This window comes from Lissotriton helveticus, chromosome 5_1 (assembly GCF_964261635.1).
Source record: "Lissotriton helveticus chromosome 5_1, aLisHel1.1, whole genome shotgun sequence".
Taxonomy (NCBI): Eukaryota; Metazoa; Chordata; class Amphibia; order Caudata; family Salamandridae; genus Lissotriton; species Lissotriton helveticus.
Window position 1 is genome coordinate 1,645,637,213 of NC_136065.1, and position 144,179 is coordinate 1,645,781,391.

A 144,179-nucleotide genomic window follows, 5' to 3' on the forward strand; every position below is an offset into this window, starting at 1 on the left:
AAAGAGGTGGGTGGAGAAGAACAGCAGATAGGCACATGAGAAGAGAACAGGGTGTTAGAGAAAGATGCGGGTGGAAGAGAACAGCAGATTAGCACAGGAGAAGATAACAGGGAGTTAAAGAAGCATGCGGGGGAAGAGAGCAGCAGATCAGCACAGGAGAAGAGAACAGGGAGTTAAAGAAGGAGGTGGGGTGGAAGAGAGCTGCAGATCAGCATAGGAGTAGAGAACAGGGAGGTAGAGAAGGTGGTGGGGTGGAAGAGAACAGCAGATCAGCACGAGAGAAGAGAACAGGGAGTTAAAGAAGGAGGTGGGTGGATGAGAGCAGCAGATCAGCCCCGGAGAAGAGAACAGGGATGTCACAAAAAAGGATGCGGTTTTAAAGATAACAGCAGATTGGCATAGGGGAAGAGCACTGGTAGTTTCCGAAGGAGGCGGTGTGAAAAGAACAGCAGACCAGTACAGGAGAAGAGAACAGGGAGTTATAGAAGGAGGCGGGTGAAAGCGTCCAGCAGATCATCACCTGAGAAGAGAAAAGGGATTTAGAGAAGGAGGCAGATGGAAGAGATCAAAAAGATCATCACAGGATAAGTCAACAATGAGTTAGAGAATGAGGTGGGTGTACAAGAAGTGCAGATAAGCACAGGAGAAGAGAACTGGGAGTTAGAGCAGGTGGTGGGTTGAAGAGAGCATCAGATTTTCATGGGTGAACAGAACAGGGAGTTAAAGAAGGAGGTGGGTGGAAGAGATTAGCAGGTCAGCACAGGATAAGAAAAGATAACAGGGAGTTAAAGATAGAAGTGAGCAGCAGATCAGCAGAAGTTAACAGTAATTTAAAGAAGGAGTCGTTGTTGAAGAGAGCAACAGATCAGCAGAGGAGAAGAAAAGAGTACTTTGATTTAGAGAAGGAGGTGGTTTAAAGAGAGCCGCACAGCAGCACAGGAGAAGTGAAGAGAACAGGGAGTTTGAGAAGTATTTGAGTTGGACGAGAGCAGCACATCAGCACAGGAGAAGATGATATTTTTTTTATAATGGTGCGGGTGTAAGAGAGCAGCAGATCAGCACAGGATAAGATAAGAGAACCAGGAATTAAAGAAGGAGGTTGGGTGTAATAGAGCAGCAGATCAGCACCGGATAAGAGAACTGGGAATTAAAGAAGGAGGTGGGTGGAATTGAGCAGCCGATTAGCACAGGAGATGAGCACTGGGATTTAAAGAAGGATGCAACTTTGAAGAGAGCATCAGATTAGCACTGCAAAAGAGAACATATAGCTAAAGAAGGAGGTGTTTTGTTTAGAGCAGCAGATTTGCACATGATAAGGGAAGAGAACAGGGAGTTAGAGAAGAAGGTGGGTTGAAGAGAGCAGCAGTTCAGCTTTGTAGAAGAGAAGAGAACATGGATTTGGAGAAGGATGTTGTTGTAAGAGCAGCATAACAGCACAGCACAAGATGTCATGGCGTTAAAGAAGGATGCGGATGGAAGAGAGCATCAGATCATCCTAGGAGAAGCGAACAGGGAGTTAAAGAAGGAGGTGTTGTTGGAAGCGAGCAGCAGATCAGGCCATGAGAAGAGAACAGGGAGTTAAAAAGGATGCGTGGTGTAAGAGAACAGCAGATTGCCACAGGAGAAAAGAAGATTGAACTAGAGAAAGATGCGTGTGTAAGAGAACATCCAATTTGCCCTGGAGAAGAAAACAGAGTTAAAGAAGGATGTGTGTTTGCAGAGAGCATCATATCAGCACAGGAGAAGAGAAGAGAACAGGGAGTTAGAGAAGGAGGTGGGTGGCAGAGAGGAGTAGATCTGCACAGCAGAAGCCAACCGGGAGTTAAAGAAGGATGAAGGGTGGAAGAGAGTATAAGTTCAGCTCAGGAGAAGAGAATGGAACAGGGAGTTAGAGTAGGAGGTGAGGTGGAAGAGAGCATCAGATCAGCAGAATTTAAAATGGAGTTAGCTAATGTGTGGGGAGGAAGAGAGGACCAGATCAGCATGGAAGAACAGAACAGGGAGTTAAAGGAGGCGGTGGTTTGGAGAGAGCTGAAGATTAGAGCAGGAGAAGCGGAGAGAAGAGAGAGTTAAAGAAGGAGGTAGTTTGGAAGAGAGCAGCAGATTAGCACTATTGAAGAGAATAGGGAGTTAAAGAAGGAGGAGGGGTGGAAGAGAGAAGTTGATCCGCACAGGAGAAGAGAATAGTGATTAAAAGAATGAAGCGTGTGGAAGAGAACAGCAGATCATCATGTGACCAAAGAACATGTTTTTAATGAAGCAGGCGGGGTGGAAGAGAGTAGCATATCAGCACAGTAGAAGAGAAGAGGGAGTTAAAGAAGGAGGTGTGGTGGAAGATAGCATCAGATCTGCACAGGATAAGACAACATTGAGTTAAAGAATGTGGCGGTGTAAGATAACAGCATATTGCTGGAGGAGAGGTGAACAGGGAGATAGAGTGAGGGCGATAGAGTGTGGGGCAATAGATATAGTGAGTGCGATAGAGTGAGGGCGTTAGATAGATAGATATAGTGAGTGCAATAGATGTGTAGATTGATGTAGTGATGGTGATAGATCGAATGATGGTGATTGATAGAGTGAGTGCGATAAATAGATAGAGTGAGGGTGATAGATAAATTGATAGACTGACGGTGATAGAGTGTGTGCTATGGATAGATAGTGTGAGGGCGATAGATATAGTTAGTGCAATAGATAGATAGAGTGAGGGCGATAGATAGATAGATAGAGGGTGATAGATAGAGTGAGTGCGATCGATAGATAGAGTGAGGGCGATAGATATATATATAGTGAGTGTGATAGATAGATAGAGTGAGGGCGATAGATATATCGAGTGAGGCCCATAGATCAATAGAGTGAGGGCGATAAATAGATAGAGTGCGTGCCTTTGATAGATCAATAGAGAGTTAGATAGATTGTTGTGTGAGTTGTGGTGTTGTGTGTGTGTTGTGTTTTGTGTGTGGGGGTTTGTGTGTGTGTGTTTTATTTGGGGCGTGTGTTTGTGTGGGGGGGTGGGTATGTGTGTGGTGTGTGTGCGTGTGTGTGTGTGTTGTTTGTGTGTGTGTGTGTGTGTGTGTCAGTGTGCGTATGTGGTTTGTGTGTGTGTGGGGGTTGTGTGTGTGGGTGGGTGTGTTTAAGGGTGGTTGTGTGTGTGGTGTTGTATGTGTGTGGGATTGTATGTGTGTGTTGTTGTATGTGTGTGGCGTTGTGTGTTTGGGATAGTGTGTGTGTGGGAGTTTTTGTGTGGTGTGTGGTGTTGTGTGTGTGTAGTGTTGTGTTTTTGTGTTGTGGTTGTGAGTATGTGTTTTGTTTTGTGTGATGTTGTGTGTTTTTTGTTTGTTGTGTGTGTGTTGTGGGTGTGTGTTTGTTGTATGTGTGTGTTGTTTTTGTGTGTGTTTGCGGTGTGTTGTGTGTTTTTGCGTTGTAGTGTTTTTTTAGGGGGCTCTGTGTGTGTGGTGTTGTCTGTGTGTGTGTGTGTGTGTGTGTTTGTTGTGTGTGTTTGTGTGTGTTGCAGATGTTTGTGGAGGTGTTGTGTGTGTGTGTGTGTGGTGTGTGTGTATGTTTTTGTGTGTGGAGTTGTAGTGTTCAGTGTCTATGTGTGTGTGTGTTGTGTGTGTGTGTGTTTATTTCATTGTGTGTGCTGTTTGTAGTATGTGTGTGTTGGTGTGCATGTGTGGTTTGTGTGTGCGTGTGCATGGGTGTTGTGTGTGGGTGTGTTTAAGGGTGGTTGTCGGTGTGGTGCTGTATGTGTGTGGGATTGTATGTGTGTGTTGTATGTGTGTGGCATTGTGTGTTTGGGTTTGTGTGTGTAGGAGTTTGTGTGTGGTGTGTGTGTGTGTAGTGTTGGGTGTGTGGGTTGTGTGTGGGGATTTGTGTGTGTGGTGTTTTGTGTAGTTGTGAGTATGTGTTTTGTTTTCTGTGTTTTGTGTGTTGTGTGTGTGTTGTTGTGGGTGTGTGTTTGTTGTATGTGTGTGTTGTTTTTGTGTGTGTCTGCGGTGTGTTGTGTGTTTTTGCGTTGTAGTTTTTTTGGTGCTGGGTGTGTGTGTGTGGTGTTGTCTGTGTGTGTGTGTTAGTGTGTGTTGCAGATGTGTGTGGGGGTCTTGTGTGTGTGTGGTGGTGTGAGTGTGTATGTTTGTGTGTGTGGAGTTGTAGTGTTCAGTGTTTGTGTGTGTGTGTTGTGTGTGTGTGTTTTTATCTCATTGTGTGTGCTGTTTGTAGTGTGTGTGTATTGTTGTATGTGTGTATATCCTTGTAATGTAAATGAAAATGGCGGATGTGCCAATGTCCCCTAACGATAGTTACGTTAGTTAGTGTTGCGGTCTAGATTTTTTTTTTGCTTTTGTGTTACTTTTTTGATTGACGTGTGTCACAAGGCCTCATAAATAAGGCCCTATATGTCAATATTCCATGGCTGGGAGAAACACAGACTCAGGATGTAAAATGTAATGTAATGCTTGGGGTTGTCTGTACTGATAAAAGGATCTCGCTGGCAAAAGCCAATTACCTGTTCACATAAAATAAAAATCTGGATCTGCCTGTTACACCATGTGTCAAATCTATGACTAGACAAACTACAGATCTCTCCAGCATATGCAGTAACCACCAGTTATGTTACAATTATTACCCCGCCCTTCATGAGTCCACCCCCTTTTTGTTGCCACACCTTGACCCCCAATGTATGTATTTCCAAAGCGAAGTTTCTTCCAGCTCTGGTTGAGATGTAAGATTGGCTGCCTTTCCAATAGTTAGAAACTAAAGAGTTCGTCCTAAGGTGTCCCTTTTTACGTCTGCATTGTCAAAAGTTGAAGAGAAATTGTTACTGGCTCACTGACATTATTGCGAACTTCCTGTTCATGCCAGCTTCAATCCCATCCCATCCTGTTCTCGTGGCCTCGAGGGCGTAGGGGAGGGGGGACTGTACCACAGAAAATATGGTCGGAAAAGACTGTGTCAGCAAAGCAAGGGAGAGCCGGGTATGGGCGGCTGAGAACACAGAACGCGGCGCTACAAAAGGCTTTGAAGGCGAAGTTAAAAGGCACTGTCTCGTCTGCCAAATTAAATAATAAAACAAAAAAACGCGAGTGGTGACGCGAGTTGTGCGTGTGCGCGCGCCAACAAGATATAAGTTAGAGCTAACATCGCTAAGGCATGCCTGTAAATAAACATAAGGATGGTATAGGTGTACTGAACACTGAACAGTCGAACTGTAGTAGTAATGTAGCGTCTCATGTGGCCTACTATGTTGGTGTGCTAGTGACATGAGTCTAGGGATGCGGCATTAAGGGCAAAACAGGGTGTGATCATGGGGTGGTGAAGGGAGAGAAAAAGAGGGGAGAAAACAGAGATGGTGACTAAAAGCAATGTGTAAGAGGATGAAACCTGTGCATACCGTTCGTGGTTTCGTTGGACGGCGGGAGAGAAAGGACCGGGCATGTGAGAAGCAACGGTGCTTAACAGAACAGGAGGAATCGCTGTGTCACATGCTTGTCCAGCCCAGGCTGCATGGAGGAGTATATAAAATAAGAAGCGGGGTGTGCCTTAAGAGGGAAGGCACAAGCGGAAAATATAGGTTCAATAGGCCAGGGCAAGGAAGAGTGAGAACCGCGGGCCAGATCGGTCAAGCGTGAGAGGACGAGGAAGTAATGGTTGCCGGCTTGAAAGTAGATAAACCGACAGTTTGAAACCAAGCGGAGCGGGGTATATATACATATATAAATTATATAATTCAGGCGGGTTGTACCTGAAGGTATAAGTCACAAAATATGCATAATGGGCAGGTTGCGCCCGACAACATATGCCACAAATGGGAACCCTGTAACCGTTGGGCAGTAGTCTCGAGTGGAGAGAGACCCCATGTGTGCAGCATAGCTCAGCCTGTGTGGTAACAAGAGACAGGGGGAGATAAGGGTGAACCAACGATGCGGAGGGGGCTGGGGAGGGGCGGCGTGGGAGGGCCTAGACGGGCCTAGACACGGTGTGGGAGGAGGGGGCTGGAGAAGCGAGACACGGCCAGACCAACGCGAGAGCAAGGAAAGACACTGTATAGGGAGAGAGGGGCATTCCTTTGAAGTCTGATGCGGCAGGCGGGGAGTGGCAGCTTTGAAGTATGATGGGGGAGCGGATGAGCGGCCTGTTTAGGACCTGCGGAGCGCGTGAAGTGGCTGCTGGCAATTGGCTTTGATGTTCTTGTCTTGCTTTGTGGGAGGGGTCAGGGGAGCGAATTGCTGTGCATGCGCCTGGCTCTCACATGAACTGTATGTGATCCGCAGTGGGTAGAGTTTTGAAATCAGCTTACTATAATCTCGCCGAAAACAATGCTTATGCATTGCTTCAGCGAGACCTAAAAATGAGGCTTGGTTGTTGAAAAACAACCAGCCTGCATCCTTCCTTGCATTTTGCACCCATTCGTGTACCCCTGTTGGGCACTGGAAACACCATGTCAGTCCCTGAATTGCCCTCTCTTACTTCCATTCCAGCTTCACACAAGGATATGGAGTGCGGCTGCGGGTGTGAAGTCAATAAACCGCTTTGCTGAGTGCTGGGGTAAGTGGAAAACATAAATGACACATAAAAAAATATCCACATGCAATCTTACCAGTCGGGGACAGGGAAATACAGAGTGTGGCAAAGGAAGGATGAGAATTTAGTCATTGTAAAACATGGACTTAGAAAGGGACTTGTGTAGTCAGGGCCTGTGGTGGACAGGGCTACCCTCATACTGTTATGCTGAGCAAGCTTTAGGGCGGTGCGAACGGTGCAGCTGCACCTGGCGCTAAGCTCCAGGGCGCCATAGTAGGAAAGTGGAGTATTATGTGGTGATGCTGGTTAGGCCTCACCTTGGAAAACTAACAGGATACACAAAAGATGGTCCTTGGATTCACAATAATAAATCAGCTCAGTACAGGTAGCGTGGCAAAAAAGCCTTGGTTGAGTTCGCGGAGTTTCGCTCCCAGGAATTCAGCGGAGTTAACAAAAAACTCTGCTAAATTCTGCAGAGTTCCGTGAGCGGTGTAGTTTTGTTCAGCTACAGCTAATTGCATAGTTGCAATGCCCGAGTGGTTAGTATAGTATTATGGCCACTTTAAAGCAGAGTAAGGGGCTGAGAGGGAATCAACCTTTACAACGCAACTTTTACAATGCACTACCATTACAACTAAACTTTTACAACGCAACATCCATTACATCGCATGCCATTACAACGCATGACACTAAAACGCCTACCACTACAACGCATTTCATTACAACACAGTCATTACAACGCATACCATTACCATCCAACACTTACCCTACTGTTGCACCCCCTCGAGTTAGAATAGTAATTTTTACCCCTACACTATCTAACACTTACCCTACTGTTGCACCCCCTGGAGTTAGAGTAGTAATTTTTACCGCTACAGTATCCAATACTTACCATGCATGCAATGTAATGTTATGCGTTGTAATTGTATGCATTGTAAAGGTAGTTTGCGTTGTAATGGAATGCGTTGTAAAGGTAGTTTTAAAAAATTCGCTGTAATGGCATGCGTTGTAATTGAATGCGTTGTAATGGATGTTGCATTGTAAAAAATGCGTTGTAAAGGTATGCGTTGTAAAAGTATGCGTAGTAACGTCATACATCCGGCTGAGATAGTGTCTCCGAAGTTTCACACTGTTGGTGTTTTCACTTTCTTCTTCTGAGTTTAGTGACACTTAGAACAGTACAGTAGTAGCTGGTATTGACAAGTCCTACACTATCCAACACTTACCCTACTCTTGCACCCCTTGGAGTTAGAATAGTAATTTTTACCCCTACACTATCTAACACTTACCCTACTGTTGCACCCCCTGGAGTTAGAATAGTAATTTTGACCGCTACACTATCCAATACTTACCATACATGCAATGTAATGTTATGCGTTGTAATTGTATGCATTGTAAAGGTAGTTTGCGTTGCAATGGGATGCGTTGTAAAGGTAGTTTTTAAAAATTCGTTGTAATGGCATGCGTTGTAATTGAATGCGTTGTAATGGATGTTGCGTTGTAAAAAATGCGTTGTAAAGGTATGCGTTGTAAAAGTATGCGTAGTAACGTCATACATGCTGCTGAGATAGTGTCTCCGAAGTTTCACACTGTTGGTGTTTTCACTTTCTTCTTCTGAGTTTAGTGACACTTAGAACAGTACAGTAGTAGCTGGTATTGACAAGTCAGAGTATGTGAACCGGCGTTTTCAAGTTAAATCAGAGTTTGATTCAGTGCATACGCATTGTTAATGAGCCAAGAAGCCACGCTCAGCACTAATGATATGCAAAATGTATCTTTAAATCAGAAAAGGAAGTGAGCGTTTTTTGAAAAGGAGTGGGAAATTGGTGATTGTACACTTCAAAACAAAACTCGGTGTTGGAGAGTGTGTTTGAACCGATGCGTCATTATTATGTATTACATGTCACTAATAATGACATTATTTCCCAGTTGCAAGCACATGGAAAATATAAAATCATCACCTGGCACACAGTAAACGTGTAGCTGTCCCAAATCAATTTGTACCAAATGCCTATGTTTACAATACAGCAATACTGTCCCTGGTCTAAATCAATTTTTGTAGGAAAGCGTCGGGCACCTGCGTAAAAGCAGGGTACAATGTTCATTTATTAGTCAGTGTTTGGCACTGTACCTATATCAAATTCTCTGACATTTTATCCTCCACTGTGCCCTTTTGAATGCAGCACACACCAGCCAGGTGGCACTATCGCTCAAACCACTACATTCACATTATAACCTTGTAAAACTAGATAGAGGTGCTCTATACCCTTGCGACAGTAGCACTGGTTTTAAAGATGTGACAGCACCAGGTGCTGCACACGTGGTACAGTAAAAGAGGTCTTACTTCCCCCTAACAGAAGCGGAACCTGTACTCGTGTAACATCATTCAGGCCCCTACTCTTGTGATGCTATATGGTCTGGTAGTTACCTAGGTCCCATACTCCAACTGCTGGACACTACAGATTCTGGGGTATGGATGGCCCCTCCAACCACAAGGCTACAGTATTTGAGACCACACCAAAGTATTATATTTTTGGATTGGGGGTGTAATCCCCCCAACCGTATTTATTCAAAATTAACAAACATTTAAAAAAAACATTATGTACAGAAATCTACGCAAAAAGTACAGATACATTGATAGACAAATGTTGTTACAGGGCTAACCTTAAAACAGTCTAATACACAAGACACTCCTACCGTAAATCTAGCAATGCATATATTTATTTTCTGCGTGTCCGATCTAGAGCCTATGGCAAGGTCAATGACTGGCATCTCCCCTTATCCCAGTGCACTACCAATACTACTCCCGGAGTAAGGTTACGCAGGGGGTACAGCTTATCGGACGGACACTTTCCCCCAGGCCCTCCTTTACGCCCTGTGCCTTAAACTCCATTACGGGTCCGCAGACTTCTGCATATTTGCACCTTCATGTGCATGCACGTGTGGGGGTGGGCCCAGGCCCACTGGGAAGGATGACTCCCCCGGCCCCCGCACCCCGACAGCCTACTTACCAGGTGTCACTACCCGTGAAGTTAAATGTTGCTGACCTCTAAAGACCGAAGACTATGCTTACCAATCATGACTTTACTCCCGCAGGCCAGCGTAGTTGGCCGACTATCTGGCCTCCCCCTCATTCACTAGAAAAGTCATGTACTACGTCTCATACTCTCCACCCAAGCTAGGATGTCCTCCATGAAAGCCAGATCCCCTCTATGTGAGAGGTGCAACCCATCCTGTAGAAATAACTGTTCCCCCTGATATATCTGTGTCCTATTGACCTCAATCTAGGGGTCCTGAATAACTTATCAAATTTGTTGTTGATCCGCTTTACCGCGTGATTAAAAGCTCTAACTGACTCGCTCCCCCTCCACTGGAATTTGGGGATCATGTGAGACCATGCCATTATCGACTGAGGGCACTGCTTCACTAGCCACCCCAGTTCTGTGAGTAGATCTTCCACTAGCACTCTCCTGCCTATTTGGGCCAAGTCATTACCACCTAGGTGCAGGATCCAGATCGTGGGTGGTCCCGTACTTGCTTTTCAAAGCGCGGTTCACCAGCTCCCTGAATTGACCTACGCACAAGCCACCCTGTCCAATAAATGATAACCTTACCCCCACCTGATGGGCTCTAGTCCTTACAGACCCTGAAGAGAAATTCTTCAAACGGCAGACATATGAATGCCCTACCACTCAAATATATTGATATTCCTGGTGCGAAAAGTAAACTTTCGCCACAACCTCTGTTGCTTGCTCGAAGTTCGTCGTCTGACGCTGTCCTGTGACTTGTGTGTGCGAATGAGTGCAGGCTTCTCCCCTGAGTCAAAGGATGAAGAAACTGCAAATAACATGGAGAAAACAGAGCCAAGGTAAATGCATTGCCACGCCGGCATGCTGCACACATTACAAACTGCACAGTAGCACTATCTGATAGTGAACTACACCCTCCTATCTGAGTCACAGGATGAAGGGAAGACACAATTTGTACGTAAAACGGACAGTCCCTGCTAGAGCATGTGCAGCCGCACATACCTCTTGTAACAGTTAGAGGACCACCTATCAATCCTCTTGAGATCTCGTGCCCCAGCCTTCTTGCTGCTGCTTCGGTGGCTGCCCCTATCCTAAAAGAATGAGCCCCAAAGTCGGCAGTGTCTAGCCCGGCATTCTCCAATGCCAGAAGCATTACTCTCTTGACCTGGAATACCGTGAGTGGTGACCCGTCCCATGTATCAAGAGAGGCCCTCTCGTGCCTTGTGCAGGTTGGGCCATAAAGGCCTCCAGCCTGTAGACAGGTCAGCATGTCGTGTTCCCTGCCCTGTGTAATACTATGCTCTCCCCCCTACCTTCCTGATCAGTTTTTCACTTTAGGATGGAAATCAGCACTGACTTCTTCCCTATGTTCACGTGTCTTATCTGTAGGCCACCCAGCCAATATTTCTTGTTTTTTGCGACTAGCACGCCTACTCTAAATGCGCCATAAAATGCAAGGCAGAATGCTGCTTGAAACAAGACCACCTCGCCTGGGGAAACACACCAGCGGCAGTGCCCCCACCAGCTTCCCTATCGTTTCTAGTCCTATAGGTCTCCTGACATCTGGCTGTCCTCCCTGCAAGCATTGCCATCCTTTCAGCACCTGGCGCACTACAAAGTTCCTCGTGGGATCCCCTCTTCCACCTATCTTCGCAAAAATGATATTGCTGTGATATGTCTCCTTGCCCCTGATACTGTGCGCCCTTGTTCCCTCATGAAAGCAGTATATGCTACCACTGACTCTGGGTCGTGCCACCTGTGCTCCCACTGTTCCCCCAAGAAAAGAAAAAAACACCCAAACGCCCCTTCGTAAGCATTCCTGGTTCTGGGCGCTAGGCTCGCTGCCACGAGGTTCGATACTCAGGGGCACCAAACTGCCAAAGCTGTTCTGGGAAAGGTGTTGGGTGCACCGCTGCCTCTGGGATGTGTGACCTGAATGCCTGCATGCATGCATTTTAAAACGAGACAATCCATCAGGCGCATTATTCAGAATTCCTGGAACGTGTTTAGCTTTAAAAGGGACATTCAATTTCATGCACTGTGTCAGAGTTCGGACTCCTCTGACAGATTTCTTCCAGGCCAAATGTCTTCCCCCATGAACCCCCCTTTTTTGTCTCCCCAGCCCCCTGATGCCGACATCACTGTGAGTGAACTCGAGTGGCCTCCAAGCTACTGGCCCTTTAATTGGGAGCAAGATCCAAGCTTCAACCCAGCCCCTGAGGCGGGGCCTCGATTGACGACGGAGCTCAAGGAGCCGTCAACCAATGAATCTGAGGTCTTCGGGAGGCAGGAGAAGCTAGCTGATGCAGAACCAGAAAGCCGAGTTGCCGGGACTGAGCCGTGCTGTGTGACGTCGGAGCCCCACCATGCCATAGGAAGACCCCCGGATCAAGAGCGAAGAGGCCAACCCTGCCCACCGCCCGCCACCTTCACAGAGGAACGTGGCTTCAGCAGGTGGGTGCGAAACTCCTGGGGCCCAGGAAGCGAGAGGATTTGTTGTGTGTGGATGGAGGTGGCGGGGACGCTTTGGGTTGAGACTGCTCTTGCCTGTTCCCGGTGTCGGCTCCCTCCCCCTCATTGCACTTCCTGGAAACGATTGGTGGTCCCTCACATCCCATCCTGCACTCCTTTATAAACGTCTCAAGTCTAAAGGCTGCTATTTTGTTTTCTTTCTTTTCTCCACATCCAAACAACTAAAACACCTGGCAGTATTGCAGCACTTCGGATTTCCCTGACGTCGCCGGAACACAGCCTGGAGCAAAGTCCTCGTGGAGAACATTCCCTGCGAAAGGATCCACGGAGCAAATTCGCCCCCTTCTTCTATTGTTTTAAAAACATGACATCCTGCATCGTCCTTGCCCCGCGACACAGTGTAACACAATTTCCTTCAACAAACGCAGCAACATGCTGCATTTAGTAGTTTGACTATTTATGCATTCTACTACCGCCATGTTGTGAGCCAACCACTCGCACCCCAGAATGGCCCCGAAACCTTTGCTACCTGCTGCGTCGGTCATCAGGCCCAGTTCTGGGATGGACCTGGGTGGGCTGGACAACACCACTCTCCCATTAAAGTCACGCAGGAATGCTTTCCAAAAGAAAACAGATTACGGGCCCGCAGCCGGCCAGGTGGATGTTCCTGTGGGGAGCAGAAACAAGAGACTGCTCTGCCCCCCACTTCCCCCTTATAAGGAGGGCGCCCAGGCTGACCGGACCAGACCGGTCTGCCTGGGCGCAGGCTGGACGTTTTTGGACCGGAAGCACCGAAGTGCTTCCGGTTCAAAATGCTGCCTCTTGCCCATTGGCTGGCATGTGGGAGGGATCGCCGCGTCATTGCTGACGCGGAATCCCCCCCTCTCCTATGACGGGGTCTAGTGCGACTGCCATAATGGCCTCACAGGCTATGCTAGTCCTCGCCTTCCCCAGCACCTGTGTAACAGTAGCACTGAGTGCCCCCCACCCTTGCAACAGTCGCTGGGATTGCATTGTACCCAACAGTTGTGGGGACTCTTAGTATGTGGCCTGTACTAACAGCTTCACCTGTCTATCTTTACTCCCACGTTTGCCCCCATGTGGTGCTATGTTTCTTTCTTGCACTTATTGTCCCAAAGTCGCATTGTAGTAATATAAAGCTACTTGCATGTCTGCCAGGGAGATTGACGATGGCCTCTGTCCTGGGTGCTGCTGAGGAGGGTCGGAGGAGCGCGAGCCTCGATGCTGCCTGTGGTGATGGGAGATGAAAGATAGAAGATGGCTGCTGGTATGTACAGTTTCCAGCTTTCAGGCACTGCACAGGTGACTGGATACCTTAAAGAGACAAATAACATGTTCCCTTTTTTTTGTCGTCGTAGCAAGGAGGCAATTTACAGTGCCACCTGCTGTCGTGCACAGGTGTTGAAAAGTCTTGCACTGCAAGGAAGACTGAACATGTCACTCTGTCAATAAAAATTACGGGTGAGAGCTGATGGCAAGCACACTGGTGTTTTTTCTGCTGAACTCCGCCCTCAAAGCGGAGCGCAGAGTAGCCAAAGCTCCGCCGCTGGAGCGGATTTTGCCGCTCATGCTTACATAAAAGCAGTTAGCCTTTATTAGAGGAACATGTGTTAAGCTTTTCAGAGTACCAACATGGATGATAAGTGATTGACATGACTCGAAGGAAATCCAACACCAATTTATAACCAGTATTTGCAATGTAATAGGTCTCACCTTCGCGAGATTTAGAACTATTGGTATTGAATCTAACAATGTCTTTTATCTATGTGTTTTGGTTTGGAGTGGATTGGAAGTATGTGGTTTGGAGTGGAATTATGTGGGTTGAATTGGAATTGTTAGTTGTGGAATTGTGTGGGGTGTAATTCTGTGGTGGCCAGTGTATTTGTGTGGAAATTATGTGGCATGGTGTGCAGTGGAATTATGCGGATAGTAATTATGGGTTAGTGAGTGTACTAGAAATACATGGCGTGGGATTTTGTGTCATGAAGTGTAATTATGTGGAATGGTGTTTTGTGTTCTGAAGTGGTATTTAGTGTAGTTTAATTATGTGGTGTGCTATTCAATTTATTGCATCATGTGGAATTCTGAGGTGTGTTTTGGATGTATGTGGTGTGTTACTTAATTGTAATGATGGCCCTGTCTGCCTATTTTCAGTAGAGCACATGCTGTATTACACCTCTGCCTCATGCTGGTGTGGAAAAACTCACCTTAGTGAACAATTATTTGCTGTATGTGCTATAGCAAGACAATTTAAAAATAAAGAAGTCGAAAATGCATTTCTTAGAGCGCAAGGTTTTTGGGAAAAAGAAACAGGATCAGAAACCGTGATTGGCACACTTATCTTTCACACACCATGAAGATGTGTGGAGCAGGCAAAACCTATAAATAAATACCTAGATGCTTCACGAGCTTTTTTTAATGCAGGTTAAATCTTACTGGTGCACTTTATAGCAGACAGAAAGCAGGCCAGAACAGCGCTTAGCATGTCTGAAATCTCACTAAACTTAATTGGGATTGGATCTTCGGCATGTTGTGGCAAAAATGTCTGCTCTGTATGTAACGTAAAAACATAGGGGCATATTTATGAGCCTTTGCGTCACTTTTGCCTTGCCGGTGCATCACTTTTTGTGACACACCGCAGGGTAAAAAATGTGCCTTGTTGCGTCTAATTTACAAAGTGACGCATCTATGTAGATGTGTCACTTTGTAAACCCCTGCGCCACATTATAACTGCGTTAGGTATAATGTATGCAGGGTGGGCGTTCTGACACAAGTAAGACTCGTAGAAGTGACGCTGTGAAATCTATGAGATTTCACTGCGTCACTTCTAGGACGCAAAAAAGGCAATATCTTACGCCAGCCTCATAGCAGGCGCAAGACTGACACAGGCACATTTGAAATGGACTGCCTCGTCTTCAAATCTCTGGCCGGCTCAGGTCCTACGTTCATTTCCTCACTCATTCATCCTTATGTCCCCCCCGTAACCTGCGCTCTGCTCATCTGGCTCTGCTCAAAGTCCCCAGAGTCAAGCGCAAGAAATGGGGAGGCTTAAGATTCTCGTTCCTAGCTCCTTCTTTTTGGAACGCCCTCCCCTTGGACACAAGGTTGGCCTCGCCCTACACTCACTTCAGATCCCTCCTTAAGACTCACCTATTTCGTTTAACCTATAATTAGAATTGAAAATTCTTCCCCTCCCTCCGTTCCCCCCCATTCCTTACTGTTCTCACCCCTGTTCTTGCCTTTTTCTCCCCTACACTGCCTAGGTAGCGACCTACTGTCCTCTTGCTATCAGCGCCAAGAAACTGTACAGTGTATGCTGCGCTTTATAAATGCTTTTTCACTTCACTTCACTTCACTTCACTTGCCCATGTAAAATAACCCATTGATGGAGTTGCGTCACTTTCGTGACACACTCCATAAATGCGTCATTTTTGCGCCTACAGATACGTCAGAAATACTGACATGTCTGTAACTCCTTCAACATAATGTGTCATACTGTAAATATGACGCATCCAGCATGTCGCAAAGAGGGCGCAATGAAAAGTGATGCATCGCTGTTTTCACGCAGCGCTGCGTCACTTTTCATAAATGAGGCCCTCAGCATTGATTTTTGATATACAAACTCACATGTGAAGATTGCTACTGTGAATAGGTGATGAAACTTACACGTGATGGGTGCTGCCTGAGTGTCTTACTAGCAGCTTTACGACAGTTCTGTATAATGACCCTGTCAAGTCACAAAACAGGACAGGTTAAAGATTTAGCTGTCCCAGAGGGTAAGCCGTGCGGAAAGCTAGGAAAGTCAACCATAAGAAGGACATCCTGAAGTTGTGTTAGCAAAGGTACTTCTCAATGTACCAAAACACTGAAAAGGAAAAAACAGCCCAAAGGAGGACAAATATATAAATAATTGACAGACTGTGTAAAAAATGCCCTGAAAACAATATGCATTAACTTACCTTTTGAAGTTAGCTAAGTGGGGCTGGTAAAGGTGGACTTGGGTCACAGCCATGATCCACAAGTCAGCATGAGGGGATTCTTAATCACCCCCTTAGTAAGCCAAACCAGAATGCGCTCAAAAAGCGATCAATAAAAAACGCTTCCAACCTAAAGCAGGTGGTTCGCGTTTCATAATATAAACATGTATCGTAGCTCGGAAAGAGTGACAGAGCGACTAACTGCATGTGCTGTCTTGGAAATGACAAAACCTTTTGAAATCAGTGTGCTTGAGAGAACACATTTTGGCATGTCAACCCGTAATCAACTATGACAGCTCTATATGTGAAATAATTTTTAAAAATATCCTATTTTGTTCCTTCAGCTGCACAAGGAAGCTGGGGTGTTTCTTGATTACATATAAGAAAGTAGCAGAATCTGCATATCTAAAAATATTTCAAACTTTAAAAATCTTTGCGCAGAAATTTGGCACATATTTAAAGATGACAGGTGAACAAGGAATGAAATAGATGAACTAGGTACTGTTAGAAAAGTAAAATCTCAAAAATGGATGTGAGGGCAAAGCGTTAAACTGCTTATTTAAAAAAAGAAGAAGTCGGATAGTGGCAGTGGTGAGCCAGAAGCGTGAAATGAAATCCTCAAGTGCACAATGCTTAACTTCAGATGGGACACATTCACAGGTTATACAAGACTGCAGGTTATTTCGTGTTGAGGCTCTGCAGCAGTTCACAGTGTTTGCTATGTGCACACACTACGCAAACAAATGATGGACGGAATGCAGAATAAATCATACATTCAGCCCAGTCAAGAGATCTGGGTTAAAACTATTCTTCTTTTGCTCACCATGCCACCCCAGTTTAGACCCAGCCATATGCAAATCAGTTTTGAACCTGTGTCTCATGGGAACAGTCCAGACCGAACTGCCAAGCCAGGTCCTCCCTGGACCGGAAAGAAGCATCCTGGGACCCGTTTCTGGGTATTACCCTTCGACAGCCAGGCTAGCTCGCAACCAGTAGCACAGTAAGCAAGGGACCCACGTCTGGGAATACCCATCCCACTTAGGGTGAAAAGTGTTACGCAAACAAATGATGGATGTAATTTTGGATAAATCATACATTCAACCTCAGTCAAGAGATCTGGGTTAAATCCATTGTTATTTTGCTCACCATGCCACCCCAGTTTAGACCCAGCCATATGCAGATCAGTCTTGACCCTGTGTCTCATTGGAACTCCCCAGACGGAACTGCCAAGCCAGGTCCTCCCTGAACCAAAAACAAGCATCCTGGGACTGGTTTCGGGGTATGTCACCCTTCATCAGTAAGGCTAGATTCAATCCAGTGGCACAGTGAGCAAGGGACCCACGTCTGGGCACACCCATCCCACTTAGAGTGAAAAGTGCTACGCAAACAAATGATGGACAGAATGCTGAATAAATCATACATTCACCCCCAGTCAAGAGATATGGATTAAATTCATTGTTCTTTTGCTCACCATGCCACCCCAGGTTAGAACTAACCATATGCAAATCAGTCTTGACCCTGTGCCTCATAGGAACAGTCCAGACCGAACTGCCAAGCCAGGTCCTCCCTGGACCGGAAACAAGCATCCTGGGACCGGTTTCTGAGTATTACCGTTCAGCAGCCAGGCTAGCTTGCAACCAGTGGCACAGTAAGCAAGGGACCAACGTCTGGGCATACCCATCCCACTTAGGGTGGAAAGTGTTACGCAAACAAACGATGGATGTAATTCAGAATAAATCATACTTTTAACCCCAGTCAAGAGATCTGGGTAAAATCCATTGTTATTTTGCTCACCAAGCCACCCCAGTTTAGACTCAGCCATATGCAAATCAGTCTTGACCCTGCACCCAATGGGGACAGTCCAGCCCAAACTGCCAAGCCAGGTCCTCCCTGGACTGGAAACAAGCATCCTAGAACCGGTTTTGGGCTTTTAGCCCTCATAAGCCAGAGTAGTTTGACTCCAGTGGCATGGAGAGCACAGGACCCAAGTCTGGGCATACCCGTCCCACTCGGGGTGAGAATTGCAAAAAGAACAATTGATGTACAGAATGCAGAACAATGTCATACATTCTACCCATTACAAAGATCTGGGCCTAAATCCATAGTTTTTTTGCTCACTGTGCCATTCCAGTTTGGACCCAGCCATATGTGAATCAGTCTTGACCCTGCACCCAATGGAACCAGTCCAACCCGAGCTGCCAGGCCAGGTACCAGTAAGGTCAGCAAGCTGATACTTCGACGTCTGGGGGAAAATGGTAGCCAGCTTATGCTTGCTGGAGGTAAGGACTATGTTTCCCACAATGCAATGGACCATCTACCTTTGGGTGATTCCTTGGAGGTTCTGATGGTCAGCGATTCCTTGCTTCCAGGATGTTGTTTTTACCTGCAGTTGCAGGGGACTAGTGCTGGTCCAAGGGTGTTTGGAGTTGCCTTTGGCTCTCAAAGTGGGTTCCTTTGTCTGGGGGAGCTGGTCTTTGGTCCAGGATGAGTCACAGTCTTGCAGTTTCAGGAGCATTGTCACTGGTGCGGAGTATCCTGCCTTTGGTTTGTGCAGCTCCTGTTGTTGCAGACTTGTGTATCTTCTTTGGTGTTCGCTGCAGTCTTCATAGTTCTGAGGTTTTGGTGTCAAGGATGTCCCTTAACACCAAGATTTAGGGGCATTAGGGTTATGAGTGCAAGTGGCCAATGGGCTAATTACCCCCAGCAGCTGATCTGCCACATTGCCGATGACATCTGGGGTGTGTGTCACCTTTAGTACCCAGAATCCTCTATTATGCCACTTCTAAAAAATGGCAGAATCCTTCCTTGCTGTGCAGACCAGGTAGCCCACCCTAGTGATATGGCTAGCCTTTTGGTGGTGTACACCTTCCGACTAACTTTCCCACCTGCCCAGGTGCAAATGTGTCATTCGGCAGGGGTGGGGCATCCTACTTTGGTAGTTAGCCTGCGTGCATATCAGAGGTGGTGCATGCTTTGAAACTCACCGCCTTGATGTGCCACTTCCATAGCCATCCTGTCAGAGATGGAGGAGTCACCTCCTTCTCGGGCCAGGCCTTTGTTTCTGACTCCTGGCAGTGTTCACACTGCCTGGCAGTAGGTCAGATTCCTGTCTGGGGGTACAAAAGGGGGTGGTGATGGACGGAGCATCTGAATCAATCAAACACTCACACCCAGTCAAAAGATCAGGGTTTAATCCATCACCGTTCTTTAGCCTACTCTGCCACCCCAGTTCAGACATGGCTATATGCAAATCAGTCTGATCCTGTGCCTCATGGGAACAGTCCAGCCCGAACTGCCAAGCCATGTCTTCTCTGGACCGGAAAAAAGCTTCCGAAGACCGGTTTCTGGCATTCCAGCCGTCTTCAGCCCGGCTTGCTTGAATCCAGTGGCAAAGTGAGCAAGGAACTCACGTCTGAGCATACCCTGCCACACTTATGGCGGCCAAAAGCGGTACAAAAGGGGGTGGTGATGGACGGAGCATCTGAATCAATCAAACACTCACACCCAGTCAAAAGATCAGGGTTTAATCCATCACCGTTCTTTAGCCCACTCTGCCACCCCAGTTCAGACATGGCCATATGCAAATCAGTCTGACCCTGTGCCTCATGGGAACAGTCCAGCCCGAACTGCCAAGCCATGTCTTCCCTGGACCGGAAACAAGCTTCCGAGGACCGGTTTCTGGCATTCCAGCCGTCTTCAGCCCGGCTTGCTTGAATCCAGTGGCAAAGTGAGCAAGGGACTCACGTCTGAGCATTCCCTGCCACACTTATGGCGGCCAAAAGCGGTACAAAAGGGGGTGGTGATGGACGGAGCATCTGAATCAATCAAACACTCACACCCAGTAAAAAGATCAGGGTTTAATCCATCACCTTCTTTAGCCCATTCTGCCACCCCAGTTCAGACATGGCTATGTGCAAATCAGTCTGACCCTGTGCCTCATGGGAACAGTCCAGCCCGAACTGCCAAGCCATGTCTTCCCTGGACCGGAAACAAGCTTCCGAGGACTGGTTTCTGGCATTCCAGCCGTCTTCAGCCCGGCTTGCTTGAATCCAGTGGCAAAGTGAGCAAGGGACTCACGTCTGAGCATACCCTGCCACACTTATGGCGGCCAAAAGCGGTACAAAAGGGGGTGGTGATGGACGGAGCATCTGAATCAATCAAACACTCACACCCAGTCAAAAGATCAGGGTTTAATCCATCACCGTTCTTTAGCCCACTCTGCCACCCCAGTTCAGACATGGCTATATGCAAATCAGTCTGACCCTGTGCCTCATGGGAACAGTCCAGCCCGAACTGCCAAGCCATGTCTTCCCTGGACCAGAAACAAGCTTCCGAGGACCGGTTTCTGGCATTCCAGCCGTCTTCAGCCGGCTTGCTTGAATCCAGTGGCAAAGTGAGCAAGGGACTCACGTCTGAGCATAACCTGCCACACTTATGGCGGCCAAAAGCGGTACAAAAGGGGGTGGTGATGGACGGAGCATCTGAATCAATCAAACACTCACACCCAGTCAAAAGATCAGGGTTTAATCCATCACCGTTCTTTAGCCCACTCTGCCACCCCAGTTCAGACATGGCTATATGCAAATCAGTCTGACCCTGTGCCTCATGGGAACAGTCTAGCCCGAACTGCCAAGCCATGTCTTCCCTGGACCGGAAACAAGCTTCCGAGACCCGTTTCTGGCATTCCAGCCGTCTTCAGCCCGGCTTGCTTGAATCCAATGGCAAAGTGAGCAAGGGACTCACGTCTGAGCATACCCTGCCACACTTATGGCGGCCAAAAGCGGTACAAAAGGGGGTGGTGATGGACGGAGCATCTGAATCAATCAAACACTCACACCCAGTCAAAAGATCAGGGTTTAATCCATCACCGTTCTTTAGCCCACTCTGCCACCCCAGTTCAGACATGGCCATATGCAAATCAGTCTGACCCTGTGCCTCATGGGAACAGTCCAGCCCGAACTGCCAAGCCATGTCTTCCCTGGACCGGAAACAAGCTTCCGAGGACCGGTTTCTGGCATTCCAGCCATCTTCAGCCCGGCTTGCTTGAATCCAGTGGCAAAGTGAGCAAGGGACTCACGTCTGAGCATTCCCTGCCACACTTATGGCGGCCAAAAGCGGTACAAAAGGGGGTGGTGATGGACGGAGCATCTGAATCAATCAAACACTCACACCCAGTAAAAAGATCAGGGTTTAATCCATCACCTTCTTTAGCCCATTCTGCCACCCCAGTTCAGACATGGCTATGTGCAAATCAGTCTGACCCTGTGCCTCATGGGAACAGTCCAGCCCGAACTGCCAAGCCATGTCTTCCCTGGACCGGAAACAAGCTTCCGAGGACTGGTTTCTGGCATTCCAGCCGTCTTCAGCCCGGCTTGCTTGAATCCAGTGGCAAAGTGAGCAAGGGACTCACGTCTGAGCATACCCTGCCACACTTATGGCGGCCAAAAGCGGTACAAAAGGGGGTGGTGATGGACGGAGCATCTGAATCAATCAAACACTCACACCCAGTCAAAAGATCAGGGTTTAATCCATCACCGTTCTTTAGCCCACTCTGCCACCCCAGTTCAGACATGGCTATATGCAAATCAGTCTGACCCTGTGCCTCATGGGAACAGTCCAGCCCGAACTGCCAAGCCATGTCTTCCCTGGACCAGAAACAAGCTTCCGAGGACCGGTTTCTGGCATTCCAGCCGTCTTCAGCCGGCTTGCTTGAATCCAGTGGCAAAGTGAGCAAGGGACTCACGTCTGAGCATAACCTGCCACACTTATGGCGGCCAAAAGCGGTACAAAAGGGGGTGGTGATGGACGGAGCATCTGAATCAATCAAACACTCACACCCAGTCAAAAGATCAGGGTTTAATCCATCACCGTTCTTTAGCCCACTCTGCCACCCCAGTTCAGACATGGCTATATGCAAATCAGTCTGACCCTGTGCCTCATGGGAACAGTCTAGCCCGAACTGCCAAGCCATGTCTTCCCTGGACCGGAAACAAGCTTCCGAGACCCGTTTCTGGCATTCCAGCCGTCTTCAGCCCGGCTTGCTTGAATCCAATGGCAAAGTGAGCAAGGGACTCACGTCTGAGCATACCCTGCCACACTTATGGCGGCCAAAAGCGGTACAAAAGGGGGTGGTGATGGACGGAGCATCTGAATCAATCAAACACTCACACCCAGTCAAAAGATCAGGGTTTAATCCATCACCGTTCTTTAGCCCACTCTGCCACCCCAGTTCAGACATGGCCATATGCAAATCAGTCTGACCCTGTGCCTCATGGGAACAGTCCAGCCCGAACTGCCAAGCCATGTCTTCCCTGGACCGGAAACAAGCTTCCGAGGACCGGTTTCTGGCATTCCAGCCATCTTCAGCCCGGCTTGCTTGAATCCAGTGGCAAAGTGAGCAAGGGACTCACGTCTGAGCATTCCCTGCCACACTTATGGCGGCCAAAAGCGGTACAAAAGGGGGTGGTGATGGACGGAGCATCTGAATCAATCAAACACTCACACCCAGTAAAAAGATCAGGGTTTAATCCATCACCTTCTTTAGCCCATTCTGCCACCCCAGTTCAGACATGGCTATGTGCAAATCAGTCTGACCCTGTGCCTCATGGGAACAGTCCAGCCCGAACTGCCAAGCCATGTCTTCCCTGGACCGGAAACAAGCTTCCGAGGACTGGTTTCTGGCATTCCAGCCGTCTTCAGCCCGGCTTGCTTGAATCCAGTGGCAAAGTGAGCAAGGGACTCACGTCTGAGCATACCCTGCCACACTTATGGCGGCCAAAAGCGGTACAAAAGGGGGTGGTGATGGACGGAGCATCTGAATCAATCAAACACTCACACCCAGTCAAAAGATCAGGGTTTAATCCATCACCGTTCTTTAGCCCACTCTGCCACCCCAGTTCAGACATGGCTATATGCAAATCAGTCTGACCCTGTGCCTCATGGGAACAGTCCAGCCCGAACTGCCAAGCCATGTCTTCCCTGGACCAGAAACAAGCTTCCGAGGACCGGTTTCTGGCATTCCAGCCGTCTTCAGCCGGCTTGCTTGAATCCAGTGGCAAAGTGAGCAAGGGACTCACGTCTGAGCATAACCTGCCACACTTATGGCGGCCAAAAGCGGTACAAAAGGGGGTGGTGATGGACGGAGCATCTGAATCAATCAAACACTCACACCCAGTCAAAAGATCAGGGTTTAATCCATCACCGTTCTTTAGCCCACTCTGCCACCCCAGTTCAGACATGGCTATATGCAAATCAGTCTGACCCTGTGCCTCATGGGAACAGTCTAGCCCGAACTGCCAAGCCATGTCTTCCCTGGACCGGAAACAAGCTTCCGAGACCCGTTTCTGGCATTCCAGCCGTCTTCAGCCCGGCTTGCTTGAATCCAATGGCAAAGTGAGCAAGGGACTCACGTCTGAGCATACCCTGCCACACTTATGGCGGCCAAAAGCGGTACAAAAGGGGGTGGTGATGGACGGAGCATCTGAATCAATCAAACACTCACACCCAGTCAAAAGATCAGGGTTTAATCCATCACCGTTCTTTAGCCCACTCTGCCACCCCAATTCAGACATGGCTATATGAAAATCAGTCTGACCCTGTGCCTCATGGGAACAGTCCAGCCCGAACTGCCAAGCCATGTCTTCCCTGGACCGGAAACAAGCATCCTGGGACCGGTTTCGGATTCATAATCCTCATCAGCCAGGCTATCTTGAATCCAGTGAGCAAGGGACTCACGTCTGAGCATACCCTGCCACACTTAGGGCGAACAAAGCGATACAAAAGGGGATGATGGATGGAGCGTTTGAGCAAATCAAACACTCACCCCCAGTCAACTGATCTGGGTTTAATCCATCACCATTCTTTAGCTCACTCGGCTACCCCAGTTCAGACATGGCTATATGCAAATCAGTCTGACCCTGTGCCTCATGGGAACAGTCCAGCCCGAACTGCCAAGCCATGTCATCCCTGGACCGGAAACGAGCATCCTGGGACCGGTTTCGGATTCATAATCCTCATCAGCCAGGCTATCTTGAATCCAGTGGCCAAGTGAGCAAGGGACTCACATCTGAGCATACCCTGCCACACTTAGGGCGAACAAAGCGATACAAAAGGGGATGATGGATGGAGCGTGTGAGCAAATCAAACACTCACCCCCAGTCAACTGCTCTGGGTTTAATCCATCACCATTCTTTAGCTCACTCGGCCACCCCAGTTCAGACATGGCTATATGCAAATCAGTCTGACCCTGTGCCTCATGGGAACAGTCCAGCCCGAACTGCCAAGCCATGTCTTCCCTGGACCGGAAACAAGCATCCTGGGACCGGTTTCGGATTCATAATCCTCATCAGCCAGGCTATCTTGAATCCAGTGGCCAAGTGAGCAAGGGACTCACGTCTGAGCATACCCTGCCACACTTAGGGCGAACAAAGCGATACAAAAGGGGATGATGGACGGAGCGTTTGAGCAAATCAAACACTCACCCCCACGCCGCCATAAGTGTGGCAGGGTATGCTCAGATGTGAGTCCCTTGCTCACTTTGCCACTGGATTCAAGCAAGCCGGGCTGAAGACGGCTGGAATGCCAGAAACCGGTCCTCGGAAGCTTGTTTCCGGTCCAGGGAAGACATGGCTTCGCAGTTCGGGCTGGACTGTTCCCATGAGGCACAGGGTCAGACTGATTTGCATATAGCCATGTCTGAACTGGGGTGGCCGAGTGAGCTAAAGAATGGTGATGGATTAAACCCAGATCAGTTGACTGGGGGTGAGTGTTTGATTTGCTCAAACGCTCCGTCCTTCATCCCCTTTTGTATCGCAGATTCCTGTCTGGGCCATGTTGGCTGAAATCTTCTAGCCAGAGCATAGAAAAGGCTGGAGCAACCAGGTGGGTAACCTCTAAGGTAGCCACCTGGGTGCATGCCACATAAAACCTGACTTTGGAATCATGTCAGGGGTGAGAAAGCACATTGTTTGCTACCAAAAATGACCATATTCAGTGGTGCTATAATGAAGCTGGCGACCTCAAGTGTCCCCTGGTAACAACCTGTGTTATCCCATAGACCACTGATCAATTATAGTAGTCCTTGATGGAAAGTGCTAATACAGGGACATAGAAACTTGCTTTTGGATGACCATGCCTTTAATATACTCGGCCCTGCCTCCTGGGCTTAGGAGGCTTACCTTAGAGGTGACTGACATATATTCAAGATAGTGCTTTGACTATACCAATCATGGTGAGGGCACGATTGATTTGGAGCAGTTTGCACTGTTCCTACATTGTGCAATGTCAGGCCTGCTGTCAACTATTTACTTGGGTTACTCAGGGTTGCACAAATAGTGCTTCAGGCCCTGGAGACCACTTTAACACCCATTCCTGGGTATCCTTGGTACCACTTTACTAGGGACTTATAAGGGGATTAAAGTCCTTGCCAGTTGGGAGTACCAATTTGCTACATAGTGTTGAGGGAGAGAGCACTGGCAATGAGGCAAGGTTAGCAGGCTTCACTTTACTCTCAGAGTCATAAACCAGCAGCCAGTAGTCCAAATGGGTATAAAACGTGAGTTGAAACCTGCAAAAAGCCTATTTTCCTATGTGTTTAGCATTAACTTATTGTTGTTTTTAGAAGTAGATACTTTAACACCATCGCTGCTGATGATATTCCTCTTCTGTGCTGGACCATAATAAAAACGGGTGTGGTCATGACGAGCTCAGCTCGTCATGAGCACCTGAGAGGTATATGCCAGCACAGAAGGGGTTAAATCAATTTCTTTAAAATTATAAAAGGGTGGGATGAGCAACCTGAATACATAAGATGTCAAGTAATTGTTCTAGTTTAAAATTACAGTAAAAATGTTTATATAAAGGGTAAAATAATGTTAGGACAGTTTCCAATCCAATCATTTGGGCGTGTAGTGTCCAGCCCTACTAGGAAAAGCCATCATCTAATGGATTTGGTTTAGACTGTTCACAAGCGTGCATAACTTCATGGGGTATAATAAAGTGCTTGTGCTGTGGGCAAATGAACTATAGAATTTAGAGTAAATGGACGAGTTGATTCTGCAAAGTCAAGTTCAGTTAATCTATCCCTCTTTTCTAGTTCATTTGCCGCTAGGTTTAGAAATGGTATCACCTTGCATGCCATTTGGACAGTCAAGCCTCCTAGGTATTTTATGACGGCTGCTCTGCAAGTCCTTATTTGTCCTCTCCTCAGTGTTGGCTGTAAAAGAGTTTTCAGAATATTTAGTAGTGCCGGACAGATACATAAAAGATGGAGTAGTGACTCATCTCTATGTTCGCACAGGCGGCATTCCTTAGTGGGCCTGGTCTGTTTCCATTTTGGAGTAAGGTCTTTAGATGGATAGGATCCCAGTTTCAATAGAATCAGATTCCACTTTTTCTGTTTTGAGAAGTGTTCTAACAGGTATGGTTGAGGTTTCAGAAATTTGTAAGATGGCATCACCACCCACGTGTCTATTTTGAGGGCCACAGAGGCTTTATCTATTGACTGGGATTGTCGCTTGATGGCTAAATGTATTGGTTTAAAATCACTTGCTGCAGAGTTCCTTATGTGTCCAGCAGTTTCAGACTACAATAAAACTGTCAAGATAACTCTGGTGATTAATGTTCCTGTTGGAGAGAGTTCAGAGTTATGTCTAGTGTCAGTTCTGACTCATAATAAAGTGGTGCAGAAGGTTAATATGCCTGCTGCAAAGAACATATACCATGCAGATCACATAACTGCATGTTATGTGGATAGTTCCATGGATTACTGCTTTTTGTTTCAGAAATCCTTTTGTTACTGGCATTTCATAAGTTACAATCCTTATATAGCACAGTGACGTATGAACTGTCATCAAAGAGCTGCATGCAAGCTGGATGGCATAGGTTACAACTTTATGTTTTTTCTCCAAGTTATTAATTATTGCAATGTTGCTAAGAAGAGTTTGTTTCAGTAGAAATACGCTTTAATTAGTAAAGACCTTACACAAGGCAGACTGGGCCAAGTTATTATCCAATGCAAAGCAAATAGACTCAAGGGCGTACTGGGACCAAATAAACATTTTGCATAGGCCAACTAATACTTTGCACAATTCCAACGTGCAAGAGGTGATTTGAGCAGATATCATAGTAAAAAGATTCAACGGGAAAATCCTTTCAGATACACTTCAAACAAAAATACAAGATCACCAGTCAAACAATACAAATTCAATAGTCAAGACCGCCACAGTAACAACAAAACAACCAAAAAGAACAGTCTGACCAAAAATTCTCCATTGATGAGACCATGGAAATAATTAGGAGAGGAAGAAGCAAGCGGGCTCTGGGTCAAAATGGTATTCCACAGGCTATATTCAAGGGTGAAATAAAATTCTGGGGTACACAACTTTTAATGCTGTTTAACGAAATAGAAATACTGGGTGGTCTCCTCCCAAGCTGGCATGGCTCCATATTAAATCCAATTCGCAAGGGGAGTGATCATACAAATCCAGTGAACTATTGACTCATCACCCTACTTGATGTTGAAGCAAAATATTATGTTCCATGATTCTGGCCGAGCTAACTGAGTGGTCGAAGAAGCAGAACCTGATCCCAGTCAATCACACCGGATTCAAGGAATGAACTGGAACCATTATGAACATACTAGCGGTATCTCAGATTGCTGACAAATGCAAACGGCATTGACCTGAAGGCAGCCTTTGATTGTGTGGACAGCAACAGGCTCTGGACAAAGCTAGAAGACTGGAAAATCCCAGGAAAGATACTGCGTGGAATAACCCAACTATATACCAATACCTGGGTGAGAGTCAAAGTAGGTGACAGCACAAGTGTCTCTAGGAAAATCCTGACGAATAGGGGTGTGAAACAAGGATGTGTGCTGCCCCCCCTATTTAACATGTTCATATGCGACCTAGCCCAAAGGTTGGATCAAATTAAGACTCACCCCCCACAACTAGGGCTGCTACAACTGCCACACCTCTCTTACGCTGACAAGGTCGTACTAACGAGCCTTACGAAAGTAGGTCTCCAGAACGCGTTGACAGAAATACAGAATTATGTAACAATAAATTAACATAAATAAGACGAAAAACATGCTGATTTAAAACAGATCCAGCCGCAAACTCAATATCTGGCTGAGCGGCAAAAAGCTGGAGGAAATCAAAAAGTAAAAATATTTAGGAGTCTACTTAGACAATAGATTCAATCAACAAGCATAACGGAATTACATGGAATAAGGAGCTGGTTCGTTAACATTTTGCCTTCAGCACTTGAGCAAAAAAAACTGGCATGTCCATCATTCAAGCCATTACTAGCAGTTTTGGCAATAAGGTTCCAGCCAACACTACCTTACAGCAGTATCATTCAACATGGGAAGTATTCCGTATTACAATACTAACTGTAGGTAACTACTTATAAACTGACCTTCCAGCTGTCAAAAAGTGCAACACCAGCTCAGGTGAGGCTGGAATTTGGTTTAATAAACGAAACACTGGGAAGCATGTTTTCAACAGTAAAAATGTGTCCCAAATAAATTTTTATCAAGATTAGCGTAAACGGGGGCGTGGCTTGCGTGCCGGCAGCAGAGGACGTCTTCCCCGTCAGCTCCGCTTCGGACCAAACCCGCGGATGCCGTGAGGACCCGTCTTGCCATCTTTTGGAAGGATTTCCTGCTGTATAGCGGTGTCGGAAGGTGGGCAGCATATGATGAAGCGCTTTTGCCGCACATACGAGCGCTATTCCACCGGCAATTTACAACGGTAACTTTCTCTTCACTGCGCAACACGAACGGCCGCCATTTTGTTTGCCGCCGAAGAGAATGTTTCTTTGCGCACCTTCTGCATTCAACCTTCCGTTTTGGCATTAGCTTGGTCTCGATACAAAAGTATGATGCTGAGCCCTTCACTGACTGTTGTGAGTTCCTCTCCAATTTATGCACTTTGTCTATTTTTAATCTAAATGCGCAGCTTATTCTCTGTGGTGAAACGACCGCCATTTTGACTTCCTGATTACCATGCTTTCTACTGCTACATAAAGGCACTGTGGTGACTGCCTCACCGTCTTTTCAAGACTCTTGCTCTCCTGGCTTCCCGTGACCATCTGCCTCCTGCATTTTCTCATTACCCTGTTTATATCAGCCTTATTGTGTTTCGGCTTTTCTTCCTCTAGCCTTGCACTTTATATTAGTACGATGTTCTACCACCATATTCATATGCTCCTCTTGGTAGATGCTTCTTCTACGGTGCTGTGTGGCTTTTAGTGTGTCTTCGCACTGAAAAATAGTGCGCTAATAGGCGATTCCTTTTCTTATCGTCCTTTATTTGACACATTGTGTGCCCCTATCATCTTTGTGCATCCACACTCCGGTTCATATTCTACAACTTTGGACATATCTCCCTTTTGCTATCCTACACCATGGCAAATGTCTCTACTTCGCCGAAGTTGTTGCAAACCGGAACAAAACCTAAAAGGCCTAAAAATGATCCACCTTCCCCCATTAACTCTTCGACTAATCCTGTTCTGGACTCCATCCTTGAGGAGGTGCGTGGTCTTCAGCCTTTTATGTCTGCTACCAATGCTAAACTTCAGCAGATTGAGGAGCGCTGGGTGGTTATGGAAAATAAAGTTTTGAACTTAGAACAACGTGTAAGCGATGTCCAAGACCTCTCAACTCGGATTCCACTATTGGAACAAGAAATCCACAAACTCAAACTTCACACCGAGGATTTGGAAAATCGCAATAGACGCAATAACCTACGCGTTTATGGTGTTCCGGAAAATTTGGAGGGGACTGACATGGTCTCTTTTATTCGGAAATTTCTCCAGGAACTTTTGGAACTTCAACCGTCGACTCATCCTCTCAACATCCAACGAGCACACCGTCTTGGCCGCCTCAACTCCAATGCCTCCAAACCACGTGGAATTATCATGTTATTCTTGGAGTTCACAGAGTTAATGGCTGTATTGAAGGCCGCCAGGGCCAAACGTCGTCTCCAGTGGTCTGGTCATAACATTTTCATTTCCCAGGATCTCTCTTCTGCTACAAATGCTCGACGTAAGGAATTCCTGAACCTTCGTCCTACGATGAGACAACTCAACATTCAGTATGGAATTCTCCATCCCTGCTTCTGCAAGATCACACATAATGGTCGTACCAGGTCCTATGATGATCCACAGAAACTCCGCGATTATCTGCTGAGTGTCTCACCTTCCACCATGGACACTGCTAGCTAATGCTTTTATGTCTTTCTTTGTTTTCTCTTTTTACAACCATTATTCTACCCTATCTAACTTTTCTTAACTTATCTTCCTTCTCTATCTTCGTTTATTCTTTTCCTCACATCCTTGTGTTTTTCCTTTTTCATAATGTCCGTATCTTGTGTGCTCGTGGGACATGTCCTCTCTCTGGTGTACCCTCGTCTCACATGTTTTGGTTACTATCTTCTTCTCAGATCAAGCCTTTGCGCCTTGATCTGTTTCCTTTTTCTCTTTCTCTATTTATGTACCTTTCCTTTCTCTCTCTTTTCTCTCTTTTTCTTTGTTTTCTTCCTCTTAAGTGGCCTCTACTGTTTTCTCTATTTGTCCGATTATTGTTTCCCCATTTTTGATTCTTCGTCGATTTCTTAAAATGAGCGTTCTACGAATCCACTGTTTAACTGTTATTTTTTGTTTCCCCTTTTGTAGTGATCTCCTCGCCATGTGTCGCCTCCATTTGTCGCCCATCCTTCCCTCCTCCCAACATGTGTAATTTTGTCTCTTGGAATGTTCGAGGTCTTGGTCACCCTGTCAAGCGTCAGAAGGTATTGTCTCACTTAACCAAATTTCATTCACAGGTTGTTTTCCTTCAGGAAACGCATTGCTCTGACATTGAATCCCTTAAGCTTAAGAGACATTGGGTGGGTCAGGTTGTGTTTTCTCCTGCTGTTAACAAAAAAGGAGGGGTTGCTATATTATTTCATAAGACTTTAAATGCACAAATTATTTCCTCTCAAAATGATGATGAAGGTCGTTGGGCAATGGCAAAGGTTGTTATACACAACAAGACGATGGTTTTATTAAATATATATGGCCCTGTTCGCCCAGATCCAAAATTTTGGAAAGACATTAAATTACTCCTTGCATCTATAGATTGCCCTGATTTTATAGTAGCTGGTGATTTTAACCAATGGTTAGACCCTTTTTCAGATCGGTTGTCTTCAAGTAAATTTCAACCTGACAAATCTCATAAGAGTTTTCAGTCTGCCATTGCCTCACGTCCTCTATATGATTCGTGGAAGGTGTGTAACCCTGATTTATTGGAATATACTTTTTTTTCTAATGTCCATCATACGCGCTCGAGAATTGATTATATTATGATTAGTAAGTCTCTTCTTCCCTCCATTCAAAAATCTGTTATTGGTTCTATTTTTATCTCCGACCATGCCCCTGTATATACTACCCTTGATCTTTCCCTTAGCCCCTCTAAATTTAGTCGTTGGAAATTCAATTCTTTTCTTTTATCTGATGCCACTTTTATGAAAAAAAGCACTGCGTTTTTTAATGAATACTTTTCCTTAAATGACCCCGCTGATACCTCCATTCCTAACACATGGGATGCTTTTAAAGCTTCTTTTCGAGCTTTTACGATTTCCTATGTTTCTGCTAAAAAGAAGCTTAATAAGCAAAAGTATGAGGATCAACTTAAACAGATTAAAACTCTCGAACACATGTATTTCACCTCCAAATCCCCTTCTGCCCTTCAGGACTTGATTCTTGCCAAAACAACACTTAATAAAATTATCACTAATGAAGCCTGTCACACCCTCCTTAAAATAAAATCCAAATTTCATGGGGGCCAGAATAAAGCAGGGAAAATGTTGGCCAATTATTTGAAAATCAAGTCTGAACGCAAAGCTGTCGGCCCAATTTTTAATGATTCATTCAATAAACTAGTTACTTCCGATGAAGACATTGCTGAAGTATTTCACAACTATTACCAAGCCCTATATACAGATGACACTCACCCCTCTGATGCAAACTTAACAAAATTTTTTGAAGGCCTTCCCTCCCCTCCATCCCTCCCTGTTGATTTTTCGCACTTGGAACGTGAAATTACTCTCCAAGAAATCACCATGGCCATTCATTCCCTCAAAAAATCAAAAGCCCCTGGCCCTGATGGTCTGCCAGTTGAATTTTATTCCTCCTTCCATTCCTTTTTTGCCCCTAAACTCCTTCAGTTATTTAACTCTTTTATTTTGGAAGCTAATGCCTCTGGGTCCTTTTTGGATGCTCTCATTGTAATTATCCCAAAACCTGATAAGGATCATTCCCAATGTAAAAATTACCGTCCCATATCCTTAATTAATTATGATTGTAAAATTTTCGCTAAAATCCTTGCCTCTCGCCTTGATTCCATTATCCCTCGTTTAATCAACACAGACCAAGTGGGTTTTGTCAAGGGTAGACTCGCTGCTGATAATGCTCGTCTTTTTTCCAATGTCCTTGCTCACAGTAAAAATGTCAAAACCCCGTTGGCAGCCCTTTCCCTGGATGCTGAAAAAGCTTTTGATCGTATTAATTGGCAATATATGTTCCGCACCCTTCAATGGTTTGGTTTTGGCCCAAATTTTATATCTTTAGTTAACAACCAATTTTCCAGATTCTTTTCTTTGACCAGAGGTACGAGACAAGGTTGTCCCCTTTCCCCTTTATTATTTATTTTATGTCTTGAGCCCTTTCTACAGCGCATTCGCTCCAACCCCCATATCACTGGTATAAAATTTTCCTCTGTCGAAACTAAACTGTCAGCGTATGCTGATGATGTCCTCATTTACATGTCCAATCCCGAATCCTCCCTCCCACCCTTTTTAAATGAAGTTCAGTTGTATTCCTCAATATCAGGATATAAGCTCAACTTATCCAAAACGGAAGTGCTTCCACTTAACGCACTGTGTTTTCAATACATGTTTAATAATACTGATTTTGCATGGTGTCCATCTAAAATTAAGTACCTTGGTATATGGTTCGCTTCCTCTCTAAAAGATACCCTTAAAATAACCTTTGATACGTTGACCAATAAAATTCAATCCCTCTTGCAGATTTGGTCCCCCTTATTTCTCTCTTGGTGGGGTAGACTGGACACCATCAAAATGATGATTACCCCTCATGTTTTGTATACAGTTTCTATGCTCCCTTTCAAAATTCCTAAATCCTATTTCTCTCGTATTAATTCTGTATGCACAAAATTTTTGTGGAATAATAGACATCCCCGCATTGGGTTACATAAGTTGATTCGACCTAAAAATGAAGGTGGTGTTCGTTTCCCTGATTTTGGCTCATATCATTCTGCCTTTTTGATCAAACAATCCTTCTCCTTGGCTTATAACTTCCTTGATACTCCTGTCCCTAAGTGGGTTCTTCTGGAACGCTCTCTTTTAAAAGATTTCTCCTTTCAACATGTTACTTTTATGTCAAATTGTACCTTTATATCCAAATATCCCATTTTGAAATATTCCCAATCTACATTGCAAAATGTTTTTTCCTCTACTCTTTCCCCTCTACAATGTTTCTTATCTTCTGTAGTTTGGTACAACACATTCCTTAGATATAAAGGTAAATCATTCTATTTTAAACACTGGAAAGAAAAGGATATAATGTTTGTACATCAGTTTTTCCTTGATTCCTCTCTTATTTCTTTTCCTGTATTACAAAACATGTTTAGTTTACCTCCCTCATTTCTCGCTGAATATTCTATTATAACCTCTGCTATTCAATCTCACTTATCCTCTTTATCTTCTTCCTCTGACTCTTTTTCTTCTTTCACTCCTGTCACTCCACTTTATCCTCTCTTTTCTACTCAACTACCTAAAGCTGCTCTTATATATTCACTTTTACTGTCCAATTCTTCTGTTCGCTCTAAATCTAAAGTAGAGACTGCTTGGGAAACCGATCTTGATGTCTCTCTTGACATTGCATTGTGGGATCGTTTATGGTCCAGAATTTTCAAAGTCTCCGTTGCTGCACGCATTACCCAATCCTTGCTTTTTATTTATCATAGAGTTGTTATTACCCCGGTTACTATTCATAAATTTTCTCCAACCTCTTCTCCTTTATGCTGGTCTTGTTCCAAAGTTACAGGTACTCTACAACACCAACTATACCACTGTTCCCCTGTTTTATCTTTTTGGACTGATGTTTGGAATATATGTATGAAAATGTTATCTCTTTCCTCACAATTATCTTTTTTACGCATATTTTTAGGTTCTTTATCTGAAGATATTAATATTGTTACACCCTCTTCTGCTAAATTGTTCGACCTATTTATTGCACTTGCATTTAAAGTTATTTTATCGTGTTGGAAAGATAATTCAAAACTCTCGGTCCACACATGGTGGAATTATATTTGTGATGAACACAGAATTTCTATTGCCTCCTCTACTTCTGTTCCTTTGAAAATTAAATCTGATTTATTATGGCTTCCCTTCACTTCCTATCTTTCTTCTAATCCCTCTCCCTTACCGCGTGCTCCTTATCCCCTATGATCCCTTCGCTTACTTCCCTCTTCTCCTCTTTCTCCCCTCTACTCTTTTCTTTCCTTCTGCTTTCCTCTCTCTCTCTTTCTCCTTCTTTCCTTTCTCTATTTCTTTCTACCCTTCTCTTTCATATATAAATTCCTCTGGATTGATGTCTTTTATTATTATACTCATATGTACTTTTTCCTAATTGTTCATGACATACTTTTTGTATCACTTTTCAATGCTTAATAAAAATTTCTTAAACAAAAAAAAGATTAGCGTAAACTCAGAGAAGCACTTTGGAGAGAAATTAAGAAAGACAAAGAATCCTCATACAATAATTTTCTCCACAAAGCCCGTCAAAACACCAAGACAGAAAATCTGTGGGAAAAAAGTCTGTCCTTCTCAGAATTCAGACGCAAAAATAAATGTTTTTGTGTAACATTTTTACGGTTTCAATTAACTAAACAATAAAGATTCCTTAATTCATTAGTAAAGCCAACCCGGCCATTGTGGATGTTTTAAATACTGATTTGTGCTTTTCTAGGCTAAGCATCATAAAATATATTGCCTACTAGTCTTGCGGAATGTGACTCCAACACCTTGTAATCCTCGTTGTTTTACAAAACATTTCCTATAGACTGATTTACACAAGCATGCTTCATTGTCTCTTTATAATGTGTGTGTGATGTAAAGTGCTCTGACACCCTACACTGTTATGAGTAGCGCTATAAAACAAATTAAATGCATGTGAGAGAGGTGCTATGGAAATATGAGAGGCACTTTTGGAGGATAGTAGTAAGTGCATTTGTTGAGAAGGTCTTTGGTGGTGAGGGTATGCCAAAAAAGACTGGTTGACTGTGCGCCTCCAGCGCTAAATCCGACCCTGCTTAAATGCAGACCAAGGAAGGGGCTAGCGACATTGTAGCACACGTGGTGGGAGATTCAGTCTGTCTGTAAATCACATGAGTGAATCAGTGCAGTGTCTCTAAATAATTATATTATAGGCAAATGCTGTTTACTGAAAGGGTGGATTCTCTTGGCCTTTACCAACGCATATTGGCAAAGAGGGGAGAGTAAAAGAGCTGCACTTACTTGGTCCTAGGGTTGTGGAATGGATGGTGTGGATGAAAGTAGCTGTCCTGATAGCCCTTGTCACTGAGTGAATGTACATTTTAATAAATAAGCCATCGTTTTGGCCTAGCTCACCACCCTTCTATGATGCGTCCTCCTTTGCCACGTGAGGAGTGAAGTCTCGTGACGCATGAGCAAGTGTTCTGATACTGCTCAGAGTAGGGTCCCAGCCTCCCTGGTGGTGAACTGATATTGCACGTAACTGCGTGCTGGTAAAATATGTTTTAAATTGGATGCAGCTGTCTCAGACCGCCTTTTTACAAGCCACACATCACCACCAGAAAATGAAACTGCCTGGGTCCCTGCCTCGGCGTAGGTCACCATCACACCGCATTTTACAATCGTTCATGAGCAACCAGTGAACGATTGTAAAATATATTAATAGCCCGCCCCGTCCCTCCCTGGCGAATCTTCGAGTCTGTGCCCAGATTCAGGCCAATAAGGATTGTTTCTGGCCCGCCAAGCATACTGCGCAGCTGCAGGGAGCTAATCATCAGCCGAAGACAGAATGGGGATTTGGGGGGGTGGCCGACCAGCGGGAGGCTCTCCCCCCCCCGGGAAAGTTTGGGGCACCAGGGGAGGGAGGGGGGGGGGAGGAAGAAGCTTGTCCCTCGGGGCTTTCCCTAGGCGGCGTTTTGGGCTGGTTTTGGGCTGGTTGGGCTGGTTGGGTTAGATTTGGGCTGGCTGCTGTACTTAACCGGCCATTTTGTGTCACTGCGCACAGTTCGTGGTGCAGTGACACAGCAGCCAGGGGCATAGGATTTCGTGGCGGTGTTTCAGCTTTGTTTGGTGCTCTGTGCTGCATTCGCGCGTTGGTAGAGCTCTTGAGCTTTCATAGCTCAGTTGGGGGTGAGCGTTCGTCAGCGGCGGTGGAAAACACGGTTTTGGCCCGGTTTGCGGCGAGGTTGCTGCTGGTGAGGTGCTCGGTGCAGGCAGCGTAATTGACAAGATGGCGGAGGGTGATGACCCGCGGGTGGCGGAGGCGTTGAGGCTCCTGAGCGAGGCGGGCCGCATGGACATTGTGGCGGCCCGACCTCAAGGTAAGGCCGCAGCGACGCACTGCCAGTGGCGTCGCTGCGGCTGTGGCGGCATGTGAGCCGCCTCGGTCGCGGCCGGCACAGCGAGAGGAGGGGGGGCGGAGGAGCGAAGAGCGGAGGTCGGCGCTCGGAGGCGGGGACGCGGGGGAAGGTAAAGGGTGGTGCTAGGAAGGCGGGGCAGAAGGGGAAGAAGCGGCCTTTGGAGTTCGTGGGGGTGGTGGGGGGGAGCGGGGGAGGCACGTGAGGCAGGAGTTGTGGTGGGAGGGCAGGGGGGTGGGGGGGAGGGCGAGGGGTCGCAGGCAGTGCTGCAGTTGAAGGGGGGGGTAGTGGGGAGGGGGGCAGAGGGTGGGGAGGGGACTGTGGTGGTGGGGGGAAGTGCTGCAGGTGGAGGAGGGAGGCCGGGGGGCGCAGGACAAGGGGAGCAGGGGGGGAGGGGAGGTCGGGAGGGGCGGTTTCCCCGCTTTTGATTGAAGAAACGGAGGTGGAGGAGGACGTGGGGGGGAGGACACGGAGCTAGACTGGAGTTCGATGACATCAGAGGAAGGGGGGTGTGGGGGGCAATGGGGGGTTGGCGCCGCCGGGGCTGCGGGGGGGGGTGGACGGAGGGGCCGGGCGGAGGGGCGTGCTAGGCCTGAGGCCATGGGAGGAGTGTGCGGAGGCGTCGGAACGGCGGGCGGGCGGGGTGGGTCGGGGACGGGGGGATGGGTCGGAGGGGGGGAGGCAGGGGAAGGGGGCGGGCGGAGGGCAGCGGTGGGCACTGGGGGGGTTGCGGTGACGGGGAGGGGAGCGGCATATGGGGGCCTGGGGTGCTGGGCGTGGGGGGGGGGGGCGGGGCCGTGTTGGATTTCTGGGGCGTGGGCTGGGCCGGGGAAGGGGGGTGGGATCTAGGGGGAGGGGGTGTCCCGGAACGGCGCGGAGGTCATTCGGCAGGATGGGGGAGGGGAGCGGCACTGGGATGGGGGAGTTGGGGGGGGAGCGGCGCGTGGGGGGGTGACGGGGGTTTTACCACCCTGGCATGCTGGACTCCACCTTTTTTCCTTGGCTGGAGCTGTTGGCGAGGCGCTCGGGGGAGCAGCATGCGGCTCCCACCCACCGAGGGGATGGGCCGGCTCTGTCTGGTGCGGGCGGCCGAGCTCCAACGAGGGACCTAACTCGTGATTGAGGTTCCGTGACGATTTTACTCGTGTTTGTAAACATTGTCGTAAATACATAATTTCGGTATCAGTGAACCGCAAATGATCCATTTAGTATATCCTGGAGTTTTCGCTATGCTACGAGCAAGAGCACTCCTGTTACCAACACATTTGTGATTTACCCATGACATCCATCTTAGAACACGGAAGCCATTTTGTATTCCTTGCCCTCACATAGTCAATGGACACGCAATGACCTCTTTTTATTTAAGGACACGTAGGCCTTAACCGGCGATTCACCTTGCGAGTGACACGTGCACCTTAGGCCAGCAACGCTGTAGCAGCATGACTCGGCAAGAACTGCCTCCCCAGCCTGAGGCCAGTCCTGCTATACTGGTTCTTGTGTTCGTTGGCCTGATCATGATTAGGCGGCCGAAGCTGGTAACCGTGCCCATTTACGACCCACAAACATTTCTTATCCTGTCTTTCTATCTTCTGCACCTGGCTCTGCTCCTTTCCTTCTGGGCCTTTATTAGGGGGAGGTAACGAAATTTACGATGAGGCGGTCCGGGTCTTGAATGAAGAATTGACATGGGATTATGATGGACTAGTGGGAACCCCTCATTCGTAATGTTTTGACATCAGATACCGTTGACGATTCCTGTGCAAACGCCAAATATTTATTGTTTAAGACACGAATGTTTAGAACTGTGGTAACATGTAAAGAATTTGCCTGAAGCCCAATATTTAGTATATAAGGAGCAACCCTCTTTGTACAAATTGAACAGGCTCCTAGATACTGCCCATGTGTAGTTTCTGTGACTTCTGTGTCCCTGCAGTAATAAACCTTTGGTCTTTGACGCCACCATCGAGAAGCCCGTGTTTCTGTTTGTTTGTGCACCGAGACAGGTGGAACTCCGGGGTCTTCGGGTGTTATCCCTGACACCTCTGGACGGAACCAAAAAGTCCAGAACTCCAATTGGCGCCCAACGTGGGGCGACGTCATTCGGTACCGGTCCAAAAGCCTGAAGAGTTCGAGGAGCTTCGTGTGAAGATTTCAGAGGGAGGCGCCCCACTTCATCGATCCCGGCATATCGCAAAAGTGGCCCCGACGTCCTCTTCCACGAGGGTTCCCGTTCAGACGGCTGCAGTGGTCCGTTGCCTTGACCGTCGCCCTGTCTTGGACCCGAGGTGCAGTCCTCAGTACGGCGAAACGTGACGGGTTTCTCCTTGGTGACGTCTTCAGTGTCTCAGTTAAGTATTCAGTGGTTGCTAGTTGGTTATTTTGTAAGGGTTGCTCCTGTTTGGATAATCCTTTTTAGTTCTCAGTTCAGTTCAGTTCTGTAAGATTATCACTGGGTATTCTGGTTACGATAATCATTCTGTTCAGTTCAGGTATCGATACATTTGTCAGTTCTGGTAGGCCTAAGTTCTTGGTTCGAGTGCGCATCTTTTCTGTTTGTGTCTTGTTTGTGTTTTGTTCCGGATTATAAAATGGTAAGTCGGAAAAATTGTATGTTGTCTTGTTTCAGTTGCAACAGTGATTCCCAGTTGGAGGACTCGTGTTTGGTTCCTCCGATTGGAACTCCCCTTTATGATCTATATTGCAAATTTGGTGTGGGCCCTATCTCTTATAACGAGGTATGGATCCGCTTCACAGAGAAAGATGGTGTCCTTAGTTGGCCACTACATGGTAGTTTTGAACCTGAAGTTCTCGATAATCTAGAAAGAAGGTTGTTTAAGAAGAAAGCCCGGCCGGCAATGTTTGATTCTTTTCGTTATTGGCGAAAAGAATCTAAACAGAGAGAAATTAAAAAGTTGAAGAAAGAACAGAAAGAGCAAGAGTTGACTTTAGAACAGTCTGCTAGGCAGCTGCAACTCAACGAGTCTGAAAAAGCGATGGAGGTGGCCAATAGAGAGCGTAATTTAGCGATAGACAAGTGCTATCCTGCTTTGCCATCGAGTACGGCTAAGATAGTAGAGGACCCTGAAAAGGATCCCCTGTTGTCTTACTTGTTACGATCACCCCCACCGTATGCACAGGGTGCTACGGCTCCACCTATGCCGAATGTTCAATTACCGGTTGCTGGACAACCTGGTATCCCTGTTCCCGCTCCCCCGAATCCAGTTCCTGTACCTCCTGTGGTCAATATTAATGTTCCTTCGACAACCCCTCTTCCAGGGTTGCCGGCTTCTTTACCTATGCCTGTGTCGCTCACACCTGCTAATTCACAAGCTATTTTGCCTGCTACTCCTACTGTTCCTAATCTATCTGTTCCAACTGCTACTCTATTTACTGCCTCTGCTAATATTATGACTCCGCTTTCTGTTCGTCGAAGAATCACTGATTCTGTCTCTAATATTCTATCTCCCTTCTATAAAACTCTGATTAAGACTCCTACCTCTGACTCTGTGCAGAGGCGTAGTCAGCTTCCCAGTACTGAAGAAAGAGGAATACTAGATTCCACTGCTCTTAGGTGGGTTTCGAAAGTTGGAAGATATAATGTACAAGATGTATTAGATACATTTATGCAATGGAACGAACCGACACAACGATATGTGTTCGATGAAATGTGTTTCCTTCTACGTGAGGAATTGGAAGAGGATGACCCTGAATCAAATCTAGGAGAATTAATTAATGTTCAGAAAGAGTTTGCTACAGGTATGATAGTTGGTCAAAATATAAAAGAAACGATGGAACTGATTTTAAGTTATAGGAATGACCCATCCCTTCGTTCACCAAGAGAGTTAGGGAAACGTAGTACGAAACAAAATCGTCAATATCCAATGAGAGAGGTTCCACCAATTTGGCGTGAAGCTGTGCAAGCTAATGTAAACCTTGGTATTGCAGCCGCTCCGGCCCAATTCCAGAGAGTATGGATACATATTCCATGGAAGCGAGCTGAAGTATTAGCAGTAAAACAGGCCTTGCCAGATCCGCGTAAAAATCCTGCAGGGTACTACAAAGAGTTGGCTCAAACGGTTGACGCTTGTGTATTGAATCTTGCTGACATAGATCTGCTATTTGGTAATGTAGTACCGCAACCAATTTGGGCTAAAATTCGTAAAGAGAATCATCCAGTTGCCCTAGGTGGTGACTGGGCAGCTATAATTGCAGCGGATGGTCAACAAATAGGTGGTTCCAAACCTGAACCTTTAATTGCTAATTTGCCTGGTAGAATAATCGATTTAATGAAAACCTTGATGCCAGCATTGCGCGTTAACTGGGACAAATTGTCCGCGTGCAAACAAAAGAAAGACGAAAGCGTCTCCGACTTTTTCACAAGATTCGAAGAGACTTTTGTGGATCATAGTGGTCAGGATATGAGCACAGAAGGAGGCCAGAGATTATTTGTTGATAAATTCGTGCACAATCTGTTGCCAGAACTTAGTAGTAAATTAAAGAATTCTGAAAGTGCGTGGGCTGTCTCTACGACTGCGCAAATACTTGCGACTGCCCAGTACTATGAAAATAGGGATAAAGAAGAGAAGGAAAAATCAGATAAAAAGACGAAAGATTTAAAAACTAAAGTACTTTTACAGCAAGCTTATCCGCCTCGCACGAATCAGACTAATATGCAGCAAGGGTCATATCAAAGAACGGAATATAATTTTCAAAGACCACAATACCAATGGAATCAATGTGCTTATTGCAAAGTGGAAGGTCATTACAAAAATGAGTGTCCAGTTCGGGCACAAAATAATGCTGCGGCAGCTCAGAGAGGTCGTGGTAGTTCTATGCAAAACTCTAGGGGTCGAGGACGAGGTGCTATGCCTCCACAGACAAGTGATCGCCCCTCTAATTATTTCGACCAGCGAAATGGACAATCTGCCCAACAGAATAGGTCTCCACAATATCATGTTGAAGACTATTATGAAGCTAGTGAGGAAGGTCAGCAAAGCGAGTACTAGGACAGCCATGGACAAAGAGAGGGAGTAGTATCAGTACCAGTAGATCAGAGTGGGCCTTATGTCGCAGTAGCAACATCAGGTATAGTCGAACCGTTTCTGTTGGATACTGGTGCAGCAAAAAGTTCTATCATACATGCGAAACTCCCTGGCGCACCTTTGTCTGGCTCAACAAACGTTTCAGTAGGTTTTTCGGGCGCCCCTGTTCATAACCCTGTTTCTGGTCCTTTGTCTATTTCAGTTGGACCCCGTCAATTGAAAGCACCCTTGATTTTGACGACAGGTTGTAACGAGAATCTGCTTGGTTTAGACTTGTTAAAACGCCTGTATGCGACATTGTACTGTTCTCCAGCAGGAGTACAGCTTACGTTGGGTAAAAGAATAACCTCCCCGATGTACTTGTCGATGGATGCGCTCCCACCAGAGCTGCGTTCACTCCCTGATACTCTTTGGGCGACTGGTCCTAATGATGTAGGTCTCTTGGAAATTCCACCCTATGTAGTAACTTTGAAAGCAAATGTCAAACTTCCACGAATTCCACAATATAGAATCTCTAGTGAAGGTGAGCGTGCGCTCCTACTGATAGTACAAGACCTGATCAAGAAAGATGTTGTAGAAGAGACTAGAGGAAATGTCTGTAATAGTCCTGTACTGCCTATTTTGAAATGAACTGACCCAACAAAGCCTCCAGTATATAGGTTCGTAATTGATCTTAGAGAGGTTAATAAAATTGTGATCCCACAGTTTCCTGTGGTTCCAGACATTACTGCATTGTTAACGTTGATTCCTGCTACAGCAGCATGGTTTTCAGTTGTCGACTTGAAAAATGCCTTTTTCAGCATTCCGATAGCCGAGGAAAGCAGAGATATCTTCGGTTTCTCTCTAGGAGGACGAAGCTTTAGGTTTAAACGCGCTCCACAAGGCTATTGTGAAAGCCCATCCATTTACAGTCAAGCATTAAAAAGCCAGTTAGATTCCTTCGTACTTCCTCGTGGTTCTGCTTTAGTACAGTATGTCGATGATCTTCTAGTGGCTGCCGATGACAAGGAAACTTGCAAAACAGCTACGATTTCTTTATTGCATCACTTGTCAGATTTGAATCACAAGGTGTCACCTTCAAAAATGCAATACTGCTGCCAAGAAGTGACCTACCTAGGTCATCTCTTGTCAAAGGAGGGAAGGAAGTTGACCCCAGAGAGAATAAAAGCAATTACACAAATGAATGTTCCTAGCACGCAGAGAGAAGTACGTGCCTTTTTAGGTATTACCTCATATTGTAGGCAATGGATCCCGAATTTTTCTCTTCTAGCAAAACCATTGGTAGCCTTGACTGGGAAAGGTGTTCCGAGTCCGGTGCCATGGTCTGCTGAATGTCAGCAGAGTTTTTCTGAATTGCGAAATGCACTATGTTCAGCACCTGTATTGGGTACACCCGACTACAGTAAGCCATTCACGCTCTATGTCCACGAGAGAGAAGGTTGTGCATTGAGTGTTTTGACGCAGAAATTTGGTGATAAACAACGCCCTTGTGCGTATTTCTCATCAACGTTAGATCCGGTAGCCAGAGCGTTGCCTAGTTGCTTGAGAGCTACAGCCGCAGCTGCAGCTTCCATTCGACAATCTGCTGGTTTAGTAATGAACAACATGCTAGTGGTTATGGTTCCTCATGCTGTGGATACACTCATGAACCGAACCAAGACGCAGCACCTTACCAGTGCTAGATTATCAGGTTATGAACTGACACTATTAGCTAGTCATATTCAGATCAAGAGATGCAATGTATTGAATCCAGCAACATTGTTGCCGACTAGCCAAGAGTCGAGTGATTCCGAACCACACGACTGTTATTTTAAAACTGAGGAAGAAACAAAAGGACGAATCGATCTAAAAGACACTCCGTTATCAGATCCAGATGGCACGTTGTATGTTGACGGGTCTTGCTTCAAATTGGAGAATGGTGATGTGACTGCTGCTTATGCAGTAACGACTTTGAGTACGATTGTGGAAACTGCAAGAGTGAGTCAGAATTCTGCCCAGGCTGCAGAATTGATCGCGCTAACAAGAGCGTGCGTTTTAGCTAAGGGAAAGAGAGTGAATGTGTTCACAGATAGTCAGTACGCGTTCGGCGTGGCCCATAGTTTTGGCCGCTTGTGGAAAGAGAGAGGTTTCATTACGTCCCATGGGACTAAGATTCAACATGGTCAGCTAGTTAATGACTTGTTGGAATCTCTAACCTTACCGACTGAAGTTGCGATTGTGAAATGCAGTGCTCATAAAGCAATCACAGATGATGTTGGTCGTGGGAATGCTTTTGCCGATGAGACTGCAAAACAGACAGCTAGAAATATGATGAGTAGAATGTATGTTGCAACGTCTGCAAGATGGATTTCTGAGTCTGGAATGTGTGAAGACACAGTGGAAAGCGTGAAAGAAATTCAGAAAGAGGCGACTGAGGAGGAAAAGCTTGCATGGAAAGAGAGCACGGGTAAATTGGACTCGAGTGGGTGTTGGAGTGATTTGTCGGAACAACAGCGTTGGATGTTGCCTGATGCGTATGTGCTTGCAGTAGTAACGATGGCACATGGAGCAGCGCACATCAGTTCAAAAGGGATTTGTAAGATGTTGGCTCCAGTCTGGAAGAATGATGGGATTAGTAAGTGTGCAGAGAGAGTGGTGAGAAATTGTATGGTATGCTTGATGCATAATCCTGGCAAGGGAATCCCCACACCTGCAGGTCACTTCGCTCCTCCTTCCTGCCCCTTTGAAGTGATCCAGCTAGACTTCATTCACATGGATCGTTGCAATAATCTGAAATACGTCCTAGTGGTAGTTTGTGCTTTCTCCAGATGGATCGAAGCATACCCACTGAAGGACAATACTGCCTTATCCACTGCCAAAATTCTTCTTAAAGAATACTTCCCCAGATACGGAATGCCACGGATTGTATGGTCAGACAACGGAAGTGAGTTCGTAGGGAAAGTTATGCAGAGTGTGTGTGCCGGCCTAGGGATTAGACAGAAGTTTCATAGTGCGAATCATCCCCAGTCCGCGGGTTTAGTCGAGGGTTACAATGGCACCCTTAAGCTGAAACTTGCTAAGATACAAGCGTCCACGGGTTTGTCCTGGCCAGACGCATTGCCTTTGGCTTTGCTATCAACAAGAGCAACTGTACATTCTAGAGTAGGGCTTAGTCCTTATGAAATAGTTTTTGGCCATCCTGCAAATGTTTGGGGGGTACCTAGACCGAAAGAATTTAAGCAGCTGGAATACCCAATGTTAATTGATTACCTTTTCGACTTGACTGCTAAAGTGAGTCTTATTCACCAACAGGTTTTCGATGCATTGCCAAAGCCACCGGAGAGTCCAGGCCATCAGCTGAAACCGGGTGATCAGGTGGTCATCAAAAATTTTGCAAGAACAAAAAATCTTCAGCCCAGATTCATTGGCCCTTTCCAAGTCCTACTAGCAACGAGAACTGCTATTCGTGTGGCCGGAAGGAAAAACTGGATCCATACGACACATGCCAAACGTGTGCCTCTGCCACTTCCTTACGACAACTGGGTAAAGAAAGGAATCGGTGCCTCTGAAACGGAACAAGTCCCCAGGTTCATACCTTTCAGCGACGCAAAACTAATCACTGATTCACCAAATTCTGACTCTCCTCCTGAAACTGCTCTTTTGAACCCTGAACATTTGCCATCTGCACCAAAAGAACATTTGCCATCTGCGAACGTGAACATTGCAACGTCAGTTGAAAATACATTGTTCCCAGATCAGACAGCTCCTGCAAAACTGAGATACAACTTACGTTCTCGCAATATGGACAAATAAAGCAGGAAACTGCCTATTTTCAGATTTGAATTGTCTATACATTGCCTCCAGCCAGGAAGTTTGCTAAATACTTTGTATTGTTTCTTTTTGTTTTAAAATTGCCTTGCCGTCTGGGTAGCCGTAGGGTCGTGGCTGTGTGCCTAGTTGAATCTGCGGGGGTCAGACACAAGGTTGATCTTTCTGTTAGTTCTGGGAACTCCCAGGGCTGATAGAGGCATTTTCATCTACGTACACATCATCAGTGGTCGCGAACGGTCGTAGAAGATGGAGCTTCCTGAGCTGCTACGAGAAAATGTAATTTATGTTCGTAGAAATAGACTGTACAGAATACTTCACAGCAAATGCTTTCTAATGCAATGTGCAGTTACATTTTTAATTGTTTTGATAACGTTGGTGGGTGGAATCGTCTTTGGTGTACATTTGATTTTTATGCCAGTAACTACAGTACCTCCCCTTGATCCTACTACTTCTACGGTTTCTTCTATGCATTCTTTTCACTCATTTCCTGAACACGAACAAGCTCGACGCTCAGAATTTATTAACAATACATTTGTACAGCTCTTGCATCAACACCAACTGGTAGTTAATACTACAGACTGCTGGGTGTGTGGCTTGATACCTCACACTATGGATAAAGGCATTCCCTATTTAGTCTTGCCTTTTAGCTACAATGGATCATTTCAGGCCTTTCAGACCATTTTTTCATATGCCCTTGAGACCTATCCTCCGCGTCCACCACGGTCCACTAAATACAACTCAGCCAACAAAGCTTTAGTCCAGGGAATTATTGACATGATTAAAGACGTCAATAATACTCCATCTTACCCTAGAGATGAATTACGGGTGTATTTGAGTTGGAACTCTACAGAGTATCGCCTTAGTTTGGGAGAAAGCAAGCGTAAAAGCTCCACTTCAGTTTGGGTCGTGCCTCACCGAGGTCAGGTCTGTTTGCAAGGAAATGGGAGAAATCTGAGAGCTCAGCTAGGGAGGAGTGAGTGCGTTGAGACTTACGTATTTCCGTCTAACTCCTCCCCTGCCTTTCTGACTGCTAGGGGTACCTACTTCATCTGTCAGGACAGAACATATACATGGCTGCCTGCTGACTTTTCAGGTTCATGTTATATTGCTCGATTGTTACCCCCGACATACACTGCTTCTTCAGATTATCACAAGACCAGAGTAGCAAGAGGTGTCTTCAGCAAGGAAGATACCGCTGGTCAAGAAGCTGGAGACTTTTTCAAAGGTTTCCTTCCGTTTTGGGGGCCTATGGCCAATAGTAGAAATCTACGTCAACTAACACGGGTAGTTGAATCTACTATTACAGAAACTGCTGGTGCCCTTAGTAACTTAACAGCTGAGCTTCAGGCGGATCGTCTCATGACGTTGCAGAACCGTATGGTTCTAGACGTAATACTTGCAGATCGAGGTGGGGTATGCAGAATGATCCAATCGAGCTGCTGTGTCTTTATTCCAAATAATGCTCCAACAGTCTATGAAGCAATCTCTAAGCTACACAAGATTTCCGACTCTATACACGTAGATAAGGGAAACTGGTCCTTCATGGAGTGGTTTTGGACTCTGGTATCAGCGTGGGGATGGAAGGTTCTGATGGTCATTGGTGTCATCCTAGTATTTCTGTTCTCGTGCTGTCTTATTATCCAATGTGGTCCCGCTCTGTGTAGTCTCTGTGCTGCAACCTGTTTCAGAAAACCACCTGCATTAGGAGAAAAGGCACGAGACAGGATGATGATACAACAACATGTCACTGACCTAATGAGCATAGAATTAGACTCTGACTCTGATATAGACTGAGTAATTGCCTATGTAAGGGCAAAAGGAGGGTCTGAGGTTCCGTGACGATTTTACTCGTGTTTGTAAACATTGTCGTAAATACATAATTTCGGTATCAGTGAACCGCAAATGATCCATTTAGTATATCCTGGTGTTTTCGCTATGCTACGAGCAAGAGCACTCCTGTTACCAACACATTTGTGATTTACCCATGACATCCATCTTAGAACACGGAAGCCATTTTGTATTCCTTGCCCTCACATAGTCAATGGACACGCAATGACCTCTTTTTATTTAAGGACACGTAGGCCTTAACCGGCGATTCACCTTGCGAGTGACACGTGCACCTTAGGCCAGCAACGCTGTAGCAGCATGACTCGGCAAGAACTGCCTCCCCAGCCTGAGGCCAGTCCTGCTATACTGGTTCTTGTGTTCGTTGGCCTGATCATGATTAGGCGGCCGAAGCTGGTAACCGTGCCCATTTACGACCCACAAACATTTCTTATCCTGTCTTTCTATCTTCTGCACCTGGCTCTGCTCCTTTCCTTCTGGGCCTTTATTAGGGGGAGGTAACGAAATTTACGATGAGGCGGTCCGGGTCTTGAATGAAGAATTGACATGGGATTATGATGGACTAGTGGGAACCCCTCATTCGTAATGTTTTGACATCAGATACCGTTGACGATTCCTGTGCAAACGCCAAATATTTATTGTTTAAGACACGAATGTTTAGAACTGTGGTAACATGTAAAGAATTTGCCTGAAGCCCAATATTTAGTATATAAGGAGCAACCCTCTTTGTACAAATTGAACAGGCTCCTAGATACTGCCCATGTGTAGTTTCTGTGACTTCTGTGTCCCTGCAGTAATAAACCTTTGGTCTTTGACGCCACCATCGAGAAGCCCGTGTTTCTGTTTGTTTGTGCACCGAGACAGGTGGAACTCCGGGGTCTTCGGGTGTTATCCCTGACACCTCTGGACGGAACCAAAAAGTCCAGAACTCCATGATCGCGGCGCATGGAGGCGGGTTGTGTCTCCGACAGCCCCTCCCCGAAGGGTCTTTACGGCCGCCGGGGGTGGGGGAGTGAGGATGGATGCGAATAATTCTGCGTTGACTGCGAGTGTGGAGGAGGGGGGGCGAGTGTGGATTTGAGAGAGTTGATGCGGGTGTGTCGTGAGAGAGCGGGTTTGAGCCGGCTGGAACCCCAAGTGGGGGGCCGGGGCGGTGTGGAGCTGGCTGATGGGGAGTCGGAGGAAGAGAGGGAGATTAGGGAGGACGGGGGGCTTGTAACGTTGTTGACAGTGTATTACAGGTGCCAGCAAGGCAGGTTGAGCCCAGAGTGACGGCCCCCTCAGTTCCACTGGTTAGGCGGCGGGATCCAGCAAGGACGCCGACCTTGACGCCAGGTAAACCGGATGACGGTGCGGGGAGTGGCAAGCGGCGTTGTGTGGAGGTTTCGGTGGGGACGGGGGGCGAAGGGGGGGATGGGTGGCTGTTGGCACGGACGGTGCGGCGCCGGGCAGTGACGGGTCGAGCGCGGGCGGCGGGGCAGCGGCGGCTGGTGAGGCAGTGATGGCGGGGGGAGGGAAGGAGAGTTGCGTGGTGCCGGTGCGTAAGCTTCCGTATATGGGGCCGACCAAGCCGCTGGGGGCCCATCTTTCTGCTGCAACGAGGGAGAAGATCTGGAAAGGGGAGTATATTGACATCTTGAAGCTTCTCCACAGGGAGTTGACGTCCAAGGAAGGGTCGAAGGAGGAAGAACAGGAGTTAGCTAGGTGCCCAAAGGTGCCCCTGACGTTAGACAATTGGTCAGCGGCATTCCTCATATACGCGAGTGTGTACTGCGAGAAGTTCCCGGACCGGTGCGTCACGCTGTTTAAATACATGGATGTGGTGCGGAGGGCGCAGGTGACTTACGGCGGTTATGCGTGGTTACATTATGATGAGGAGTTCCGGGCACGCATGGCGGCGGACCCGGATGCGCAATGGGGGGAGCTGGATTCGGATCTGTACCAGCAAACGATGGGAGGGGCCAAGTTTGGCCGCACCATTTACACGGCGAGCGGTTTGCCGCTGGTGCCGCCCCCCTTTGCTGCCCGCCCCACCCGAGGGGGGGTGGGGCAGGGAGACTCTGGCAGTCAGGCCTCGGTCGGGGCCTGTTGGGACTTTAATAGAGGAGCCTGCGGGCGGGCGGCATGCCGTTTACGGCACGAGTGCTCGTCATGCGGTCGAAGGCACCCGGTGCTGCGCTGTTGGGGGCTCGGAGGCCCGCCGGGGCAGCAACCTGGGCTGGGAGGGGCCCCAGCCAGAGGGGGACCGAGTGGGGGGAGGGGAGGAGGCAGAGGGGGAGGAGCGGGGGCTATGGGAAAAGGCTCATACGCCGGTTAGGATTGAGCGGATGGAGCCCTGGTTGGCGGCATATTCGCGGGCGGAGGACGCTGCTGTGTTGCGTCGGGGTTTTCGTGAGGGGTTCAGGCTGGGGTACGAGGGCCCCCGGATTGCTCGCTGGGCGGACAATCTGAAGTCTGTTCAAAGAGGTCAGAGAAGGCCGGATGACGGGCCCCTTCATGGCGCCTCCGTTGCCGTGCTTGATCATTTCCCCCATATGGGTGGTGCCCAAGAAGGAAGAGGGGCAATTCCGACTGATTCAACACTTGTCTTGGCCGGAGGGGGAGTCGATCAATGCCTACATTTCGGCGGATTTGGCGTCGGTGACTTACTCGTCGGTGGACGTCGCGCGGAGGCTCGTCGCGGTGGCGGGACGGGGGCGTTGATGGCGAAATGCGATGTCAAGTCGGCGTTCCGACTGCTTCCGGTGCACCCGGGGGATCACCAGTTGCTGGGGATCCAGTTTGACGGCCTCATCTTTGTGGGCAAGGCGCTGCCGATGGGGTGCTCCATTTCTTGCGCGCTATTTGAGCGTTTCAGCTCCTTCCTACAGTGGGTTTTTTCCAGGCGCACAGGCTCGGAGTCAGTGACGCACTATCTGGATGACTTCTTCCTGGTGGGGCGGCCCGGTGCGGTGGACTGTCAGCGGCTGCTGGATGGTTTGGCCGGGTTAATGGGGGACTTTGGGGTTCCCCTGGCGCCAGAGAAGACGTGCGGTCCCAGTACGGTGTTGTCCTTTCTCGGTATCGAGCTCGACTCGGTCGCCATGGAAGCGCGCCTGCCGGAAGACAAGAGGTCGGCGATGTTGGTCCTGGTGGATGGAATGTTGTCAAAAAGGAAGGTGACGGTGCGAGAGGTACAGGTGTTGTTGGGGCATTTGAATTTTGCTTGCCGAGTGGTGCGGGCGGGTCGAACGTTTTGCCGGCGTTTGGGTTTGGCGTTGTCCGGTTTGACTTTGCCGCATCATCACGTGCGCCTCTCGGCGGGAATGAAGGAGGACCTGCGCATGTGGCGGGCGTTCTTGGAACGGTTCAATGGTGTGCCCATGGCGCCGGCAGAGGACTGGGAGTGGGACGTCACCATGTACTCGGATGCGGCGGGCGGCGGCGGCTTCGGTCTGTATTGGGAGGGAAGATGGTGTGCGGAGCAGTGGCCGGAGCATTGGCAGGCGGGCGGGAGGAGCATTGCGTTCTTGGAGTTGTTCCCTTTGGTGGGAGCGGTCACGGTGTGGGCGGGGGCTTTGGCTCACAAGCGCGTGCTTTTCCGTGTGGACAACATGGCTGTGGTGCAGGTAGTGAACTGGCAGTCGGCTAGGGACCCGCAGGTTCTGAAGTTGATGAGGGTGTTTGTCTTGCGCTGCTTGGAGAATGACATACTGTTTCAGGCGCGCCACGTTCCAGGTGTGGACAATGACATCGCCGATGCCTTGTCTCGTTCACAGTGGGAGAGGTTCCATGGGCTAGCCACGGAGGCGGAGGAAGTCAGGACGCCGGTGCCGGAGGAACTGTGGTCAGTGGGCGAGGCCGGGTCTTTCATTTGGTGAAGACATCGGTGGCAGTGTCTACGTGGAAGGCGTACGAGCTAGCGTGGGAGGTGTTTCTGCAGTCAGGTGCGGTGAGGCAAGGGGACCGGTGGCGGCGTGAGGAACAGGTGGTAAGGTTCATGCTGGCGCTCATGGATAGAGGGCTGACGCAGGTGTCGATTGCGGGCAAGTTGTCGGCGGTGGCCTTCATGGGCAAGTTGTGGTGGGGTTAACCCCCATCGGCAGGTGAGTTGGGGACCCGGCTGCTGGAGGGGTGGGCGAGGGAAAAGGGGGCGGAGGTGCGGCTGCGCCATCCCATCACGGTGGCTTTGCTGGAAGGTGTAATTAACGCGCTCCCGGCGGTGTGCAGGGACGAGGGCGAGGCGGTGCATTTTTCTACCTTGATGTCTTGGCTTTTCTTTGGAGCGTTTCGAGTGTCGGAGTTGCTGGGTGCGAAGGGGAGGTGGGGGGTGGTGTGGGGGGAGGTGGAGGTGCAAAAGCGGGAGGTGGCAGTGCGTCTGCGGCGTTGTGAGAAGTTGGCCTGATGTGCAGTGCTCACTGTTTTAGTGATCACTATATATCAGTCCAAACAACCCTTATTGATGATTGGTTGTAAGTCAACCTTATAGACCAGCTATCCTAGTAGCATGGATACGAGCAGTCTAAGGCTAAGACTCTAGAGGGCGTGTTAAGCCAGCTGTTTTACCATCACATTACCCCTTGAACACCCAGTGAAAGGACACCACACAAGTTGTTATGAAAATAAACAGTGTATTTATTTATAACAAGACTACCCTGGCTCTTTATGAGACAGGGAGCTAAGCACACAAAAAAACTCTTATAAAAATACTTAAGTTAGCACAGTATACACAAATGCCCGAGGGGCACGAAAAACCATATACTCTGAAAGTGGAATGCGAAATTACTAGCAGGTAAGTACAGTACTAATAGGCTTGGGAATCGCTAGGACTTGACTATGGAATCGTTAGATTACTTCTAGGATGCCCAGGGGACTCGGGTGCAGAGTGTGCACTCTCACGCGGGATGCGGGACAAAGTCTATGATAGCTAGTAAAGGTAAAGTTAGTGTTCACGGGCGAACCCGACCTGGTAGGGAGAAAACGACAGTGGATCCTGACCCTTGAATAGTGAGGCTATGCTGGGGCACCGAAATGCCGAAGTTACCTAGCCCAGGGGCTGCAGCTGCATAGGTCTCAAAAGACGTCGGGAATCCTCGTCGACGAACCAGGAGCCTGGAAGAAAGATGCTGGCAGGCGACCAGTGAAGAGAGTTCGAGTTGATCCAAGCCTGGATCTTGAAGATGGATGACACCTGAAAGCAGAGGGGACCAAGTTCGTGACTACTAGCCAGTAGTCAGTGGGCACCAGGAGGGCACCGGATGGTAGTCACCTCGACTAGGTGAGTGGGCGACGCTGTACTCTGCAGATCTCACGGACCAGGAGGCGTTGTCGGCGACCAGGATGGAGAGGCGAGCTGTCCCACGATGGATGAAGCTGTCGGCGTCGAAGAACCCAGGATTGGGCAACAAAGCCTTGGCTAATTCAAGCCCACGCGGTGGACTCAAAATGGCGTCTTGGGTGGACCAGGAGGGTCCGGGGTGCTCCTCTTCTGGAAGGGAGCAAGAGCCAGTCTGGAGCAACCAGACCAGCAGCAGTGATGTCGTCGGGCGTCGTTCAGAAGGCCACAAGCCAGCGGGCTAGTAGCCAAACAACGCGGTGAGCAGCAAAAAGCAGAAGGGCCCCACGCCGATCGTGGAGATGCTGGGGGGCTGATCTTCGGTGCTGGAGCTGCTCAGGGTCGGGGCTTCTCGGACCCCAAAGCACTCGCCAGGAGATTACTCGGCGGGCTTGCTGTGCAGAAGTCGTGCAGTCTTGGCAATAGTCGGTCCCTTGAGGTCTCGTCGCACTCACGGTTCTCAGCTTGGCTGTAGAGGTGAGTAGAGGTCGGAGGTGCCAGGGAAGCCGGGTCTTGTCGAGCTGGGCAGTCGGATTCCGGAGGAAGGACTTACAGCAGACCGCAGTGTCCTTCGGATGGTGCCTGCGGATGCAGGGTGACTACTCCTTAGTCACAAGGGAGAATCTTGAAGAAGGAAATCTTGAAGTCCTTTCGTAGAAAGTCGTGTCTTGATTCCAAAGATGATCTAATTTGGAAGGGGGCCTGCTCCTACCTTTATCTTGGAAAAGGGGGCTGGCACGCGACTAAGTCCTGCCCTATGGGTGGGACCAGGAGGGGGGTGGTTACACCCCTCTCCTTTGGCGGGCTTTCCCCAGGCCAGGGGCTGGAGTGCCCCTGGAACTGGTTTCAGCCGGCCTATGCACAGTGAGCACCGGGGTGCCACTTGCAGTCACCTTCCTCTGAAGCCCTGCCTACCTAGGATACACAAAATCCTGTCTGGGACGGTGCTGGCACCGCCCCTGGCAGGAAACCCTTTGTCCTTATCTCCTGCTCTGGGAGGACTCCCAGCAGCAGGAGGGCAGACTTGTGTCTCGGTGGCAGCATCCATTTTGTGGATGCTAAGGCTCTGTCTGACTTTAACCGGGGTTACAGGTTACATACATGTCGTGTCCCTCTAGAAGGGTGGAATGCTAACCCCGTCGCCAGAATTGGCGAGGGGTTAGTATTCCAATTCGTATGACACCTTACTCGACATGTTTTGATAAAGCGATACCAGAGTTGGCATATAACCGCGAGGATTATAATGCACTTAAGAGTATATGGTATGCGATATCATGGAAACGGCTAAGGGATAGATCCCGAAAGCCGCAGACAGGCTCAGCTCATGCCAGAGCACCATCTCACACGATTCCAAGCACTCTGCCTTCAGGATTGTTAAGGCCTGCCATAGGAGTGACTGATAGGAGATCTGTGTGTCCATTTTAGGGTTAGATATAGGTATACTATATCTAAAGCAAAGGGTGATTACACCACCTTGCCCCAGCTGTCGTGCAGCCAGTTGTGTCAGATTTGGATGGCCAGCCAGGGGTGGCATAATACATGCTGCAGCCCCTGGTAGGCCCTGGGTACACCTATGCCCTGGGTACCTAAGGTACACTGTACAGGGACTGATAAGGTGACTCAGTATCCAATTAGATATGTACCTAAGGTACATGGAATCCATTTTACAGAGAGAGCAGTAGGCCTGGGGTCCTGAATAGCAGGGCCCCAGGTCAACTAAGTCAGAAAACCAGCAAAACACCAGGCAAAAAGTTGGGGGCAACCATAGTCAGGGATCTACCTTCCTACATAACCCCCCCCCCCCCAAACGAAAGGAGATAAGGCTAGCCTTGCCAGGTAAGCCTATATTGCCTGAGTGGCCATATAAGGAAGTACCAGCACTGGCATGGTTACCCCCTATCTCATGGTCCACTAAGCAATCCCTCACCCTAAGGGTGTCTGAGGGTCTCCACCATAGGGAATCTCTACCTGTGGTGTGTTTTGGCAAAGTAACAGGCTGGTGCTGAAATGGAGTACTGAAGTGAGGCTCCACTAATTTTGGGCTCAGCTTCCTCCAATCACTATCCACCATAAAGGCCTTTCTTTCCAAGACTGAGTTGTTTTGGGCTCTCAGGGTCAACCTCTGGCTACCTACAGCTGGAGGTTGGGTCCCTCTGTTTGGCTTACTGGAGGGACAGGTCAGGTCTGGGGCCCTCAGGTCCCAAGTTTGGCTGTGCTCAACAGTGTCCATCTGTGGGAGGTCCCTAACTAATTTTAAGGGGGATCCCTCAGGAGTGTGTTTTATTTTCACTTGGCTAGGACTACTATCTTCAGTGCCCTTAATCTGCTGATTGGGGAATTCTTTTGGACAGGGGGCCCTTGGGGGTCCAACACTGGCCTCCCTGACCTCTACAGCCCTGGGCTGACTGAGGCAGGGTAGAGAGGGGCAGGTTACCTGCTCCAGACTGGGTCCCACCTTGGAAGGGTCCACTGACATCAGGGGTTCTGCCAGGCTAGGCCTGACTACCTCTGTCCTAAAGTCTGGTGGGAGGGGGATTTCTCTTCCTCCTCAATGCTCTCTGTCTGAGTGGAGTGATCCATAGTTTCAGGCTTCACAACACTATCATCTGTCTGAGTTTGAGCTGTGGCCATCACAACTCTCCCAACCTTTTCAGGAGGGGGCTCAGTTTGGGTGTGGGCTGTGACCATCACAGCCTTGACAACCTGTTCTGGGAAGGAAGTTGTCGGAGATTGGGCTGTGACTGGCACAGCCCTCCTGACCTGTTCAGGGAGGACATCTTGGACTGGGGCTGTGGCTATCACTGCCCCACTAACCTTACCATGGATGTTTACCATTTTAGAATGGGTTTCTTGCTCTACTTCAGCCCAGGCTGAGAGCTCTAAATCATTCCCCAGTAGGCAATCTACAGGCAAGTTTGGTGACACTGCCACTCTCTTGTGGCCAGTGACACCTCCCCAGCTGAGATTGACCACTGCCATGGGATGATCTCTCTGTACTCCATCAATATTGGTCACCTGGTATGTGGCACCAGGTAAAAGTTGCCTTGAGGGGACTAGACTCTCAGTCACCATAGTGATGCTAGCCCCTGTATCTCTATAGGCCTCAACTTTTATACCATTGATGAGGGGCTCCTGTCTGTACTTGCCCAAAGTGTTGGGACAAGTTGTGAAGTTGGCAAACCCCATGCCAGTCTCACAGACAAGAGTATCTAAGTTTAGAAAGGAATAAACTTTATAACAAACCCCAAGACATCTTAGATCAATTTGCTGACTACTATAAGAATTTATACACCCCGGAAACGATCCCGAGCATAGATGACATACAGAAATATATTGAAAAACACATCACAGACACTCAAAATATTATAGAGATAGACTCGCTATCTGACGAGATAACAATGTTGGAATTACATCAAGCTATTGCTTCATTGCCCTCAGGAAAAGCAGCAGGGGAAGACACTATACCACTAGAAATATATAAAGTATGCCTAAAAGAACTTGAGCAACTCTTGCTAAAAGTAATTCAATCTGTAGGCCCTGAAGGGAAAGCACCACAATCTTGGAATAGGGCTAAAATAATATTTTTTGCAAAGAAGGACAAACCGAAGGAAGAAAGAGGGTCTTACCGCCCCATTTCACTGATAAATACAGATGCGAAAATCTTTGCCAAAATATTAGCTCTAAGACTGGCTCCTATCATGCCCATGATTATTCATCCACAGCAACATGGCTTCATCACTGGGAGAGACACCACCATACATATTAACACAGCCATTACAGCATTTGATGTTGCAGAGACGGATGCCACCCCACTCGGCATGATCCTGCTAGATGCTGAAAAAGCTTTTGACCGAGTGGGGTGGGATTTTTTATGGTGCATACTGTCTAAATTAGGATTTGGAGGGGAATTTTTGAAATGTATTAAGGCACTGTATGACAAACCAACTGCTTTTACTAGCTATGGGGGGCTGGTATCTTCAGATTTCAGGATCTTACGAGGAACTCGACAGGGCTGTCCTCTTTCACCTTTATTATTTGCACTCTCTTTGGAACCTTTTTTGTTAGCCCTCCAATCTCAAACTCAGATAATACCCTTTAAATCAGGACATCAAGAATTAAAATTAACAGCATACGCTGACGACATAGCGGTCTACACGGAAGATGTTGTAGAGGCTCAAAAAGGAATCATTTTAGAAGCTGAAAAATACGGTAAGGTAGCGGGCTATAAACTAAATTTACAAAAAACGCAAATAATAGTCAACTATGCCCCACCTGTGACAGTGCCCGAGATATGCAAAGTAGCTACTTATCTGGGAATAAGAATAACAGCTAAAGTACAAGACATCAATAAAATAAACTATGATGAATTACTTAAATCCACTAGCGTTTTATTAAAAAAGTGGCATAGGCTACCTTTGAATATAATTGGCAGAATTAACTTGATAAAAATGAAGGTATTACCTAAATATGTATATCTATTTCGCTCTATACCTCTAGTATTAAATAATCAATTTTTTAAGAAACTGGACGGTATACTTAGCAGTTTTATATGGGGGTATAAAAAGGCAAGAAGATCATTAAATCTCATGAAGAACGATATACATGAGGGCGGGCTTAATTTTCCTGACTTTAAATTATACTTTTGGTCTGCCTTCATTAATCGTATACGCTCTTTACTCAATGAAGGAAGGGCTTTATTCTTTCATTATTTTATGTTAAAATCTGATTCAAACTTATTTTTATATAGAACTAACGATCCTAATTACTTCAAAAGAGTTAAATTTAAGACAGCTAGAGATATAACAAGGATATGGGGCAATATTCTTTCTTTTTGTGATACTAATTTTTTTCACTCTGAGCTACCACTTTGGGGAAACCCTGGTTTTCCAAATATCTTCAATGATAACACAGTCCATGGATGGTCCAGATTAGGTATTATTACTCTAGGAGATTTATACAACACTCAGGGTTTCATGGACTTTAATACTCTTAAGCAACTATATAATCTATCTGAAAATATGAGATACAAATTTTTACAGATACATGACTATCTGATTAATAAAAAACAAATTCTGGAAGCTCCTGAGCGGGATATCTGGACCTGTCTACACTCATCCAAAAATAAATCTGTCATAAGTGAGACATATAGAACACTCACTGCTATCAAATCCAATGACTGCGGTAAGCTTGCTGATAAATGGAGTAGAGTATTGGGAATAAATATAACTCCTAAACAAATAACAAGCTCCTTTATGAATATCAACAAACAAGTACGATCATCCAGCTTAAGACTTCAACAATTTAGAACAACATGCATGCTATATTATACCCCTGAAAGAATTTCCAAGTGGTCTTCCAACAATACTTTTAGCGACCGCACTAAATGTCCTAAATGTTTTACTGAAGCAGCAGATTTGGTACATATGCTGTTTTCATGCCCAAACTTGAAAACTTTTTGGGGCGAAATTGAAAAAGTTTTGAACATGAAGCAGATTCAGATACCTGCGCTAACAGCTGCTTCTGTCTTATTAGATACTTATTCAGCCCCACTTCCACAAGCTGCCTTGATCACGATATTAATATCCTGTGCTAAACTAACTCTGGCTAGAGCTTGGGTCAGCCCAGAAACACCTAAGATCTGGGATTGGTGGGCATTAGTAACCGAAATACACTCAATGGAGCTCGCTTTAGCAAACATTAGGGGCATAAAGGCAATGAAAAAATATGAAAAAAACTGGGGAACTTTCATTGAACGCTGATGCTATCCTCATGAAAAGACTATGTTATCTGATAATCATTACGGTGCTCTGAGATTGTTAACACGATATTGCTCCTTTCTACATCTGTATTTGCCCTTATCTCTTCTTTTCTCGCTTGTCTTTTCCCTTTTTTTTTTTTCTTCTCTTCTCTCTTTTTTCCCTTTTCCGAATACTGTACTGATTTGATTTTGTATTCGTTCTATATGATACCCACCACATATATGTATTGTGTTTTATGTACAATTATTACTTTTTCTTGGATTTGCTGTTTATTGTTTGTTGCTCTCTCCGTCAGCCTGCTAACAATAAAAAAAAAAAAAAAAAATTAAAAAAAAAGGATGTTTACCATTTTAGAATGGGTTTCTTGCTCTACTTCAGCCCAGGCTGAGAGCTCTAAATCATTCCCCAGTAGGCAATCTACAGGCAAGTTTGGTGACACTGCCACTCTCTTGTGGCCAGTGACACCTCCCCAGCTGAGATTGACCACTGCCATGGGATGATCTCTCTGTACTCCATCAATATTGGTCACCTGGTATGTGGCACCAGGTAAAAGTTGCCTTGAGGGGACTAGACTCTCAGTCACCATAGTGATGCTAGCCCCTGTATCTCTATAGGCCTCAACTTTTATACCATTGATGAGGGGCTCCTGTCTGTACTTGCCCAAAGTGTTGGGACAAGTTGTGAAGTTGGCAAACCCCATGCCAGTCTCACAGACAAGAGTATCTAAGTTTGGGGACCTGTTTAGGCCAGAGTCCCCAGGAACTCCCAAAGTAAATGCACCCAAATTCTTGGGGGCACTCCCACCACCTGGGGGATTACTACTAATAGTAACAGGAGGTTTGGGAATGTTACTTGGGGGTATGTTCTCCTTATTGTTATTCTTTGGGCAACTGCTGTCAGTTTTCAAATGACCCACCTGTTTACAGGGATAACAATAGGGTTTCTTCTGGGCATTGGAAGGATTCTGGGACCCACCCCCCTCAGAGGATTTTTGGGGCCCTGATGTGGTTTATTTATTTATTTATTTATTTGAGAGTTTTATACAGCGCGAACAAGATCTTTTCAGATATCAGAGCGCTTTACAAGTAAAAATACAAAGTAAAAATACAAGGTAAAGAAGCGTATATACACAGTAATATATGAGGTAGTTAGGTACAAGGTGCTAGTTACATGGGTAGGTCAAAGGACATGAGGTAGGTCACAGGTGTGGTAGTGTAGGTACACTGAGTATAGACAAATAATTGTGTCAATAGCATAAAGTGCAATAACAAGGAGCATATACTTGCTTAAGCGTGTTTAGAGTATTTAAAGTTTAAAGGTGGGCCTAGTTGAGGTGGGTGTGTGCAGGATGTATAGTCCCACAGGTGCGACAGTAGAAGGGAAGTAAGGATCGTTGAGGTGGAGAGGGTAAAGTGTGTAAAGTCAACCAGGAGCGTCAACAATATAACAATATACATAATCAACCAGGTGCATCAAACATTAGAACAAAATACAAAGATTGAGCGTATACAATTACGTAATTTCGATAATACAGGGTACAGATTCATGTGATACTCATGTGACATTCATAGTGATACGTAGAATAGGTCATGTGTATTTTGCCATGAGGATCGCTTTAACTTCATTCTTAAAGATTGTGTTGGAGGAGATGAGCCTTGTTTCAGGAGGGAGTGAGTTCCAGATCCTGGGTGCCATACCTGAAAAGGAGCGTTTATACGTTTTTTCCTTCCGAAATCTTCGAGGTTTCAGGAAAAGATTGCTTGTGCTCCTAGTAGTTCGGGAGCCACCCGAAATTGTCAACTTTTGAGTGAGGTAGGCGGGTGAATTCAGATGCACAGCCTTGTTAGTCATGCATGCGATTTTCAGTTGAATTCTGGCTTCAAAAGGTAGCCAGTTCAGTGATTTAAAGTCCGGGGAGATATGCGAGTGTTTTTTTGAGCCTGTGACGAGTCTCGCTGCGGCGTTAAGGGACGCTCTTAGAGGTGCCGTTGTAGTTAGGGGGAGCCCGCAGAGGGCGGTGATACCGTATTCTATGTGCGGGATGACTATAGATTGTACTGCAGTTTGGAAGTCTTTGGCCGGAAGGAAGGGTTTAAGTTTTCTCAGGGTATTGATTTGGAAGTTCGCTCCTTTGGTTGCCTTGCTGATGTGCTGCTGCATGTTGAGATTGGTGTCAAGTGTTATGCCTAAAGATTTTGCTGAGTCTACTACGATGGGCTGTACATTTAGAGCCGTTAATTGCTTAAGCCATGATTGAGCCGTGGATATTTTAGCGGGAGGTGAGATCAGGAGGAACTCGGTCTTCAGAGCATTGAGTTTGAGGTGATTCTCTGGAAGCCAGGATTGGGTGTTTTTGATCGTGGTGTTCAGCAGCATGATGTCCTTGGGAGATTGTATTTTGAGATAAAGTTGGGTGTCGTCGGCATACATGTGAAAGTGCACATTAGAAGCCTGTAGCAACGTGGTGAGAGGTTCCATAACTAGGTTGAACAGTGTTGGGGAGAGGGAGGATCCTTGAGGGACGCCTAGCGATACCGGTACCGGAGAGGACAGCAGGTTGTTGCTTTTGATTCTTTGTGTCCGGTTGTGTAGAAATGAGGTGAACCACTTTAGAACAGTCCCAGATATGCCCATTCTTGTGTTTAACAGTTCGAGTAAGTTCTCATGTTTAACTGTATCGAATGCTGAGGAGAGATCCAGAAGGATGAGGAGACAGGTATCGTTTTGGTCTAGGATTTGGAGGGCATCGTCCACTATGTGAGTCATGGCAGTTTCGGTACTGTGCCCTGCTCGGAAGCCTGACTGATGAGCGTTTAGGAGATCAAACTTATCTATGTGTTTAGTCAGTTGTAGTTGTACGCATTTTTCCAACAGTTTAGCGAGAGTGGGAATGTTTGTAATAGGGCGGTAATTGTTTAGATCAGTGGGGTCTGCTGTTGGTTTTTTTAGTAGCGGTGTGACTTGCCCTACTTTGAGGGCGTTGGGGATGGATCCTTGTTGAAGAGAGCTATTGATAATCTTAGACCAGAGTGGGAGAAGCCAAGGGGAAAAGTCTTTTACAGCGTTAGCAGGAAGGGGGTCAGAGAGGTGATTGGAGGGTTTCAAGGCGCTGAGCAGTCTGCCAATTTCTTCTATGGAGTAAGTGTCAAAGGATGACCAAGTAGCATTGTTCTTTGGTTGAGGTATTGCTGTGTGTCGGGGGTTGGAGTACAGGATAGCGTCATTGAGGAGATCGCTTCTTATTCTCTCAGTTTTTTGGATAAAGAAGGCCGAGAAGTCTTCGCAGGAAGGAGTAACGACCATGGAGCTGATTGTCAGGGGATGCTCTTTGGATTGTGTTCTGACCAACTCAAACAGCCTTCTTGGACGGTTTTTAGCCTGGGCGAGCTGGAGGCTGAAGAAGTCTCTTTTTGAGCGTTTTATTTTCCTGAAGTAGGCGTTTCTCTGTTTCTTTAGACTATTTAGGTGCACTGCAGAAGGGGCTGACCTCCAGGTGCGCTCTGCCATTCGCATCGCCCGTCTATCCTCATTGAGGCTTCCGTCATACCATGGGTTGGAAGTCTTCTTGGACGAGACTCTTTTCAGTTGCATGGGCGCCACCTCATCGATTATTGTGGACATAGTATTGAGATAGAAGTCAGTCAGAAGTTGAACGTCTGTATCGCCGGGAGGGGGAAGTAGCCTATTGCAGCTGTTAGGTGGTAGGGTGTTTGGGTTGAGTTTCTTCCAGTCTCTTTTCCACACTTTGTGCTTAGGTGGTTGAACTGAGTTAAGTCTGGTTTTTTCCTTGATGATAAAGGAGACAATATGGTGATCTGACCAGTCACAAGGTTGGATTGACTCCAGTTGAATAGCGCCCTCTTTGGAGATGATGAGGTCAAGGGTAGAACCTCTCTTATGGGTCGAGCTGTTGCATATTTGGTTGAGATCAAGTGCGTTGAGAAAGCTTTTGAGGCTGTTTACCACTGTGTCACTGTTGTCATTCCAGTGGAGATTGAAGTCGCCAAGGAAAATTTGGGTGTGCTGTCGTCCTGAGTTGGCTGTAATTGTATCCATGAGTTGTTGGACGAAGGAGAGATTGTCCCCAGGTGGGTGGTATATAATGTGTAGTGAGCATACCGGTTTGCTTTCGCTGTTGATATCAAGGCAGAGGTATTCACAGGAAGTAAGAGAGGAGACGGTCACTTTGGAGACTGAGAGGTTGCTTCTGTAGATGCAGGCAATTCCACCGCCTATCTTTTTGTCCCTGTCAAGTCTAATGATACAGTAGTTGGGAGGGACTAGGATATCCAGTATGGGTGTGGAGCAATCAGACAGCCATGGCTAGGTCCAGTTCCAGGGACATGATGAGGTCGGCGACCTCCATGGAATGTCTTTGGGCCGATCTGCAGTTGAGAAGTATGCATTTAAGGCTAGGGGTGCAAAGGGTGGAGGATGATTCCAAAACGAGGGGTACATTAGTGAGGTTGTTGGGGACAGTGCCTCTGTTGTTATCCTTTTGGTGCCTGAGGTGGTTGGATATAATTGTTGGGATGGACATGTTGTTGGTAGCTAGTGGCTTTTGGGGAGCCGGGTCGTAAGAGTGGAGAAGGGTGTGTACGTCAAGGTCAGAGATCGTGTTGGTGGTGCGTCTGGGGCGATTGGTGGTATTGCAAGAGGGGGTAGAAGTCCAATGTGGGGAAAGATGTGTGATGAGGTGAGTAGGAGGTGTGGACGACGTGTTGTAAGGTGTAGAAGAAGGAGGAGTATTGCGCTTGGTAGTACTGAGATTGCAATTGTTATTGCGATTGTTGGTGTTGCGAGGGGGGATAGAGGTCCGGTGTGTGGAGTGTTGTGTGGTAGGGCGGGTAGGCGGTGAGGGGGACGTGGTGTTAGGTGCGGTAGGGGTGGTGATGGGGGGGGGTGTCTGATGGGGTGTGTGAAGAGCAACTCTTTAATGGAGTGAAATTCTTCTTTCAATTGGAGAAGGGTGGACATAATAATGTCCAAGGTGATGATGGGCGCGGTGTTGGGGGAGGGTACTGGCGCTGAACCGGCGAGTACGTTGACAGGGGGCAGTCCGGGTGGAGAGGCGGAGCTGATGTGGGTGTTGGGGGCGTTAGCGAGAGGATAGGTGTTATTGGGAGGCGCATCCGTGCTAGGGGGGGAAGGGAATAAGGGGGCGATGTGAAGGCTGGCTGTTGTGGGGGAGGAGGTGGAATATTGAGGAGTGAGCGAGGGGGGTGGGAGGTTGCGGGAGGGATGCAGGCTAGGCGTGGCGGGAGTGCTAAGTGAGGGGGGGCGGAAGTCGGAGAGAGAGTCATGTTGTGTGGGGTGCCATTGGGGGAGGAGGGGTGCTCTGAGAAAAAATGTGCGGAGGAAGGTACGGGAGTGCAGAGTGTGGGGGGGGAGACAGGAGGATGAGCGGAGGTACGGGGGTTAGTAGGGGGGCTGGGAAAGCGAGTGGTGTGTGGAGGGACCAGGTCTATGTCTGTGTATGAGGGGCGGGGAGGGTTAGCTGAGACGGGCAGGTGATTGATTGTGGAGCAGGGTGTGAAGGTGAGGTGCGTGTCTTCTTGCTGCTGACCTGGGGTAGGAGAGTTAAGGGTGGGAGCTATGACGTTAGGAGAGGTAGGACAGGGGGTGATATGCGTGTAAGTCCGAGGATTGGAAAGGTGCTCTTTGAGAGAGGGGAACATGTTGTCGAGTAGTTCCAGGTTCCTGTCTGTCGCTTGAATTAAGACAATCCCGTTGTTGTATATAGTGACGGTGGTTCTGCCTGGGAGGAGTTGGGACGATGTGATGGAGAGTGTTAGGCCATGTGCGGATTTCCTGGAGGTGGAGACGGTGAATAGGGTGAGGAACACTTTTTTCCATTGCGCTCTACGTGTGGTGTGGAAAATGATGTCGGTGTTCAAGGGTCCATTGACCGATGAGAAGTAGGTGTCGGCAAAGGGTGTTTCTGGGTGAGACCTAAGGAAGTCGTGTTTAAAGCGTTTAGTAGCTTTTTTGGTGAGCACGGGAGGGTAGTTTATTTTATATGTGTGTTTGCCGCTGAGCTCCATGTTGGTATGGTGGCAGTATAGCGCAGGGGTTGGTGAACCCTAGTGATATGCCGGAGCAAGATGCACATGCAAACACAGCAGGTTATCAGGATCAGGGATGGCACTAGCGGGCAGAAAATACACTAGTGAGACGACAGGCATATGTGCAGTCGATGCATTACATGAAGGATAGGTAAAGTGAATACAGGTGAGTACAGGTAATGCAGTGCGGTTGCAGAGTTGTGTAAAGAGGTAGTGCAGAGTACAATTGGAGGAATAGTTCCGGGACACTATAGACCACCAACTGGTGCAGGATGCAGCATTGCGCAAAGTAGTGCAGAGTATACTTGGAGGAGTAGTTTTGATAAAAAATAATATAGCCCTACACTATATGAGGTAGCAGACGGTGAATTACCGGGGATAACAGTGAGAAATGGGTGCAGGTTGCAGAATTATGTAGAGTAGTGCAGAGTACAATTGGAGGAATAGTTCTGATAAAATATAAATCTATAGATAAAATATACAAATATAGAAATAAACAGCAGAATACACATGCAAACAGTCGGTTACAAGACCCAGATAGGTGTGCGTCAAAGTAAAGTAGTTGGGCTTAGTCTAAAGTGGTAAGTTCTTAGTGTCAGTTTATAAAGAGAATTAGTTAATAGCCCAGCGATACTGACTAGTCCAAGATGGCGGCCCGAGAGGAAGAGACTCATCAAAATGGCCGCCACATAGAGGGGGGAAGAAAAACATTAGTCCTCTGTTTATTTTGGTTGCTTTCTGCGCCGGGAGGGCAGTTTCACTTGCATGCTCGAGGGAGCCTTATCTTGAGGAGCCTCGTGGCCACAGGAGGTGATTTATTGCCTTAGCTTTTGAATCTTGGACCCCCGCCATTTTAAACAATGGGTTTTTGAGTATTACTGTCGGCATAAGCACATAAACGAGTACCTTTTCTCTACTCCTCGTCCAAGCGGTGCTTAGCTCACGCGGGTCCGCTGCGAGAAACTGTGTCACCCCTGAGTGGCGGGTGGGGCGTCCACAGCCTCCCGTGACCTCCGCTAGGCCTGGTAGCCGATGCCACATACGCACAATAAAACTCCAGTCCACTAGGAGAGGACGCTTGCTGTAGAACCTGCACTATCCAACCGTAAAAGTGTCTTCATTTATTCACAGCACGATAACAGTAGGATTGTCTTCCTTTATTCTCAGCAAAGTACCAGTTGAGTTACTTCATCAGTGCACCGGTAGCCGCTTACCGCATAGGATAACAGCGCTGAGCTTACACGGTAGAGAGCACTCCTCGCGGGGTCATTGGAGGTTGTTTCCCCGCTCCGAACGTTTGCGTTCCACTGCGGCGGCCATTTTTGTTTTTACGTGGTTCGTTGGAACGCACGCCGTGGCTGCCGATTTTCTTCTTTATTGGCCAAATACCAGGCTATTGTCACCAATGCGGGTATCCGCTTGCACCCCAGGTATCACTATCCGGTCCGGTGAAGGGAGACCGGTGCAGGGGGGGGAGGGGGTGAGCTTCAGGACGCCGACCCTCCGAAGGCTCGAGGCTCCTCGGGCGCAGGAGCCCTTCAACCGATCCTCAGCTCCGCTGCAGGGGTGGGGGAGGGGGTGAGCTTCCGAAACCACAACAACCCCCCGTGGGCACGAGACTCGTCGGGGGCTAGAGCCCTTCACAGGATCCACAATCCGGTGCCGGTTTGATCTGCAGATTTATTCCCACCCTTCTCTTGAGGCTTGGTTGATTCCTTTTTCTGGTCACCACCTTGGTTCTTAGGCCTAATCCTGGTTCTGACCCATTTGTCTGCCCTCTTACCCAATTCTTGTGGAGAGGTCAGATCAGAGTCTACCAGGTGCTGGTGTAATAACTGGTTCTGACAATTATTTAAGACTTGCTCTCTCTTAATAAGATTATACAATCCTGTGAAGTCAGTAACCTTGCTACCCAGCAACCAGCCTTCCAAAGCCTTAGTGGCACAATCAACAAAGTCAGACCAGTCCTGAGACTGAGTTTTCTGGGTGTCTCTGAACAGCAACCTGTACTGCTCAGTGGTTAAGCCAAACCCATCAACCAGTGCATTTTTCAGGACCTGGTAATCATTAGCATCCTCCACTCTTGTAGTGAGGAGCTTATCTCTACCTTTACCATCAAAGGAGAGCCACAGTATAGCTGCCCACTGACTTTGGGGGATGCACTGTACAGTGCAGGCCCTCTCCAAAGCAGCCATCCATTTCTGGATGTCATCCCCTTGTTTAAAGGGGGGCACAATCTTTGTCAGGTGTTTAGTATCTAAACCCTTCTCTTTTTCTCTTGGGAGATTGCTGCCACCAGTGGGAGCTAACCCACTCATCTGCTGCTCTCTAGCAAAGGCAAGCTTCTCTTTGGCCAGGGCAAGTTCTTCCCTTTCAATCCTCAGTTTAGCTTGTCTCATCCTTGCTTCATGCTCTCTTCTCTGAGGGGAAGTCAATCTCCTCTGGGGAGAGTTCCTTCTCCCCTGAGAAGAGGCATTAGAGTGCAGAGATCTAATGGAGTCCCTAGAAAGAGATCTATCTCTCCTAACTCCAAGGTTAGGCCTCATCAGGGTCAGTACTGGGGGTCCCCCAGATCCTTCCCCAAGTAGGTCTAAGTTGGCCCTAGTTAGCCTTCTGACTACCTCAAGACCTTTGTCTACCTCATCCCCAGAGAGTTCCTCAGGATCCTCCTCCTCAACTGCATTTACAGTGTTGTGGAGGTCTGGATCCCCAGTGGTACCCTCTAAGGCTGGCATATTCCCATCTAGCTGAGAAAGCTTTCTCGTATCATAGGCCTCTAAGAGTCCTATCAGAAAGGGAATGGTGGGGTTAGACCCCTGTTTCAGTTTCCTGGAGGTACACACCTGTCTCATCTCCTGGAAACTGAGAGCTGCATATCTTGAAGTGACCTGTGGAGGGTCAATAACCACAAGGGGAGTCTCTGAAGACTCTCCATGGGTAGACATGCTTTTCTAGTGAGGTGTAAGTGGTGCACTTACCTACACTATATGTTTGCCTACTGATCCCTTGCTAGAGTTGTAGTTTAGGGTGTGCTAGGCCCTAGGAGCTACAACAGCTGGTTCAGTAGAACTCAGAGTATTCTAAGCTAAGCTATATGTACCTTTAGTACTTATGTGATCTTTCACAAGATATTCTTAGGATATGTGTGGTAAAACAACAGCAAGTTCAAATCCCAACTGCTGCTCACCAATGTGAGAAGTTGGCCTGATGTGCAGTGCTCACTGTTCTAGTGATCACTATATATCAGTCCAAACAACCCTTATTGATGATTGGTTGTAAGTCAACCTTATAGACCAGCTATCCTAGTAGCATGGATACGAGCAGTCTAAGGCTAAGACTCTAGAGGGCGTGTTAAGCCAGCTGTTTTACCATCACATTACCCCTTGAACACCCAGTGAAAGGACACCACACAAGTTGTTATGAAAATAAACAGTGTATTTATTTATAACAAGACTACCCTGGCTCTTTATGAGACAGGGAGCTAAGCACACAACAAAACTCTTATAAAAATACTTAAGTTAGCACAGTATACACAAATGCCCGAGAGGCACGAAAAACCATATACTCTGAAAGTGGAATGCGAAATTACTAGCAGGTAAGTACAGTACTAATAGGCTTGGGAATCGCTAGGACTTGACTATGGAATCGTTAGATTACTTCTAGGAGGCCCAGGGGACTCGGGTGCAGAGTGTGCACTCTCACGCGGGATGCGGGACAAAGTCTATGATAGCTAGTAAAGGTAAAGTTAGTGTTCACGGGCGAACCCGACCTGGTAGGGAGAAAACGACAGTGGATCCTGACCCTTGAATAGTGAGGCTATGCTGGGGCACCGAAATGCCGAAGTTACCTAGCCCAGGGGCTGCAGCTGCATAGGTCTCAAAAGACGTCGGGAATCCTCGTCGACGAACCAGGAGCCTGGAAGAAAGATGCTGGCAGGCGACCAGTGAAGAGAGTTCGAGTTGATCCAAGCCTGGATCTTAAAGATGGATGACACCTGAAAGCAGAGGGGACCAAGTTCGTGACTACTAGCCAGTAGTCAGTGGGAACCAGGAGGGCACCGGATGGTAGTCACCTCGACTAGGTGAGTGGGCGACGCTGTACTCTGCAGATCTCACGGACCAGGAGGCGTTGTCGGCGACCAGGATGGAGAGGCGAGCTGTCCCACGATGGATGAAGCTGTCGGCGTCGAAGAACCCAGGATTGGGCAACAAAGCCTTGGCTAATTCAAGCCCACGCGGTGGACTCAAAATGGCGTCTTGGGTGGACCAGGAGGGTCCGGGGTGCTCCTCTTCTGGAAGGGAGCAAGAGCCAGTCTGGAGCAACCAGACCAGCAGCAGTGATGTCGTCGGGCGTCGTTCAGAAGGCCACAAGCCAGCGGGCTAGAAGCCAAACAACGCGGTGAGCAGCAAAAAGCAGAAGGGCCCCACGCCGATCGTGGAGATGCTGGGGGGCTGATCTTCGGTGCTGGAGCTGCTCAGGGTCGGGGCTTCTCGGACCCCAAAGCACTCGCCAGGAGATTACTCGGCGGGCTTGCTGTGCAGAAGTCGTGCAGTCTTGGCAATAGTCGGTCCCTTGAGGTCTCGTCGCACTCACGGTTCTCAGCTTGGCTGTAGTGGTGAGTAGAGGTCGGAGGTGCCAGGGAAGCCGGGTCTTGTCGAGCTGGGCAGTCGGATTCCGGAGGAAGGACTTACAGCAGACCGCAGTGTTCTTCGGATGGTGCCTGCGGATGCAGGGTGACTACTCCTTAGTCACAAGGGAGAATCTTGAAGAAGGAAATCTTGAAGTCCTTTCGTAGAAAGTCGTGTCTTGATTCCAAAGATGATCTAATTTGGAAGGGGGCCTGCTCCTACCTTTATCTTGGAAAAGGGGGCTGGCACGCGACTAAGTCCTGCCCTATGGGTGGGACCAGGAGGGGGGTGGTTACACCCCTCTCCTTTGGCGGGCTTTCCCCAGGCCAGGGGCTGGAGTGCCCCTGGAACTGGTTTCAGCCGGCCGATGCACAGTGAGCACCGGGGTGCCACTTGCAGTCACCTTCCTCTGAAGCCCTGCCTACCTAGGATACACAAAATCCTGTCTGGGACGGTGCTGGCACCGCCCCTGGCAGGAAACCCTTTGTCCTTATCTCCTGCTCTGGGAGGACTCCCAGCAGCAGGAGGGAAGACTTGTGTCTCGGTGGCAGCATCCATTTTGTGGATGTTAAGGCTCTGTCTGACTTTAACCGGGGTTACAGGTTACATACATGTCGTGTCCCTCTAGAAGGGTGGAATGCTAACCCCGTCGCCAGAATTGGCGAGGGGTTAGTATTCCAATTCGTATGACACCTTACTCGACATGTTTTGATAAAGCGATACCAGAGTTGGCATATTACCGCGAGGATTATAATGCATTTAAGAGTATATGGTATGCGATATCATGGAAACGGCTAAGGGATAGATCCCGAAAGCCGCAGACAGGCTCAGCTCATGCCAGAGCACCATCTCACACGATTCCAAGCACTCTGCCTTCAGGATTGTTAAGGCCTGCCATAGGAGTGACTGATAGGAGATCTGTGTGTCCATTTTAGGGTTAGATATAGGTATACTATATCTAAAGCAAAGGGTGATTACACCACCTTGCCCCAGCTGTCGTGCAGCCAGTTGTGTCAGATTTGGATGGCCAGCCAGGGGTGGCATAATACATGCTGCAGCCCCTGGTAGGCCCTGGGTACACCTATGCCCTGGGTACCTAAGGTACACTGTACAGGGACTGATAAGGTGACTCAGTATCCAATTAGATATGTACCTAAGGTACATGGAATCCATTTTACAGAGAGAGCAGTAGGCCTGGGGTCCTGAATAGCAGGGCCCCAGGTCAACTAAGTCAGAAAACCAGCAAAACACCAGGCAAAAAGTTGGGGGCAACCATAGTCAGGGATCTACCTTCCTACAGGCGTTCAAAGACGGACCAGCGTGGGGTTGGGACTTGGGTGGTACTGGGGCCGGGCGGACGTGAGGGGGTGTGCCCGGCGGCGTGGGGTAGGTGGTTGATGGCAGGCAGTGGCAAGAAGGAGGGGGAGGTTTTTGGCCGGGGAGGGGGTGACGGAGTGACGGCGTCCCAGGCTTTGGGGGTGCTGCGGCGCGCCCTGCGGTACATGGGAGAGGACCCCCTGGCTTTCGGGACGCATTCCTTTAGGATCGGGGCGGCGACGGAGGCGGCACGGAGGGGTTGGGGTAAGGAGGAGATACAGAGGCTGGGACGGTGGAAGTCCGATTGTTACAGGACGTACGTGCGGTTGAGGGAGGGGGAGGGGTTGTTGTAATGGTGATTCCCGAATTGATATGTGTGTCTTTGCAGGTGATGTGGCGGGGCCGGAGGTGGCTGTTCTGAATTTATATATTGTGGGACACTCATTCGTCAAGAGGGCAGAACAGGCGGAGTGGGACAGGCATCGGACACTCAATTTGGGATTGGATGAGGGGTTGTATCGTTGTCATTGGCGGGGAAAAGGGGGTAGGCGGTGGCATGAGTTGTTGCCTTTGTTGGACACAGTGGTGAGAGGGGGGGTGTGCCCGGATGTAGTGGTGATTCATGTGGGCGAGAACGATTTGGTGCAGTGCAAGGGGCTGGCGCTGCTTAAGCAAATGAAGAGGGACCTGCGGGAAATTAAGAAGCAATGGGCGGGATGTCACATTATCTGGTCTGAGTTTATTCCCAGGCGGGTGTGGAGGGGGGCGGAACGCCCAGGGGCCATAGACAGGGCGCGGAGGAAAATTAATCGGGAGATGCGGGAATTCTGTGCCAGGGAGGGGGTGGGAAGGATGGAGCACCCGGAGTTGCGCTATGGCGCAGTATATTTTTTCCGGGAGGATGGGGTTCACCTGTCCAGGTATGGCATGGAGTTGTATTTAGTCCAGCTCAGGGAGGTGTTGGATGGGGCGTTGGGGGTGCTCAGGTATCCCAGGAGGCAGGAGTCCTAAGGGGGGGGTCGAAAGGCGTAAGCGTCTTTCGAGCGGCGCTTTCCTAAGGAGATAGGGTGGTTTGCTGGAGGCCTGGGACTGCATGTTAGACGGGGGTGAGGTCATGGAGGTCACCGTGGAATTCAGTAGAGGGGTAGGTGGCTGAGCGGATGTGTTGTATTTCAGTTGCAATGTTGGGGTTTATCTTTAGGGGTGGGGGTGGGGGGCTGTCAGGCAGTTGTTAATTAGTGAGCAGTAGTTTTGTTCGGCACAGGCCAAGGGGGATTGTATTGTAGGTGCACCTGATTCCAATAAAGCGGCCTTTGTCACACATTTTGGTTGTCTGTGTCAGTGCTTCCCCCCCCCCTCACCTACTGGTGTGCCCCAATGGGGATTTGGGGGGGTGGCCGACCAGCGGGAGGCTCTCCCCCCCGGGAAAGTTTGGGGCACCAGGGGAGGGGGGGTGTGAGGGGGGTAGGAAGAAGCTTGTCCCTCGGGGCTTTCCCTAGGTGGCGTTTTGGGCTGGTTTTGGGCTGGTTGGGCTGGTTGGGTTAGATTTGGGCTGGCTGCTGTACTTAACCGGCCATTTTGTGTCACTGCACACAGTTCGTGGTGCAGTGACACAGCAGCCAGGGGCATAGGATTTCGTGGCCCTCCCTCCCTCCCTTGTCGAGACTACTTTCTTTGGTTCTGGGGTGGTGGGGGGTTGGTCCTGGTCTTTAGGGGTTTTGTTGGTTGATGGTGCACTGATTAGGGTACATTTGTGTTGTCGCTGGAACAGGTGCGGTTGCTGGGGGGCGCTTTCCTAAGGAGATAGGGTGGTTTGCTGGAGGCCTGGGACTGCATGGTAGACGGGGGTGAGGTCATGGAGGTCACTGTGGAATTCAGTAGAGGGGTAGGTGGCTGAGCGGATGTGTTGTATTTCAGTTGCAATGTTGGGGTTTATTTTTAGGGGTGGGGGTGGGGGGCTGTCAGGCAGTTGTTAATTAGTGAGCAGTAGTTTTGTTCGGCACAGGCCAAGGGGGATTGTATTGTAGGTGCACCTGATTCCAATAAAGCGGCCTTTGTCACACATTTTGGTTGTCTGTGTCAGTGCTTCCCCCCCCCTCACCTTCTGGTGTGCCCCAAGCAGGCAGTGTGTTGCGCAGCAGCAGGCCTCCCTCGAAGATCAATTAAGGCTGTCCCGGTAAGTAATTACTTTCACTTTTTAACATGATTCTAACAATCATGACATGTGTACTTGTTTGTGCTCAGTATTATATTTCTCTAAAGCATTGACATGGCTCGTTATGTCACATAATATTTTATAGTGTGATGGGCCCACGACTACAGCTCTTCCTCCGCTGCTGCTGGCTTTTCACTTTTTCAGCAAAGGAAATCTTTTTTTAAAGTTTAAAGCCAGCGGCAGTGGAGGAAGCGCTGCATCTTTGTGTGTAGTCTTATCACATTTCAACGGTACAGGCGCCATGGTGCCTCGAGGGCCTAGTCGGCAATGTATTGCAATGAATAAACACAGAAATTAAATAGGTTTTATTTTATATTCTCTCAGGAGAGACGCATTTCCTTCCCTTTTAACCCGATGTATTTTCAGGGGAACCACGAGCACCTTCTCCCTCTCTACCCCATCTCTGCCCTCTGGAAAGTTGCTCCTGCCTGTCCTGGAAACTGCCCTGTATATGAGGTGTGACCCCTGCTGCCCTTAGAAGCAGCTCTCAGGTGTGAAACCTCCTTCCATTGTGTCCCACCCAGCAGGGGGGGTGAGGGCAGGAAACTCCCACTGCCCCTTGAGTGACGGTGACTAGACATGCCCCCCTCGCCCTGGCCGGACTGGGAACCAAATTCGGCCCAGGCAAAGTGCTCGACCGGCCTCTCTGGGGCTTGGGGGTACCGCCGAGGTCTTTGCCAGGGCCGGTTTTCGTCCGATTTCGGCCCTGAAACAAAAAGGGGCCCAAAACCGGCCCCCACCCGTGCGGCGCACCAGGGGGTATTGCCCGGTGCCCACTATGGCCAGTCCGGCCCTGCCCCTCGTGGATACTGCACATAAAGAGCTGCCGGGCCCGGGTGTGGAGTGAGACACCAGCGGTGACTGACCCGGGCGCACTCCAGCTGCCCCAGCCTGACGGGCTCCAGATCAGGCGCGCAACACCCATTGGCCTCAAAGGGCTTCAGCCCCCCCCCCCCCCGTCGTGTGAGGCAGCCCGGGATGAGACACTTCCCGGGCCCGCTCACACCCGCACCCGAGCACTTCACAGGTCTTTAAAAGACCTTGTGCAAGTTAATGGGGCTTTGTTGTTGTTTCACACCTTCTAAGAGCCCCTGCAGCTCGACTCTGCAGATTGCCTAAAGATTCAGCCCCCCCCAAATTTGACTCTAGTTGCGCCTCTGCTCCAGATTCACCCACGCTCCGGACTCACTCCAGATTCAGCCATACTGCGGACTTACTCAGGGTTCGGCCCACTCTCATTAGCCCAGACTATCTGCGAATTCAGCACAGACTCACTGCGGATTCAGTCAAGACTCACTTCGGATTCAGCCCATACTTCAGTCTCACTGCGGATTCTGCCCAGACTCAATCCAGATTTACTCCAGCCGCAGGATGCCGGAGCCAGGGAAGGCACCAGAGCCCCTTCACTATTCCATTGGGATCCTGTCCATCTCTGCAGGTACGACCCATACTGCCACTTACGTCATGTTTGATGCCTTTATATAGCGCTAAAATACGATTGAGGCAGGCAAGCGCTTTGTGAATGGAGAGTCCTGGGCTCTGTTTAGATGAGGTGTTGGGGAATCATATTAGTGTTGAGTTGGTGCGGGGTGAGCTTCACATTTTCACACAATCATGCTGGGATATCATGTTAATTATTGTATGAGAAGCAGGCATGAGAGGGCTTAAGAGCCGGTGGAAAGGTAGAGGAATCCGGATCGTGAGGGGCATCAATGCCCCACTCTGCATCTCCAGCAGAAACCCTATCAGCGAGATCCAGCTAGGACTTGAAATGTGTAGCCTGAAGTGTGGTGCTTTTGGTATGGACAGTGGCACCCTGATCCTAGTCTTCAGGCCTCTTACTGAATGTGACTCCTTCATCTTTAAGGTGCAGACTCAGACTCTGGCTGTGATACTCTCCTGTCATTGTAATCTGATACTGACTGTGATACCCTCCTGGTCTGCAGGCCTTTCATATAGATTGTGTGTGATGATACCTTCATACTCTGCAGGGACTCTGAAAGGGACTCTGATCGCATCCCAGTCTGCTGTGCTTCAGTTCCATGACCATCCTGATGTAACGGGCTCAGGTATAGACTCCTAGACTCTTCTATTGTGAGGTGCACCCACCATAGCACGGAGGATGTCTGATAGTAGCAAAACACTGTACTTCACTTACTTCACAGCACAGCGACACCCCTAAACCGATGATCTCTAAATAGTGTGAAATTTCTTTTAGGATTGTTGAACATATTTAACAGGATATTACCTTTAGCTTGAAAGCACATGTTAGCTGACTTTTGTTAAAAACAATTAAATTGAAGAGGTGTGCATTTTGCTGAGAAAATTGTGAATACATTTACACAATTTCTATTATCCTTATCTTGGCTGTCTCATCTATACATTGCACTAACAAATAATCATTTTCTGCAGCATGTAAAATAAAACAGTAGCCAGTAGAGAAGCTTGCAGTAAACATATAAAACAACCCTTTAAAGTTTGCTCAAGGTTGCCTCTTTCCCTTACAAAGTGTGCATGTCACATTCACTTGAGAGATTTGGAATGCTACAATACCTGCAACGTGCACACATTTAAAAGGTACGCATCTCTTGTGTATGTATTGAGTGCATGAATCTTTTATAGTTTTGATATGCTTCTGATCATTACTGACTCAGTGACCCAGTGACAGAAATACGCTCCAGGCTGCAGTGGCACATGGACCCGGGGTGATGGGGCAAATGATAGAGGCCCATTGTTCATACTTGCACTGGTAACCTTTGCACCATTGTAATGGAACTGATAGCTTCTCCACTTGTTAGCTGCCATAGAGGGGTTGTCAGTACACTGTTAGCTGTCTTTATATGTTTCAGCTGTATATCTCAAGGAAAGTAGGTCTCAATACAGATTGTTTAACTTCTCGTCCATTCTGTGAGATGTACCTGTGTGTGTCGGATGACATTATAAGTTGCCTCTTCCTGATTTCATACAATGCTCCATCCACCATGCACTCCCCCAAAACTTTCAGCCCTGTTCTACAGATTAAGTTATAAGAGTAATCTAGATAGTTCCTGTTAACCTTCTTTACCTTTTATTTCAAGAAAGGCTTTGCTGGGTCTGGCTCATCAGTGGGCTACTATATCCACTCCCGGAATCTGTGTTTGATCTCGGTCATAAATTTAAATAATGGTGTGGTACTCAGTCTTTCATCTTTCTGAGGTCGATAAAATTAGTACCATTGCGTTGGATAACAACATTTTTAATTTGGTGTTAAGGTCCCTTTGTTGAGTATGTGCTTTACAAACATACATGGTGTGATAAGGCCCAGAAATGTATTATAAGATTTTGTTTTTCAATTTCTTTGCAATATTACATTGTCATTATTCCCTCTGTCCCACCTTCACCCAGTACTCTTCATACTCACATCCATTCCCATGACCTCCTTTCTTTCCTTTGTCCCATCTTTTTCCTTTCTTTTTTCTCTCTCAGCACTTCCAGCCATCCCTTCTTTCATCTTTCCATTCTTGCTTCCTTACACCCTCATTCATTCCCCATCCTTCTTTCCTCCCTTGGTGAATTTCTTCTTTCTTCCTTCATTCGTTCCTTACTTTTTCTCCTGCTCCTTCCTTCATCCCTTCTTTAATTTCTTACTTTGTTATCCTCAACCGTTTCTTCATCGTTTCCTCCTCCTTTCTTCTTTCGATTCATCCCTCTATACCTTCATTTCTTCCTTTCACATTCTTTTCTTATTTCCTTCTTCTTTCATCCATTACTTATTTCCTCACTCCAGTACTCCCTTTCCTACCTGCATTTGTTGCTGCTTTCTGTAATATATTCCTTCCTTCATCCCTTCCTACCTTTTAAACAACTCAGTACAAGCACATTGTCTTTAGTCTGTAAAGCTTCCTCAAGTCCTCAAATGACCTTTCCCAAAGCTGCATTTTGAGATTTACACACATTCCCTAATTTGAGTTTACTTTGTCAAAGGTGTTCCATATTTTATATCAAGTTATGTTATATTGATTTGTATTGCGCACTAATGACCTGAGACGGCATCCACGCACTTGGGCAGATTTGTGGATGTGAGGCGCCAAGGTGCTTATGTGAAGAGCCAGGTCTTCAGTTTCTTGTGGAACTCGAGGAGTGAGGAAGCCACTCTGACGTGTTGAGGCTTTTGGACGTGGAGGGAGCCAATAAAGGAAGTGGTTGGGGCCACAGGATGAAGTGGGTGGGCCGGGGAAGTGGGTGTGTCCACTTGCACTTAATATTTTACAAATTAAGCACTGACGAAGACCAAGGCGCTCGTTATAGTTTGCTCGCGCTATATTCCCCAGCTGCAGCTGATTTTCCAGTGAGGTCTCTGAAAGAAGGTGGTTCACGTCCCTTCATTAAAAGTAAGAGTAAATCACATCAAATTATAGTTCCGAAGACCAGAAAATGATTACTCCCTATGGACTAGGGGCTGCGATTTGAATGAACGCCTTAAAAGCAATGACCTCTGCTGTAACAGGGTCCCCTCTGAGGAAAACAACACACAGTTCAAATCAGTTAGCAATCACAGAGATACCGTTGAAGTTTTTTTATTTGTAAGTGTTCATCATTAAGAGCCTATAGTAAATTCATGCTTCTGGGATAATGTTGTTCTTGACTGGATGCATCAACCATCAAATTGAGATATTAAATTGGTTTGTACGCTTTACTGAGAATATAATCGAACTGCATACTATTTTATTTACCATACATTCAATAAAAAATATATATTCATCGTTATTAAAATTGAAACAATTTTCAATCATGTTAAAAAGCAACGCTGATTTTTCTTTGCGGATGCTACTAATTGTGGACATTTGAAGGCTCATGTTAAAATTGTCCAACAAAATCCACAAGACCAAATAATATTTTGTGTCTGACATTAGCTGCGTTTCTGTGTCTGATTTACATTTTGCAAGAGTAACTATCGACACTTGGAACCATGAGCTAGCAGAATTTAGCCTAAACTCCTAAAAGAAGCTGGTGCAAAAACTGCACACCTTGTCATTTTCACCTGCTTTAGTCCTGCCGCCAGTGTCTAAATTACACCTTCCATCTTCATATAACTTTGAAAAATGCAAAAGTTTGAACATTTGGATGGGACCTTGTGCAGTGCATCTACATTCCTCCCTAACCTAAACAAATGTCGCTGCGGGCGCTAGGCCCACATACTTAGACAAGGAGCACACGGTCACATATTGTTATAGTGTAGAATTGGCCACGAGCACGTGCACTCGGGCCCTTTTATTAACAGGCTCACGTCACTCGTGACGCCTCTGAGGGATGCGTCTGGGGGTGCAAGTGTGCCCACTCCCATAGGGGGAGTGGCTACTAACTCTGTGTCTGTTGAGACACTAGAGCGTGTATCACAGGAGACCACATTCCTCCCAAATTTTAATAACAATAAAGGCTCCCTTGTTCAACCTGTAGGGAAAAACAACAATGGAATATACACCACAGGGTCCATCAGCTTCTCGGGTCAGGCATCAGGAGGACGGTAGACAAAGACCGATGACTTCGACTGTGGCATGATAATCTCCGCAGGTATTCATCATTTAACCTGATTGGTTCAGGACACAAACTCTTGCAGGCAGATGTCATCTGCGTACTAGGAACATGCCGGTGTAAGCATGTCCAGTGACTTCGACTGTGGAATGATAATCTGCGCAGGTATTCATCATTTAACCTGATTGGTTCAGGACACAAACTCTAGCAGGGAGATGTCATCTGATCTGCGCACTAGGAACGTGATGGTGGAAGCATGTCCTTTAGTCCCAAGTAACTTCCGTCCGCTGACCTGGATGATGGTATGTGGTGTGTAACAATAGTTCATTAACTGGGTGCGTCAAGATCATGGTGGGAGTCCATGGTGAAAGTTCACTGGATTGTTTCGGGATCACCTGAAGTTTCTCTTAGGCTGTCTTCCTGTGTTCGTTGACCTGTCGGTGGGGCAATATCTCTTCCAGCTCTCCCGCCTGGGGCGTCCTTTTGTCGGGCTTGTCACGGGACTTCTGGTAGGCTGCAATGGGGCTGCGTGTGTGCCGGCTGGGGGCAGCTGCAAACCACCGAGGAGCCTTTCTCTTGCACAAACCTCAAGGGGGTATGGGTCTTGGTCAGGACATGCTCTCGCTGCCGCAGTTTGGCTTAGCAAGCAGCCTCTGAGTTTTCTAATTGGCGAGTTTGGCAATAGTGATGGACTCCAATCCATGTGTATTCGAGATCGTGTCTGTAGGCGCACTTGATGAGGACTGGCATGGTAGCATTGCCAGCCGTGTCGTGAATCTGGATGATTGCAGGTGATGACTTGCCTTGATGGGTCCAAGTGTTGGTCTGGAGTCGATCACCTGAGGCAAAGAGTGGCCAGGTACCTCCCAGGTCACCCCCCCCATGCCACACGGCTCCTAGTAGCTGCCCGAGTCTCTGCCCTCAGCACCGCCGCTGCCAAGGGTTCGCCCCTGGTATCCGGTGACTGTGTTCTTTTGTTTTCCCCCTGTGCTCTTCTGCCGTGTTTTCCCCCTGCGCTGTATTGCTGTGTTTCATTTTTGTAATTTTTCATTTTGTATTTTGTTTTGTATTGCCCTCTCAGGCGCTCCTTGCGCCCCTGCCCTCTGTGCCCGACCCCCGCTTCCCGCCGCTGCTCCCCGCGCCCGTCCCCTTTACTTGTGGTTTCCAGGCCCTCGCCCATTGGCCACCCCGCTCCCGCCTCCCAGCTGCTCCTCCCTCCCACTTGGCCTCTTATGGAGGCCGCACGGCGGCGACGCCGCTGGCGCGCCGAAGGTGCGCCAAAGGCAAGCCCGTGTGCGCCCGTCCACGCCTGGACCACGCCCAGCGCCAGCACCCCTGGACTCCGTGCCCCCTGCAACGCCAGACTGCACTACGACTCCAGCACCCTCCACGCACTCAACACCGAACGAGACCACCCCTGCTACCGAGCCACCCCGAAGCGCAACCAAGGACCCTTTCCCTGCCGGAACTGCAGATTCACCAGCATCCAGTCCACCAAACCACCAACCAGAGAACCCAACCACCTCTGCTGCATTCTCCTCAACACTCGCTCCGCTCGCAAACACGCCATTGAACTCTGGGACCTCCTACCCTCAACCACCCCCACGTCGCCTTCCTGACGGAGACCTGGCTGAACGCCACCTCAGCACCAGACATCGCCATAGCCATCCCACACGGCTACAAGGTCTCCCGCAGAGACCGCACCAACAGAGTGGGAGGGGAATCGCCATCATCCACAAGGACACCCTCAGAGTCTCGACCAACACCGACGACACCCTCACCACCGCCGAGCACATGCACTTCCAGATCCACACCGACCCCAACACCACCCTCAGAGGAACACTCATCTACAGACCGCCCAGAACACGACAACAGTTCAGCGACACCATCGCCGACCTCGTCAGCACCCACGCCCTCACCTCCACGGACTACATCCTCCTCGGGGACCTGAACTTCCACCTCGAGAACAACAAAGACGCCAATTCCACCGCCCTGATCGCCAACCTCGCCATCCTTGGACTCAAACAACTCGTGACGGAACCCACCCACACCGCTGGACACACGCTGGACCCCATCTTCTCCACCAGCCCCCACGTCTCCTTCAACCACACCACCAAGCCCCACTGGACGGACCACAGATGCGTCCACTTCACCTTCAGGAAACCCACCACACACCACCGCACCCAACAGCTGCCACACCGCTGCTGGGGCAAAATCACCAAGGACCAACTGACTACCACCCTCGCCCTGAGACCACCCACCGACCCAGACACCGCCGCGACCAACCTCAACCATTGGATCAACGACTGCGCCGACACCCTCGCCCCTCTCAAGACCTCCACAATCAACCACACCAACAAGAAAGCCGCTTGGTTCACCGAAGACCTCCGGATCTCCAGGCGCACCTGCCGGAAGCTGGAGAAGAAATGGCTCCACGACAGAACACCAGACAGCCATACAGCCCACAAGAACGCCGGCCACAGACACCACCAACTCATCAGGACCGCCAAGAGGACCGCCTTCAAGGACAACAACGCACACAACACCAAAGAGCTCTTCAGCATCGTGAAAGAACTCTCCAACCCCAGCTCCAACACCAACGACATCCCACCATCACAAGACCTGTGCGACTCCCTGGCCGCCTTCTTTCAACGCAAGATCGCCGACATCCACGACAGCTTCAACTCAGACTCCCCTGCACCCTCCACCGAGTCCACTGCCCTTGCGTCCACCACCCGCACCAGCCGCGTGACCGCCTGATCCAACGTCACCGACGAAGACACCATCAAAATCATGAACTCCATCCACTCCGGATCCTCATCTGACCCCTGCCCCCACCACGTCTTCAACAAAGCCAGCATAACCATTGTGCCCCACCTCCAAAAAACAATCAACAGCCCCTTCAAGACATCAACTTTCCCGGAAAGCTGGAAGCACGCCGAGATCAATGCCCTTCTGAAGAAGCCCAAGACGGACCCCAAAGACCTCAAGAACTTCCGGCCCATCTCCCTGCTCCCGTTCCCGGCAAACGTGACAGAGAATATTGTCAACAAACAGCTAACCCGTTACCTCAAAGACAACAACATCCTGGACCCCTCCCAATCCGGTTTTCGCAGCAACCACAGCACCGAGACCGGCCTCATCGCCGCCACTGACAACATCAGAATCCTGATGGACAAAGGAGAAACAGCCGCCCTCATCCTCCTGGACCTATCAGCAGCCTTTGACACAGTCTGCCACCACACCCTATCAGCACGCCTCCATGACGCCGGAATTCAAGAGAAGGCCCTGGCCTGGACCACATCCTTCCTCTCCGACAGAACCCAGAGTGTCTGCCTCCCACCCTTCCGCTCGAAATCCACCGAGATCATCTGCGGGGTCCAACAGGGATCCTCACTCAGCCCGACGCTGTTCAATATCTACATGGCACCGCTCGCCCACGTCGCTCGACAACATAACCTCAACATCATCTCCTACGCCGACGACACCCAGCTGATCATATCCCTCACCGAAGACCCCCACACCGCCAAAGCCAACCTCCACAAAGGAATGAAGGGCGTAGCCGACTGGCTGAAGGACAGCAGACTGAAGCTGAACTCAGACAAGACGGAGGTCCTCATTCTCAGACCCACCCCATCAGCCTGGGACGACTCCTGGTGGCCCACATCGCTAGGCACGGCCCCGGAACCCACAGACCACGTACGCAACCTGGGGGTCATCCTCGACTCCACCCTCTCCATGTCCAGACAAGTCAACGCCGTCTCCGCGTCCTGCTTCAACACCCTCCTCATGCTACGCAGGATCTTCAAATGGATCCCTCCCGACAACAGTCACCCAGGCCCTCATCACCAGCAGACTCGACTACGGGAACGCCCTCTACGCAGGAACAACAACCAAGCTCCTGAGACGACTTCAACGAATCCAGAACGCCTCGGCACGACTGATCCTCGACATCCCCCGACGCAGCCACATCACACCCCACCTGAGAGGCCTGCACTGGCTCCCCGTCAACAAGAGGATCACCTTCAAACTCTTCATCCACGCACACAAAGCCCTACACAACACCGGACCTACATACCTCAACAACCGTCTCAGCTTCCACACCCCCACCCGAAACCGCCGCTCAGCCAACCTCGCCCTCGCCACAGTTCCTTGTTTCCGGAAAGCCACCACTGGCGGCAGATCCTTCTCCCACCTCGCAGCCAAGACCTGGAACGTTCTCCCCACCAACCTACGACAGACTCAGGACCTGCTGACCTTCAGAAGACTCCTCAAGACCTGGCTCTTCGACCAGTAGCGCCCCCCCCCCCCAGTGCCTTGAGACCCTCACGGGTGGGTAGCGCGCTTTTATAAATGTAGTGATTGATTGATTGATTGATTGATTGATTGATTGATGTTCTCTGGAGAGGCACTTGCATTCATGTACTTTGACTTCTTGGGCTGTTGGACTTTGATGACGGAGGAGTGATGAACACACTAAGAAATGTGCGACATGAGACTCGGATCACGCAGGCTTACCCTCGGACTCCCACTGTGCGAATACCAGTTCCTTTTCGAGTTATCCCCCTCTTCCCCTGGTGTCACTGTGTCAGGACTCACACCTGTTGTAGCTTGGGTTTTCTTCATCATACAGCCCTGCCACTCACAACTTCCTCTTCTTCAGACCTCAACTGGTTGTCCGATTCTTGGTGCAGACCCTCCGGTCACACTTCCACGTGTCCTGCTGAGTGCGGTGTCATGCACATGGCACTGATGACGTAGCTGCCATTGGGCCTGGACGACAGGTGGCGATGATTAACTAGGAGAGGACGTTTCTGGATGGATGTCGTACCCACGTGACTGCCTCTTCTGAATCTTCCCTTGCACCTTTGGCATTTGTGGTCAGGGGCAGGGATGCCGTTTGACTCCAACTGGTGACACTCGGGCTGGACGGTCTCATTGTGAAGCGATGGGAGCAATGCAGTTTGAGCTTGGTGCGACGTACATGTGGTTCTCCCATGGTGCTGTCGCCAGAGGCGTCGGTCCACCTTGGTGGCTGTCTGGTGTCTTGTGGTGCTACGAATCCTCATGCTTCTCCTCTCGTTGTCTTTGACACACCTGCATTTGTCCAGCTCTTGTGGGTGACACGATTTCCACTCCTCTTCTGCTTCTTCTCCGGGTGCAATGACATGCAGCATGTTCTAACAAGGCCAACGGGCCATTGAACTTCAATGGTCTCTGGACCACTATGGCGAAACTTCAGTTACTCCTCTCGGCTGCATGGCGCGCAACCACTCACTTCGGGTACTCCTTCTTCAGGTAACTTCTTGAAGCTCCTACTCCGTGTGTTCCATTTTCTAGGAATTACTTCCACGAGTAGTAGAGAGCTGTGATGGCAGATGGCCAATTGTGGTGTGCGACTCTCCTCTCATCAGCCTTGGGTCACTGACGACTCCTGCTTGAGGCAGTGTGAGGGGGACACTGTGCTGCGTTTGGCCCCTTCCGGGCTCCGTTGCTGCTGTGGTGATGTATGGGATCTCCCTGTTGATTCCAGCAGTGGTTCATTTTTTTGGAGAGGTCTCTTTTCCTCCTGGGTATTCGTGCTTCTGGTGGTCTGCGCAATCACTTCTACGTCTTCCCTCTGGTTGCATTGCTTCGGCGCGCTTCTGGCTGCTCCCTTAGTTTGCCTCATTGGACGCACTTGCTGCGCATTCTCTTCAGTCCTTCACTCCTGAACTGTAGCAGCTGTTCCTGTACTGCTGCACACTTGCTTGGTGCTGTGTTTTCTTTTACTCCTGGTGCGTTCTTGCACATTGCCTTTTCATCCTCAAAGGCTGTGTGGTGGCCTGGCACCACTCTGGCACCTCAGCTCGGCTTCACATTCGCTTCCCGTGGCTTTAGAACGGGTGCAGCGTGCATGCAGTCTTTTTGTCTTTTGGGTACCATACTTTTGCAATAACTTATGCCTGGGTAACCTTACTTATTTTACAGTCAAATCTGGTGCTTTTCACTTGTGTAGCTGGTGTAGTATTGCGGTGCTCTGCTCCCTGTAAAGGTGCCGCTGACCCTTTGTATGCACGGCTGCTTTGAACTGATGATGTTTTCTCCTCCTCTTCAAATACACCCATGGAGTTGCCTCTCCTTCTGCAGTGTGTGCAAGTCCTGGCAGTCCTCCTAAACAAAATACATGTAGAAACTTCTTCCCTGGCACTGTTCACGGGTTGCAGCAATCGGTTCCTTTTGCTTCAGGCTTGTGTTTAAACTATAGTCCTTTTCCTAACCTCGGGAGCGCAAAATGGCCACTGGATGGCACTGCAGGGCTAACTGTGGTAGTCCAGGGATGTTTTCCTTGCTTCTGGAACATTGCTCGGTTCTGTGGTGCTGTTGTTGGTCCAGGCCAAGTGGGAGTCGTTGGGACAGAGGAGTTGAGGGCACCTCGATGCGGTTGCTGCCTTCTTTCCAACCTGATGCCCTCAAGCTGCAGACACTTCTGTGCTTTGGTGAATGCTGCTGGGATGCATTCACCTTTCCAGTGCCTGGATCGGCCTCAGATGCTTTGCATATGCTGTGGGCCTCTCCACCCGTCATGGGCAGGGGATCTTATCCGATGGCCGCCGCCCGAATCCACTTGCGGGGCACACACACCCACCAACGGATTACACAGAAGGACTTTCCCCCTTTTTGGTAAGTCTTTACTGCCACTCTTTATTCCTTTGTTTTCTCTGTGAGTGGGGCCCTCGCTGTAACATGCTCCCAGCGGCCCTCCCACTCATTCCAGCTTTCCGGCCGCACATAGCGGCACTCCACTTATTGCCTTCTCACTCTGGGGGGCGGCGTGCTTTGCTTGGCTGCCATGGAGGGAACAGCATGCCCTCTCTTATCCTCTTATTTATTTATTTTATTTTGAAAGTTTTATATAGCGCGAGCAAGATCCTTGCAGATAACAGAGCGCTTCACATAGACGAGGGGTAGGAGGGAGGGTGGGTACATGAGGGAGCAAGGCGAGTATAACAAATGGGAGGGAGTAAGAACAATCGGGTAAGGTCGATAATACAGGTAAACACATGTGTAAATGGATCGAACAAGAGTACAGATCGATGCAGAGTCTTAAAAAATCAAAAGTAGTAGTTCAAGTGAATTTAGCCATGAGGATAGCTTTAACTTATTTCTTAAAAAGGAAAGTGGAGGAGATGAGCCTGGTTTCAGGAGGGAGTGAGTTCCATATCCTAGGCGCCATTCCTGAGAAGGAGCGTTTGTAAGTTCTTTCCTTGCGGAATCTTCGAGGCTTCAGCAGAAGGTTTTCTGTGCTTCTGGTGGTTCTGGAGCCGCCGGACATTGTCAGCTTCTGAGTGAGGTAGCCAGGTGAGCTCAGGTGAATAGCCTTGTGCGTTAAGCAAGCAATTTTCAGATGTATTCTGGCTTCAAAGGGCAACCAGTTCAGGGCCTTAAAGTCAGGGGAGATATGTGAGTGTTTTTTTGATCCAGTGATGAGTCTCGCTGCCGCGTTTAGTGAGGCTCTTAGGGGTGCTGTTGTAGTTAGGGGGAGACCGCAGAGGGCGATGCTGCCGTAGTCTATGCGAGGGATTATTAGTGCTTGTACTGCAGTTTGGAAGTCTTTGGCTGGGAGGAAGGGTTTAAGTTTCCTCAAGGTATTTATTTGAAAGTTCGCTCCCTTGGTTGCCTTGCTGATATGCTGCTGCATGTTGAGATTGGCGTCCAGTGTTATGCCTAAAGATTTAGCTGAATCCACGATGGTTGGTTGGACGTTGAGTGCAGTTAGGTGTTTAAGCCAGGTTTGAGTGGTAGAGATTTTCGCGGGAGGTGAAATCAGAAGGAACTCAGTTTTCATAGCGTTGAGTTTGAGGTGGTTATCGGCCAGCCAGGATTGGGTGCTTCTGATCGTTGAGTTCAGACGCATGATGTCGTTGGGGGATTGCAGTCTGAGATATAGTTGAGTGTCATCGGCGTACATGTGAAAGTGTACATTGGATGCTTGTAGCTAATTCAATCTCGCACTGGGACACCAGCAGTCTCTGTTGCCTACGGGCTGCGCCCGGACCTCACACCATGCGGGCATGGCCCGTCTTTCATTTGTCCATGGGCGGGACACCGCTACCGACGGCTGCCCATGACACGCTTCAGGATCCTCTTTCGCTCAATGGCAGCCTGCTTCCTCAGCTGTTGGGCTCCCTGAGGGCTGCTGGGGGTGGCACAGTGTATTTTCCCTGATGCGGGGTGGGCTCCCGCTTCAGATGGGGCCTTGGTAGGCCGGTGGCGGAGGCATGCCATGGCTCTCTTCTCCCGCCCCTCAATGGTTCACCTGCTGCCCACTACTGGTTGGGCATCACTCGGCCTTCCAGCACTCTGTGGCGGCGATCGGCGTCAGAGCAGTCCGGGCCCGCACGCCTCTCTGTCTGCCATCGCGGTGATTACTTTGTGCCAGATTGCGCCACCGCAGACTCTTTATCGGGCACATCCGGTGCCTCCTCACAGGGGGTGCATTCGACGCCGGCACATCGGGTGCGGGGTGGGCTCCCGAACACCTCCTTCTGCCCCGGGCTATTCACATGCCCCGCGGGTCTTCCGCAATTTTGTCGCCGGCTACAAGGGGTACCCTCAACATGGGCAACACACTTCCCCCTTCACCACCTTCAAAAAGGCGGCTGCACACGTGGGATTATCCCGCTCGGCGCCAATGTAAAGATGGCGTGCGCTAGGCCCACATACTTAGATAAGGAGCACACGGACACCTATTGTTATGGTGCGTAATTGGCCACGAGCAAGTGCACCCGGGCCCTTTTATTAACAGGCTCACGTCACTTGTGACGCCTATAAGGGATGCGTGTGGGGGTGCAAGTGTGCCCACTCCCATAGGGGGAGTGGCTACTAACTCTGTGGCTGTCGAGACACTAGAACGTGTCTCGCAGGACAAAACAGCTGCCAAGGGCTCAGCATCCATTGCCATCCGGTGCTTAGTGAGCCTAGTCCAAGTCACTGAATATCACACTTAAACAACTGAGCTGAGCAGGAAGAGTCGCTTGGGGCAACTTTTGAGTAGAGTACAGCGCCAACCTCCGCCCAGATCCGCTGCTCGCACTGAGGTGGGCAGACCCCTCCCAAGCTCCGCACAGGAGGGCTGCTTAGCCCCAAAACGACCCAAGCCCCGCAGGGACCTCTCTTGTGTTCGCCCCAGTGCAGGAAACAAAACAGGAGGAGCCAGGCATGCCAGCCCCCTTTAGGGATCCCAGGCAGGATGGGTGGGGCATGCTTCGCATCCTCCTGCTTTGTTGACGGTGTGAGGTCACATCACCTCTCTTGTAATGAGGAGGACGAGGGACGCTGGGGTAATTGCAAAGATCCATGTTGCAGTCTGGAAGTCAAAGAAGGCCCACTTAGACTCTCATTAAGAGTGGCCCAGACTAATCTCCCTTACATTTGCACATTGTTCATTATCTGCCAGGTACAGTACCCGTGCAGATTCTTGCATACATTAGTGAACACCCGTCCTTGCACCACATGTAGCAGTGGGAACACTTGTGGGAGCCCTCTTGTTTTATCAAATAAGTGCAAATTGTGTGCTAATTGTGGGTATACATTGGCATGCAAGGAAAATGAGTATCTAGACCTACACTACCCATGCCGCCAATATCGGCAACACACCCAACCCCCAAATATAGCAATACCATAATAAAGAACACAAAAGACACATTCGTTGTTGGAGAAAACATTTCTGCAGGTTTATTTTGCATAAGAAATATGCCACGACGGCGTGGGACCTTGGCGCGAAAGGATCGCCGTGGAAGGTAAATATACCTGTCCCCCGCCGGAAATGACCTCAGGAAGCGCACCCACCCCGGTGGTCCAGACACTAGACCCGTCAGGTTTGTGCCTAATGTGGCACCAACGTGGCCGCCTTGTTATGGGGGCCCACTGCATGGGCCGCGGGCAGCCTCATTCCATGGCTCCATGGGGTATCAGGCAGGATCTTATTGGGATCACAATATGGCCCTGGCACTCTTTAAAAAAGTGTCCCACATTCCTGGATCATGCCTTTTCATTAAACACTAATTGATAAGTCTCATTGGGCACATGTTTATAGAAATGTTTGGTAATTTTAACATATTATCGCTTATAGAGCCAGTAACGTGGGTAAAAACTAGAAGCACTGATTTTTGGCCTGGTGGGCTAGGTGAAATATAATGGTACAAGTGCAACAACACTTGATCTGATGGGTATTTTAATATTCTGGCCTGTACAAAAATGACAATCACCCTAATCAGTATGTATTTTAAACAGTAAATGTAAGGCAAATGCACGTTATATTAATTGCTAAAGCTGCCCTAATGACCCATGACTGATTGTTAAATTAACAAAGTCAGAAAAGCTATGTTAAAAAGGAATAAGGTTTTTATTATACATAAAGATTCCTTTAATTATCATTCTCTGGTGTTTGCAGCATTTTAAAATATGAACAATGGGCAGTTATTTCTTTTAAGTTTTTTGTAGTTTTATATAGTACGAACTGGTCCCACAGGCATTGGACCTACTTACATAAGCAACAGTTGTGGTAGAGGAGATCAAATGTGTTTTTATTTTTCAGCCTCAGGACATTAAGTGATTTGCCCAGAATCACAGGATGTTGATCTAATGCAGGGACACCAACATAGTTCCCGAGTTCCAAAGTTGGCATCTCTGGTCAAGGTAGCCTCACAGCTAGGCCTTTTCATGTCGGAAACGTAAAGTGGCATCATAATCTCAATGGTAGAGCTGAGCTCAGCTCTGCCATCATTAGGGGATTATGCTGGCTTCCGATGCTCCGACAGGCTTCTTAGCTCGTCGGAACTGCATCGGAATACCCCCGCTGGTTTCGTACCGACCGCCATCATCCTTATACGGCAGTCGGAATGAAAGCTACATTGTAATCAGGCTCATAGTTCCAAAGCTGCAACCATACGCAAAATATGCTAATTTTCCCAAATGCCGACTTCCCAGAGACTGACTTTGTTGTCAGTGTAATCTTCATCGTCTTTCAGTTCTCTCAGTCCCCACTATTGCCAACAGATATGAATAGAATGAACCGTAACAATAGTACGGGATGATTGCACCAATAAGATTTCAAAATTTCACCATATTTGATTAGAGTCTAAATAATATACGGCCCATCAAATATGATGCCTTCCAATCGTTTTCTTAATGCACGGCTACCTCAGTGATTCCAGATTTATCTTTTCTTTCTCCATGCTGTCCTGTTTCTCTCTAAGGCCTGTTTCAAATTAATTTACTATTTTTGTGTCCAGCTCTACTTTTGGGAGGCGCCCTCTTCATTCTGTGCTATACCATTTTCTAATGTTACTCTTAAACCTTCCTCTCAACTTTATTTTAAATTCAACCTGTGTTGTTTCTGGGACATGCAAACCAGGGGCGGCCTTACGCATGTGCAAGCTGTGCACCTGCACAGAGCCGCCCAAACCCAGGGGCCCCCACGCCAATATATATCCTTAATATAATTATCCTCTGAGGATGGATACTTATTTGTGTGGCGGCCCCTGGCAGGGATTTGGCGGCCTCCGGTTCTGTTCCACTTACAAACACCCTGACCCCCCTCCTCTTCCTGGGCCCCATCCGGACCCCCTCTTCTGGGGCCCCCTACCTACGCTTCCTGCCCAGGGCCACCATGAGCCTAGAGCCGCCCCTGATGCAAACTATAATATAACCACCCCAAGCTAAGTGTGTAACTTTGACCAAAGAGTCATCATATTTGAATATTCAAATAGGGCGATGCTCAGCACTAAGCGCCGGCTATAACATGGGGCTCTCCTGAGTATTCTTCAACAATAAAGCGACACCCCTTAGGTCCTCAGATGGGGAGAGTAGAAATGAATCTGCTGACATGCATTTTTGCATTGCTTCAAATTTTCTGTTGTGAGTAAAGTGCATGCGGCTGAAAATATTACTTGTGTGGATATGGGTTGCTGACGTGCTCTGACCCCGTTTTCTGTCCATTTTTCCCTGAAGGTTTACAGGCTGGCGTCGTGTGGACCCAGAGAGGTTCCCAGTTGGTTAAACCAGGAGCCTCGGTCCTTCTGGAGTGCCTGGTTTCTGGGTATGATATTAACACTGCGCATCTGAACTGGATGATGCAAACTCTGGCAGGCACTTTCGCTTCTGTTGCAGCCTGCAGGCTTTAGGACAGGTTACCAGGTCGAGGTGTCCAGTGGCTACCAGGGAAGGGCTGCTCCGTCCACGAGCGGCAACACTGGGCAACTGAAGATTGGCAGGGTGACGGAGGCTGACTCTGGGCGTTACTACTGTGCGAGGCGGTCACAGTGCTTGACTGGCTGCTTCCTCACTTCCAAAAACATATGCAGCAGTGGGGTCCTGCGATCAGGCAGTGCCACAGTTGCTGCGTGGCGAGGAAAGATCAACTATCTTCCAAGTGCGACAACCTAAGCAAGTGTGTCCTGGTGCATCAGTGAAAGGCAGTGCTGCAAATGGAAACAGAGAACTGCTGGTACTCACTATCCAGAGTACCTGTTTGCTCCTGAGCAAGGCTGAGAAGTGCAAGTACTCTCTCTTTGAAATTAAAGAAGTAATGGTACTGAGTACCGGATTCTACTATCCCATTTAAAGCCCTGATAGAAGGTGACAAAAATGACACAATAACTTTTGCCACTTTGTTCTAAAGAAGAAAGGAACACTCTGTGCCTCAGGACACAGATTCGAAGTGTGAGATCTTTCTGGTCACTAAAAGCATTTACCAATTGTTGATCTTCTTTGTAGCTAGCACCCTTCTATGCGCGGCAGGGGTTTGTCTATTTAAGGATTTTGTAAAGCGTGCTCAAGGTCGTTTCATGTGTCCAAAATCTGTGCAATAAAAGGATAAACATGCATTTGTTGTCAACAAAAACAAAGAGACAAGAACGAGGCACCTAAAGGGGCATACAACATAGGGCACACAATAAAACGGTAAAAGAGGTTTACTTTAGCCATAGAGAGGTAATATATGTAGGTGCTGAAGTTGGTTGGATCGCAACTGAAAAGTTTTGTTTTCCTCACAAAGTTTCAAAAAGTTTCTCTTTTGCTATAAACATTTTTCCAACATAGGATTAGACCACCTATGTTTATAACATTTTGCAAAAGATTTAAAAACGAGTGTCTGATATATTCCGAATTGTAATGTGTTATATTTCCCAGGTGCGTGTTTTAACCACTATGTATCGCCACACATTACATGCCTAAATGGAAGGACACATTTTTAGTCATGCAGGTTCACTTTCAATGGAGGGCAATGTCATTACTGTTTCATTCCAAATCCTTGATGTCTCCTTACACAATATAAAGTGAGCAGTTCAAGTTCCTTCTGTTTTAGGTATCTAGGGGCATATTATCAAGGGGGTTTATCTCTGCTTTTTTTGGCTTTAAAAGCCAAGAAAGCGGAGATAAAATTATCTCCCTATTACCAATCTGTCGCTAACACCAGTTAGCGACAGCTAATAGGAGATAGCGACCATCTTGGGCCCCGCTTTGCATGTCAGTGATATTTATCACTAATGACATGCAAAGTGGGCGTGCCAAGATGTTAGCGACTGGAAACAGTCGCTAACATCGCTATCTCCTATTACCAACTTTTGGAGATATTCGCACTAAACGCGAATATCTCCAAAAGCTAACACCTGCCCTGAGCAGTTCTTAGCCATGTTATCCAATGGGAGGTGGATAACATGGCTAAGAGCATTTGCTCGATAATGCATGAATATCGCTGACTTTTCAGCGATATTCATGCATTGCGGACGTTTTTTATCGCATTTGCGATAAACCTTGATTTGCGGCGATAATTTTTGTCTCTAAACAAGTTAAAGACAAAAATTATCTCTATTGGTTGGTAATATGCCCCCTAGTTTTATATGATCAAAGAGACTATGGGGCATATTACCAACGATTAGCGATATTTATCGCTAACGAGGCTTAGCAACGAATTTTTTAACGCTAAGCATCGCCGAAAATTATCGCAGAGATAACTTGCTATTAGCAAGGTTTATCTCAGAAGTGATAAAAATCCTCGAGCTAACTGCTAAATGAGAGATTATCGCTGGAAAACCAACAATAATCTCTCGAAGTTTGGCGTTAGCTTGATGATAGGGGCTCATAAACTTAGCCATGATATCCACCTTCCATAGGATATCATGGCTAAGTCAGGAAAATACCAGGTGTAACAAAAGCAGCACTAACTGCGATTAGCGCTGCTTTTTTTTATCACTAACAGGGTTAGCGAAATCCTTGATAAGAGGAGAAATGTCGCTTAACAACATTTCTCCTATTATTTTCTCTGGAACGCCCCCTTTGCATCTCATTAGAGATGCAAGGGGAAGCGTAGAGAAAAAGGGTGCTAACATGCAAATTTGCGTGTTAGCACCCTGTTGCTGTTAGGGAGATAATTTTATCTCTGCTTTCTTGGCTTTTAAAGCCAAAAAAGCGGAGATAAATCCCTTGATAATATGCCCCTATGTTGTGTTATTTTATGATTTTATGTTTTGTGTTCTGTGTAGTGCTTTTTTAATCTAAAGTGTTCGAAATTTTTTTTTCTGAGATGAGTTTTGTATGTTTTGTTTCAAAGGGTCCTCCTACTTACATTGCTGAAGAAGGTTAGTTAAAATGTATGCATTTGCCAGAGGACCAAACCTAAGGTCAAAAGTCCCACCTCTAGTTCTTACTTTTTAGTAGTTTATCACAAGCATGGGCGTGACTGGCCTTCAAAGATGGTCACCAGTCATGCTTGAATATTGCGGGAACGCACAGAATTCCAGTTCTGGAAGGCATTTTTGCTCGGGAAGGGGGTTCTTGGCTAGTGCCAGAAGCTTCCCCCGCATCTGTCCCCATACAAGGACACAGGCTGTCTGCAGCAAACACAGCCGCCTTTCACACGCAGTGTATGGATCTTGCCTGTGGGAGGGTTGATGAGGCCATTCTCCTTCTCTTGGTGGTAGTGTGCTGTATTGTCAACTGATTTTGTTCAGTAGCTTCAGGTTTAGGAAGGTGCTCTTGGCGGCGTTCTTAGTGTGATAGGTCATATTGAGTTTCGGGTCTAAAGTGATGCCTAATGATTTTACAGAATCCACCAGGGTGATGTTTCCATCAAGTGTATCGATCGCAGATAGCCATTGTGTAATTTGTGGATTCTCTTCTTTGTTTGAGATGAGTATTTCAGCCTTGTCTTGATTAAGTTTTAGGTGGTTACTTGATAGCCAGTGTTGGGCTTCTCTAAGCGTGTCGTTGAGTCTCTGAATGTCATCAATGGAGGTGGTTTCCAGATAGATCTGTGTGTCGTCGGCATAAAGGTAGAAGGGGATGTTAGCTTTTCTGAGTAGGGGTTGTGAGTGGTTCCATGTAAATGTTGAAAAGTTGTGGGGAGATCACTGACCCTTGGGGGACTCCCCTGCTGACATCTTGTAGGTCAGACGTAAAAGTTTTGATTTTTATTCTTTGGGTGCGGTTGTGAAGGAAGGAGGAGAACCATTGTAAGACCACCTCATCCAGACCTGCCCATTCTTGAAGCGCCTTAATGAGGAGGCTGTGATCGACCGTGTCGAAAGCTGCAGTTAGATCTAGGAGAATGAGAAGGCAGCATTTGTCCGCATCCAGTGAGTTGTGGATGTCGTCAATGACGTTGAGGATCGCGGTTTTCGTGCTGCAGCCCTTTCTAAAGCCTGATTGGGGGGCATCGAGGAGGTTGATGCTATCCAGGTGTTGAGTTAGTTGCAGGAGCACGCATCTTTCTAGGGTTTTAGATAATAGAGGTAAGTTTGAGACTGGTCTGTAATTATTGAGATCTTTTTTGTCTAGGCCTGTTTTTTTTTAGCAATGGCGTGACTTGCCCGACTTTGAGGCAGTCAGGGCCAACTCCGGATCTCAGGGAACTGTTAATGCACCAGAGCCGGACAAGGGAGAGTTTAAGCTTTTTGGTCAATTGTGGCGGAAGAGGATCTAGAGCGTGTGAGGTGGGCTTGGATGTGGAGATCGAGTCGACTATCTCATCTTCCTGTATAGGGATGAAAGATTTCCAGAATCATGAAGGGGTCTTCGATGTGGAGTCCTTGGACCCAGGCAAGAAGATCTTGCTGAGGGCATTGATGTTGATGTCCAGTGAGAGTTCGATCTTTTTGATCTTGTCCTCAAAGAATTTTGCGAAGTTATCACAGAGCTCTTTGGAGGCTTGCACTGAGGAGGTAGTGGGCTTGGAGGTTTGTTGTCTCATGATGTTAAAGAGCTCCCTAGGCCTGTTTTTTGCGTTGTCCAGCGCATTGCAGAAAAATGAGTTTTTTTCGTTCTGGATATGTGTTTTATACTTCCCGCAAGCTGCTTTGAGTTGCTCTCGTCGAAAGGGTTGCTTCTCCATAGTCTCTCTGTGGCTCTTAGTTGTCTCCTTTCGGAGTTGATGTCAGTGTTAAAAAAATGGTCTTGATGGAGGGGCTATTTGATTGAGAATGGACATCATATTTGTGAAGTAATGCGCGGTGAGCTCTGTTGTGGATAGGTGAGCAGAGGAGCTGGGGAGGAGCGAGCGTATCCTTCCCTCTAGGTCCGTTAGGGGAATCTGCATTAGATTTCTGGACCATTTTTGGGGGGTCATGCGGGGGGCTGGAGAAGAGCCATGTGGTTGATATGGAATAGGATGTGTGGTGGTCGGACCAGTCCACGGGGAGGATGTGGTTGATCGTCACTGTGTCATTTTGAGCGATAATGGCATCTAAGGTTGCTCCTTTATTGTGCGTTTCTTCAGAGCAGAATTGGGTCAGATTGTTGAATTAGGTCGTAACGAATTTCGTTACGCGCGCTGCATCGCCAAATGCGATGCAGCTCGCACAACAAAATTAGTTTTATTTATTTGTTTGTGTACTTACCTCTGTGTGGCCGTATTCTTGTGTTTACTACCCCTTCCCCACGTCAGTGCCTGGCAGCACTCCCACCACGGGCCGCTACTGCTCACAAGTGATGTCCTGAGCCACTCTTGATTTCATCAATTGATCAAATTTGAATTAACCAAATGTGTGATGGAGGAATTCTACTCTTTCATACCTCCTGAGACTAGTCAAACCAGTCTAAGGGTACCACTCCATGCTGAAGGCACTGCCCACCCCCTAGCACACTACATATGTCTGCACAACTATGAAAGGGAAGATTTATTTTTCAGAAGAGTTACTGAAAGTGGATATAATTGGGTAATAAGATGTTTTAATGGTGAAATATAACCCATATTAAAATATAGTTTCGGCCCGGTTAACTTTCACCCTTCTAATAGGCAAAACATTTCAGCACCCTGTAGTGGAGCCAAATTCTTCATAGCTAATGTTCAGTCTAGCACCTTACCTCAAATTATATTATGACTATGAAGCAGTTGAAAGTCTCCACTTATTACATTACAATACTACTACAATTACATTATTAATAAGCCTGGATTGCCCTCCATCTCTACATTAAAGCAATGCTGAATCTTCTGGTCTTTAGAAAAGCTGTGAAAACATGGCTGTTTCCCTCAAATTAGTCTTGCCACTGTATGTCTTCCTCTACTATCTCAGTTAGTACCAAGATGCCTCAGGGTATTTGAGTGCTCTAGAAGAAAGATAATATAACATTTAAGAAGGTCAGAATGCCATCCCCCTTTGTGACCTCTGGAAGACCATAAGGTCTTTAGATATTTAATCTGTTTGTATGTTCCATCTCCTCAGCTTGTCTCATTAACAGTTCAAATACCAAAATTATATTTAATACCTTTGCACAGGTATCTTGAACATCACTACTTCTCTGCTCAACATTGACTATGTATTTTTCCATGGTCATATGTATATCATCTATCTGCTGTAGCTTTTTTATTGGTGGCATCCACAAAAGATCCCAAATATCTCCTCACAATAGGCTGCCAACCCTTGGCAGTCCCAAGTCAACTGCAGAAATAAAGCATTGCCAGCGTGCCACCTAGGGTATTGTACTGTTTGCAATAGTTCATGTTGATGCAACCTGTATGGAGAGTAATAGAATCTTTGAAGCAACTTAAACTGGATAAGACTGTCAATTGTATTAAGACACCAATTTAACCTCCATGCAGCAAAATGTCCACTGTTTATCTGTTGTTATTAGAACAAGGTCTTCCTTGTTTTACTAAGGTGCTGCAGTAGGCTTTATCTGTTGGTATAGGTGACAAACCAATTTGTGAGGGCTAAAGCACTGTATCCTTGACTTTAAAATAGGCATATCCTCCAGCGCTTTAGGAAAACTGGTAATATAGTTTTCAGAGTATTGCATAATCAGTGGTACTGGAAATTGCCCACTCATTTTACCTTAGTGTCTTTGTCTCAAAACTCCACCAATTATTTACATTTCCCATTAATAGACAGGGTCCTCATGGGCTTGATTCCAAAGGCTTGTAGATGTGAAATTGCCACAGGCCAGTCCATCACCAATAGCCAGGGATTCTTTTATATTGGAATTAGAGGTGAATATAGCATCTACTTGCACATGTTTTGTGCCAGTTTATACAATGAGAATAAGGTGCACTTGGCTGTGTCTAGCCTCTCAGGTCTATCCACTGATTTAATAATTATGGTAGGTAGCCAGAAAAGGTGTTCCTGCGTTGAAGTGTGGAAATTCCAATGGTTCTCCAATACAGAAATGTGCAAACTGTGCTTGGTCTACATGGCGGTATAGCTCTAGATTCGAGGTTGCCATTTTCTACCACCCATCTGCCGTATGGCTGCATCAGTATCTCCCAACTAATTCTGGGCAGTTTGTCAGACCATGCAAGCCTGGTCATATTGGATTTTTGAGTGGCAAAAAAATGCTATTGTAGAGGCTGTGGGAATAGTGAGAAATGTGTACAATAAGTTTGGAAGAACCATCATCTTCATCTCAGCAATCTGACACATCAGGGACAGTGGACCTCTATTCCATCTGTCAGCTCAATTGGTCAAGTGGTCTATAGCAGCCCCTCTAGTTATATTTAAATAACACCGCAGCATCATGTTGGACCGTAATTCCCAAATACTGTAATGGTTCTTCCTTCCATTTTAAAGAAAACACTTGGACACTATGCATGTCATTAATGGCATAATCAATTATTTACCCCAGTTTATTTTTAGCCCAGTGAATGTCCCATATTGAAGGCTCTCACATGTCTCCCAGTCTCGGGTCTGGATAGTTTTAGTGCAAGATAGGCAACTCTGTAGTTTAGTAGTCTTACTATTTTGGCTAGGTGGAACTTCCTGCACTGAACTGGGTGCCCGAGACCCGTGGGCTCTTTGGACAATAAAAGAGGTGGACAACTAAACTTTGCCAAAGAGGTCACTCAGTAGGGTTTCCACATAGCTTTCCATATGGTGGATATTAATAGCTCCAGCCATCCCGACAATGTGTAAATTGTTATACCTAAACGATGCTTCTAAGTCTTCACAAATGCAACAGCATCTCAAAATCTTTTGTCTCTCTTGCTGTCTTTTTCTTGTCTGCCATTTGTGTCATCTTCAATATCAGATATCTGCTTCTCTGCATCTTCAATTCTGGTTGTGTGTTTGTTGAGCCTTACAGATATCCTTGTCTATGTTGTCTCTTAAGGTATGGAGTTTTCCATCAATTGATTGTAAGCTACTCTTCATGTCATGCAGCATATTTTTAATGTCCTGGTTCTCTGTTGTTGCCTGGGCATGCTACCCACCTATTTCCTGTGTAATTTTGTCTTTTCCAATATTACAGTTGGAACTTTTGTAATCAAAGGACAGGTTAGACTTCTTGATATCTGCCTTGTCCATTCTGCATTCAATGAGCTATTATGAGAATGCTGCAAGTTTATGTTTGGGAAAATGGCACCATTTCAGACAGGATGAAAGCAGATTGTGACTAAGCATGGGCGTAAAATCCGTTCCGCTCGCGGAATTTGCGGATTTTCGGTATATTCGCAATCCATGAACTCTAGCGAATTTGCCGAAAATCCGTAAATTCGCACGCGGCGGATTTTTTTTCTTGGTGAAACAATTTTGCGACGAGCGGCGTTCACTTATCGTCATTCCGCGTTTGCCGAGTTGTTTTTCGCGATATTTTGCTAGTGCTGCACCATTTTGGATCTTGCTGCGGGATCCCGCGGGAGTTTGTCGACCGCGATTACGTCATCGCGCCTTGCCACCTTGCACAGCAGCACGCATCGCGAGAGTTCGCAATTGCGAACACGTAGGTGCGGCGGGCAGCAACAATCTCGCACTCGCAAAATACAGATTTTGCAATTTCGCACAAAAAATCCACCAGCAAACAGCATAAACCTTCAGAAAATGATGATTTTTATCAGAATCACTCCTCAGGTTGACATTTGCCTGCACTTTTTTTTAGCAGGGAGTCCATTTTGGAAGGAAGTGCCCCACAGTCTCCAACTTCCTGTTCCTGTACAGCAGGCTCCTCCCAGTGCTTTCTTCATGTGCTGGTCACTTTCATTTGGACCTTGACCTGGAAGGATTACTCTTTGTGGATGCTGCTGGATATTTGAATTTAAGGCCTTTTTGACTTTCTTTGGATCACTTTTGGATTAGAAATCAACTTTCACAAGTAAGTTTGTTTGGGGCATTACAGTTTCTGCAACTACAATTTTGGAACTTTTTCAGAACATTAAATAAAATATATTGTGGGTAGCCACAGTATCCAGTAGGACCAGGGTTAGTTATGGGTGCATGATACAACTATTTTGTTGAATTTAAACATCATTGAGGCCATGGATGGGCTGGGATTGTGCTGAATTTTGTGTTTTTTGTCGATTTTTTGGGGGCTGCTGTTGTGACCTTTTGCCCAGGGGTAGTGAGTGGTGCATGGACTGAGTCTGCCTGTGGGGTCTCTTTAATGTAAACATCCTGGATGGCATTGGATTGTGGTGATTTTTGTGTGTTTTTAGTTTTTTTTGGGGTGTTCTGTTGATGTGGACTGGCCATGTGGGTGGTGGTGGCCATCTTGAGTGCTGGTACAGGCAGGCCCTCCACATGTGCTTGGGGTTCAAGGGGCCATTTTGAAGACAGGCAGTGTCTGAGGCCTGCACCCATTTTGCCTAGCTTTCATCCATTATGCCCAGGGGTAGTGAGTGGTGCATGGGCCTAGTCTTTCTGTGGGGTGTCTTCTTGAATTTAAACACCATTGAGGCCATGGATGGGCTGGGATTGTGCTGAATTTTGTGGTTTTTGTCGTTTTTTGGGGGCTGCTGGTGGGGCCTTTTGCCCAGGGGTAGTGAGTGGTGCATGGGCCTAGTCTTTCTGTGGGGTGTCTTCTTGAATTTAAACATCATTGAGGCCATGGATGGGCTGGGATTGTGCCGAGTTTTGTGGTTTTTGTCGATTTTTTGGGGCTGCTGGTGGGGCCTTTTGCCCAGGGGTAGTGAGTGGTGCATGGACTGAGTCTGCCTGTGGGCTCTCACTCTCTTTAATGTAAACATCCTGGATGGCATTGGATTGTGGTGATTTTTGTGTGTTTTTCGTTTTTTTTTGGGTGTTCTGTTGATGTGGACTGGCCATATGGGTGGTGGTGGCCATCTTGAGTGCTGGTACAGGTAACATGTGCTTGGGGTGCACCCATTTTGCCTATCTTTCATCCATTATGCCCAGGGGTAGTGAGTGGTGCATGGATGTAGTCTTTCTGTGGGGTGTCTTCTTGAATGTAAACATCATTGAGGCCATGGGTGGGCTGGGATTGTGCTGAATTTTGTGGTTTTTGTCGATTTTTTGGGGCTGCTGGTGGGGCGTTTTTTCCCAGGGGTAGTGGGTGGTGCAGGGACTGAGTCTGCCTGTGGGCTCTCACTCTCTTTAATGTAAACATCCTGGATGGCATTGGATTGTGGTGATTTTTGTGTGTTTTTCGTTTTTTTTGGGGTGTACTGTTGATGTGGACTGGCCATGTGGGTGGTGGTGGCCATCTTGAGTCCTGGTACAGGCAACATGTGCTTGGGGTGCACCCATTTTGCCTATCTTTCATCCATTATGCCCAGGGGTAGTGAGTGGTGCATGGGTGTAGTCTTTCTGTGGGGTGTCTTCTTGAATTTAAACATCATTGAGGCCATGGGTGGGCTGGGATTGTGCAGAATTTTGTGGTTTTTGTCGATTTTTTGGGGCTGCTGGTGGGGCGTTTTTTCCCAGGGGTAGTGGGTGGTGCAGGGACTGAGTCTGCCTGTGGGCTCTCACTCTCTTTAATTTAAACATCCTGGATGGCATTGGATTGTGGTGATTTTTGTGTGTTTTTCATTTTTTTTGGGGTGTACTGTTGATGTGGACTGGCCATGTGGGTGGTGGTGGCCATCTTGAGTCCTGGTACAGGCAGCATGTGCTTGGAGTGCATCCATTTTGCCTATCTTTCATCCATTATGCCCAGGGGTAGTGAGTGGTGCATGGGTCTAGTCTTTCTGCGGGGTGTCTTCTTGAATTTAAACAACATTGAGGGCATGGGTGGGCTGTGATTGTGCTGAATTTTGTGGTTTTTGTCGATTTTTGGGGTTGTATAACTGATGTTCCTCTGTCTTCCATTGCTTTTAGGTGCACAAGAGAACCACCAGTGCCAGGAAGAAGTCCTGTTGCAGTGTGTGCAGCACAACGTCACGTGTGGCCACAGACAACTCTGCAACTTGTGCAACTGCGGTCAGCTGTTCTGAGTGACATCTGAAGAAGATGGCCCCAAAAAAAGTTCCCCGTAGCTCCTCTAGCAAGAAAGATGGCAGAAAGGAGCAGAAGAAGCAAGTTACCAAGCAAACTGGTGTGCCGCCCGCCACATTTTTTGGGAATAAAAAAAAAAATACGCCTGCAGCAGCAGCGGGATCTGCTGGGGACCAAGCTGGGAGCAGCACCCCCGCTCCATTGGGCTCAGTGCCAAGACCCCCACGCCAACTTAAGTCCAAGACCTTGAGTGCTGCAGAAGCAGCCAGTCTACTTGTTCAATCACCATCGACCAGTGATGTTGGCTCATTGCAAGAAAGTAGCAGCAATGCCCCTCAATCAACACAGGTTGTTGTAACTCATCTGACGAGTGTTGAACAACCACAGCCGCAACAACAACCACCTGTGCAAGTACAAGCCCAAGTACATGTGGAAGGAGAGGCGGCGCAAGGAGAGGAGCAAGCAGAGGTGCATGGAGCGGCACAAGTGCCCACAATAGTTGTTCCTCCCGAAGTAGGGGCACATCTGGAAATCGACAATCAAGCCGAGGTATCATTCGAGGAAGCCACTCCTCCTGATGATCATTCATTGTCTTCCACATCCCGAGCAAGGAAAAGATCAAGGGTGGTGGTGTCTACATCTTCTTCAAGCCCACCTCCTTCTGATGATATGGATCTTACTTGGGAACCAGCACCACTGCCGTCTGAGAGTGAGGCTGAGGCACACCATGATCTGACAAAGGTAGCTAAGCGTAAAAGGAAGATCGTTGAAACTCTCATAGTTATGGAGTGTGATGACGCTCAACAAGAAGTGACGTATACTCCTGCTGCTGAAGACTCTCACGACGACGACGCAGTCATCACTAACGTCACTGAAGCCCCAGCGGGCATGCAGCAAACAGACATTTTGACCCTAGCCCGACAAGCTGCTGAGCGTGATGATGAAGTCGACGAGGAGGCAATGGGAACACCACAATCATTGAAGTTAACTAGTACACCACCACCTACCGCTTCTATATTTCTTCCTCGCCAGAAGGGACCTCCATCCACCTCGACCTCATTTAGTGGTGGGCAAAGTGCACAACGTAGTAAAGTTCAGCAATACGCATCCTCCACTTCATCTGGCATTAGCAGCATGACCACCACCAGTATCGCCTCCTCCGGCCCCCCCAGATATTTCAAGTCCGCAGTTTGGGACTTCTTTAGTGTTTGCACAAAAAAGGAAAACCGAGCCATTTGTAGCATTTGTAAGCTTGCAGTTAGTCGTGGTAAGCTTGGTACCAACTATGGGACTGGAGGCCAGAGAGGTCATCTTGAGAGACAGCACACTGTCCAATGGTTTGCGCACCTAGAGGAGATCAAGAAAGCCCGAATTGCAAGTCGAGAAAACGTTGATGTTCCATCTGATGATGACGAGGAGGAAGTGTCACACGCTTCACTTACACCCAGTACCCCTGTCAGCACACCCCCTGTGAGCCGCACTAAGAGTGTGGGACAGAGTGAGACACCAATGCGAAAAAGTTCATCAGCGAGCGTAACTGGGTCGAAGAAGTCAGACTCATCATCATCCCGTAAAATGGTCCAGGGCAACATTAAAACCATGTTGTTTTCAGACGCGCCGTAGAAACGCAACCACCCAATGGTGCGTCTGTATAACACTAAGCTGGCTAAAATGCTAGCGCTGGATCTTCTCCCTTTTTCTTTTGTAGAAGGGGTTGGTTTTCTAGAATTAGTGGCAGCGCTCTGCCCTAAATGGAAGGTTCCTAGCCGGTTCTATTTTGCCCGAGTTGCGGTTCCAGCACTACATGAAGATGTGCTGGAGGTGATTGGGGCAGCTTTGCAGCAGAGTGCTGTTCACACTATACATCTGACAACAGACATGTGGAACAGTGGCGCAGGCACTGATTACATGTGCATCACTGCACACTGGGTCTCTTTTTCAGGGGTTAAAGCAAAGCTAAACGCAGGTGCAGACCTGGACCAAGTTTTTAAAGCTGCTCGGAAACATGCAACACTAGCCATGTTTGGCTTGGAGAAACGTCATACAGCACAAAACATTTTGAATGAGTTCAACACAAAGGTCTTTCACTGGCTGTCTCCAAAAAAATGCGGCATTGGTTATGTTTCCACGGATAATAGCGTCAATGTAGTTAAGGCCATGGAACTGGGTGACTATTTCAGAGTGCCGTGTTTGGCGCACTGTATAAACCTGGTTGTTAAAAAATTCTTGGATAAAGACAGTCCAGCATGCCAGTTAGTGGTCACCTGCCGAAAAATGTGCAACCATTTCAGCCATTCTTTTAAGGCCCGGAAGCATCTGAGGCGCCTGCTACATGAACGTCGAATGCCAGTGAAAGCACTCATCCAGGAGGTGCCAACACGTTGGAACTCAACCTTCTACATGCTTGAGCGTCTGTATGAGCAGTATGCGGTAGTCGATCAGTATTTCTTAACACTGGGTACAGCTGTGAAGGAGGACTTGAGGTTAAATGCGGCAGAATGGGAGCTAGTTAAAAGCCTGACAGACATGCTTCGTCCTTTTGAGGTCTTCACGCGTGCAGTCAGCTGGGAGGACTGTAATTTGGGAAAAGCTATCCCATTGTTGCGCATGTTGGAGCACAAACTGAAGGCGGTGTCTTCAAAGTTTAAAAAAGATGAAGAAAAGCAAGAAGCTTTTGTTTTGGCGGAGAAATTATTAGAGCGCCTACTTGGCGATGAACGTCTTCAAAAGATCCACTCAGAACAGCATTACATTTGTGCTACTATTCTGCATCCACGCTACAAAAAGGCGCTGGCAGGCTGTGCATTATTTTCTTTTAGTGATGAAGATGTTACAAAGTACAAACGTTGGCTAGCCTTGTCAGCCATCAGGTTTGAAAGAGAACGGAAGCAAATTGAAGGAAAAGGCAGTACATCAGCATCAGCAGGCCATCCCCAGTCAAAAGACTCCACTTCTGCACCTGTGGCTGTGGCAGAAGTGACCTCTCAGCCGTTAAAGACACCGGCAACCGCATCATCTGCACCAGACACAACAGAAATATCGGGTGATGAAGAGGATTGGCTAGCTGAGATTGGGTATGGTTCTCAAAAGGTCCAAGCAAAAATTCAGCAAAGTGGAGAAACCGTGGAGAACTTTGAGTCGATGGTGCTGGACTATTTGAATGACTCAACAGAGGTCTATGTTAATGCTGACCCATTGGCGTATTGGCATGGGAAAAAAGAATTGTGGCCAGAGATCACCAACCTGGCTATACATTACTTGTCTTGCCCACTCGCAAGCGTGTCTTCTGAACGTGTTTTCAGTGCTGCTGGTGGCATTGTAACTTGCAAATGGACCCGCCTCTCGCCCACAAATGTGGAGATATTGACAATGATCAAGATGAATGAGCACCTCATACCACCAGATTTCAAAGTACCAGATTGCACGACGGAAGAAGACGAGGAGGACAGCAACTTAGATGAGGGAATTTCTTCTGTACTAGGTGACACTGACCTACTCCTGTCTGAATTTGCAGAGTATGAGGACGAACTCTTCTTCCCTGACACCGAGCCCTGAAAATGAGCCAATGAATTCAGAAATTTTCTTTTTCGTACTTATTCACTTTTATTCCTGTGTTTCTGTCTTTCTTTGTTTTGCACAGTTAATATAATTAAAACTTTAATCACCTGTACTTTTGCTTTTTGGCTGTTTGGGGGTCTTCTACTTGTTTTCGCCTGGGTTGAGGGCTCTGGGGCCATTGCTGGGAAGGTCTAATACCGGATAAAACTGGTTTAAACAACATCCATGAGGAAAAAGGTTTTGCATTTTCTGACTTTTCGCTCAATGTAGCGTTTTCGGGGGCCTGTTTGTGGGGCTTCCTGGTGTTTGTGGGTGGGTTTCGGGGTCTGGGAGCACTACTGGGTATGGATAGTTTAGATAGCAAGAGGTTTGAAGGAAATCCATGGAGGCAGAGGGGAGTTAGGGCCTAGCTGCAGAGCGCGCGTTGAGTGATTTTGGAAATTTTCAGAAAAGTGACTAAGTCCACATTTTTGTACTTTTGCTTTTTGGCTGTTTGGGGGTCTTCTACTTGTTTTCGCCTGGGTTGACGGCCCTGGGGCCATTGCTGGGAAGGTCTAATACCGGATAAAACTTGTTTAAACAACATCCATGAGGAAAAAGTTTTTGCATTTTCTGACTTTTCGCTCAATGTAGCGTTTTCGGGGGCCTGTTTGGGGGGCTTCCTGGTGTTTGTGGGTGGGTTTCGGGGTCTGGGAGCACTACTGGGTATGGATAGTTTAGATAGCAAGAGGTTTGAAGGAAATCCATGGAGGCATAGGGGAGTTAGGGCCTAGCTGCAGAGCGCGCGTTGAGTGATTTTGGAAATTTTCAGAAAAGTGACTAAGTCCACATTTTTGTACTTTTGCTTTTTGGCTGTTTGGGGGTCTTCTACTTGTTTTCGCCTGGGTTGACGGCCCTGGGGCCATTGCTGGGAAGGTCTAATACCGGATAAAACTTGTTTAAACAACATCCATGAGGAAAAAGTTTTTGCATTTTCTGACTTTTCGCTCAATGTAGCGTTTTCGGGGGCCTGTTTGGGGGGCTTCCTGGTGTTTGTGGGTGGGTTTCGGGGTCTGGGAGCACTACTGGGTATGGATAGTTTAGATAGCAAGAGGTTTGAAGGAAATCCATGGAGGCAGAGGGGAGTTAGGGCCTAGCTGCAGAGCGCGCGTTGAGTGATTTTGGAAATTTTCAGAAAAGTGACTAAGTCCACAATTTTGTACTTTTGCTTTTTGGCTGTTTGGGGGTCTTCTACTTGTTTTCGCCTGGGTTGACGGCTCTGGGGCCATTGCTGGGAAGGTCTAATACCGGATAAAACTGGTTTGGACAACATCCATGAGGAAAAGGGTTTTGGCACTTTTTGTAACTTAGGGTTCGTTAGGGTTAGCCCTAGCAGCAGGATTGCATGTGTTTCGGGGTGTTCTTGATTTTTGCAACTGAGTTCTGGGGTCTTAGAGCACTCGTGGGAATGTGTAATTTTTGTTGCAAGTGATTTGAAGAAAATCCATGGTGGGAAAGGGGGGATCACTTACTCTGTGAGAGGCACTTAGTGTTGAAAACATTTAGCCATTTACACTTAAAGGAAGAAAATGACACAGACTTAAGTTTCAGGAAAACAAACTTACTGTTAAACCACCACCTACCAGACTCAAAAGCAGTAAAAAACAGGTATGCTCAGATAAAGTTTCAAAAAGTATATTTGTATAGCCCTAACAAAATAATCTCCCGCAAGACCCTCCCTAACCCCAACGATTGTCCTTCAAAAGTCCCAAAAAGAACCCAACTCCCAAATCCCACCCCCCAAAAGTCTCTAAAAAAGGGGCAAGGGACACTACGGCAGGATGCTGTTCACTGTAGCGGCCAGGGCATCATACTCCTTGCGGAGGGTGGCATGGTCGGAGCGGAGGCCCTCCACCAAGTTCTTATAAGTAAGGACCTCCTGCTCCAAGTAGGACACTCTGAGGGATAAGCGGCGCTGGCGTGCCTTGCAACTCCTGTGGGGGGCAGCTGATGTCTTTGCTCCTCGGCGGTGGCGGTTGGCTTTGGTAGCCCGGCTCCGTACCGCTGGAGCACTGCGCTGGCTGCCCGTGTGGGCCCAGAGGAGGATTCAGCCGTCGCAGTAGATGTACTAGTAGACTGCGTGTCCTCCTCCTCCAGGGCCAGCAGCCGCCGATATTCTGCAACAGTGGCATCCAGCCTCCGTTGCCGGGCCATTCGAGCCTGCTCCTTCCTTGATGGTTTGTTGGATTTGGTAGGAGCAACTATATAAAGAAAGAAAGACATAGTCTTTAACCAATGCTCTTAAGATTAACACAAAATGATTGAGCAGAAAGTTGTGTCACAGTACAACTAGCAACTTGAAAGCACAGTACATAACTATTGAGGCCAGTATCTATCTAACCTCCCATTTCTTCATCCTTGCTCTAACATTAGTGGGAGTTTAAGGAACAAATTCTACGAGCACTATGGACTTCCATTACAGTCGACTATGACAGTACACCAGTCTTCTTCTTCTTCTTCTCTCTTGTTTAGGAAAATTGGTACGTTATCTTCTGCAAGCCGGCATAATGCCAGCGCCGTGAACTTGCACCCGAGAAAAACAGACGCACACCATGATGAGTGAGACAGACTTGCGTTACTGTACTGGTACAGTACATGCAGGTGGTGAAGCTCATATTTTTCTATTACAGGTGGCACTGAGAATACTCTGTTAAAAGGGCTACTGCTTAATTAATTTAACTTTCACTCTACAGTGCAAATGAGTACTAGAGAAGGAAAAGACTAAATAATCTTATTATCTATCACTTCACATGGGATGTATTTGATTACATATGGGATGACTTTAGGTGCTTTGCTTTTTATTGAGTGAACAGTGATACACCCACACATGAATGACGTACTACTACCAAACTAAAATTATTAAGAGAGGTAGGGAGTGTCCACCATAATAACCGGATATATGCTGTGCTTGCAGTTGCAATACAAACTACTGCTACTATTCATGGTAGTATTTGGACAAAATTACAACTTATTTTCCTTGCCTTTCCTACACTGGAACGGACGTGCGGGTGCGGTGTTACATGATCTTCAAAGTAACACTTTGTTCATCCAGTGACCATCTACTCTCTCTAGATACACATATGCTATCTAAGAGTCAGATAGTACCATGATCCAGGCATCCATCCATTCAAAGTATATGCACACATACAGTTTCTGTTTCAGCCACCAAGGCTGTTCTCCTTCCACCCATCCTTGCTTCATCATTCACCCATCTATGCACCATACCATATTCTTTCCTTCCCAGCCACCTCGGGGACCAAGCAAACACATATCATTCTTCTTTGCCAGTCATCATTAAATTTCTCGTCCTTCCACACTTACTTACACCCTTCTTTCGCTTTTCGTTCATCTCATCCATCAAGTTCATCTCAGATCTGATTGGGATTCTTCTCGCCAAAAACTTCACAGCTAAGTCGAAGTACATTTAAAGGAGGCTACTACCTGGTTGATTTATAATACACCCGTGCAGAAAGCACACTCTGCAGTCTTCAATCTCAATAAGTAAGGAATATATAGCTTACCTCTGCCCGCCACCACCGTGTGAACCCTCACAGGCACATTGGTGTTGTCCGGCACTTGCACCGCCTCCTCCCCAGAAGTGTCCTCCTCATCCACTACCACCACCTCCGCGCTGGCCCCGCCACCAGATGTTCCACCTACAAAGTACATTTAAGATTGTTAGAATACACCACTCACTACTATATAATATTTGGTCTAGGAATAAAGAAATGTAAAAAAAAAGCAGAAAACAATGTAATAATTTGTGACTGTCTAATCTAAAGTAAAAATGTTCCTTTTTCCAGGGAATGCTCAGTGCATAGAGCTATTGCTGACTAGAATGGGAGTCCAATGGAATTGCCAAATATGCAATCTTAGTTAGCTACATAGACAGACTAATAAGAATAATCTAGTAATACCACAGGGAGTCATAGTAGAGGCAGGATAAGAATTTAGATACAGTCTACAAGAAGAACAAAGACGATTTAGAAAAAATCGAATGAGGAACGCTAGGAAAAAATAGGTACTCTATATTAAAATGAAAACTTACTGGGGCCAGCAAAGGAGCCCTCGCCTGGCCGATCCTGCCCTTCTACAGCAGCAGCAGCAACCACCTCCTCCTCTGTCCTCTTGCCCCTTGGGGGAGCTGATGTACAACATTAAAGAAAGAAAGAGACGAAAACATGGATGATTGTTGTCAACCAAATCAAACATTTCAAAAGAACAATAACAAAATATTTTGACGAAATAGCAAATAGACAACTATTCCACGGGATACATTGACTGATCCCATGTGGTCTACTACGTTATTAGTATTGCTTGATTTGCTGACCGTCGACTTGGAAAGTTCATATGTAACTCACTAAACAAACTACTAAAAAGGTTCGCCTAGGACTGGCAGGCAGCAGTCCGCAGCACGCAAAGTGACAGACAAAGTCCATCGTGATTGCAGATCAGCGACAACACTAAAAAGTTTCCTACTACATTAACCAGTCATTAAAATACTCAAACTATCAATCCTCCACCACTATTTCTTCTTATCGCCATGTGTACAAAAGAAGGACTAAACTTGAGTCTGTAGGGGCTGATTTAGAAGCCCCGTGCGGCTCTTTTGCTCCATTGTTGCGTGACTTTTGTGACGCAGCGGCAGGACAAAAGAGGCGCCATGGTGCGGCGTATATTAACAACGTGACGCATATGGGAGATGCATCACGTTGTAAAGCCCTGCGTCATCAGGGGGCGTTCCGGTGCAAGGGAGGGCGTTCCTGCGCAGGAACGCATCCTAAAAGTGGCTGAGTGACATCTACAAGATTTCAATCGGTCACTTTGAGGACAATGATGCGTGACTCAAACCCTGCGCCTGCTTGAAGCAGACGTACGGTTTGACGCAGCATTGGGGAGATAGAGCACCCCAGAGCATTGCTGGAGCTGCACCATCATTGTGACGCAACTCCAGCAATGCGCCGCCTTTACGGCACAGAAGCGTAACGCTTCGGTGATGTTTTGGGCACACGGCGCGCCGCATTGTAAATACGGTGTACCATGGGTGGTGGTGGCGTGGCGCACAATTACTGGCGCATCCCTGCTACTTTGCAGGGATGCGCCAGTAATTAAATATCTGACCCTTAGTGTCTAGCATTACACAGTTCTTTAAACTACACTCATGCATAATTTCACAGGCCAATGAAATGAACACAAATCGAAAACAAATAAGCATAGTAGCAGCGCTACTGAGAAGGAGAGCAGTGCACCTGAAATGCACAGAAGATTTTGAAATATAATTTACCTACAATGTAATCAGCAGCATTATTGCTCTTGGTAAAAAACAAAAATTTGCAAGATAATAACACACAGAGCAGGAGAAAACAGAGTAGTAAAGAAATAGCTACTACTACTCACCAAGCCCGGGGATCTCAAGGCCGAGCAGGTCCAGCAGATCGCGTTCCCGGTCCAGGATATCCGTCCAACGGGGGGTGACTTGGTTGTAGGTGCGCCGGACCCGAGATTGTTGGTACATGGACCGGCACACCTTCTCCCACCGCTTCCGGCGCTCCCGGAGCCCGTAGCCGCTAGCGATCTTGCCGCCTGCCATGATGGTCCTGGGGAGGCGGCGCTGAACATAAAAAACTAGTGCGGCCACCTCCTCCGCGCTGAAGATCTCCCGGGGCGTGACATTCTCCCCCCTCAAACGCCCGCACGGGAGCCGGGCACGGGGTGCGGGACCCTTCCCCTTCGCGGGCTGCTTCCCAACTCCCTTTACCATGGTCTGGGCAGAAAGGAAGCTAAATAATAAAGAAGAAATAGAATAGGGAAGAAGAAAAGAAAAGAGTTTAAAAAAGTAGTTTAAAATTAACAAAAAGTAGCAGAAAACACAAAAATATAGAGCTAGAAAAATAGAGGGATAGATAATAAGTAAAATAGATTAAAAAAAACTTCAAACAAGCAAAGGATGGCAGAGATTCAGAGAGGATACAGATTCAGAAAGCATGCCCAGAACCATAGGAATGAATGAGAAACAAGATGGCCGCGCCCGTTCACGACCGCGTGGGTAAGTACCTCGCGAGCACACGCGAAATTGTACTAGCAAGTCGCACACTTTGCGAGATTACACATAGCGCCCGGAAACGGAATTACGTCACGCAAACAAGATGGCCGCGCCCATGTACGACCGCTAGGGTAACTTCGCAAACCTGTGATGATGAACCAGACGTATAAACAACATAGTCGCGGCCGTTGCGAGCCGACAAGTAAGTTCGCAATTGCGAACTGGTACACAACCCTCGCGAACTGGCAGAAACCCTTGCGAACAAAAAAAAATAATTTGTGAGAGTTCGCGGATCCTGCGGATTGCGAATCCGTAAATACGCACATTCGCGTACGCCAGATTCGCAAAATCCGCCCATGCCTAATTGTGACCCTAGTGCTGCAGTTGATGTGTAATAGGCACCATGAGTTTTTGGATAAGCAGAAGGACAGTCCAGGCATATCAGGCTCAGAGTGGGTTGGGAATGTGAAAATGTCCACACATACAGTGTGGTAAAATTATAACACTGATCAACATAGGTTAATATGAAGTGGAACCACAGTGTTTATGAAACCAGAGACAGAGACTCCCTAGATATACAGTGCCGTTCCTGTTGCAAAGCAGATGAGTGGGATGTTAATTGGTGACACCTTCTGAGATAACCAGATGATGTGTTGAGATGGCTGATCTGTAAGACACAACATCACAAATGTAACCTTTATTATGTGGCACTGAGGAAGCCACTGGATAGATACAAAATATGGTTGAAAGTCTAAAGGTAATATACAAACGTTTCTGCAAGTCCAGCTACATTCAGCTATTCAATGCATTGCAGGAGCTTCAGATTCATGAATGCCTCTTCCACAAGTGAGGACAGCCGAACACCAACAAGACTAAAATCTTGCAAGATCCCTTACCCTAACCAGGTGTCTAACTTAGAGTTGCTTCTGAGGAAGAGGGCAGTGGAATATTGACTGCTTTTCTAGTGTTGCAGTGCCTCTGATTGCTTTTACTTGTTTCTTTGGGCCTACAAACTTGTGGTAAACCATGGCTTTGGAATCCAGGGGAACAGTGCTTTCTGAGCAGCCAAATAGACTGTAAGAGAACCTCAACATCTGCATCTCTGACATTGAACAGTACCTAAACTATAGCCATGGAAAAATTGTTCTGCCTCCCACCGACTTTGAAAGCAGGTTTGTAATCTGCAGACTTTGAGTGGTGGTCCACCAAAGACAATCTTTCTTCAAGTGACCTTTCTCACTACATAGATCTACACTGCATACCTGCCAACTAACACTGTGCCACAGTGTGACACACTAATCAGCTCCCATCACGCGGTTACCCGGTGAGGAGCTGTCATCACACTGTGGTAGGGAAAACAAGCTGAAAACCTCTGTAAATAGTGTTTTTTCAGCTTGTCTTTGTGAGGCTTTGAACTACTGACGTCCCTTAAGGGGTGTGAAAACACCCCAGGACATCGGCATCAGCCTCAGCAAGCTTTTATGGGGGAGAGGAGTGCACTAGGGGCGGAGTGACATTTAAACGTGCCTCCTAGGTACTTCTCTGCACGAGGCCCCACCCCCTTCAAGGCCCCACCCTCCTCACACTGTGAGATTGTTCTTCAAGTTGGCAGGTAAGAAACTGCAGGACCTGTCTGCATTGTCTTTGGCTCCATTTGTTTTCACACCAGGATCGAAGGACCAATGTCCTTCATGCTTCTGACTAAGCTGGTAGCCACAGCCATTACCATTATGCGTATGCTCCTTCTTATGCTGCTAGATGTTTTTCTTGAAGTTGCTTACTTTGCTGCTGAGGCTGTCTCTTTTCCCGATTTGATTGTACTGATCTATGATCTGCAGTTATATCTCGTTTTTTGGGATCTGCAGTCTGAGTGTCAGTCGCTTGTTGCCCCAGCTCTGCATAACAATTGTCATAAAGACAATGTTCAAACCATCACTGCTTCCCTTCCAGACACAGCTGTCCATGTTTCTCAAGAGATTCCTTACCTAAGCAAAAGTATTGGAACTTACCTCTTGGTTTATGTCAGACAACCACATCTCAACAGCCCTGACACCTCTGCAGCTGCACACAGTAACAGAAACAACAATATTTAGAACAGGTTAGGGGTGCTTTAGAGTTTGACAGAGGGGGACAACCATTCTATATTAGCTTTTCTTCAGGGCGGCCAACCCCAGAGTGGAACCTCAGATGGTCCTGTCAACAGAAACAACTTTCTAGGAGCCTGTATGTCCTACTAAAGATTGACCTTCAAATTATCTGTTTTTGTCCATAACCTCCATGATAGGCATGTGATTGTGAGCAGGAAAATAAAACATCATCACATGCAGGGAGAAAACTCCCTGCAGGGCAAAGCAATTTATTTGTATTTGTTTTCCTGAAACAAATTCATGCTTTGGGCTCATCCTATTCATGTTATATCTTTAAACCACTGCCATAAGACTTTCAAAGATAGATGTTTAGCATCTTCTGGCTTCCTAGCTTCTGATCCTGAAACTATGGAGCATATTTACAATGAAATGGTGCGCCATTTGAAAAATTCAGGGATGCGCTGTATTTACAGGAATATGGTGTACCAGCGTGCTCTCCTCAGCGCAAGTGCTAAAACAGCAGCAGTGCACCAAAGCAGGCACCCTTGTATGGTGCAAGGGTTACTGTATTGTAGGGATGATTGTGTTTGTGCAGAAAGGGACACCTTCTTGCACAAAAGCAATCTTAATGGCATTTTGCTCCTACTATGTGGGCTGCACAATGCAGCACACATAGAGCACAAAACGAGGAGAAATAATAGTATTGTTGCACCACTTTAACTCCTCCCCTAAAAAAGTCAATCCTTGTAAATCTCGGGCAGTGCAAAAAAACATGGGGGCAGATTTATGTTAACTGGCGCATCCCCAGGGATGCGCCAGTTAATGTGCGCCACAGTGCGCCACAGATCCGCCACCCATGGTGTGCCGCATTTACAATGCGGCGCACCATGGGGCAAAAACGGCACAGATGCGTGACGCATCTGTGCCGTAAAGGTGGCGCATTGCTGGAGTTGCGTCGCAAACGCGACGCAGCTCCAGCAATGCTCGGGGGTGCCCTATCTGACCAATGCTGCATCAAGACCTACGCCTGCTCCAAGCAGGCGCAGGCTTTTGACGCAGCATTGGCCTGAAATTGACTGAGTGAAATCTTATAGATTTCACTCAGCCACTTTTGCGAGGCGCACCTGCCCCGGAACGCCCACCCTGCGCCGGAACGCCCACAAGTGGCGCAGGGCTTTACAACGTGACGCATCTGCCTAGATGCGTCACGTTGTAAATCGTTCGTAGGGATGCGCCACGTTTACGCCGCCTTGCGTGACGCAACAGCGGCGTAAACGTGGCGCAAGGGCCTCATAAATCTGCCCCATGGATTTTATATGAGTACATCCACAGGAACACCCATGACACGCCCCTTTATTGCAGAGTACTGCGTGAAAGAGGTCCATATTACATAGGCTGTGTAAAACCACGCATGTGGTTTTGTGTGGCCTTGTAAATATGGGCAAACACACATGTAAATATGCCCCTTCGTTTATAGCGCAGTCTTGACATTTTTGGACCCAGGAAATAATTGTACTTAGAAAGATGTGGTAAAGCTACCTATCATGCATAATATTTGAGTGAAGAGAAATCAGGAATTGTGGAAAAGGTTTAAAATGCTTGCCTAAAAGTTGGTAGAAGGTGGCTAATGCGCTTCGAGCAGTTGGGGACGTACGGAAATTAACCAATTTTGTGTTCAATAAAAAAAAATCACACTGAACGAGAATTTTACCATAATGTTTTCTAAGTAAACAGAAATTGCAATTTTTTGATAAATGACTGAACATTTGTAGAAGAAAAACGCTACCAACTTTGCACTCCATTTGACAATTTATGTGTGGATGACTTTGTTTTTGTAAACGCAGTTTTTTACATTTTAATTGTATTAATGTTGTCCATTCTATGTCATTGCCACTAGATGTCAGGATATTCAAGGCAATATGTCTCCAGTTCCGTGATGAAATAGGGCTGTGCCATGAGATGCACACTGTACTTGAAAATAACAGATAGAAAGTATTGTTTGAAGGACGACATAGGAAGCCAGGCTCCAACCTGTCAGCAACGCCATTCAATCAATCAATCAATCAATCAGATCATTTGTATAGCGCACTACTCACCCGGAGGGTCTCAAGGCGCTGGGGGGGAGGGGATCCGCTACAGCTCGAACAGCCAGGTCTTGAGCTGCTTCCTGAAGGCGAGGTGGTCCTGGGTCAGGCGGAGGTGGATCGGAAGGGAGTTCCAAGTCTTGGCGGCCAGGTAGGAGAAGGACCTTCCTCCAGTGGTGGCTCTTCGGATGCGGGGGACGGCGGCGAGGGCGTGGCTGGTCGATCGAAGCTGGCGTTTGGGAGCGTAGAAGTTGAGGCGGCTGTTGAGGTATCCTGGTCCTTGGTTGTGTAGGGCTTTGTGTGCGTGGGTGAGGAGCTGGAAGGTGATTCTCTTGTTGACCGGGAGCCAGTGCAGGTCTCTCAGGTGTCCGGAGATGTGGCTGCGGCGGGGGATGTCCAGGATGAGTCGTGCTGAGGTGTTCTGGATCCGCTGGAGTCTTTTCTGGAGTTTGGCGGTGGTTCCGGCATAGAGGGAGTTGCCGTAGTCCAGACGGCTGGTGACGAGGGCCTGGGTGACGTCTTCTTGGTCTCGGTGGGGATCCATCGGAAGATCTTGCGTAGCATGCGCAGGATGTTGAAGCACGACGAGGAGACGGCGTTGACTTGTCTGGTCATGGAGAGGGAGGAGTCCAGGATGAAGCCCAGGTTACGTGCGTGGTCTGTTGGTTTGGGTGCGCTGCCCAGGGCGGGGGGCCACCAGGAGTCGTCCCAGGCGGAGGGTGAGGATCCCAGGATGAGGACTTCCGTCTTGTCTGAGTTCAGTTTCAGGCGGCTGTTCGACATCCATTTGGCTACGTCTGTCATCCCTTCGTGCAGGTTGGCTCTGGCGGTGGCGGGGTCGTTAGTGAGGGAGAGGATCAGCTGGGTGTCGTCGGCGTAGGAGATGATGTTCAGGTTGTGCTGGCGTGCGATGGCTGCGAGGGGGCTCATGTAGACGTTGAAGAGTGTTGGACTGAGCGAGGAGCCTTGAGGGACGCCGCAGATGACTTCGGTGGCTTCCGATCTGAACGGAGGGAGGCGGACTCTCTGTGTCCTTCCGGCGAGGAAGGAGGTGATCCACTCCAGTGCCTTCTCCTGGATTCCGACGTTGCTGAGGCGCTGTACTAGGGTACGGTGGCAGACAGTGTCGAAGGCCGCGGAGAGGTCCAGGAGGATGAGGGCCGCTGTTTCTCCGTTGTCAAGCAGGGCTCGGATGTCATCTGTAGCTGCGATCAAGGCGGTCTCGGTGCTGTGGTTGGCCCGGAAGCCAGACTGCGAGAGGTCGAGGGAGCCGTTCGTCTCGAGGAAGGCGGCCAGTTGCTTGTTGACGGTCTTCTCGATGACTTTAGCCGGGAACGGGAGCAGCGAGATGGGGCGGTAGTTCTTGAGGTCGGTGGGGTCGGCTGATGGTTTCTTGAGTAGAGCGCTGAGTTTGGCATGCTTCCAGCTCTCCGGGAAGGTAGCGGTGTCGAAGGAGGTGTTGATGATGTCCCGCAGGTGGGGTGCGATGACAGCGTCGGCCTTGTTGAAGACGTGGTGAGGGCAGGGGTCTGTTGGGGATCCGGAGTGGATGGAGTTCATCGTGCGGATGGTGTCTTCGGTGCTGATCGGGGTCCAGGCGCGGAGGGTGGTGGTGGGGGGCGGTGGTTCGGTCGTGGCGTGCGTCGGATGAGTGCTGAAGCTGTTGTGTATGTCCGCGATCTTGTTGTGGAAGTAGGAGGCGAGGGAGTTGCAGAGGTCTTGCGAAGGGGTGATGTCGTTGTTTCCGGCGTTGGGGTTGGAGAGCTCTTTCACGATGTTGAAGAGTTCCTTGCTGTTGTGTGCGTTGTTGTCCAGTCGTTCCTTGAATGCGGTTTTCTTGGTGGCGTGGATCAGCTGGTGGTGTTTTCGGGTGGCGAGCTTGAGGGCAGTCTTGTTGTCCGGTGTTGGGTCTCTGCGCCAGGTTTTCTCGAGTGCTCTGCAGTTCTTCTTGGAGCTCTTGAGTTCGTCGTTAAACCATGGGACTTTCTTGCTTCCGGGTCTACTCGGCGGGTTCTTCAGCGGGGCGAGGTCGTCTGCGCAGTCGCTGATCCATTTCGTGAGGTTGGTTGCTGCTTGGCTGGGGTTCGTAGTGCTGGTGGGAGGGTTCTTGTTCAGGGAAGTAGCAAGCTGGTCTGCAGTGATCTTGTTCCAGCTTCTGCGGGGAGCCTGTTGCTGGTGATGGTGGAGCGTGGGTTTTCTGTAGCTGAAGTGGACGCAGCTGTGGTCCGTCCAGTTGAGTTCCGTGGTGTGGCTGAAGGCGATGTCCTTGCTGGAAGAGAAGATCGGGTCGAGTGTGTGTCCGGCGTAGTGGGTGGGGGTGGTCACCAGTTGCTTCAGTCCGAGGTTGGCGAGGTTGTCCAGCAGGGTGGTGGTGTTGCGGTCGTTGTTGTTCTCCAGATGGAAGTTGAGGTCCCCGAGGAGGATGTAGTCAGCGGAGGGGAGGGCGTGCGGGCTGATGAAGTCGGCGATGTCTTCGCTGAATTGTGTGCGGGGTCCCGGGGGACGGTAGATCAGGGTGTCTCTGAGGGTGGTCTTGGGGTTGACGTGGATCTGGAAGTGCAGGTGTTCGGCGGGTGCGAGGGTGTCGTCAGTTTCGGTCGTGATGCGGATGGTGTTCCTGTGGATGATGGCGATGCCTCCTCCGGTCTGGTTGGCGCGGTTCCTCCGGATGATCTTGTAGCCGTCCAGGATGGCGATGGCGATGTCGGGCGCTGAGGAGGCGTTCATCCAGGTTTCCGTGAGGAAGGCGACGTCTGGGTCTGTGGTGTCGAGCAGGTTCCAGAGCTCGACGGCGTGTCTGTGGACGGAGCGGGTGTTGAGGAGGATGCACTTCAGGTGGGTGGTGTTGCTGCTCGTCGAGGTCTTGAGCACTGCCGGAGTGGAGCCGGTCCGGTTGCAGGTGAACTTGCAGGCGTTGCAGATGAAGGGTCCGTGGGTGCGTCTCGTGTGGCTCGGTAGCAACCCGTGGTTCGGCCGGTGTTGAGTGCGTTGAGTTCGGTGGCGTCGTAGGTCCGTCTGGTCGGCTTCCGGCGGTGGGGGCCAGGGGTCCTGGCACTGGGCGCGGTCCAGGCGCGGACGGGCGCAGACGGGCTTACCTTTGGCGCACCTTCGGCGCTCATTCGGTGCTCCCGCTGCGCGCGTCCGCTGCGCGGTCGCTGGGGGGGCGACATAAGAGGGGAGCCGGGAGGGCGGGTCAGCTGGGAGGCGGGGTCGCGTCCACCAATCGAGTGGCGAGGGGGCGAGGCCGCCGGCAGGAAGCGGCGGAAAAACGGGATCGGTTTGAGCGGGCGGCCCTGCGGCGGCTGGGGCGCTGCTCTCGGCGTTGGTGAAGGTCTGGCACAGCAGGGCTCTCTGGAGCAGGAGCGCGGAGGAGCGAGGGGGCAACCAGGCCAGAGGCGCGGTGGTCACTGCCCAGGTGCGTGCAGGGTCTCCTTAAGAGGGGAGCCGGGAGGGCGGGTCAGCTGGGAGGCGGGGTCGCGTCCACCAATCGAGTGGCGAGGGGGCGAGGCCGCCGGCAGGAAGCGGCAGGAAAACGGGATCAGTTTGAGCGGGCGGCCCTGCGGCGGCTGGGGCGCTGCTCTCGGCGTTGGTGAAGGTCTGGCACAGCAGGGGTCTCTGGAGCAGGAGCGCGGAGGAGCGAGGGAGCAACCAGGCCAGAGGCGCGGTGGTCACTGCCCAGGTGCGTGCAGGGTCTCCTTAAGAGGGGAGCCGGGAGGGCGGGTCAGCTGGGAGGCGGGGTCGCGTCCACCAATCGAGTGGCGAGGGGGCGAGGCCGCCGGCAGGAAGCGGGGGGAAAACGGGATCGGTTTGAGCGGGCGGCCCTGCGGCGGCTGGGGCGCTGCTCTCGGCGTTGGTGAAGGTCTGGCACAGCAGGGGTCTCTGGAGCAGGAGCGCGGAGGAGCGAGGGGGAAACCAGGCCAGAGGCGCGGTGGCCATTCAACCCAAGCAAGGCCCCCTGGGGACATCCCAGACTCTTAGAAGCTTGGATATCACATGCAGATGCCCCAGTTGTGCCTCAAGCTTTAGGCAAACCTAACGAACATCATCCGTCTCATTGTCTTCTCTTTATGTTTATCTATGGATACAAAAAAATTGGTTCTGCCTAAGCATGGCAGTAACAATACTCCTGCTCCTGGGCACTGTTAAGGCAGGAACCGTCCCTCCTCCTTGGCCAGAGGAACTGACAACTTCACCTCCAACTGGAAATACAAAATTTGAGCGTGCTCTTTGAGAGCGACTTCGATCAATTGACTGCTGATAAAGCAGTGGCCAAAACAGCATTTCGCCATCTACAGCTGCTGAAAGGGATCCTGCCCGTGCTCAATTGCTCTCACAAAATTGCCATATTTCAATCTGTGATCATGTAGGGCCTGGACTACTGAAACAGTATTTGTACTGTTCTCTACTGAACTTTGCTTTCAAAACACAACCTCGCCACTCCAGAAAATTCCTCCACTGGCTCCGAATAAAGGGAAAAAACACAACCTATAAAACAATTTGAAAAATACATTGCAGGGCCCTCGTCAGGATTCCACTGTCCCTTGTCCAACCCATTGCCCTTATCAGCACTGCCAGTGTGAGGAAAAGTCAGCCCATAACACACCGGATGCCCAGGCTGCTGGCGCAGGACGCCTTAGTTCCCATCTTGAACAATTACCAAATAAAGAGACGGGCGCTGGAAGCAGGAAGACAAGAATAGAGTTTTATTTCTCATGAGGAGAGCCTGTCATTTCGGACACTCGCATAGTGTCTTCAGGAGGTGCTCTAACAAGTTCTCTGAGGCTTCGTCTTTTATACACATGTTTATGATGCACAAACATTCCTTATTACAATAAAGACGCTTTGAAGTGGGAAAAGGCATGCTTGGAATCCCAGCTTCAGGCCTATTCCCATACCAGTCGCTCAGATGTCATCCTCCCCTCCTGAATTTAACAAGAGATTGTGACCTCTCAGCTGGACATTCCTACAGGGCACGAGGGCAGGAGGGGATGATCAGGTCAAAGGTTGGTCAGGTGATAAGGTCGGACACTTCGGTTGGTGTATCACGGTTTTGTTATGCTGGGCAGGGAAAAGGGGGATGTATATCCACGAGGCTTGGTCTTAGGACTTGGGACCGGGTCGAGAGGTCAAGTGCAGCCGGGGGGGGGTTGTCAGCTGAGGGGAAGGGTGTTCCTGGGAGGAAATGGGGGGGTGTGGGTCAAGCAGGAGTGCTACTTCTAGAGCAGGGTCACGCAGAGGGAGAGGGTCTTGTGGCCGTTGCATGAGCAGTGCGCGTGGGGAGGGGTGTCGGGGGTTTAGCAAACGGTCAGAGAGGCCATGGTGCCTAAAATAGCTGTCGTGTACATGTGTGCATGGGTCTTATGCTGGCGGGATAACACAGTCAGTGTTTCGTAATTATTCGTTCTGCTTACAACAAGGGGTACAGTGAACACAAATGAACGCCGCTTATGTACACATACATTGCCATTTTCAACAGTCGCCGCTTTTTTACATAAGCAAGTTCTATTCTATATGGTCGATACGATAGGCAGAATGCAATACATGTTAATTTACATTTGTTGGGTTCTTCATACAAGTCTAGCGATCGATATTATACTTTAGTCGGGGTTAATCAAGAAAAACGTTCAGACACATTATAGAATCATGTTCTGATTTTCTCTCCGCTGACATTAAAATACAGTAGAAAGAGCTCTGATACCTTCGGGCCTTGTCAGTGCTATAAGAGACTTTTGGAAAACTAAATGTATGAGTGATCGATGAAACATTTTAGAAAGCAATAAAAAATGGCTGAGGGAGGAGTTCAAGTTGATACAAGTAATTTGGTCAAGGGGGTGAGTAGAAAGTTCAGGAAGGGGGGTTTTCGTCACAATGTCTTTTTTAACAGAGTCCGTCTTCTTTTGTTGGCTCTGTTGAGCACCGGCGGTGGAGCTATAGGTCCAGCTCGGATTCATCCTTACACGTTGCAGGGTGCGATCAGTCCTCTGCTGTTAGATCACAGTCCTGTTTCTTAACTGATTTTCTTAGGGGTGCCTCATGCTGGGCACCTGTGTGTCTTTCTTTTTCCGTGGCAAAACCTCATTCTATAGTCAAAAGTTATGCGAAAAGTGTGATGTTGTTGAATAATCAAGGGAAGAGAGGGCGGAGTGGGATCAGATCTTTGAGCACATCAAGGGACCAAAAGGAGCAAAAGATGACGAGCAGGCAGGCCCATCGGTCGGGCTCAAAAGGGGCGGGGACTTCAGGCACGAGTGGGTCAGCAAATCGAGGGCTTCAAGGCAGCCCTTCATTCATTAATCTGCCGAGTTTGAGAGTGGTGCCTCGTCCCGCGTCTCGTTGCTCTGTGGCTCCATCTTTGGCTGAGGTCACACGTGCTTCATGATCTGTGGCCAGGCCGTGCGTCACGTCCAGCTCCTCTCCTCCGGTGATTGTATCTTTGAATGGGTAAAAAATAAGTTTTAGAAAAACTGGCAGGAGAAGACATTTATACATCTCAATTCCGTCCCCAATCCTATGTAGGTGGGGGATAAGTTCATCGGTCACAGTCAGAAGTCATCACTTATGGAGTATGTAGGAGGGCATTACCATTGAATTCATAAAACCTGTTTGGCGTTCATTCGTGACGTATGTGGAGAGAAATTGGACCTTTATACACAGTGTATTATATCAAACTCAAAATCGAGTCCTTATGTAGAGACTCGCCCTTTTTCTTTTTAACCCAAGTACTGACAATCTTACATTTCCCTTCGGGGTCGGCTAACTCTTGCAAGCAGGGGCGTTATCGTCATGAAGAAGGGGGAGGGGGCAGATGTTAAACATGCTTTTCTTGGGGAGCGACCGTTAATCAAGGTCATCAATTACGCTTCGAGGGTAGCTGACATGAAGCTGGGGTTAATCGGGGGAAACGGGGACGCTTTGGACAGGGAGCTGGGGTCAATCGGGAGGAGCGGGGGCGCTTTGGACATCCGCACTTAAGTGCAGAGGGGTGAAGTGATCGGTCCATTGGGAATTGCATTTCTAGCGAACTGGAAAACAGAAGGCCATTGACGTTATAGTCCCCCTATAAAAGGCCAGATTAGGGGACATCCGTCGTCTTACCTGTCCTTTCCTTCATTACCAACTTGGGTTCTATCGTTTTGCAGAAAGGAGAGGTAGTAATATGGCAAGTCACAATCGTTTTTAGTTCCTGTCAATTTTGCCAAACACCTTTGTGTTCGAGGAGACCCAATTAAGTTTTGTCCCGGGGGGGGGGGGGGGCACAACGTCACCATACAAGGAAAGAGGGAACAGGGGGCTTTTGGAGAGAGAGAGAGAGAGAGTGGGAGAGAGAGAGAGAGAGAGAGAGAGAGAGAGAGGGAGAGAGAGAGAGAGAGAGAGAGAGAGAGAGAGAGAGTGAGAGACCGCACTCTAAATGGTCCATTCGGTACACGTATGACATGGAGAGAGAAAGAGAGAGAGAGGGAGAGAGAGAGAGACGTGTACAATAATGGATCATTCAGTGCGCGCACAACACAGAACAACAGGGGTTAAGTAATACGGAAACACAGGCAGAGGGATGACGTAGATCCACACATTACGTACATACATACTCAGGTGAGGGAGACAGTACATGTATTATATACAAAAATCCAAGACAAGACATATAACCGTTATTGGCCATAATGATCTCTTCCTGTATGCTGCGTATCCTTAGCATCCTAAGCTCTTTTTACCCTTTTCTTTCCTTTTATTGTCGGCTGCCTTTACTGGTCTTTGTTGTTTTACATACTTACGCCTTCGGCAACCGGTCAAGAACTAACCTGGTCGAGCTAAATGCGTTTCCAGGCGGAGGCAACAGTGGGTGTCAGTTGGGAGAACAATAGGGCAGCTCTGAGTTTCCGATTCATGAGGGTGTGGAAAGGATGTAGTAATTTCTAAACACTAGCAAAATTCCTAGTCCTCCAAGCGGAGTGTACTAGAGTTTAAACCTCACGTCAGAATATTCTTTAAACCTTTCCCTATTTAGTTAAGTGTAGAGTGCATTATTATTATTATGCAAACATTATTTTTGGTTGTATTATTCGGGGTGCGTAGGCACCATAATCGAACGCCTTTTTCCCGTCTCTTCGTCCGTTAGATCACCATTTTCTTTTTCGTATTTTTAATCGATGTTCCAAAGTGACCTGCAGAAAGAGGGAAAAAGAAGGGGGCGGGGGCAGCATTTAAAAACACATCAGCGCGCATAAACCGAAAAGGCTTTTACTTACTACATACTCGGTCTATCTCCACGGAATGCAGTCCTTGCCAACTCAGCATTTAAGCCCAGATGGACCTTTTAGTGTGGGAGAGATGATTATCGGAAGCCGGTGGATAGCATAGGTCACCCAAGTGTGGTATTACGGACCGTATGTAGGGAGGCCAAGTGGCACTCCTTCGGGGCGACTTAGGGGCATTTTAGCACAATTTTCCTGATACGGGTAGCATATAAAGTATAGGCTGAATTCCAGCGTCTTTTTAGCGGTTGCTTTGGGCTGTACAAAAATGTGCAAAGTACATACAACAAAAACCTGGACCATTCATATTTGCAATATTTCTGCGTACTATACTTTTTTAACCCTTAACTAATCGAGCTGAGCCATTTCACCTGTAATTCAGTTATATCGGAAACAGTGGTCAGTTATTCGAGACTTACCAATTCACACGTGACAACTACCTACGTTTTTCTCCAAAAATCTTTAATAAAAAATGTCGGTGCATAAATACGGGCCTACAACCCTGTGGGCCGGCCAAAACTGTACATGTGGGGATACTTATTAGTGGAAAACCTAATGGAGTCGGTGGTCGTTTATTTCATACTAAAAGTGCGAGAAGTGCAATAAAATCATATCGAAACTTCAGTGTGAGCAAGTATCATAAGTGTTGAAATTCGAACTTTCAACAATCATGATGCGCCAAACTTAACAACATTTCATTGTCCGAATGTTCAATCAGCACCCATCTCACTTCAATTCATTGTCCGAACAGATAATCAGTACCCATCCCATATCAATTCATTGTTTTTTTTAAAAACTGTATACATATTTTATGACACCAAGGTTGAGCAATCGGGGGTACAACAAGGAGTTGAAAGTTTCATTTGTACCAGCGCCATTTTGGGTGCGGCCAGGCAGATCCAGGCATAGTCAAAACCTCCACCAACTCGTGGTTGGCCCAGAACCTCTTTCGGCAGTCCAAAAAGTTCCGTTAAAGGGCAACAGAAAGGGATCGGCAGTATGAACCATCAGTCAAAAGGGGGGAGGGGAGCAACATTTTTCTACCGGGTCATACTGGGTTTTCACCGGAACCGATCCGAACTGTAGTCTGCAGGATTTTAGTCATTCAAATTGAGGCTGGCGTCAGCATGGGAGCGCCGACGTCCCGCGGCTACATTTTCATCGTTCCGCGGGCAGTTATGGCAGTCATTCCCCATCGGGGGTATCTGCGGGTATCGGGGGCTCCCGCGGCTCCCATAGAATCTTCAAGGTCGTGGAGAACTTTTATGATGGTGGAGTCAACAAGCAACCGGGCCATTCCTTCAAGCTGGGCCCGCTCTTGCAGGGTCGACCGCCATTTTGAGAGTTCGGCAGCTACCGGCAATCGCGGGGTCAAATGAGCAGACGGGCTCCAACCTGCCGGGCGAGGCGTCGCAGCATCGCCACAGTGGACGAACCCTTTGCCGGGTGCGTGGAGCGTCGCTGCACCGTAAGAGTGGACGAACCCTTTGCCGGGTGCGAGGAGCGTCGCTGCACCGTAAGAGTGGACGAACCCTTTGCCGGGTGCGAGGAGCGTTGGGGGTGCAGCTGGGGAGCCTTCACCTGGGGAGGTGGGAGAGGCTCGTTCGCGCCGCCTCTCCCTCCCGGTGCACCCCAGGGCGTCTTGCTTGACATTAGTTATGGCCGGACCAGGCGATGAGGACGAGGGGGGGGGTCGGAGGCATGTGCAAGACATCCCCCCCCAGTGTTGTCGCAGCCATTATGAAAGAAGTGGGGACGCCTGGCACGTTTCGGGCCGGGCCCACAGCCGATGGCGGCCGGACGCTTCTTCGCCCTGGCCCCAGGAACGGGTCCCTTGGTTCATCCGGTGGGACAGGCCTTGGCGTGTGGCACCGCCTTCGGGCTATTCGCGTAGTGGTCCTTCCACCCCACCGCCCCTGACGGTTTTTGTAGACTTTAAAACGCCCAAAAACTACTAGAAAGTAGCCCAAAGTAGCCCAACATTGCTACTTTGGGGAAGGAAGGACTGGAACGGCGTCAGGCAGACGGCGAAATGCATTGTGGGTTTCGTTTGTCGTTGCAGCCGTTTGTCATGTAAATAGTTGCTTAAATGTTTTCTTTGTTTGTTAAAAAAAAATAAAACGTTTTCACCTGTTACTTCGCTATAGTGTTGTATATTTTCTATTATTCGCCTAAGGTTTGTCGTTAATTGGGCGGGGTGGGTGGTGGAGCCAAGCTGTCTCGAAGTCATAGCGTTAAGTTCGGCTTTCCTCACCAGTTTCATATTTCCTGAGGGGTTGTTCCCTATGTTTCCATTTCAGCGAGGTTAAAAAGAGATCTCATCAGCGGCCTACTGATTTCACTCCATTCCTTTTCTTTTCCCTAACGATTTTTATATATATAATTTTTTTTTCCTTTTATTTGCTAGCACGATACAGCGGCTAATCCGCATTTTTATATTTGTCCTTTTGTATTAGGGGTACCCTCCTGGTCGAGCCAGATGACCTACCTCCAATAAATGGTCCGGGTGGAACTGGTTTACCAATCAGTGGGGAGTAGATAGGCATGACAGAATACAACAGGGGACAAAGGTCCGCATTACCTACCCTTCCTTACTTGCAAAGACTAGACAGAACATTTCTATTCCACGTTATTTGCAAACAGAGAATGCCTCAAAAGAACTATTCCTTGAACAATAAATGTCCAGACAATCAATCAATCAGTGGGGAGAAAAACAGGCATGACGGATTACAACGGGGACAAAAGTCTGCATTACCTATCCTTCACTATCTGCAAAGGGAGGCAGAATATTCCTATTCTTCCCCGTTTGTAGACAGGGAATATCTCAAAGAGCAATAATCGATAAAAACCGATAACAAACAATCAATGGGGAGAAAGATAGGCATGACGGATTACAGCGGGGACAAAAGTCTGCATTACCTACCCTTCACTATCTGCAAAGGGAGACAGAATATTCCTATTCTTCCCCGTTTGCAGACAGCGAATGTCTCAAAGAGCAACAGAGCAACCAATCAATCAGTGGGGAGAAAAATAGGCATGACGGATTACAACGGGGGACAAAAGTCCGCATTACCTATCCTTCACTATTTGCAAAGAGAGAGGAACGTTCCTATTCGTCGCTGTTTGCAAACAGAGAATGTCTCCAAGAGAACCAATACTTCAAGTAGCAACCGAGGCTAAATGAACCAATCAATGAACAATACCAGTATTTTAAATACTGATTTCAAAACAATCAATCAATCAATCAATCAGATGGATAAAGCCATCCTACCAATCGGACGTAAAGACGTCCTACTTAACCTTACCCGGACCGGACCATGTGGGCAATTCTTCGCCTTCCTTTCTCCAGCGCCCCATCGCTCTCTTTCTCCATGTTTTTACCGCAGCATTCCTGTGGGATTCCAGTCAGGACAGTAGGTCACTTGAGAGAGGTCCGTTCAGAATCGGTGAAGTTCATTCAGTCGGCAGCCGGACGAGGGCCCTCTCAAGGCAGGTATACTCCAATCGTTTAGATGTTCACCCCATCGTCTGGACCTCTCTTACCGGACCTTATGTCGCTGATGGGCCCCGCGTTGGGCGCCAATTGAGGAAAAGTCAGTCCATAACACACCTGATGCCCAGGCTGCTGGCGCAGGACGCCTCTTAGTTCCCATCTTGAACAATTACCAAATAAAGAGACGGGCGCTGGAAGCAGGAAGACAAGAATAGAGTTTTATTTCTCATGAGGAGAGCCTGTTATTTCGGACACTCGCATAGTGTCTTCAGGAGGTGCTCTAACAAGTTCTCTGAGGCTTCGTCTTTTATACACATGTTTATGATGCACAAACATTCCTTATTACAATAAAGACGCTTTGAAGTGGGAAAAGGCATGCTTGGAATCCCAGCTTCAGGCCTATTCCCATACCAGTCGCTCAGATGTCATCCTCCCCTCCTGAATGTAACAAGAGATTGTGACCTCTCAGCTGGACATTCCTACAGGGCACGAGGGCAGGAGGGGATGATCAGGTCAAAGGTTGGTCAGGTGATAAGGTCGGACACTTCGGTTGGTGTATCACGGTTTTGTTATGCTGGGCAGGGAAAAGGGGGATGTATATCCACGAGGCTTGGTCTTAGGACTTGGGACCGGGTCGAGAGGTCAAGTGCAGCCGGGGGGGGGTTGTCAGCGGAAATGGGGGGGTGTGGGTCAAGCAGGAGTGCTACTTCTAGAGCAGGGTCACGCAGAGGGAGAGGGTCTTGTGGCCGTTGCATGAGCAGTGCGCGCGGGGAGGGGTGTCGGGGGTTTAGCAAACGGTCAGAGAGGCCATGGTGCCTAAAATAGCTGTCGTGTACATGTGTGCATGGGTCTTATGCTGGCGGGATAACACATTCAGTGTTTCGTAATTATTCGTTCTGCTTACAACAAGGGGTACAGTGAACACAAATGAACACCGCTTATGTACACATACATTGCCATTTTCAACAAGTGACAGTACCAAACCACCTACTATCACACTCCTACAAGTATGACGAGATAGACTATACCAAACCTCAAAAGCTATAAGAATAGATTGGGCAGCAGGTATTAATCATTGTTAATGTATATTGGATTAATAAACAACTGTTGTTGTGCGTGTCACTAAATTAGTCAAGCAGCACCCCCATGTGGCAGACTGTCATAAGTGCTGTTGTTGACAATTAAGTGCCAGTGCCAGCATTGGAAACCACCAGCTCAAATTAAGCACTGCTTCACATCACTCCTGGGGTGGTTTAGGGTTTAGCAGAATAGGAGAACATCACAGATTTGCAGTTTTCTTCTGCAACTCAACCCACAGTTCCCTGGCCTCATTTAGAGTTGAGGAATCTGCTTGTCCAACTAAAAGCAGGTCTTGTGATGTTCCTTTCTCCTGCACACGACTGCCACAACAGGCAAGGTGGACATAAACAGGAAAGAAAAGCAGTGCCCCCACAGGCACATAGAAAGTTACCTGCAGGGCAAAGCCCTTTGTATTTTGTTTCTCTGATACAAACTCTTACTTTGGTAGTTTATTTCCTGGAACGGTGGCAGCTGAGGGCAAGCACAACCAATCACAAACGGCTCACGTTTGACAGCTCACACTCTAGTCCTGGCTGAGAACATCAAGGACACCGGTGCGATGGATAGCTACAGTCCCTCCCAGTTATCTGAAGGTTTGATTTTCTATGCCAGGTTCCGCCCCTGCATTCCCAACTTTTAATTAGAAGCGCCTGCCTAATTCATATTAATGGAGAAGGAGGTTTTCTACTTTTAGTAAAAAGTTTCTTCGTGGTGGGAGGATTTTCAGTATCCCAGGCTGTTCGCAGCACAATACAAGTGCAATACAAACAGCTTCTTTTGAGACTCAACCCCCGATTGACTGAAAAGCAGTCAATGAAAATTGCTGGAACAACCTTTCATTCTTCAACTAATATGAGTATGTGCCTCTATTTGCGTAAATTATTTTGGGCCCTGAATTAGAATTTCTGTGAGCACGCTGCTCCTAGTTTGTCAATTATGCAGTCCAGGGAGATAGGGGTAGTTTTAGCAGGAATGTTGTTCTGTGTTTAGCACGAAATCTGCCCATCATTTCAGTGCGGACTTCCGTAGTTTTTCCAAACAAGGTGATTTCTGAAAGCGAACTAATATAAAAAGCTGACTCCTTTCTATCCATTCTTCAGCAGATAGTTTCACCCACCTTTACCCCTAAATACAGGACACAAGTCCTAAAAAAGAAGTGGGGGAACTAACCAAGTTAGACAGTATGCAAGTGACATCATAATGTGTGACATCACAGCGCATGACATCATGGTGCATGACATTACACGTAGCATCACAGGAAATGGCACAGCATGCCATGAATTCACAGGAAGTGACATTGTTAGAAGTGACTTCAGATCTGTCATGAGTATATTTGAGAGCATTACAATATTTAACAAATGAGATTTTGCGTTGGGTTGTGGCAAAAAAGTGATGCAACCCTGATGCAAAATCTGGCCCTCAACTTATACATTTATTTTTTTAAACTCTACCACAAACAAATTGGTAACAAGGAGAAACGTTCAATAAATCTGTTCTGCTTAATTGGATACAGATTCTGTATTTTAAATTATCTTATGGAGTTAAGGCACCTGCTGAAGAGATCTTTGGCTGCCCAATAAATCTCAGGGAATAATAACAATAATATTAATGGTAAGATAACGCTAGAGGTTAATATATTTGCTGGAGAGATCTGTGTTTTGTATAGTCCCAGTTTTGAATCAAAGTTGCATAGAGAGTTAATTTGTCTCCTGCAAAGCACATCATGTAACATGCAGATGACAGATGTGTACTTTATGTAGATGGGTTTATGTAGATGGGTTTGTAGATACTGCTGCTTTTAACAAGAGATCTTTTTGTAACATGCAGTTTGTAAATTGTGAGCCTTCTAATATACCACAGTGACCTATAAAGGACACGATTGCCATACCTTTTACCCTCACTGTCTTATGTAACACATTCTGTATATTGATTTAAATACATATTATTTATTGTCAATGTATAATGTGTACATGTGATGTAAAGTGCTCTGACACTTCATTGGGATGAGCAGCGCTATTAAAGAAATAATTAAAAATAGGGGTATTTAAATTGTTATTTGTGTAAATACTAGGACCTCCAACACATCTGACATTCTTTCAGTGCATGCATATCTCTTATACATGGGGACTGAAAAGAGTCAAAAGCATGCCTACCTTAAGTACTTGCGAAGTAATACCAAGCTGTGTGCCTTTGTTTCCCTCCATTGCATTTGCATCTAGGTGTGAGGCTCCAGATAGCGCCTAGCCAGTATAATCCCAACAAAAGGAGGCCTGATGGCCCCTTAAATTCGGCCTTTGTTTTCTTCCCAGCTGAAATTTAAAATAACAAAGCCCCTCGCATGCACGCCTGCATGCTGCTTCTCTCAAGGAAAGCAGGCAATGTGCAAGCACTTACTGAATGTGTCCCAGTATCTGAGAATTACATGGGGATGGGATCACCATAGTTCTGTGGGGCCCAACTTCTTTGCAGGGTAGATGCCGTCTAGGACTGGACTGGGATCACAAACCAGCCCTGGCAATTACGTCTGACCGGCCAGGGGTCAAAACCCCCACCCTTCCGGCCCACCGGGGAAACACCCAGTGCCCGTTATGGCCAGTCCGGCACTGATGCCGTACACCCTGTGAAAAGAGAGGGTAAAGGCCGTCTACCCGTGTGTTCTCTTGACTTGTGCCCTGCCAAAGTGCTTTTCCCATGCCAAAACCACTGAACCAGAAGCAACTGTACACTTCCAGCAACCTATGGCTCCCGCCTGGTATCTTCGAACTACTTTCCGTACATAAATGCCTACACACTGGGTGAAGCTTCTGCTAAAGTGTGTTCTGTGAAGCACGGCAACAGCACCCACTCGGAGGTCAATGCTTAATAAAATACAATACTGATGACTAGATCAAACAGCACTCTACCATTGTGTATGTATGAACTGTGGTTCCTGGTCTTCCTTTAATACCTAAGAGCACTGAACCTCCCAGACTGTGTGTGCCCAAAGCAGATGCAATGCAAATCACGTCCTTTCAAGCTCTGACTATAAAAGGAGCAAATCACCCCCAACAACTGCAATATTAACATCGGCCAATCATCTGATACGAACCAAGATGATGATCTTAGACTGGTTGGCTGCTCTGGTGATCTGTTTGTCTTGTAAGTATCCAAGCAGAGTTCTTAGATTTATTTAATCAACAACTATGTAATAAGAATAACACAAATGTGTGTGTGCCCGTGTCTGTCTGTTTCCGCCAAGGCTCAGAAGCAAGCATCACTTTCACGCAGAGGGGCTCCCAGTCGGCTGCTCCAGGATCCTCGGTTGTGCTGGAGTGCACTGCCTCTGGGTACAACATCGGGAACCACCACATGATCTGGGTGAAACAAGTCCCAGGAGGGCCTCTACTGTTTGTGGCTGGTTTTCGAGCTGATCACAGCGACTTCGTTTCAAGCGCCTACACGGGACGTGTGTCTGGATCAGCAAGTGGGAGCAGGGGACAAATAACGATTCGTGGTCTGACCACCGCTGACACTGCGATGTACTACTGTACACGGGACCACAGTGATGAGAACTCTAGTTCCTCTTGTCTAAAAACGTGTTAATCAGTGGCATGTTCAAAAGATCTGGTTCTGCAGTCAGTTCGTGTGTCTGTCCTTCTCACCCAAGAAGAGAGATAGGGAAGGCCAGGAGGGAGGGGCGCTTTCTGCAGGGTGGGGCGCTTTCTGCAGCCAGGGGAGCTGCCAGCATAGAGGCTCCTTTCACAGCAGTGACGCATGCCGAGTGAATGCCTTGTTCAAAGCGCCCACTCAGCACACTTTTCTGTTCTGGGAAAAAACTCCCAAAGCAGGAGTTTGTGTCTTTCTGCAAAAAGTAAAAAGCTCAAAAGTCCAGGGAGATTTTTGCGGCACTTGGCGTGCCATGTAATATTTGTCCCTGTCCATTTTCATCGTGCCTTTCATGGCCCACATGGGCATGGAAAGTGAGCGACAGTCATCTCTCCTTCAATAGAGTGGGTTTCCCAATACTATGACCCAGTGCTTCTGTGGCAGACAGACCACTGGGTCAAGGGCAGGGCTCGAGTCGGGGTACCACGCGGGTGGACGGCGTCCCCCCACTTATTTTACCGGGTGGTCGCCGTCCCCCCTGCCCAGAAGCTGGACTTTCAATTATGGCTTTCCTTGCCCGCACGGCCGCCCGTCGATCTCCCAAGCACAAATCAGTTTGATTTTACCAGTGAAGATCCTTGTGCGTTTGGTGTATGTGTGGGTGCGCCGAAGGCCTTTGCTGTGATACTGTCCAGCCCCCTTGCCTCACCTCACCAGAGAGCTCAGGGGAGTCACTACATGAAGAGCAGCGCTGTGTCTGAAGCCCACTGATGTGTAGCGCAGCCTGTAACGAGAGGTTACTCCCTTCCCTGCGCCCTGTAATAAGAGGTGACTCCCTTCCGTGACGTCACTTCCTGTTGTGATGTCACTTCCGGTGACACCACCTAACTTTGAGCGTCCCCCCACTTCTTTTTGTAGGACTCATGCCCTGGTCAAGGGTTATCTTTTGCAGAATCAGCTGTAACTCGGTGGTTCCCATGATTCTAAATAGAGCGGGAGGTATGACGAGGTAAGATAAATCCCTCCTTCTCTGTAAAACATGAAATAAGGTCATTATTTTTCTATTGGCTAATTATGGGCACAATCGTCTACTGCAATTTTTCTGAAACTTTGGGGGCATATTTACAAGGGAAGTGGCGGAGTGAGGTGTTAGCCATATTACAAGAATATGGTGCAGCCCGGCGTTTCCCCCTGAGCTGACGCTAAACTTATGAGCTAGTGCCAATGCAGGCACTCCACAGGGGCATATTTACAAGCCCCAATCAACATAGAAATGCCACTTTTTATGATGTTCTTGTGGCGTTTGGGCTTTGCCTTATTTACAAGGCAGTGTTAAGCCACTTAACTCCCCTTTCATGCTATGCTTAGCGTGAAAGGGGAGGGAAATAGGTGTTGCTGTGGGTGCTCCACCGCAACAGCCATTGATTCTGATGCTGCCCCCTATTTATAGGAGTGGTGTAAATAGGAGGCAGCACCAGAATTGAGACCAGGAAAAACCTGGTCTTACCCTGGCGCAACGAGGAGAAATGTTTAATTTCTCCTCGTTCTTGATGTTTTCATGTGTGCTGCGTTGCGCAGCACACATGGAAACAGCAAAAGGCCAATGATTGTTTATGTACAGTAAGGTCCCCCTTCCCGCACATTAACAATCATTTGTAGATATTGCTGTTTTGCAACTTCTATGTGTGCTGCATTAAGCAGCATACATAGAAGTTACAAAACAGCATTTAAAGATTGATTATGTGTAGGAAGGTGGACCTTCCTACACATAAACAAACTTCCCACGCTCGCAGACACCTTATAGCAAGGTTGCCTGAGTTGGGGCTAGGCAGTTAAGTTTAGCGCCACAGCTGATGGAAATGCAGGGCTGCACCATATTCTTGTAAATATGGTGCATCCCTGCATTTCTGAAGTGGCAACTGCTACAGATCTACCATCTGAACTCTGTTATATTCACAGTTCTGTCACAGGGTTTTGTGGTACTAAGGGTAATAACATTTGGTGATCTCTCCTGACTACATATGTTTCTTTTTCGTATCCCTTCTCTACCCTTGTGATTGATTTTACCTCTGTGTCAGACTCGGTTCTAGAGGGTGGGCCAGGCCCACCCAAGGAATACCATGGCCCACCCTAGGCCATTCTGAACTTAATGGTGTTGTGAATCCCCATTGGGCTCTGCCTTATTGTTTATTTAATTATTAACACCATTGACATGCGCTAATTTCAGACCTGGGGACAGGTGTAAAATCATCAGGGATAGTACCTGCTATGATATGCAAATGAAAAGCACAGCCATCCTGAATGCTTTCACTCACTCAGACTAAAGAGGCTGCAGGCTTCCATCACAAGGTAACTAGGAGTTGCAAAAAGAGACATGAAAAAAAAGCTTTGCAAAGGATTTTCTTTATGCAAAAAAGTTAGAGAAAATGTGTTAATAATTAGCATATAGCTTTACTCCAGGTTAGTTTTATTTTCTTCCAGCTGTGAAGCCTTTACTAACTTGCAGCATTACATAAAAAGTAAATTAATGGATAAAGTTAAAAAAATAAATGTTTTGTCTTTTTATTGGCTAAATGAAAAAACATTCTATGCATCATTATGTTAATTCATACCACATTCATTTGTATGTAGATTGTTACAAGTGATAGAATGATTCCTTGTGCAGGGACCAATGGGCAGGGCCACTCCAAATATGCAATTGTGTAGACGTGGTATTTTTCGTATAGCTATGGATTTGCCACATAATCCATTATCTTCTGCAGATTATTTAAAAAGTTGTTTTTAGCTCTAATGGTTAAAAAGTTACTAGCAGAGCAGCGACATATGGTGGTGCGGAGTGGAAGGTTCTTTCCTAAGGTTGACTGGCCACCTTCTCGTTGCTTATTGCTATATTTAGGTGTTAAACTGTTACCAATGAGGTGCCATCTATGACTACTGTTAGCAAGCTTACAAATATCAAATTAATGAACTAATACTATCACAAAATGTACAGCATTATGCTGCATAGTTTACCTTTTCTTGCTGCATAATTTAGTGAACACTGACACCTAATTTGACCCTTCCGTGACCCATAGTTCCAGTGGCACTGTCAATAGGCAACCAGCAGGACACTTTTTTGATTCTCAGCAGTGTCATTTCAGGATTACATTCTAATGAGGCTTATAAAATGGGTGTCTCATGGTCGACTAATAGGAACACTTATGGCAAAGTATGAGGTAGCGGATGCCACATAAAAACAAATGGTCATATATTTAATTTAAGGTAAAAAAAAGCTTTCAACAAATCTTAAAGTTCAAGCTTCTAGAGTTAACAGCACATAATGAAAAAAGAACTTACAGAATCAATTCTAACAAATACCTAAACATAGTTTTTTTTTTTTAAATTTGTTTATTGATATTGTGACAGCACACAGTCTTAAGGCACGTTTAGAGCATATTCAGGACATTCATATTACAACAATCGAGCATTGTGGACGTTACAGTGTAATAAAACCGTACAGCATTCGTCCACCCGTACAATACAACAGATACGGTCTAAGTGCGCATTCTGAGCACCATCGTCCATCTCTGACTTACATTACTATACAGTGTGTGGTGGTCCATCCTCCTGTGTGTACCCAGTGTCCAGTGTAGAGTGTGGCTCTCCCTGTTCGCCCGCTCCCTGTGTGAGTCTGCTCTCTAGGTACAGCGCCCAGTAGTTTTTAGGTCTATTACGTGGTGGTAGTAATTCACTATAATGTTCAGATTGTGTGTAGCAATACAACATATCGTTAGACAAGTGAGCCAGTGTGGGAGGCGAGCTCCGCATCCAAGTGAGAGCCACGCACCTTTTTGCCACTATGAAAGCCATATCTACCAGGCGGTGTGCAACAGGGGGTACTTCCCTAGAGTATCCTAATAGGGCCAGCAGTGGAGATGGGAACAGTGATAGATTAGTAACCCTATTTATTTCGCCATACACTTCACGCCAGAAGTCTGCCACTCTCGGGCATTGCCAAGATAGATGCATGAAATCGGCCTTCGGGGCACTGCATCTTTCGCAGTCTGGGTTGTCTCGTAAACCGTATCTAAATAGGCCTTCGGGGGTATAATAAACCCTATTTTAAATGTAACAATCTAAGTCTGCCGTTAAGGGAAATCTTACGGACACTAGCACAACAATATTTCCACGTTTCTTCGGGCAATTCAATATCTAAATCCGCCTGCCAAGCCAACCACGGCTTAGTGTAATCCGCCGTCCTCCCGGTAAGAGTAACACGATATAGGTTTGTGATCAGTTTGGTGGAGGTTTTGGCCGTAATTATATATTTATATGCCAGTACAACTTGGGGTTCCGTCATTTCCTCACCAAGCAGTTCTCTCAATGCATGACGAACTCTGTGATATTGGAATCGCAGGAGCATCTGAGTCGCCTTCCTTCGGAGTAAGAACATCCCATTCGCAAGCTCTTTCGGACACAAAAAGGTCTCCCATTGTAACTACATTCAATGCCGAGAGTGCTTCTGTCACCGCCCTATCTCTGCAGGGGGCACCACTCCGTCCTTGCCTCGGGCATACATCAGCGAGCATGCCTGAACGTCCATAAGGTGATGCCATGCGTGCGTAACAACGTTCAAGGAGTCCAGAATGCCCGTGCGCCTATCTCTAGGCCTAGACAGTAGGGCCGGCAGCAGCGTCGGAGCAGCCACCAGAGTCTCAATTCTCAAATGAGGAGCATCTGCAGGGCCATGTAATCATCCGTACACATGCGCCCCCTGCGCCACCCGGTAATAAAGTTCAAAAGCCGGGGCATTAAGTCCTCCATCCTCATTTGATCGAATGAGGATGTTCCAGGCAACCCTGGGCTGTTTCCCAGCCCATACTAGACGTAATACTAATACATGGAGCTGCCTAAAAAATGCGCTCGATAACACAATAGGATTGTTACTAAAAAAGAATAAAAAGCGAGGCAGCACAACCATTTTCAGCAATGATATCCGTCCCACGAGAGACAAGGGCAGTGCAATCCATTTATCTATATCTTCCTCCAGTTTGGAGACTGCCACTCCATAGTTTTCCCTAAGAACTATGTCCGAATCCGTGTGCAGTTTAATGCCCAGGTAACGGATCGGGTCAGTAGTCCACTGTATGGGGTAATCTGCATCCACTTTCTTTGAAGCAGGAGTGAGGGGGAACATAACGGTCTTGCCCCAATTCACATGTATCCCCGATAACGAGCTGAAGAAGACCACTTCCCTAAGCACCATCGCTAGATTACCCTCAGGATGTCTCACATACAGTAAGGTATCGTCTGCATACTTGGATACAATTAATTTATACTTAGAAAAACCGAGACCACGATGGCCATGGTATTCTCGTAACGCACACGCCAAAGGCTCCGCTACTAAAGCGTACAGAAGCGGTGACAGTGGGCATCCCTGACGGGTGCCTCGCTCTAAAAGGCTCAGTTGTAAGAGAACCTATGCGCACCCTAGCAACTGGGGAAGTATACAGCGTGTTCAATAGCTGAATAAAGAGGTCTCCCACACCCATACGTCGTAGCACTAGTCTGAGGAAAGGCCACTCGACAGAATCAAAGGCCTTTTCCATGTCTAAAAAGACGGCCACATCCAGGACGTCCTGTCTTGTGTGCTGAAAGGCTGCAAATACTGTCCGGATGTTGTACGTCAAATTACGATTGGGCACAAAGCCCGCCTGTTCAGGGGCAACTAGTTTTGGGGTCAACCGGCTGAGTCGATTGGCAATAATCTTAGCAAATATCTTTGCATCTCCTTTAAGCAACGATAACGGCCTATAAGAGGCACAGTCATCAGGGGGTTTCCCCGGCTTAAGGATAGCCACAATAATGGCTTCTCTCATCGTTGGCTGCATCTCTGCTGTTTCCGCCATTTCCTCTACGAGCGTCAGCAATTTAGGGATTAGGAACTCCGAAAACGTCTTATAAAATGAGGCTGGGAATCCATCACTACCAGGGGCGCTTCCAGCTTTCATGGAAGACAACGCCCATACTACCTCCTCTCTCTCAAATGGTCTAGCCAGGAACTCTCGTTGCGTGTTATTCAGACCAGGCAGTTGGATGTGTGTCAAGTAATCTAAAATGCGTTCCTCCGAGGCCGGGCCCCTTGATTTGTATAGTGCTGCATAAAAGTCTCTGAATTGTGCCACTGCTTGTCCCTCCGACAAAACCTCTCCCGTGTGCTCATCTATCATCGTATTTTAGAAAAATAAGTGCTGACCCTACCAAGTACTTGTAACTGCTCCTTAATTGGAGTAACAAATCAGTCTTATTTCTAGATTTGTATGGTATTATTTATTTGTACCCTTTTATTTTTTGATTTTTAGAGTTAGAAATTCATTTGTACGAAAAAGACATTACATATATATTTGACATACACTTATTCAATACTTATTCAGACAACATATTCAAATAACATATAAACAACAGAACATTACTCTGAACATTTCATATATACATTTGCACAATTGTTTATGCAGCAAAAGATATTCGCTATTTACACTATCTTTCCTCCAGAAATAAAGTCAGAAATAAAGTCACAATCAAATGGAGAAAAACAATCTAATGGAAAACACACAAATGTGACTGAGAGACTTAATCTATGTTCCAGTCATCCAGGAAGCAATTTATTCCTAGCTGTTATCGGTTACTTGTCTCCATATTGCCGACACGTTTCAAACTCGCTATTTTAATTTGCGTGTTCTCATCAGGGCTTTATAACTGTTTTCTGCAAGGTTTGTGCACAAAAGAAATAAGAAAGCAAAAGAAAAAATCAGTCAGTTCCTCTTTTGGACTTAGTAGCCTCACAATGTCGCTATGTCATCTGCATAGACTGCAAGGTACATACCTTACACAGGTCATCGCAGTTCGATAGGGTTCACTTTTTATCTTTATACAATGGTCCCTGCCGTGGTGTCTAGAGAAGGGATACCAATAAGATGGAATCAGTTCTCTGTTCCACTGAGTAGCTGTTAGCCTGATACCAAAAACACTCCTGAATCCTACCTTATTCGGGTAGTCACTTCTATCTCTGAGTTGCTTCAGTATCGGTAAACATCCAACATATACACGTTGTTCAAGGTGCCCCTGTGGGTCACGTGTGCCTGTCCGGGGAAATAATAATATATCACTACACCTGTTCATTTGCCCTGATCTCATATATGGCCACATGCTTTATAACAAAAATATGTACCTGCACTTCCAGGCTCGATGTGCTTGTTCTCGCTACTCTTAGCGGGGACTGCTGGATATTATTTCGACGGTCCGTTTCCTAGTAGGATGACAACCATTCAATTAAAAGCCGCTTGTCGACTTCCTAGCATCTAGGCTCTTTGGTTTTATCGGTATATTTACCTACCCGATTCCTTCTATTCAGAACCACACTCTTCGGTGGCTGTGGCTTTCCATTAGTGCGCCATCTTCGGAGGGGGCGTGGTTTTTAGATACTTCATAAGCTTCTAGGAATTGTGGGATATGTAGTCCATTCCGTGTGACCCGCATGGAATATGCAGTCCGTGAGATATATTATACATTTTTGGGACGTTTACAATCTAGAAATTTCAGACAAAGAGTTCAACCCAGTTTGTATGCTGTTAAATCGTAATATCAAATAAGCTTCCTTTTTCAGTAAGACATCATCCACATCTTGAATTCTTTTTGTATGCCCTATGGTGTATAGGACTGTCCATTTACATTCCATTTCGGAATGACCCAGTTCCATAAAGTGTTGAACCATCGGTGCAGACACAACCTTGTTTTTAATTCGTGATCTGTGTTGTGTGATGCGAGTATTGATCTGCTGATTCGTTTTCCCAATGTACAGTTTATCGCAGCTGCAGGTAATTGCGTAAACTACATTCTTGGTTTTGCAGTTACTGAAACCCTCATTTTTCCATCTTATATTCCTGTGAAGGAATTCAGTACCCTCTATTGTTGTATCGCACGATACACAATTTCCACATCTGTGGTGACCCTTGATCTGTTTCATGCCCCATATCGAGAGCAGATCATGTTTAGGTTTTTCAACCATTACATCTGCCCGAACAATCTGTTGGCCGATGCTCCGTTTTTTTTTTAAAGCAAAGATTGGTCGTGGAAAAGGGCATTCCAATTCTTCGAGTAAATGCCAATTGTTAAGTATAGTTTTTCGCACTTGATGGGTATGAGGGCCAAACGTTGTGACACAAACCATTTTATCCAATTTGTGTTTTTCTTTGCGCTCGAGAAGGCACTACCGAGGGGTATAGCGCGCTCTTTTACAAGCATGCTTCAGTAGTTTTTTGGGGTATCCCCTGGTACTCATTTCTTCACAGAATTTCTGTGCATGCAGGTCAAAATCCCTAACTTCTGAGCAGTTTCTTCGAATTCGAAGAAGCTGCCCGTAAGGTAGATTAGTCCTCAGGTTTCTAGGATGTGCACTCCGATGGTGAAGGATAGTGTTTCTATCTGTCTTCTTTTTAAAGAGGGATGATTTTAAATGGTCATCAACACAACTCATCTCTACATCTAGAAAGGTCATCTTTGAGCTACTCTGCTCCATGGAAAATTTAATGTCCTGATGTTTATTATTTAACCAGTGGTGGAATTCTATCAATTCAGTGGGGCTCCCCTGCCACAGGAGCCACACGTCGTCAATATATCTCAGCCACTGTTTTATATGACTTTTATAGGGATTGTTATTCTCTACGAATCTGTTCTCATACTCGGCCATGAACAATATGGCCATTTTCGGCGCATAAGGACAGCCCATGGCTGTCCGCTTGATTTGTACAAAAAACTCGTCATTGAAGCGGAAATAGTTTTTCTTCAATGTAAGTTCTGCAATTTCCAAAATGAATGACGTTGGGACCCTGTGTGGTCTTATCCTTGTGTCCACGTACAGCTCCATTACCTCTAGTGCTTCACTTTGAGGGATTTGCGTATAAAGTGATGTCACGTCCATTGTGACCATGATCTCAGTGGAAGGGTTAAATTCCATACCTTCTACTTTCACCAGAAAATCAGTGGTATCTTGGAGATAGGACTTCACATTACTTACAAAAAGTTTCAAGAAGTAATCTACGTACTTGGAAAGTGGTTCCAAACACGAGTAACACCCTGAGACGATCGGTCGTCCTGGGGGCTCGGCAGGGTTTTTATGTATCTTGGGGAGGAAGTATAACAATGGTATACGGGGGAATTTTTTAAGAAGAAAATCTCTCTCCTTCTGTCCCACATATCCACCCTCAAAAACCGTTTGAATCAAGCCAGCTATTATCGATTGGATTTCTTTAGTCGGGTCCACTGATAGTTTCCTATACCAGGTTTGGTTGTTTACCTGAGATTCCCCTTCCATCAGATATTTGTCCCTCGGCCACAGCACAGTCGCTCCGCCTTTGTCGGCTGGTTTGACTATAATTGTGCGATCCTCGCACAGGCCCTTCAGCGCTCCCTGTTGCCCTTTGCTTAAGTTTGGCTTAGCAAACTTGCTGTTTTTCTCAAGCTTATTTATTGATGATAGGACCACTTGCTCAAAGGCGTAGACCTGTTTTGGGATATTCTGATGGGGGATAAAAGTGGATTTGTTTCTTAATCCTGTTGTTTCATTGTCAATTATTGGTGGCTGATTGCAGAAAAAAGCTTTCAGTCGTATTTTGCGACAAAAGGAGATCATTTCCATTTTTATTTTTGTAAAATCAGTTTGTTTGTTGGGAACAAATTTCAATCCCAAGTTTAACACAGATTCTTCATCTGTTGTTAAAATTTTGGTGGACAAGTTGACTATAGTTGATGGGGTCGCTACGATTTGTAGGTGTTTTTCCGAGTGCGCATCTCCCATGGTATTTTTTGTCTTGGTTTCCCCTGTTGGCCCTTCTCTAAAAAAGAAACTTGTTTCAAAGATGACCTTTCTAGATGTAGAGATGAGTTGTGTTGATGGCCATTTAAAATCATCCCTCTTTAAAAAGAAGACAGATAGAAACACTATCCTTCACCATCGGAGTGCACATCCTAGAAACCTGAGGACTAATCTACCTTACGGGCAGCTTCTTCGAATTCGAAGAAACTGCTCAGAAGTTAGGGATTTTGACCTGCATGCACAGAAATTCTGTGAAGAAATGAGTACCAGGGGATACCCCAAAACACTACTGAAACATGCTTGTAAAAGAGCGCGCTATACCCCTCGGGAGTGCCTTCTCGAGCGCAAAGAAAAACACGAATTGGATAAAATGGTTTGTGTCACAACGTTTGGCCCTCATACCCATCAAGTGCGAAAAACTATACTTAACAATTGGCATTTACTCGAAGAATTAGAATGCCCTTTTCCACGACCAATCTTTGCTTTAAAAAAAAACCGGAGCATCGGCCAACAGATTGTTCGGGCAGATGTAATGGTTGAAAAACCTAAACATGATCTGCTCTCGATATGAGGCATGAAACAGATCAAGGGTCACCACAGATGTGGAAATTGTGTATCGTGCGATATAACAATAGAGGGTACTGAATTCATTCACAGGAATATAAGATGGAAAAATGAGGGTTTCAGTAACTGCAAAACCAAGAATGTAGTTTACGCTATTACCTGCAGCTGCAATAAACTGTACATTGGGAAAACGAATCAGCAGATCAATACTCGCATCACACAACACAGATCACGAATTAAAAACAAGGTTGTGTCTGCACCGATGGTTCAACACTTTATGGAACTGGGTCATTCCAAAATGGAATTTAAATGGACAGTACTATACACTATAGGGCATACAAAAAGAATCCAAGATGTGGATGATGTCTTACTGAAAAAGGAAGCTTATTTGATATTACGATTTAACAGCATACAAACTGGGTTGAACTCTTTGTCTGAAATTTCTAGATTGTACACGTCCCAAAAATGTATAATATATCTCACGGACTGCATAGTCCATGCGGGTCACACGGAATGGACTACATATCCCACAATTCCTAGAAGCTTATGAAGTATCTAAAAACCACGCCCCCTCCGAAGATGGCGCACTAATGGAAAGCCACGGCCACCGAAGAATGCGGTTCTGAATAGAAGGAATCGGGTAGGTAAATATACTGATGAAACCAAAGAGCCTAGATGCTAGGAAGTCGACAAGCGGCTTTTAATTGAATGCTTGTCATCCTACTAGGAAACGGTCCCTGGAAATAATATCCAGCAGTCTCCGCTACGAGTAGTGAGAACAAGCACATCGAGCCTGGAAGTGCAGGTACATATTTTTGTTATAAAGCATGTGGCCATATATGAGAACAGGGCAAATGAACAGGTGTAGTGATATATTATTATTTCCCCGGACAGGCACACGTGACCCACAGGGGCACCTTGAACAACTTGTATATGTTGGATGTTTACCGATACTGAAGCAACTCAGAGATAGAAGTGACTACCCGAATAAGGTAGGATTCAGGAGTGTTTTTGGTATCAGGCTAACAGCTACTCAGTGGAACAGAGAACTGATTCCATCTTATTGGTATCCCCTTCTCTAGACACCACGGCAGGGACCATTGTATAAAGATAAAAAGTGAACCCTATCGAACTGCGATGACCTGTGTAAGGTATGTACCTTGCAGTCTATGCAGATGACATAGCGACATTGTGAGGCTACTAAGTCCAAAAGAGGAACTGACTGATTTTTTCTTTTGCTTTCTTATTTCTTTTGTGCACAAACCTTGCAGAAAACAGTTATAAAGCCCTGATGAGAACACGCAAATTAAAATAGCGAGTTCAAAACGCGTCCGCAATATGGAGACAAGTAACCGATAACAGCTAGGAATAAATTGCTTCCTGGATGACTGGAACATGGATTAAGTCTCTCAGTCACATTTGTGTTTTTTCCATTAGATTGTTTTTCTCCATTTGATTGTGACTTTATTTCTGACTTTATTTCTGAAGGAAAGATAGTGTAAATAGCGAATATCTTTTGCTGCATAAACAATTGTGCAAATGTATATATGAAATGTTCAGAGTAATGTTCTGTTGTTTATATGTTATCTGAATATGTAGTCTGAATAAGTATTGAATAAGTGTATGTCAAATTTATATGTAATGTCTTTTTCATACAAATGAATTTCTAACTCTAAAAATCCAAAAATAAAAGGGTATAAATAAATAATACCATACAAATCTAGAAATAAGACTGATTTGTTACTCCAATTAAGGAGCAGTTACAAGTACTTGTAGGGTCAGCACTTATTTTTCTAAAAATTAATACACGGTCCAGCTGACCCCACGTCCCAGGACCTATCTCCCATTTGTCACAAAACATCTATCATCGTAGGCACCATAGCTCCCTGTCTTCATTGTTTTGCCATACGCGCCAGACCTGCACCTGGGCTCTCCCCCTCCCCATATGACCTAGCTATACCGTATTTCCCTAAGTGCTTAACTTCCGCGTCTGCCTCCTCGTGATATTCGCGGAGTGTCTGAGCCAGTTTGCTATCAATGTCTACATTATGAGTTAGCAATCATTTTGGTGGCCCTTCCAGCAGATATTGAAGACAGCTATGCCATCCAGGCAAGCAGCACTGAAGATTTCCATACAAGCCAAACCTGGTTCACCAGCCTCTGTAAGGTGGCAGGAGAATTTTGTAATCCAAAGGGCATCACTTTGAATTGGTAATGGCCCTCTGGAGTGGAGAAGTCTGAACTCTCCTAGGGTGCTTCAGTTAGGGCAATCTGCCAGCACCATGAAGTCGGATTAAAAGTACTTAGGAACTGGGCAACCTCTAACATGTCAATGAGGTCATCGGCCCTGGGAATGGGATGAGGATCACTCTTGGTGACTGAGTTGAGTTCCCTGTAACTCAGACAGAACTGGAGTTCTGGGGTAGTGCCAAGTTGGACAGCGTTTGGGACCAGCACCACAGAGCTGGACCAGGGGCTACTGAAAGGCTCAATCACGCCTAAGTCCAGCATCTTGGAAGCATCCTCCTTGATGCTGGCCCTCACTTTGTCAGACAGCATGTATATTTTTATTTTGACAGGTAGGCTGTATCCTGTGTCAATCACATGGGTACACACATGTGTAACCACAGGAGTGAGGGAAAACAGACCAGAGGACTGTCCCAGCAAGTGGTGACAGTCTCTCTCCTGCTCTTT

The 144,179-nt window shown here is 47.5% G+C and overlaps 1 long non-coding RNA gene across 1 annotated transcript; it reads left to right on the top strand.

The window, feature by feature from the left end:
• Positions 1 to 11,824: 11,824 nt before the first annotated feature.
• On the top strand, positions 11,825 to 91,078 carry LOC144753755 (uncharacterized). Its single transcript, XR_013594509.1, has 3 exons — positions 11,825 to 11,999; positions 30,692 to 30,807; positions 90,211 to 91,078. It is a non-coding gene; the product is annotated as an uncharacterized LOC144753755 (long non-coding RNA).
• Positions 91,079 to 144,179: the final 53,101 nt, after the last annotated feature.